Source organism: Pseudochaenichthys georgianus, chromosome 8 (genome assembly GCF_902827115.2).
Source record: "Pseudochaenichthys georgianus chromosome 8, fPseGeo1.2, whole genome shotgun sequence".
Lineage (NCBI taxonomy): Eukaryota > Metazoa > Chordata > Actinopteri > Perciformes > Channichthyidae > Pseudochaenichthys > Pseudochaenichthys georgianus.
Window position 1 is genome coordinate 5,040,690 of NC_047510.2, and position 144,179 is coordinate 5,184,868.

The 144,179-nt window shown below is 41.8% G+C and overlaps 4 protein-coding genes and 3 long non-coding RNA genes across 12 annotated transcripts; 2 read left to right on the forward strand and 5 right to left on the reverse strand.

Moving 5' to 3' along the window:
• Positions 1-45,627: 45,627 nt before the first annotated feature.
• Positions 45,628-49,153, forward strand: rpl23 (ribosomal protein L23). Its single transcript, XM_034089953.1, has 5 exons — positions 45,628-45,713; positions 47,327-47,410; positions 47,861-47,989; positions 48,211-48,324; positions 49,025-49,153. The coding sequence occupies exons 1-5, from the start codon at positions 45,701-45,703 to the stop codon at positions 49,105-49,107; spliced, it is 423 nt and encodes a 140-aa protein (XP_033945844.1). The 5' UTR covers positions 45,628-45,700; the 3' UTR covers positions 49,108-49,153.
• A 4,424-nt stretch (positions 49,154-53,577) lies between these two features.
• Positions 53,578-68,077, reverse strand: LOC117451352 (von Willebrand factor C domain-containing protein 2-like). The gene is made up of 3 exons (XM_034089615.2): positions 67,660-68,077; positions 60,984-61,113; positions 53,578-55,013 (listed from the first exon to the last, which is right to left on the reverse strand). The coding sequence occupies exons 1-3, from the start codon at positions 68,020-68,022 to the stop codon at positions 54,781-54,783; spliced, it is 726 nt and encodes a 241-aa protein (XP_033945506.1). The 5' UTR covers positions 68,023-68,077; the 3' UTR covers positions 53,578-54,780.
• Positions 68,078-75,897: 7,820 nt separating this feature from the next.
• On the reverse strand, positions 75,898-89,972 carry LOC117451254 (SWI/SNF-related matrix-associated actin-dependent regulator of chromatin subfamily E member 1-like). Of its 4 annotated transcripts, none has more exons than XM_071203930.1 (11): positions 89,898-89,972; positions 89,107-89,164; positions 87,974-88,017; positions 85,954-86,052; positions 81,983-82,075; positions 81,274-81,405; positions 80,809-80,980; positions 79,481-79,653; positions 79,248-79,349; positions 78,027-78,282; positions 75,898-77,890 (listed from the first exon to the last, which is right to left on the reverse strand). In XM_071203930.1, the coding sequence occupies exons 2-11, from the start codon at positions 89,111-89,113 to the stop codon at positions 77,559-77,561; spliced, it is 1,410 nt and encodes a 469-aa protein (XP_071060031.1). In that variant the 5' UTR covers positions 89,114-89,164; positions 89,898-89,972; the 3' UTR covers positions 75,898-77,558. The 4 variants fall into 4 exon arrangements, with proteins under 4 accessions (XP_071060031.1, XP_033945352.2, XP_071060030.1 ...); XM_034089461.2 differs by having other exon boundaries at positions 89,107-89,193; XM_071203929.1 differs by having other exon boundaries at positions 81,995-82,075; positions 89,107-89,193; positions 89,898-89,967.
• Positions 89,973-93,298: 3,326 nt separating this feature from the next.
• LOC117451579 (uncharacterized) lies at positions 93,299-95,422 on the reverse strand. The gene is made up of 4 exons (XM_034089960.2): positions 95,203-95,422; positions 94,936-95,083; positions 94,605-94,714; positions 93,299-93,865 (listed from the first exon to the last, which is right to left on the reverse strand). The coding sequence occupies exons 1-4, from the start codon at positions 95,392-95,394 to the stop codon at positions 93,554-93,556; spliced, it is 762 nt and encodes a 253-aa protein (XP_033945851.2). The 5' UTR covers positions 95,395-95,422; the 3' UTR covers positions 93,299-93,553.
• A 327-nt stretch (positions 95,423-95,749) lies between these two features.
• LOC139434293 (uncharacterized) lies at positions 95,750-109,223 on the reverse strand. The gene is made up of 3 exons (XR_011643650.1): positions 108,871-109,223; positions 108,578-108,773; positions 95,750-95,824 (listed from the first exon to the last, which is right to left on the reverse strand). It is a non-coding gene; the product is annotated as an uncharacterized lncRNA (long non-coding RNA).
• A 19,325-nt stretch (positions 109,224-128,548) lies between these two features.
• LOC117451492 (uncharacterized) lies at positions 128,549-129,958 on the forward strand. 3 transcript variants are annotated; one of them, XR_004552670.2, is made up of 4 exons: positions 128,549-128,612; positions 129,006-129,112; positions 129,572-129,671; positions 129,837-129,958. It is a non-coding gene; the product is annotated as an uncharacterized lncRNA (long non-coding RNA). The 3 variants fall into 3 exon arrangements; XR_004552668.2 differs by lacking the exon at positions 128,549-128,612 and having other exon boundaries at positions 128,703-129,112; positions 129,572-129,675; XR_004552669.2 differs by lacking the exon at positions 128,549-128,612 and having other exon boundaries at positions 128,703-129,112.
• A 9,797-nt stretch (positions 129,959-139,755) lies between these two features.
• LOC139434294 (uncharacterized) lies at positions 139,756-144,033 on the reverse strand. The gene is made up of 4 exons (XR_011643651.1): positions 143,972-144,033; positions 140,356-140,382; positions 139,983-140,075; positions 139,756-139,880 (listed from the first exon to the last, which is right to left on the reverse strand). It is a non-coding gene; the product is annotated as an uncharacterized lncRNA (long non-coding RNA).
• Between the last annotated feature and the right edge of the window lie 146 nt (positions 144,034-144,179).

Below are 144,179 nucleotides of genomic sequence, written 5' to 3' on the forward strand. Positions count from 1 at the left end.
TGTAATGCAGGCTTGAGTGCCTACTGAGCCCTGTGTAACAGGTTCACGTGAGCAGATCTGAGATTTAAAATCTCTCAAAAGCGCCGTTTTAGCTACAATAACTACAGAACAATTATACAGAGTAGAATAAATGAAACAGAGAAGTTTAATTAAACAAGAATATAACTTACAGTGGTTGCTGCGTCAATAGGTATTGTCGTCACCCGGTCTAGATGCACACTGCATGGATATACATGCTCAAACACAGAGGAAATACCTGTACATGCACACACACAACCACATGCAGATAGGAGAGGTGGCAGAGCAGAGAGGCTGCCAGGTACCCGGTGCCAAGGGAGCAGTTTCGAGGTTAGGTGCCTTGCTCAAGGGCACCTCGGCAGTGGCCTTGGAGGTGAACTGGCACCTCTCCAGCTACCAGCTCACTCCATCTTTTTTTTGGTCCGATCGGGACGTGAACCGGCGACCCTTCAGTTCCAAGACCAAGTCCCTATACAGACTGAGCCACTGCGTCCATATTCTTGTGGCCATGCAGAGTGTCATCTCTCTCACACAGTTGTTTCGTGCTTTCACATCTCCTCTCCTCCTACATTTCTCATCCTCCCTCGCTCCCTAGTGTTTTACACACATCCTCAGATTCACACACACATTTTCTTCTATCTCCTCTCTCACCTATACCCACTTCTTTCAGTCAGGAGAAATGTTCATGAGCCTCCCCCCTCTCCCTCCGTCAGCCCTTCCTTTTGCTATTTTCTGCCTATTCTCCCTCTTCCTGTTCTCTTTTCTTACCTCCCTCTTTTCCACTCTCTCTTCCCTAGATGTCTGATAAGCATTCAGTGGCAGTACCATCTGATCCCCCCCCCCTCCATCTCACTCCAACCTGCCATTGTATCCATAGCAACCATAACTTTACTAGTAGTAGTAACATCAGTCTGGCACCTATCCTCAGCACTCATCCAATAGTGTACACTGTGCATTTAAATGACTGTGGTTTATAGCAGATGGCGCTTCACATTAACAAATCAGTTCAAGCTCTAAGAAAAATGATCTGCTTTAGTTGCAACATCTTTTAATTATTATTAATTATGAACCTCTGATCCACCATGAATGATGCCTGACTTGACTGAGATAGCAACAAAAGCATGTCCCCTTGAAGTTTTGGGGAATTTAAGATTACACATTTTGAGATTGGTTTGTAATCACTCAAACTAGGCCAAACAGCGTATGATCTGAACACCAGAATCTATTGCCATCAAAATTGGGACACATAATCCCTCCTCCAGATTTCCACACAACAAGATCAGAGGATTGAGACAAACTTTGCAGGTTTAATTACCGTGAATGGTCTCCTGCTTTGCCAATCAGTGATTCACTGAATGCTCCACGGGGTGTGTGAAGATGTATCACAAAACAACCAAACAAACTCCACTTCCCACACATAAAGTGGTATTTATAAAAGTAGAATGTGAGCCCCTCACACATACCTCAGACCACATGGTTTCTTAAACTCTTACAAATCTCTTTGTTTTGCGGCAAATTTTGCTAAATACATGCTACGCTAAGTAACTACAATACGATCAGAAATGTTATCCTTTACTGTGCAGTCTAATAAATTCTTATTTCACATTGAAAAAGTCATTTTCAAATTTCCACAGCCAATATAGTGCTGAAGCACCCCCCAGGATAGCCATAGCACCCCCTAAGCACCCCCAAGAGATGTATGTGTCTTTTTTTTTTGTATGTGTGTAATTCATAATTTGAAAAAGGATTTATTCGAAAATAATATGCTACAGTACAGTACAAGTAGCCTACTTCTGGGTCTCTGTGTTTCATTCAAGCTCTGCTCTGTGTGTGTGTGTGTGTGTGTGTGTGTGTGTGTGTGTGTGTGTGTGTGTGTGTGTGTGTGTGTGTGTGTGTGTGTGTGTGTGTGTGTGTGTGTGTGTGTTGTGTGTGTGTGTGTGTGTGTGTGTGTGTGTGTGTGTGTGTGTGTGTGTGTGTGTGTGTGTGTGTGTGTGTGTGTGTGTGTGTGTGTGTGTGTGTGTGTGTGTGTTTCGTGCCTGTACAACGTCTTTTTGTCCGGTCGGGTCTTGGAAGACCGGAAGCTGTGGGGTTCATAAAAACATGTTCTTACTCAATATCAAGCCACAATTATTGTTTTTATTTTAAATCGTATAATGTCGGACTTTTTTTGCCGTCCGTTAGGAAACTAAATGTGGCTTAGAGCCTCAGAATACTGAAATCTGTATTTTTTTAAATATTTGTTTCCTTCTAATTTGTTATTCTTTTCTAAATAACACAATGTTATTTACTCAACAATAACACACAATTATCCTTGTTTTTATTTATTTGTTTAATTCTATAATCTCTGGCTTTTTTGGCGTCCGTCAGGAACTGAATTTCAAAATAAATTAACCGGAAACAGACGTAGGCCTATAAGGGACATTTTGAGCATCATTGCGATACACACTCACTGAACTGATTACCCAAGATCCTCAGCTATGGTTTAAGCTCGGTGATTGGATGTTTTAGACGCAATGCACGTTGGGATATGGTGTTAATGCGATATGAAATCAGAAAAACATTTCGGAGTTTAGGATGGCAGAAGACACTACACTACCCATAATCCTCAGCTATCGTTTGGGACTACAGTCCCATTGCTTGACAAACCCCGTGATTAATCTTCAAACTCTGGGATTGGATATTGGAGTGGCAGTGTGCCAACACCGAGCGTCAAACAGCTCTTTGAAATATATATATAAATGTTATTCATTGGGATAAACCCCTTGAGATGCACCATCTCGTTTTCAAGGGGGTCCCGACAATAGCAACAACTTACAGACATACATAAACAAAAAGACAAAATGCAAAACATGACACACAAGACAAACCGCATAGAGTCTGTTAAGTGAAATTCAAGCAATGCACACAACACAATCATTACAATTTGAGATAGTCAAGCAAATCAGTTTCATCAATATCAGTTAATAACAAGTACAGACCAGTTGAAAGTGAGATAACAATTAGGGATGCACGATATTGGTTTTTTGAAACCGATACCGATACCGATAACTTCCTGCTTCTCAAGACCGATACCAATACCGATAACCGATAATAATATAATATATATATATATTAAATGTACCTGTAGTTTTTGCACACCTGGTGGTAAAAAAAAGACTAGTAGTGAGCAAATGACATGAGCATTACTACTATGAACAAAACAAAGCCAAGAACAGTTTTGACTCTTCAAAGTGACCATATTTATTTTCCCAAATAAATATAATTGAGTCAATCAGTCAATGTCAATGACAATGTGTTTCCCTGAACAATGAGTGAACATTGAGTGGTTCATATTAAGAAATGGAAACAACTATTACCTGGCATTACTCTGGCAAACTTCTTGCCTTTTTCAAAAGCCCCGGTGCCTTTGCAGCTGGCTTTGGATTCGCGTCTAGTTTAGCAGCGCAGGCGTCTTCGTACGCTTTTAACACACCATCGTAGCGATGGCGATGTTTCAGGTCAGGTGACTAATCAGGTTGGAAGTATTATAGCTCGTTGCCTTTTTCCCTCCTCGTGGAACTTCTGCATTGCATTTGTTAATACAAATAGCAAGCGAACTATCTAACTCTGAAACTTTGAAATAGTCCCATACTACCGACGACATGTTTGTTTACTGTCCTGGCTTCACGGCCGCACACCATTTACGTCACAGCCAGGCATGAGTTAGGGAGCGCTGGATTTGTGAAAAACTCCCCTCTTCCTAAACCACTAATACCACAGTACTGGCAAAACGGGAGGAGCCGAGTGAAAAACAAGCGCCCCTCATCCCAATCCACCCACACCGCAGTATTTTTTTCTTTTTTTGTACCCAAAAAATATATTGTATATTATCGGGGCTATTAATACTTTTATCGGGTTTATCGGGATGACGTCATAATTCCTAATATCGGACCGATAATTATCGTGCACCACTAATAACAATGCATGTTTAAATATACCCAATGATGCAAGAGATCTAATAGCAGCAGGTAAAGTATTCCAGTCTGTTGGGGATTTAAACATGAACGCTCTTCTGCCAATACATTTTTTTGCAGAGGGGACAGAGAAATAAATCTGAACAGAATGTCTAACTTGATGAATTGGTGAGTAGGGTACAAAATACTGCCTTAAATAAGGGGGATAGTTAAGATAAATGCATTTAAATATCAGCTGAAGCCAATTCATGTGTCTTCTTACATTTAAAGAAGGCCATTCAAGTTGATTATACATTGTGCAGTGATGTGTACGAAAAGGACAACCAAGAACAAATCTGCATAGTCTGTTGTAGGCTATGTTGAGTGGAGCAAGATCTGATTTATGTGCATTTTGGTAGACAACATCACAATAGTCCATAATCGGAAGAATAAGTTGAGAAGCAATTCTCTTTCGGACACTGAGCGTAAAACAATTGCGAGAGCGGTGTAAAACACCGATTCCGTAATTGACTTTTTGTATTACATGCTTTATATGTAGTTTAAATGAAAGTTCAGAGTCTAGCCATACACCAAGATATTTAAAGCTATCAACTTTATGCAGAGAAGTGCCTTACATGTTATTACTACATTAGGTTTGGATTTGAGCTTCTGCCTGGTACCAAAGACCATGGTATAAGATTTAGTTTTTTATTGTGTGATAGCCAGTCCTGTAAAATATTAAAATCCGATTGAAGAGAGATCTGAATTTGTGAAAAATCTGATTTGGATGTATATATGACAGTGTCATCAGCATAACAATTAATGAGACAAGAAGATAAATCATTTATGTAAATAGAGAACAGAAGTGGGCCCAGAGTTGATCCTTGGGGTACACCCTTTTGTTGGATCAACAGGTCAGACTGTTTTCCATTAACAACCACACATTGCTTTCTACTGTGAAGGTACGAGTTAAACCATAACACTGTATTATTAGAAAGGCCAATGCCGTGAAGTTTATCCAAGAGCAAATATCGATCAACGAAATCAAAGGCTTTTGTCAAGTCAATAAAAATGGAACGAAACCACGGCAGACTATCCTAAACTGGACTCGAACGGGACCAGCCCCTCCCCCAGAACTACACATGCTGGCTATTGTGTTTCGCAAAATGCTCTATGGGACGTCTCTACTGGGAAAGTTTTTCCCACAATTAGAAGTTGCCAGTATTAAACACATTGGTGTTATCAAATTTAAACCATATAATTAATAAATGGGTGAAAATCGCTTGTGTCCATAATGTGCAGCATTAATATATACCCACATGACAGCTCATTGTTACTTTGTAATTCTATTCCACTACAATTCAGAGGTTAACCTGGTATTTTTACTCCAATACATTTATTTGAGTTACTTTGCAGATTCTGATTAATGATGTGAAATATAAACAACCCTTAAATCAGACTTTAGTTACACCTGAGTAAAATTCAGGGAAGGTGATTGTCAAGTGCCAACAATCAGGAGAGATATTTGATCGTTGGTGCTTGAGAAGACTAAACAATTATCTGCAGATCCCTATAAAGTATATTCATTACTCGTTATTCTCTACTAATAGTTCATTAAAAACGGTATATAATTGCTATTTTGCACATCCCTTTCAAGATTTCAAGATTTTCTAAGGTTTATTGACATATCATATACGCAACTACGTTGAAGTTATGCAATGAATGAAAAACTTGGGTTGCCGGTTCCTCAACAGTGCATTACAAGACATCTATCAATATGTGTGTATACCTCCACCATTAAACTATTCTGCACATTTCTTATACTATCTGCATACATAAGAGTATAATCATATGTATAATATCAGTTAAAATAAGTGCTACAACATAGTTAACATTGCAGGAAAGCAATATATTAGATGTGAAGTACTTTGTCAGGCTTAATATTTATCTGTAGATACCCCCAAAGCTTTTTTATTATTTAAAAGAAGACCTTAACCTAAAGTATTCTTTACTGTATGTTTGAATAAAGGTTCATTCGTTTTTCTGTTTTGCACATCCTCCTATTAATATCTTTGTACATCCGGCACTAAACTGTTTTATTGTAGAGATCACTTACAGTATCTTCTTGATTTTTAATATTCTATATTTCTATCATTGACCTTCTACTTTCCCCCTATTTTGTATGTACTCTTAATCTTTTTTTCATCAAATATAAGAATAATTCAATAACGTGCTTTAACCACTAGGCGGTGCACACAAGGTACACACAGCATACAAAGTCATAATACATTTTTATTATTAGTGTAGGACACTTATGTATATATAACATCTGAAGATGTGTAAGTACTTGTCTTATTTCTCCTCATTAATGTTCTGTACTGCAAGGTCATCTTTTTTACATTTTATTTGTATCTTTCCACCGGGTCTAATCAGCGGGACAGAGGCGGAGCGGTTTGATCCCGGTGACGCACTCTGCGGAGCTGCCGGGGGAGGTGCTCCGGCTCTTTTTACGTCACGACCGTGCGTGAATCTGATTGGTTCTCAGCGAGCCCTGGGCGTCCGTGTAGATCACGACGAGAGAGAAAAAAAGCTGAAAAAATAGAGCAGACCTTAAAAACTCCCTACAAATGACTATTTACCTCCGATACGAACGGCCGCAACAAAACATCATAGCTGGCTTCGTTTCGCTCGACAGTCGGTGCAGATAAAGAGGGGAGAAATAACGGTGAGGATTAACGAAGAGGCGTAAAAAAAAAAGAAAAGGGATTTGAATACCAGCTCTGGATTACAGGGAAAACAGGGATGAGGTGACCACCAGGAAACGGAGGAAAAGTGGTCGAAGTAAAGGACACCAACGGTTCTTCGTGTATATTTCAATGGTTGTCGTGGAAACTTCGCCGTCAATGCAGTTTTAAATCGGCATTCGGATTAGTCGAATTTCACCCATCATTCAATTTTACACCGAGCAAACCCCGCATCAGTTAGTTCATTTCCGACCGAATTCACGGGATATTTAACACTATCGGTTGGTTGTGTCGATGCCAACGGTAGACTGCAGGTTGCTCCATCATGGCCGGATCATGAGGTGTTTGACGTATCTACTGCTACTTCCAGAAACACTGAAGAAGTCAAAGAAGGTCAGCAAGCTCCCGGGCAGGCTGCCGTTATGTTATGAGATCCTGACACTGTCCCTGACCAGCAAGAAGAAGAAGAGTTTTATTCATGTTTTCACATAATTTTACAGGATATTGCTATACTATTTCACCTGTTTTACTTCTCCACATTAATATCTGATTTGTAAAACATCACAGACAGAAAGGAATATCCGTCATGTGATGGTAAGCTATTGAAATTCTGAATCCATAGATTGGTCTCCCATCACCCAAAACCCCTGACTATTCTCTCAACTCAGTATTTACATTCTCATATTCAAAGAAGATCAGTAATATCTTTAACAACTTCAAGTCCTTTTATATCAGCTGTGCACTGTTATGGTGTAAATATAACCTATCTACCGATTGGATCAAATATAAAAGTCAGCCAATTAGTGTTGATACTGCAAGGAGACGTATTGTGTGAAGAAAAATTGAAGATGTTGTATATGCTGATATATTTATGATCCACGTCACGTATTCAGTTTCGGTGGCAGTTATTCCAGTTTGTCCAAAGGTCTTCTAATCAGGCCTCTATAAATAAAGAACTACGGCAGATGTGTAATATTAAATGCAGCCGAACCGTGTATTACAATGCCGTTATGTGATGACTTCCAAAGAGAAAAGCAAGTACACTCGGAATAAAGTTTTATTTTTTTTTATTTTTTTTCCCCCCGGATTTTATATCGCATAAACACCATATCCCAACGTGCATTGCGGCTAAACAATCCAATCACCGAGCTTAAACCATAGCTGAGGATCTTGGGTAATCAGTTCAGCGGGTGTGTATCGGTTTCCGGTTATCTTATTTTGAAATTCAGTTCCTGACGGACGCCAAAAAAGCCAGAGATTATAGAATTAAACAAATAAATATAAACAAGGATAATTGTGTGTTATTGTTGAGTAAATACCAGTGTCTTATTTAGAAAAGAATAACAAATTAGAAGGAAAAATAGATTTAAAAAATACAGATTTCAGTATTCTGAGGCTCTGAGCCCCATTTATTTTCCTTGCGGATGGCAAAAAAAGTCCGACATTATACGATTTAAAAATAAAAACAATAATCGTGGCTTGATATTGAGTAAGAACATGTTTTTATGAACCACACAGCTTCCGGTCTTACAAGACCCGAATGGACAAAAAGACGTGGTGCAGGCATGAAACACACTACCAATAGAAATACATTGCTTTTAAAATCGTTCTGTGTGACACGAAAAAAAGGTGAAAATCGTGTTGGTGAACACGAATCAATAGATTAAATGTCGTGACTATAACACGAAATGCCGTGAGACTGGGTTGGACTGAGAGTCTCAGATAAACTCAGCTCAGGGGGGGTATACTACGAAGCAGGATTTTCAGGGAAAACTCCGGCTTTCCGGTCCTACGAAGCTGGTTCTCTTTTTAGCAGGCTAGATCTCTATGGTAACTTATGCTTAGCGGCTAACCTGGTCGGGACCAGGTTAGGTTGCAGGCTAAGAGCTCAACTCAGTGAAAGCACTGCCTGCTGACCAATCAGAGCTCAGTGTGCGGAGTTTAAAGCGATCAAGTCATATTACAGGAGAAAGGAAATACAGAAAAGTTGCCGTTGCAGGAAAGACGGCAGGCAAAAATCACCGACTGTGTGAACGTGAACATTAATAGAATATCACCTCCCATCTTCAGAGCAATCTGACTATTATAACATTAGCGTTAAGAAAGCTTACTTAAATATCTGCCACAACATAAGTAACCGGATCAGAGTAACATTAAGTACAGTCCGCGGCATATCACTTCATAATGTATCATATATCTCCTTATCTGAGTCAGCTGAGCCGTATCTGGCCGTGCAACACTCACAGTGTCACATACTGTATGTAGAAGTATTATTTTAAGCAACACATTAAGTTGACGAAACACTCGAGACAAATGTAATTAAAGTCAGATCCACTCGTGTTTTAGACGGGGCAGTGATATCATAAACCTGTTAATGTACGCATTCAAACACTTTTTCTGTTACCAGCTGTATTCACCTTGCAGGTGAATACAGGCTTTTATCCTGGATAAAGTGTTTAAGTCATGGATGTTTAAAGTTTAACTTCTTCATATGTCTAATATTATAGTTGACTTTTCATTCAGGAAGTATGACGCTGCGCTGTCAGTACGCTTGTCCATGTTTGTGAGATATATCCATAGATCTCTTCATTTTGCTCTCAAAGTGCACCAGATTGATGCATTGAATTTCAAAATTTAATCCTGGGGGAGCATGCCCCCAGACCCCCCTAGAGGATGTTAGGTCCACCCCCCACTTATGAAAAAAATAGTACTTTATCCCTGCTTACACCTGACAACAGACATAAGGTTATTACAGCAACAACTGTTAACATTTATCTGGTTGATAACCCTAGTGTTTTCACTGTGTTAACATTGCTGTTGCTGTCTGATAGCTTTATGTTTTTCTCAGAGCTACCAACAGATGACTTCCATCAATTTTTACATGAACAGAAGATTTGTATACAGCAGTATACAGTTTTATACTAACTGACCTTGCTTGGTATAATGAACATTTTCATTGCTATCACTCTTATCCTTCTATGCATCCACCGTCAATGGGGCTCTTTTTCTGGGTAGTTCCTACAGGTTATCTACTCTGGTTGTTCGGCTACCTGGTGATAACTAATGTAAGATATTTTGTTGAGTCGCTTTATGGTGAAATTCTCTCTAGCAGGCAGTGGTTCACGGTACATGTGTAGGTATTTTACTTTGAAAGGAAGAACATAAACCAGAAGTTGACAGAACGCAGATGGTGTCATTATTCTACAGCCATTACTTTTTGCAATCAATATATAGTCCATAATGATCAGTTGTTGTATCTTTAACATCTTATATACGTATTATAATGTCTGAGTTGTAAACCTGCATAGAGTTTTATGCATTGGAAATTATGACAAGAACAGAGGCAGCCAAGTCCATCCCAGCCCTCCCTTCTGAAGAGCAGCTGGGTTCAATCAGTCCACTTAAACCGATGCAAAGCAGTCAACCTTTGCCGTAATATAATGTTACGAACTCAGACACTTAGGGGGTAGGACCCAATTGCACGACCCGAGAGACAGAGGTAAAGTATTGTAAGATACTTTATTTTTCCATGAATAGCAAAAATGAACAAAAAGGTAACCACCAAAACTCTAGTCGAGATTGACAAAAAACAGAGAACAAAAAATGAAAGCGCTCACGCAGTGAGGAATCAAAAAACCTTTCAAGAGTACCAGGAGCATAGACCTTACCATGACAATAAACGAATTGACAATGAACACTGGGAGACAGGGGAATTTAAACACAGGGTAACAAGACACAGGTGGGAACAATCAGGGGTGGGGCTGACACTGATGAGCACAGAAGACACACAAGGAGTGACAGGTGAAAACAATCAGGAAATTAGACACACCAGGGAAACTAACGACAGACATGAAAACACAGGGAAAAAAGACCAGACAATATACAGGGAGGAAACATGACAAGGAGAACGGAAAAACACCCACACCTAGACATAGAAACGTGACATGACATAATAATCCTGAAAGAACACCCCCCTCAAGGGACGGATACTAGACGTCCCTAAACAAAAACAAAATCCAAAACGTCCAGCAGGGTGGGTGGAGGGGGTCCGGAGGATGGGCCTTGACTGACAGCCCAGGGCACGGCAGAGGACCAGGAAGGGGTCTCGGGCGGACGGCCCGGGGGCAAGGCAGAGTTCAAAAAGGGGGTCTCGGGCGGACGGCCCGGGGGCAAGGCAGAGTTCGAGGAAGGGCGAAGACAGGACATGGGGTTGGCAGGGCCCCCGGTAGAAGAGTAGTCGGCGGGACCCCCAACGGGACAGGACACAGGGCCGGCAGGACCCCCGGCAGAAGAGTAGTCGGCGGGGCCTCCAACGGCACAGGACATAGGGTTGGCAGGACCCCCGGCAGAAGAGTAGTCGGCGGGGCCTCCAACGGGACAGGACACAGGGTTGGCAGGACCCCCGGCAGGAGAGTAGTCAGCGGGGCCTCCAACGGCACAGGACATAGGGTTGGCAGGACCCCCGGCAGAAGAGTAGTCGGCGGGACCTCCAACGGCATAGGACATAGGGCTGGCAGGACCCCCGGCAGAAGAGTAGTCGGCGGGGCCTCCAACGGCACAGGACATAGGGTTGGCAGGACCCCCGGCAGAAGAGTAGTCGGCGGGGCCTCCAACGGGACAGGACACAGGGTTGGCAGGACCCCCGGCAGGAGAGTAGTCAGCGGGGCCTCCAACGGCACAGGACATAGAGTTGGCAGGACCCCCGGCAGAAGAGTAGTCGGCGGGGCCTCCAACGGGACAGGACACAGGGTTGGCAGGACCCCCGGCAGGAGAGTAGGCGGCGGGGCCTCCAACGGCACAGGACATAGAGTTGGCAGGACCCCCAGCGGAACCTCCAACGGCACAAGACACAAGGTTGGCAGGACCCCCAGCGGAACCTCCCACGGCACACGAGTAGGGACTTGAGTGGAGACTCGAGAGGAAACTTGAGAGTCGACTTGAGAGGGATCTTGAGCGGGAACTTGAACGGAGACTTGAGAGGGGACTCGATAGGGAACTCGAGAGGAGACTCGAGAGGGGACTTGAGAGGGAACTCGAGAGGAGACTTGAGAGGGAACTCGAGAGGTGACTTGAAAGGGAACTCGAGAGGGGACTCGAGAGGAGACTTGAGAAGAGACTTGAGAGATGACTCGAGAGGGAACTAGAGAGGAGACTTGAGAGATGACTTGAGAGGGGACTTGAGAGGGGACTTGAGAGGGGACTTGAGAGGGGACTTGAGACGGTCGGTACGCCGACAGGACACGGGGAGCTGGCGTCGGCTGGAGAGCCAACAGGAGACGAGGTGCTGGAGTCGGCCGGTACGCCGACAGGACACGGGGAGCTGGCGTCGGCCGATGAGTCAACAGGTGACGAGGAGCCGGAGTCGGGACCATGACTGCTGGGGCCGGTACTTGAGCCGGAACCATGGCTGCAACTGGGGCCGGAACCATGGCTGTATGGGCCAGCTCTAGAGCAGGGACCATGGCTGCATGGGGCGGTTCTTGAGCCGGAAACATGGCTGTAAGGTCCGGAGCTGAAGCAGGGACCATGGCTGCTGGGGCCGGCACTGGAGCCGGAACCATGGCTGCTGGGCGCGGAGCGGAAGCCTGGACCCTGGCTGTGTAAGCCAGGTAATGGAGTATAGAAGCATGGCTGCGTGGGCCGATACTGGTGCACGGATCCATGGCCTTGTAGGCCGGTTCTGGAGCCGGAACTGGGGCTGGAACCCTGGCCTTGCGTCTCTTAGGAGTCTTTTGGAGGCTTCGTGGACCTCCAAACGCCAGACCAGACCCCAAGAAAGGGTCAGAACATGAAGACTGGCACTCAGGGCTACGTGAGAAAACCCTAAGCAACTCGGGCAACAAGCTCCAGAGCCAGGGCTTGCGAGCAACCTCCTGACGTGCCTCCTTCAACGCAGCCTCTCTACCCCGTCTAGATGAGGCGCCTTTCCACGTATAAAAAATGTACTCCAGAGAGTATCCAAGACGTTCCGCCTGTAGCATCAGAAGGGCTGAGTCTGCTGGGTCCATAATGGTCAGTTCGTTCGACATGTAATGTAATATAGGGGCTCCATCAGGCCAAGCAGTGGCCCTTGAGACAGCCTCTTTTGACTGAGAGAAACCTTTTAAAATAAATATTTATGTATAATAAAGAAATAATGAAAATAAAAGGCATAACAGCCATTGCTTGTTCTTATAAGATCTGGAGATGTTTTTTATATTGACATATTTACTACTGATTTGTCGGTTGGCCATGATGTCTAGAAACACTTTGGTAAAAACGACTACAGCGCTGAGCTGTTTTACCTCTTGTCATGTCAATGCAGCTTTAGTGATATCATAAACCTGTACATCTTTTACAGTCTTTATAAAAGTAAAAAAGCTACTCGAAGACATCCTCGCATAATTTTCAGGATTGAGTATCTTAATATCAACATTCAATCATGAGGTACAAATTCATGGTCCCCGACAGGGAAATTACATCCTCTGACTTGATCTTTTGTGCCACATACAGGTCAAAGTTGTGCTTTAGAGAGATATAAATCAATCACTGTTTATTTATATAGCCCAATATCACAAATGTTACATTTGTCGCAGTGGTCTTCACAGAGATATCTCCAAATCTAGTGAATGGGTTGGCACAAAAGGTTGTCATTGTTCCCAGGGTTGGTATCCTAAAGAATTTGGCGATTCATGGCAATTTCACGACAAGAAGCGACTTTGCTTGTACAGGCTAATACATTGTTTGCTTTTGTATTTTTATTAGATTTCCTTTGAAAAAAATATTTAATGACAACTTCATTTCTTAACGGGGAGAACTAAAACAAATCATAGGAAAACCTATAGTTGGCTTCCTTTTTCTCCTAATGGAGGAGGGATATGTTTTTGTACAACCTTATCTAATGTTCATTGGAAAAGGAAACAGAAGGTGGGTGACATACAGTATGTAACCACACAGCCTTTTGAACATCTGCTTGGTTCTAACAGCATAAATTACACTCATCTGTTAACAGCGCTCTGTCTGCAGGCTGAACACTGTTCTCATTAGAACATGCAGTGCTGTAGGCTGGACAGGTCTAAGATGTGAATGTTGTGGTGGCAGCTAATTACTAAGCATCAGCACAATAATACCTCAACTTTCGACCATATCCTTTTAAAATATATTATTTAAGGACACAGAGGACGCAGGATAAACATAAGAGACGAAGAAGGAGAGCTGGGTCCAGTTTAATGAAGAAAATGAGCCATATGCTGTGTCTTCCCCCTCTCAACATGGGCAATGTAAGATCACTGCTAAAACGGAATATCTGGAGTTCTGAGGTTGGGTGTGTATGCGTTTTCATCAGTGGCGTTCGGACTGTTCAGTAAGGCTGAGTAAGCACTTCCATCGGCAACGTTTCTTTCCATAGCGTTTCCATCTGTAACGTTTCCATGAGTTATTTTGTGGCTTCCGGACTGTTTTGGCTGGCAGGGATTGCATAGGGAGCTTCCCCATGTCCTCACACTGAGCCAGAGTCTTCACCGTGAGCCTGTGCTGTGGAGGACGTCCTGCTGGTTCCTGAATAAAACGCTGTGTGCCTGTACCTACAATAGTGTGACCAGGGGTCCCAATGTGTGTGGGACTGCCTAGCATTTTTATAAATAAAGGGGATAAATAAAGTGAAATCTTATCTTATATTTAACCAATCTCCCAGCATTTGATTGACAATCGCCCGTCTAAAACTGGATTTATCCAAGGCTGTTTATAAACAAGGGCCCTCACCATTGTCAATCAAACAACAAATAAATATATGTACGTAGGGGTGTAGCCGGTGGTGGACAATTTCCAGGGAGTATTTGTGAGATTTGCCAAAATATTTTCTCAATCATGCATGAAGGTGAATATGATTTAACCTGTTGAACACCTTCCCCCGCCCCCGGGTGGAAAAACGCATCATCTGCAGCAAACAGCGTCTGAGGGCTTGTTAATATTTAATAAACTATGAATGTTTCATATCCATGTAACGGGAAGAAACTCAGCTAACTGATGATATGAAAAAAAAAAATCGCAAAAAAAAAAACACAAGACTAACGCTGAGCCTCTGAATCTGCCCTGAGCAAAAAAATTGTAATGCCGTTATTGCCTCTAGCTATACCGATCGATATACTTATTGGATCTGCACAAACAAGCTTAGCTAACATCCTGAGATTCCACAGATTATAGAAATATAAGTATCATCACTGAGCGATCAGAACTCTTGACAGGGGAAGCAAATACAGACAACACACGACGTAGTTTTAGGTAGCAAAACACGGAAATATGCTCACCTTTAGCTGTTATTCTGATCAAAAGTCGTGTTCAATGGCATTAAAATGAGAAGAAACGTGGCTGAAGGTTAATCCCATTTATAAAACGGACAAGTCAAATCAAGCAATCTGATTGGTTCTTAGCCGTGATATACTGAGCGTATACCATGGGTAGAATTGTAAGTTACTTTTCACAACAAGTCAGTATCCCTCCGCGTCTGAGAAAAACAGTATACAGTTGGGCTGAAAAGCAAACTGCGCTTTTCAAACTGGAACAAGAAAGCAGTGGAGAAGTAACGGGGCAGAAACCCTCCTTTTTACGCAGCGGTCCAGACATAGACATCAAACGGCAAAACATATTTAGTGTGCAGTTCCTTTGGCATTAGGGCAGGGACATCTAGATACTTTCCAAGGTTTGACATAATTAATTGTGCTACTTTTAAAGCAAGCAACGATGTTTTCAAATCTGTAATCAAAGAGGTCCACAAAAACGCCATCGACCAATCAGATTGCTTGATTTGACTTGTCAGTTTTATAAATATATTTACATTCCTTCCATTACGAAACAAACTTACAAAGCATAAGATGGAAACATTTAAGATTAACTTCGACCTCCGGGGGGGTCTTACTAAACGACGACATGCAGAGCTACGTGAAGAGCAGGTAGACGGTAGACCAACTGGAAAAGTACCACCATGCAAAAGCTTTCTGATGCGGGTCTTGAAACAAAGCAGAGAAATGATGACCGTTAGTGGCCACAGGTGCGAAAGCTCTCTCCAGAGCTGCTGGAAGCCGAATCTCGGGGACAGGAGAAAGTGGAGCAATATTCTCCCCATGCCAAGCAACAGCCTAGAACAACCTCAACCTATACAAGTAACCACTTAAGCCATGCTACTGATGCTGGACAGTTTTTCAGTGGGTGCACAATAAACGGCAGCATACAAATGAATTTAAATAAATAGCCAAATAATGGATCAACGCTCTCTGTCTAATATGTCGCTAGCTGTTAGTGTTGTTGCATAGCAACCACCTCGCACTATGTTTCGTGCAGAAGGCAACGGAGGGACTATTTTGAACATCATTATTTACTAATAAAAACTATTTAAATTAGAGTGTGTATTTTTCTTTCATATTGCCACACTTGGTAACCGTTTTATAAAAGCAATGGCTTACTTCAGGCCGTGATATATGCTCATTATATGACAGCTAAGGGACATGGTTCGGCCCGACGCGAAGCGGAGTGTCCTGTCACTTTGAAAAAATTATTGATAATCCATAATTAAATTTGTATGCAAAAATCGGAGAATAAAAATTAGCTGCTAATGGTAGCCACCAGAGGTTAGCGCAGCTTCCGGTTTTTCTACGCGTCACTCTCACGGTACGTCCACACAGCAGCTTTTCAAAAATCTTGAAAAGCTTGGAGCTGGGCGTGTCTGACAGCTTGGGGATTTTTTGCGAGCAATGCGACCAACAACCAATCACATGAATCTCCCGCCCCCGACATACAAAGCAAAAAACCCCGGGGATTTTATGCGAGCAATATATATATATATATAAACTCCCCAAACAGGCGAACAACCTACCAGTTTCACCCACTGTCTCTGCCACCTCCCTCCATGCCTGGTTCCTCCGGTTTGTATCCCGTTAATAGTTCTGGTCGTAAAGAACCGGGTGATTTGCTACCGTAATTTCTCGTTTGGAATATGAGGAAATGAACTGCGGTCTGGTTCTCCCTGCTTACACGCGGTTTGATTGGCTAGCGTTTCTACTGTCAGATTTGCATAAACGTGTTTGATTGGCTGGCGCTTCCAGCTCAGCTTCAAAAGTTGAACATTGCTCAACTTTTGAATCCTGGAAATCCTGGAAATCTTCGCTTCGCTCCCCCACAATGCAGTTCGGCGAAAAGCGAGGCAAAGTGACGTCATCCCCATTCAAAGTCAATGGGCAGAGAAGCGTTGGAAGCGGTGGAAGATTCGTCTAAAGCTGCTGTGTGGACGTACCGTCACTCCTTATTTGGTAACCTCTGTGTGTATGTGGAACTTTCCCTGGATTCCATTGGCTCTGACGGTTAAAAAGAGATGTCAATCATCAAAATCGACCAAGGGGGCCAAAGATAGTTCAAATCCACCCAAATGACCCCAGAAGTGGGGTTTTTTGCTAAATCTCTCTAAAAAGGTCACATTTCACTTGTTTTGCATCAATCTTGATACAGGGTACTCATTATATGTTGTACTTTGGATTCCTAAAGCTTTTAGTCTACTAACCCATCATCCAATTGTAGTTTTCACTATAAGTACAAAATAATTTTTGGACGGACACTATAATTTACAGTTTTTTACTATGTTCAATCTGAATTTTCTTTAAAATAAAAAACATCTATATTGATTTTGACTCTTCTACATCCAACTCACAGGTTTATTATTACTTTGAGAGAAACGATTATTAATTTTCCCCTTTTAGAAGTGTTATGGTCATTTGTTCTGGAAATGTCATTTTCGAGCCTGAGACCTGTAAACCAGGCTCGGGGGTTAACAGGTTAAAGAGACTCACATGCAAGAGGTTAACCAAACAGAGAAGGTCACAGCAGCTGAAATAACTACTCGCAATCATCCAGGTCAGCAGACTGTGGTGGTAAGCTAGCTCCTGTCATCTTTTCAGACTCAGAGATTGCAAAAAAATACATTAATGTTTACGGAGTATAGTGTGTTGGAAAAAAATTATATTCAAATCAATATATGTAATTCCTTCACTTGCATGGTTTGTGCAAACAAGTAACCCATAAAGCATTGTTATCAATAATAAAAGCTAATATTTTTAACAGAAATGTTTATTTTAAATCTTAAATGTGAATCTAAACGTTCTTATCATTGCAGAAACAAGTCCAGCAAAACACTCTTTGTCCCACATGTGGCTTGTTGGCACCTGGTCACCATAGGATACAAGGACTTTTATTGCACATTTTTACTTTAACTTATGTTAATATAAATATAAATGAATTTTGTTCTAATATTGTGCAACTGCCATAAAAAATCGTATTTTGCTCTAGTATTATTAATTAATTAAAACATGTAATGCATGCTAAGAGCTGGTGGTAGAATGCCATAGTGGCAACCTTGTCATCCTGTACCTGAGAGCATTCAGGGAATAGTCATTGAGATTGTGGAGAACACCAAAAGCAAACCTCTCACCCCTAACAAAATGTAATTGCGCATTTGCAAATTGCAATATTGATGTTGAAATTATATATTATGCAGCTCTAATTGTACATCCTTGCTCTCATTTTACATTATGTTCCAAGGGTTCACTGTGGAGGAGTAGATGTAAGAGAAAGTTTATAAATTATAACCATGGAGATAATGTGTGTACTTTTTAATTGCACACACATAAAAACCATCAATCTATTTGTATGAAAGTGTTGTGCACCGACAGAAATGTTAGAGAGGTTCAGGTTCATGTTGTTTTATGTTTGTTTTCTCACTCACCAGGGGCCTGTACTACGAAGCTGGTTCAACCTAACCTGGATATGTTTGAGTTAGCCGGTTGGCCTAATCCAAAACATACGCGCTCTCGCTAAACTGTACTACGACGCTGGTTATCAAGTGGATCGCTCAAGCCAGCCGTGTCCTATCAAGTTAGGTGCACATTCACATGAAAGGGGCGGTATTTGGAGCATTCGACCAATCACAAACATGGAGAAGCATACTGACAGCGCAGCGCGTCATACTTCCTGAATGAAAAGTGAACTATAATATTAGACATATGAAGAAGTTAAACTTTAAACATCCATGACTTAAACACTTTATCCAGGATCAAAGCCTGTATTCACCTGCAAGGTGAACACAGCTGGTAACAGAAAAAGTGTTTGAATGCGTACATTAACAGGTTTATGATATCACTGCCCCGTCTAAAACACGAGTGGATCTGACTTTAATTACATTTGTCTCGAGTGTTTCGTCAACTTAATGTGTTGCTTAAAATAATACTTCTGCATACAGTATGTGACACTGAGTGTTGCACGGCAAGATACGGCTCAGCTGACTCAGATAAAAAAAGATATGATACATGAAGTGACTGTAGGCTACTTAATGTTACTCTGATCCGGTTACTTATGGCAGATATTTAAGTAATCTTTCTTAACGCTAATGTTATAATAGTCAGATTGCTCTGAAGATGGGAGGTGATATTCTATTAATGTTCACGTTCACACAGTCGGTGATTTTTGCCGGCCGTCTTTCCTGCAACGGCAGCTTTTCTGTATTTCCTTTCTCCTATAATATGACTTGATCGCTTTAAACTCCGCACACTAAGCTCTGATTGGTCAGCAGGCGGTGCTTTCACTGAGTTGAGCTCTTGGCCTGCAACCTAACCTGGGGCCTGTACTACGAAGCTGGTTCAACCTAACCTGGATATGTTTGAGTTAGCCGGTTGGCCTAATCCAAAACATACGCGCTCTCGCTAAACTGTACTACGACGCTGGTTATCAAGTGGATTATGATTGGTCAGCAGGCAGTGCTTTCACTGAGTTGATCTCTTAGCCTGCAACCTAACCTGGTCCCGACCAGGTTAGCCGCTAAGCATAAGTTACCATGGAGATCTAGCCTGCTAAAAAGAGAACCAGCTTTGTAGGACCGGAAAGCCGGAGTTTCCCCTGAATTTAGCCGGCTAAGCGAAAATCCTGCTTCGTAGTATACCCCCCTGGTCCCGACCAGGTTAGCCGCTAAGCATAAGTTACCATGGAGATCTAGCCTGCTAAAAAGAGAACCAGCTTCGTAGGACCGGAAAGCCGGAGTTTCCCCTGAATTTAGCCGGCTAAGCGAAAATCCTGCTTCGTAGTATACCCCCCAGGTTGCAGGCTAAGAGCTCAACTCAGTGAAAGCACCGCCTGCTGACCAATCAGAGCTCAGTGTGCGGAGTTTAAAGCGATCAAGTCATATTACAGGAGAAAGGAAATACAGAAAAGCTGCCGTTGCAGGAAAGACGGCCGGCAAAAATCACCGACTGTGTGAACGTGAAAATGAATAGAATATCACCTCCCATCTTCAGAGCAATCTGACTATTATAACATTAGCGTTAAGAAAGCACTTAAATAGCTGCCACAACATAAGTACACTGAGTGCAGACGTCGATGTGTCCCATTATCATTCATATCACATCATAATGTAGGCCTATCATATATCTCCTTATCTGAGTCAGCTTCTTGAGCCGTATCTGGCCGTGCAACACTTACAGTGTCACATACTGTATGCAGAAGTATTATTTTAAGCAACACATTAAGTTGACGAAACACTCGAGACAAATGTAATTAAAGTCAGATCGTGTTTTAGACGGGGCAGTGATATCATAAACCAACACATCCTCACTCCCAATTCGGCCTATGTTGACGTTATGTCAAGTCCCCTGTGTCGGCTTTTTTCAACGCAAGGGGGGGGGGCCTTAGCGTCCATTCTCAACGCAAGGGGGGGGGGGCCCTTAGCGTCGATTTTCAGCTTTCCGGGATGTCCATATGCTTCTATGGATGCTCATGGAAGCAATAGAGTCTGGCTGCAGACCGCAGCAAGGAGGCGGATCGTATAGGAGCGGATCGTATAGGGGCGGATCCTATAGGGGCGGATCCTATAGGGGCGGATCCTATAGTGAACGACGGGAGCCGGCTCTCGCCCGCGAACGAGCCGTTTTTTGTTTTGTTTTTGCGGAGGGATCTAGATCGGCATGAAGGCACATTATGCAATGTGCAATGTGGACATTATCCCGCTTATTACACATGGCCACATTCTCAACAAAGTAATGACATGACTCCCAATAATAATTGAAATGCTTTTATGGATTTAGAAAAATATTTTATTGATTTAAAAAATTGTTTTATGTATTGATTTAAATTGACATGCATCCGCTAAGAAAAGTAGTCCGTTGTTACTGTTTGAACTAACGTAATAACGGCAGGAACTGCTTCTATAGTGTTTTTGAGGAGCTGGCAACTGAATATGTGTCGCCGTATGATGTCTATGTCTGGACCGCTGCGTAAAAAGGAGGGTTTCTGCCCCATTACTTCTCTTCTTACTTCTATAAGAATAAAACACGGAGGACGGATATCTCTTTGTGTCCCCCTCTTCTCCCCGCTGCAGCCTAGCAGCTGATCTCAAACCACGCTCCCTCTCCTGCAGGGAGAAAAACTATATTTAACTTTATATAGGTTGATACAGTAGCCCCTTTTTTAAAATAGTTTTTATAGGTGTTGCCATCTGTTTTGTGTAGCGTGGTTCTACAAGCAAGTCAATGCATTCATTGGGTGGTATCAGAGAGTCACACCGGTCTGTAAATGCAATGAAAACAATTGGCCACAGCAAATAATTTATATTAAACATGTAATTTTTACTTTTGAATACTTCAGTACAAAGGATGTCTTGAATAATTTAAGTGATATATGTGTGTACACATATAAATCATTAGTCAAAACAGGGCTACATTTGATTTAATTAAAAGGTATAATATGTGGTAAACTGAAGAGCCGTTTGGGAGCCGAAAGAGCCGGCTCTTCTTGGTGAGCCGAACCAAATGATCCGGCTCACCAAGAAGAGCCGGAATTCCCATCACTAGAACGAATGACTTCTTCTGCGAGGATTTATAAAAGCAGCTGGAATCCCTTAAGTTGCTATTGGATAAAAAAAGTTAGGAAACGCCCCTATACGACCCGCCCCTATACGACCCGCCCCTATACGACCCGCCCCTATACGATCCGTCCCTATACGATGCGCCTCCTTGCTGCGGTCTGCAGCCAGACCCATCTCCATGGAAGCACGGCATTCGTTTGTGTCGGCTGCCCTTAAAGGCAATGTGAGCATCCATTCCCATTGGATAACGGAAAATTGTACACCCGGGAGTAAGTATTCCCCTTACTGTCGATTGATTTTACAGTGATATCTGCACTACTCATCGACTAGAAAACACCAGATTATCCTTGTTAATTACACAACATTGATTGGTTTAAATTGTGTGCAATGTTTTTGTATTTTTCCCCTTCGATTCGGAGAAACAAATGTTTTTTCTGAGTAATGGATGGCAGAAGACACTACACTACCCAGAATCCCCAGCTATCGTTTGGACTACACCATGTGCTCTGTTTGACGTCAAGTGATCTTCAAATTTCTCCCTGCAGAAAAAAAAAACATGGCCGAACTTCGTTTTATTCTCGGTGTAAAATGCCTATTTTAAAGTTAGTTTGGCCATTAAAATGCGTTTTGATGTCATTTGATGCGAGAAATATGAGTTGTTGTTTCAGATTATGTGTGCAGTGGATGTACATGATCTTTAGTTTGCTAGTTATTACGAAGATTACTTCAGGAAATTGCGTCCATAACGTTTTCATTGTTACCAAGGTGGTTGCTAGGGACGCTGCTATCGATATTATTTCTGTTATGTTGTGTAACTGTTTAATGGTGTTATCTTTATTGCTACCCCCTTCCCCGTCAATGTATAGTGTTGGTCCACAGCGCAAACATATTAGTTTAACAAAATCCGCATCTAAAGATAGCCTACGTTATTTTCCCGTGTGCAATTCCAGTCTCACATCTCAGAGCACATCGTCATTAACAAATACCGGAAACAGACCGAAAACATTTTTTAAAAATAAAATAATACTTTATTCCGAGTGTGCTTGCTTTTATCTTTGAAAGTCATCACAAATCCCGGCATTGTAATACACGGTTCGGCTGCATTAAATATTACATATCTGCCGTAGTTCTGTATTTATAGAGCCCTGATGAGAAGACTTCTAGACAAACATGAGGAACTGAAAACGTGACGTGGATCATAAATATATCAGCCATTAAACAACATCTTACATTTCTTTTCACACAATACGTCTCTTTGCAGTATCAACACTAATTCGGCTGACTTTTATATTTGATCCAATTGGTAGATAGGCTGTATTTACACCATAAAGGTGCACAGCTGATATAAAGGGACACCTAGTGGTTAAAGCATGTTATTGAATTTCATTATTTTTATTATTAGATATTAATAGGATCCCTATAAAGTATATTCATTACTCGTTATTCTCTACTAATAGTTAATTAAAAACTGTATATAATGACTATTTTGCACATCCCTTTTAAGATTTCAAGATTTTCTAAGGTTTATTGACATATCATATAGGCCTACACAACTATGGTGTAGTTATGCACTGAATGAAAAACTTGGGTCGCAGGTTCCTCAACAGTGCATTACAAGACATCTATCAATATGTGTGCATACCTCCAGCAATGTTAACTATGTTGAAGCACTTATATTAACTGATATTATACATAATGTATTATACTCTTATAAAGATGTATGTAGATATTTCATCTCCGGCCTTGTCAGGTATTGAACAATCAATAAATAAAGAACACAGAATTGTTGAATATAATACACAGAATTTGTGTGATTATACTAAATGATTTACAAATAAACACCACTGCATATTTAACTGTTACACATGCTGATGTAACGCAAATGTTCCAACTTGGGATCAATAAAGTATATCTTATCTTAAGCTGATCGATGGCTACTGCCATATTTACAAAATGTGCCTCTGAACCTTGACAAGTGCATGTTTCAAGCTTATCAATTAATGTAATGTAATGTAATGTTATCAATTAACAACAGGGGTCACAAACATAAGACCAGCTGTTAAATAAAGCTCTTCTGACCTTAGCTGGCATGTGTGTATATATATTAATGCTGCATATTATGGGCACAAGCAATTTTCACCCATTTATTAATTATATGTTTTAAATGTGAGTGTTTCCTATCCCCTAAACCTCCAGGGATGTACACAGTTTAATACTGGCAACTTCTTATTATGGGAAATACGAAAACGTCTTTTAAAACTACAACTCCCAGTAGAGACGTGCCATAGATAGAGAACATGTTGCGAAACAGAATAGCCAGCATGTGTAGTTCTGGGTACGGGGTGGGGGAGGGGGGGACGCGGTGGACCCGTTCACATCCAGTTTTGGACAGTCTGCCGTGGTTCCATCTCATTTCAAGTGCTGTTCGAAGCTCCGCGTAACCCTCGGAGCACACTCTCCAATCACAGAGCTTAAGGACTATCACGGGGTTTGTCAAACAGAGCACATGGTGTAGTCCAAACGATAGCTGGGGATTCTGGGTAGTGTAGTGTCTTCTGCCATCCTTTACTCCGAAAAAATATTTGTTTCTCCGAATCGAAGGGGAAAAATACAAAAACATTGCACACAATTTAAACCAATCAATGTTGTTTAATTAACAAGGATAATCTGGTGTTTTTTAGTCGATGAGTAGTACAGATATCACTGTAAAATCAATCGACAGTAGGGGAATACTTACTTCCGGATGTACAATTCTGCGTTATCCAATGAGAATGGACACTCACATTGCCTTTAAGGGCAGCCGACACAAACAAATGCCGTGCTTCCATGAGCATCCATAGAAGCATATGGACATCCCGGAAAGCTGAAAATGGACGCTAAGGCCCCCCCCTTGCGTTGGAAAAAGCCGACACAGGGGACTTGACATAACGTCAACATAGGCCGACCTGGGAGTGAGGATGTGTTGCATAAACCTGATAATAAAACACTTTTTCTTTTGCCAGCTGTATTCACCTTGCAGGTGCAGCTATGTGGCTTTTATCCTGGATAAAGTGTTTAAGTCATGGATGTTTAAAGTTTAACTTCTTCATATTTGACTAGTATTAAAGTTCACTTTTCATTCAGGAAGTATGGCGCTGCGCTGTCAGTAAGCTTCTCCATGTGTGTGATTGGTCGAATGCTCCAAATACCACCCCTTTCATGTGAACGCGCACCTAACTAGATAGGAAACGGCTGGCTTGAGCGATCCACTTGATAACCCGCGTCGTAGTACAGTTTAGCAACAGCGCGTATGTTTTGGATTAGGCCAACCGGCTAACTCAAACATATCCAGGTTAGGTTGAACCAGCTTCGTAGTATAGGCCCCTGGTCCCGACCAGGTTAGCCGCTAAGCATAAATTACCATAGAGATCTAGCCTGCTAAGAAGAGAACCAGCTTCGTAGGCCCGGAAAGCCGGAGTTTTCCCTGAATTTAGCCGGCTAAGCGAAAATCCTGCTTCGAAGTATACACCCCAGTTATCTCTCATTCCAGGCTTCCTGATTGTTTTCACCTGGCATCCTTCTGTGTCTCCTGTGCTCATCAGCGTCAGTCCCGCCCCTGATTGTTCACACCTGTTTCTCATTGTCATGTGGTTAAAATTCCCTGTCTCCCAGTGTTCCTCGTCAGTTCGTCTTGTCTCTTGCCATGGTCAGGTCTATGCTCTCTGTGCTCTGGAAAAGTTTTAGTTTTTGACCTCTTTTGTTGTTATTGCTGTATTTTGGAAAAATAAAATATATTACAAATATTTTACCTCTGTCTCCCGGGTCGTGCAATTGGGTCCTACATCCTAAGTGTCTGAGTTCGTAACAGAAAGGTTGTTGGGGCTTTCAGCATTGAGATTATAGCATATCTTACTATGAACAGTGGTGTAAGTCATAGTGTCAGTCACCGCTGCAGTGTCCCTGAATGTCTACTGTCTGAATGCTTTCATTCATCCGCACCCCAGAGACAGAGGTGCCAGACAGAAACTGTATTTACATTTAAGATATTTATCTCCTACTCATGGGCTCACGGCCCATACACACTACAGGCGTCAGAAAAGCTTGAAGCTGGGCGTGTCCGAGGCTTGGCGCTTTCTCGCGCCCAAGGCGACCAACAACCAATCAGGAATCTCCCGCCCGCCCCCGGCATACAAAGCAAAAAAAAGCCCGGCTCTTCTTTACTATTGCCAAAATGGATGCCGGTTTTGTAGCAACGGTAGCGTTGGTTTATTCAATGTCTCGCAGGAGGCCACGTATAGTGCGTCGCTGTTGGGTACATCCGATACTCAGAAAACGTCTGCAACGGGGGGAATACCACGTTCTTGTCCAAGAGATCCGCCTGGATGGTGTACTGTTTCAGCACATCTGCGACTCGCCATCTGCCTACGGTACGTTTTGTGTATTTCTACTTCTTTAATATGACTCTGTATATAAAGAGAGAGAATGCATGCAATGGATGTATGAACTCTGTGATTTAGTTCAGATGAATGACATTAATTAAGATAGCTAGGTAAACGCAGTATTGCTCGTGTGTGTGTGTGTGTGTGTGTGTGTGTGTGTGTGTGTGTGTGTGTGTGTGTGTGTGTGTGTGTGTGTGTGTGTGTGTGTGTGTGTGTGTGTGTGTGTGTGTGTGTGTGTGTGTGTGTGTGTGTGTGTGTGTGTGTGTGTGTGTGTGTGTGTGTGTGGTGTACTTGTGTGTCTGTGATGTGTCTGTGGTATGTTGGTGTGTCTGTGATGTGTGTGTGTCTGCCTGTGGTGTAATTGTGTGTCTGTGGTGTGTGTGTCTGCGGTGTGTGTGTCTGCCTGTGGTGTAATTGTGTGTCTGTGATGTGTCTGTGGTATGTTGGTGTGTCTGTGATGTGTGTGTGTCTGCCTGTGGTGTAATTGTGTGTCTGTGGTATGTTGGTGTGTGTGTGTGTGTGTGTGTGTGTGTGTGTGTGTGTGTGTGTGTGTGTGTGTGTGTGTGTGTGTGTGTGTGTGTGTGTGTGTGTGTGTGTGTGTGTGTGTGTGTGTGTGTGTGTGTGTGTGTGTGTGTGTGTGTGTGTGTGTGTGTGTGTGTGTGTGTGTGTGTGTGTGTGTGTGTGTGTGTGTGTGTGTGTGTGTGTGTGTCTGCGGTGTGTGTGTCTGCCTGTGGTGTAATTGTGTGTCTGTGATGTGTCTGTCTGTGTCTGGTGTGTGTGTCTGCGTGGCGTATAACTTTTTTTTTTTAAATCATGTATATTACTTTTTTCTCAGGTACCTGGCAACCGGTGACTCGTACAGGACCATAGCATTCAGCTATCGGGTCGGGCATGCAACAGTGGCTGTCATCGTGAAGGAGGTTGCAGATGCCATCTGGACCGCACTGGTCGAGGAGACCATGCCGGTACCACAGACGGAGGACTGGAGAGCCATCGCTGCTGGGTGCCAGGAGAGCCATCGCTGCTGGGTTCCAGGAGAGCCATCGCTGCTGGGTTCCAGGAGCGCTGGAACTTTCCAAATTGCGTTGGTGCCATTGATGGGAAGCACGTGGTGATCCAGGCTCCGGCACATTCTGGGTCCCTCTACTTTAATTATAAGTCCACCCACTCCTTGGTACTGCTGGCTGTCGTGAATGCCCAGTACCTCTTCAGGGTAGTGGATGTCGGAGGTTTTGGAAGGAGCAGCGACGGTGGAAGCCTGCGGAATTCTGCTTTTGGAGAGAGCCTCCGAGATGGCAGTCTGCAGCTACCACCTGACACCCTCATCCCAGGAGCAGAGCGGCTGGGCCTTCTTCCCCATGTGTTTGTTGGAGATGAGGCTTTTCCGCTGCTGGACAACCTGCTGCGTCCGTTCCCTGGACGTCACCTCACAGGAGGCTGTTCAACTACCGCCTCGGCCAGGTTGGTGGTTGAATGTGCGTTTGGCATCCTCTCATCTCAGTGGAGAATGTTCCGGCGTGTCATCACCACCAGCCCGGAGGTAACAGAGTTGTGTGTGAAGGCCACCTGTGTGTTGCACAACTTCCTCCGCAGGAAGACAATAGGAAGGTCATCATGCACACCTGTCGTCGCAAAGTCGAGTGATGAAGCTCCAACCCTGCGCGATGCACCTATGATGGGCTCAAACAACGCCACACGCAGATCCATCCAACTGCGGGAGACCTTCTGCTCCTATTGCAATGAGGAGGGTGTTGTCATGGCAGCATAACGTGGTGTCGGGTCACCATGGCTCCTCCAAACCAAAAGCTCTTTTAAGAGCTACCCATTTTCTTTAAAGAGCAAATGTTCCAAATGAGCCATTTTAAAATCAAACATTGCTAATAAACATGTTTCTTGAATTGATATTATTATATTATGACATGACTAACAACCTTTTTCTTTCAGCCCTGTTTTTACTGATAAACCACTCATAATTGCAATATGTTTTCACTGAACAATTACAGAAGAAAGCACATTATATGTACCGACATAGATGAAGCTTCTGGTATGTTGCAACTGACAAACCACATGAACAAGTGAAGACACAGTATAGCCATAACATACTTGAAATCAAGGCCGTATTCACCATATACATTGGGGGGGACACATCCCCCCCAATATTCAGATACACTCAAAATGTCCCCCCCCCAATAAATAGCAACAAAAAAAAAGTTTACATTTTTTGATTTTTAAAATTAAAATAAAATTGCTATTCTATAACTTCTTTATTTTGGTTATTTGTATACTTGAAAATCTATATTTTCTGTTATTGTGAACATCACCAAAATGATATTTCTTTTCATATGTAAATTGGTTCCTTATTTTGTACCCGGGGGTGTATTTCCCTGTTGCACGTCTGCGTCCACCTTCAGTTAGCTTGATGCTCCAAGCAGGTCAGTCATGTTTTAATTTGCCCTCCATCAGTTCTGGTATATTTTCTAGTTAGCCCTAAAGTAATCTATATTATTTTATTTCGTAATGGTAATGTTAATGAACCCTCCGTTTAGCTTCTTTGTGTAAGTAACTTGTAGTTCTGATGTTAAAACCGAACTTTTCAGGAATAGTAGCCAACTAGCTGTGGGCTAGCTGGTTTCAGTTGTTAGCCAGGGTTTGGCGGGCTAGTGTCAGCTATGTGGAAAATGACGGTGTCGTTTTGGATGTAATCCAATAGATATTTATTCATGTGGATTATTTCTATTTTATTTTGTAATTTGTAGGGTGTGGAAAGATTTAAAACTGTGATGTGAGACACCTATGGAATACCAAAGGTGCCAGAATTAATTAAATAATAAATATTCTACAATTATTATGAAATAGTATTTCATAATCGTCAGAAGCATTTAAAAGATACTCACACGCAGGAGGTTTGCAGTGTGCATCATAGCTTGTGCTGGGTTTAGAACGCTCAGAATTGCTAATAAACATGTTTAATGATCTTATATCCAGCGCTGCTGACCCGTATTCATCACATCAGCAACTGCAGATCGCCGAGGTCAAGCTGTAAGCATGAGCAAGAGGAAGGGTGGCAGTGACATTAGACAGTTTTTTCACTGCGTGAACTTAATTACGCAGGCTGCCTGTGGAGCCTCTCCACTAGTAAGAGAGGGTCTGGTCCATGAATTGGGGGGCTTCTTTAATCAATCTGGCAAGTTCAAGTTGATTTTCCAGAATATCGCAAAATCAGAGCATGGTTCAACTTTCACCTCATTGAAGCCTCTCTGTCCCACCAGGTGGACTGTACGTACCCCTGCCATCCGCTCAGTTCTCAAGCAGTATGAGTCAGTGCTGATGGCCCTTGAAGAAATGGCATCATGCAGCTCACCTGAAACTTCAGCCAAGGCCAATGGTCTTCATGGAACATTTCTTAAAGGGAACACTGTGCTCGGCCTTTTAATGGCTGAAGACCTGATGGGGGATTTGGAGTGCCTGAACACCTCCCTGCAGCTTAGGAAACAGACCGTTTCAGGCATGTTGGAGGCTGTAGACCATGTCAAAACAAGCATGCAGGTCAAACGAACGGAGGAGCATTTTGATGTATTGTTCTCGAAAGCAACTGCTGTGTCAACAAAGTTGGACCTACAACCAATTCAGATCCCTCATGTCCGCAAACCTACAAAGCGTTACACGGGTCAGGCTGCAGCCCATATCCATCCCGATGCCCAGTCCTTGTACAGAGTCCAATTCTACAATGCCTTGGACACAGTGAATACTCAATTCATAGAGAGGTTTGAACAAGCTGGATTCCACAAGCTGCAGCAGCTTGAAAATGTGCTGCTACACGGAGACATGGACAAGGTGGTAGAAGAGTATCCTGAATTGAATTCAAGACTACTGCAGGTGCAGCTGGCCATGTTTGAGGCTAATTACACCTATGAAACAAGCTCAGATGTTGCTAGCATTATTCGGGAAATGGTGCCAGAGGTGAGAGGTCTCTTCGGTCAGGTGGAAGCTTTAGTAAGGCTTCTGTTGGTCGTCCCTGCCTCTTCTGCAGAGGCTGAGAGGAGTTTTAGTGCCCTGAGGAGGCTTAAGACATGGCTTAGATCATCGATGAGTCAAACAAGGCTGAATAATGTGGCCATATGTCATGTGCACCAGAAGAAACTGGACAGACTGGACCTTGAAGGAATATGCCAGTCTTTTATCAGTGCCAACGATAAGCGCAAAAAGGCTTTTGGGTCCTTTACTTGAGGGTTGGGCTTTTTGGGCGGGTGTCTGGGAGGAAGTTGGGGGTCTTTTTGATTTTGAATGAGCGGCAAGCAGCTAGTGGCTGTAAAACAAAAGGGCAATAAAGTGTTCCTGTTTCTATTGAAATTGCGTGGCACAGACCTTTCTATGGATTGAAATGCTTTAATGTGATTATGGTTATAGTTGTACTTTATTCATCCCTAATCTCTGCCATTACAAACAACAAAACAAGAAAAGCTAAACTAGATAAAATAGGGCGATGTAATACAATGCACAATTAGACATTATGGTAAAACATTTTAACCAGTTAAGCCCCAAGCCTGTTTTTCAGGTCTCAGGTTTGAAAATGACATTCCCAGAACAATTGACTATATCTTCACTTCTAAAATGGTTAAACTAATAATCTTTTTTCTCAAAGCAATGATAAACCTGTGAGTTGGATGTAGAAAAAGTCAGAATCAATATAGATGTTTTTAAAGTAAATTCAGATTGAAAATAGTAAAAAAATGTAAATGATAGTGTCCGTGCAAAAAATAAACCATTACTTATTGTGAAAACCACTCTTGAATGATGGGATAGTAGACTAAAAGCTTTAGGAATCCAAAGTACAACATATAATAAGTACCCTGTATCAAGATTGATGCAAAACAAGTATTTACAAGGCACACCTTTATATGATCATTATAGTTATACAAAATAAGAGAATAACAGAATAACGAAATCATTCCAACTCATACTACAGTTTAAAAAGGGAGTGATTTGTAAAATATGCATAAAGAAAAAGTAAATCTGTTCAGTTCTGTTTCAAATGGGTGTTGTTGAGATGTATCCATAGATTTAGTCCCTAATGTTGCTCTCAAAGTGCACCAGATTGATGCTTTTAACTTCAACATTTAAAAAAAAATCTTACCGGGGGAGCATGCCCCCAGACCCCCCTAGAGGAGGTTAGGTCCCCCCCCGCCCACACCCCCCGTCAAATTGTCCCACCCACATTGAGGATGCTTCCTACACCCATGCCTGAGACACAGTTTCGTGACTATTGTTGTGTTTTGCCCCCACGGGCAGGGGCATGGGGTTTAACAGGTTTTAAAGTATCCAATGTGTTAGTGATTTTTTATGTATTTTCCTTTAGAATGGCAGGAAATTAGTATTCAAATTTTTATTGAATTTTTGGTCCCCCCCAATGTAGACTCCATGAATACGGCCCTGCTTGAAGTAATGTTTTATTTGGTGAATTTGAGTGAAGTGTGTGTGATGAGTGAAGTGTGTGTGATGAGTGAAGTGTGTGTGATGAGTGTAATTTTTTTTAATGTGGATCAGTATGTGTGAAAAAATTATAAAATTATACATTGTTCTCCTGGTCCACCTCAAAAATTAGCTGGTGTACCCCGAGGCGGACTCTTGTCCTCTGTGCCTTTGTCATCTGCCTCATGGTGGGCAAGAGGCTCTTGAAGAATTGAAAGTCCTCATCCTCCTCCACCACTGGTGGGGTTGGCTGGGCAATTGGTCACAGCAGACTTCTTTCATCTTTTCTTGCAGACGTTCTCTAATGAAATGAAATGAAATAATAAAGTGAATTTCGTTAATTTACTAAATTATTCCTCCATTAATGAATGCTATTTTTATGCTACATTCCATGCTGGCTAAATATACTGTCTATGCTTGATAGCTGTGAATCAAATCAAGTTTTATTTATATAGCACATTTATAAACGATTTTTGGTCGAGCCAAAGTGCTGTACATATAATAAAACTAGCCTACAGTAGAGACACTTTACAGCAAATACAACAACACAGATTGTTCAGAATATCAGTATGAGAAAAACGACACCCTCTGCATGTATTATATGTTATATTATATATTATGCTTATACTTATATTATATATATTATATATAATATTTTTTATTATTATATTAATATATATTATATGTTATGCTACATTACTAGCTGCCTATGCTAGATAGCTGTGCATGTATTATATGTTATGTTATATATTATGCTTATAATATTTTTTTATTAATATATATGATATTGTAGTGCCGAGAGATATGGGAGTCGGAGGCGATCGAAGGTGGTCACCACAATATGTTATTATGCTACATTACTAGCTGTCTGTTCAATGCTAAAACGAAGTAAACTGGATATAAACTCTCCAAACAGTTGAAAACCTACCAGTTTCACCAACTGTCTCTGCCACCTCCCGCCATGCCTGGTTCCTCCGGTTTAGGTCCCGGTAGGTGAACAGAGTACAGTCATACAAGACTGGGACATTTGCCACGGAAATGATTAATTTGTCCTCCATTTTCTGACATAAGGAAAATAGTCGAGACCTGCATACACGCGGTTTGATTGGTTGGTGCTTGCAATGACGGGAATTCAAAAACGGGATTTGATTGGCTGACGCCAGCTTCGAGCAAGCCTCGAGCCTCAAAAGTTGAACATTGTTGAACTTTTGACGCCGATAGACGCTCGTGAGGCTTGCAACGCCTTGCCATGCTACCCACAATGCAGTTCGGCGAATTTTGAAAATATCCTACGTCACCCCATTCAAATGAATTTGCGAAGCGTTGGAAGCCTTTTTTGACGCCTGTAGTGTGTACGGGCCGTTAGAGAATACTGTGTATCTGTGAGGGTGCTTACGATGAGTGACAGAAGTTTCCGCTCAAAATTAGCACAAATGTCAAGATTAGACAAGGCTGGACTTTGATAAAGGGTTTGCTTAGTATTGTGACCCAAACATATTGTGGTAAACTTATACAGGCTTGGGGAGTTACATGTAACAGAATTACGTAATCGGGAAAAATGAACGGCCAGAAAACCATATATATAATAAACTAAACAACATTTCCTTACAGTTACATATTAAAAATACTTAAACAGACTACTGTTGAAAGACCACGCCACCATGGGCGTGGAGGTGGAATTGCCACAATTCTAAGAAATAATATAAAAACAATTGCAATAAAAATCCCTTGCCCCTCCTCATTTGAACACCTTGCATTTAAACTGTCTGGTCCAAAACCCCTGGTTACAGCAGTCATTTACCGTCCCCCCAAACCAAACCCTGCTTTCCCCTCGGATCTTGCTGAATTCCTCACACAACTCTGCTCCATCTCTCCTTCTGTATTATTACTTGCTGATTTCAATATTCATGTCGACTCAAACGACTCAATACCGCTACAGAACTCCTGGACATACTCAACTGTTTCAATATCACACAACTTGTTGATTTTCCCACCCATAAAAAAGGGCACACACTGGACCTGATCTGCACCACTGGCATCACCATCAGCAACCTGACCACCTATGACCTCACCATCTCCGATCACCTGGCCCTCATCATGGACATCCTAACCCCAACCCCCCTCATCAAGCAGAAGCGCACCATACAATTCCGGAATATCAAGTCCATACACCCCTCCTCCCTCTCCTCCCTACTGGCTAACACCACCCCTGACTCCACCGTCACCCAGAATTTTTCCCCTACTGACCATGGTCAACACCTACAACAATGCTCTCTCCTCCTGTCTCAACCAACTCGCTCCAATAAAAACCAAGTATGTCTCTTTCACTCACTCGGCCCCCTGGTTTTGTTGCTTCAAAACGAAAGGTCGCTAGCTCGAAAGACATGCTAAACGAACTGGTCTCACTATCCACAAAGACATTTATAGACTGCACCAACAGCAGTACAAAGATGCCCTCAACAGTGCACGCTCCTTCCACTACTCCTCTGTAATACAATCTGGCAGCAATAACCCAAAGTCCCTTTTTTCAAACTCCTCAACCCCCATGGATAATATCTCCAACTCCTTCACCACCTCTAAGTGTGAATCCCATGACTGCAATAACCTTCATGAACCTTTTCAATCTGGTTTCCGTACTCGCCACAGCACAGCATCTGCCCTACTCAAGGTGACCAACGACATTCTCCTCTCTGCTGACTCTGGTTCCCTCTCAATTCTCATTCTCCTTGACTTAACAGCCGCATTTGACACAATCAACCATTCCATCCTCATCAACCGCCTACAGTCTTCCATTGGCATAACCAGTACTGCCCTCTCCTGGTTTAAATCCTATCTCTCTGACAGACATCAATTCATCTCCATTAACAACTCCAAATCCCCCACAGCCCCCGTCAATCATGGTGTCCCTCAGGGTTCTGTACTTGGTCCCCTTCTGTTCATCATCTACATCCTCCCAATTGGACAAATCCTCCGTCAACACCAACTCCAGTTCCACTGTTATGCTGATGACACACAGCTCTATCTCTCAACAAAATCAATTTCTCCAACCATACACTCCCAGCTCAGCACCTGCCTCACTGACATTAAAATTTGGATGCAAAACAATTTTCTAAAACTTAACTGTGACAAATCGGAATTTATAATCATTGGCCCAAACTCACTTACCTGCTCAACCCAAGATTTTTCTCTTACCATCGATGGCTCTATTGTCAAGCCCTCCACTCACATCCGTAACCTTGGCATCATCCTTCACCCCACACTCACTTTCCTCCCTCACGTCAACCAGGTCACAAAAAACGCTTTCTTCCATTTAAAGAACATCGCCCGCATCAGACCCTCCCTCTCATCGACCGCTGCTTAAACTCTGATCCATGCCTTTATAACATCCCGACTGGATTACTGCAACAGCATACTTTTTGGATCACCTGCATTCATACTAAAAAAACTTCAATATGTCAAAAATTCAGCTGCCCGCTTGCTTACCTCCACCCAACGCTCTGACCACATCACCCCTATCCTCCATGACCTCCACTGGCTCCTCCTAGCTTAGCACTTTCTATTTTTGTTGTTATTTTGTTTTACTTGCTTGTAAGCGCTTTGAGCACCAGGGGCCTATACTACGAAGCTGGTTCAACCTAACCTGGATATGTTTGAGTTAGCCGGTTGGCCTAATCCAAAACATACGCGCTGTCGCTAAACTGTACTACGACGCGGGTTATCAAGTGGATCGCTCAAGCCAGCCGTGTCCTATCTAGTTAGGTGCACGTTCACATGAAAGGGGTGGTATTTGGAGCATTCGACCAATCACAAACATGGAGAAGCGCACTGACAGCGCAGCGTCATACTTCCTGAATGAAAAGTGAACTTTAATATTAGTCAAATATGAAGAAGTTAAACTTTAAACATCCATGACTTAAACACTTGATCCAGGATCAAAGCCACAGAGCTGCACCTGCAAGGTGAATACAGCTGGCAAAAGAAAAAGTGTTTGAATGCGTACATTAACAGGTTTATGATATCACAGCCCCGTCTAAAACACGATCTGACTTTAATTACATTTGTCTCGAGTGTTTCGTCAACTTAATGTGTTGCTTAAAATAATACTTCTGCATACAGTATGTGACACTGTAAGTGTTGCACGGCCAGATACGGCTCAGCTGACTCAGATAAGGAGATATGTGATAGGCCTACATTATGATGTGATATGATGTGATATGAATGATAATGGGACACATCGACGTCTGCACTCAGTGTACTTATGTTGTGGCAGCTATTTAAGTGCTTTCTTAACGCTAATATTATAATAGTCAGATTGCTCTGAAGATGGGAGGTGATATTCTATTCATTTTCACGTTCACATAGTCGGTGATTTTTGCCGGCCGTCTTTCCTGCAACGGCAGCTTTTCTGTATTTCCTTTCTCCTGTAATATGACTTGATCGCTTTAAACTCCGCACACTGAGCTCTGATTGGTCAGCAGGCGGTGCTTTCACTGAGTTGAGCTCTTAGCCTGCAACCTAACCTGGTCCCGACCAGGTTAGCCGCTAAGCATAAATTACCATGGAGATCTAGCCCGCTAAAAAGAGAACCAGCTTCGTAGGACCGGAAAGCCGGAGTTTTCCCTGAATTTAGCCGGCTAAGCAAAAATCCTACTTCGTAGTATACCCCCAAGGAAAAGCGCTTTATAAATGTAATGTATTATTATTATTATTATTATTACTGTGGGTTGGGTTAGGGTTAGACTGTTAGATTTCTAAATGTGTGGTTTACGAGCAGGATTATGTTCTAAAACTAAAAAGAGCATATAGTGTTTGTTGTAAAAGGATCAGATGTTATCTCTTCTCTGTCAGCTGTACTGTTCTGTAGGCTATACGCCTACTGCCTGAATCTGCTTTATGGTTTTCACTTTCTTTGCTTCAGTTGTTCTGTTTTTAATTCAGTAGGTGAACATATATGTTCATACAATAGTGTGTGTGATCTTAACTGTGTGCGTTAAACTAAAACGGAGCATTTCTATTGTCAGCTCAGATCTTATTTCTGCTTTTTGAAACTGTAGTATGTGCTCATGTCTTTCAGTGTTGGTGTATAGGCTGTCTGAATATGCTTCATGAAAGACAGGTTTTGTATCAATAAAATAATTTGTGATCCTAAATATCTTGGTTTCTTCTTTTCTAAGGTCACTTTGTTCCGTTGTCTTTTAACAATATATTCAAAACATCTGATTGGTATTTTTTTACTCATGGATATATTTGCAATGCAATTTATATTGAGGTTACATCACCTTGGATTAGTGAATACATGTTTGTATTGGTAACTAGTAATTGTAACTAAATACATTATAAATATAACCCTCCCTTCCTTGAGTATATAAATGTGGTGAAATAAAACATTGAATGAAATCAGTTCAAAGATTTGCTGATACATTAATGGAAAGAATCCCTATTTTCACATATAATAATATTTGCTGGAAAATGTATATGTTCAAAATCAAAGTTTAAGTCATATCCATCCAATACTTTCTTGTCCTTAGCCTCCAAAAAACCATTATTGTCCAATCTAGATCAAAAGTAATGGCCAGTGTTTCCTGATTAAAGGTAAGTAAGTAAAAAAAGACACATAACATATTGCTAAAAACAAACTACATTAGGGTCACATGGCTGTTGGGTTTATTTTTGCACCACCAAATTCCTTGTATGTATCCCTTCATGCCGTTTCTATGCACATAGACAGACATTCACCAGTGGTGATTTACTGTCGTGAAAATCACTAAATCTTGTGTTAACCTCAGATCTTATTTAATGTATCTAAACAAAAACGTGTTAAAAAAATGTTGACTACAAGACAATGGAACTGGAAGTAGTAAATGCTAAATCATTTCTGGGTTTCAGGACTCATTCCTCGAGCACTCTGTGGGTTAAAACCGTTAAAATCAGAGTCATTTATTTCTGGAGTGTGCACTGGCCCGATACAGAGAAGATAACTTTAGAGGAGCAGTAGGTCTTTTTAGAATTTAGAAACGGGGACTCAAGATGAGTGATTTAAAGGTCACAGGCGGAATTCAACTACATGCACCCGATGTGCCCTCTGAACCCCAATGAGCTCTCTGTCAGGCGGACAGCACAAAGAGAGCTTCTCTCTACCACATTTTGATGAGAGAAGAAAAGACAGTGTTTAATAATTCACACTCAATGTCCTTCCTCTGCACACAGTGCGACTGCAGTCTGAGTATTCACTTTGAGAAAAGGACAAGGCCGCACAGACGTAAACACATACCGGTCTGCATGGACACACACTCTCTGGGTCTATACTGTACCATCACAAACGTATTCTCATCCTTTAGAATACAGTATTGTCAACAGCAATGCTACCATTGAGGACTCTGAGCTTAATTCCTCTGCATTTTTCATTCTTGGGTGTTGGCAACATAGGGGCAATAACATTCACAGCTATAACGATACGCTTGGTTTGTGTTTTTAGCTGGTGATTTCAGTATTTATAGACTTAATTGGAATACTTCCAGGCCACATGAATAAATGAATGTATTACTTGAGCATGTAGTGTATTCCTGGTATTATTTAGACATTTAAGCAGCCCTCTGCATGTATTATATGTTATATTATATATTATGCTTATACTTATATTATATATATTATATATAATATTTTTTTATTATTATATTAATATATATTATATGTTATGCTACATTACTAGCTGGCTAAATATACTGCCTATGCTTGATAGCTGTGCATGTATTATATGTTATGTTATATATTATGCTTATAATATTTTTTTATTAATATATATGATATTGTAGTGCCGAGAGATATGGGAGTCGGAGGCGATCGAAGGTGGTCACCACAATATGTTATTATGCTACATTACTAGCTGTCTGTTCAATGCTAAAACGAAGTAAACTGGATATAAACTCTCCAAACAGTTGAAAACCTACCAGTTTCACCAACTGTCTCTGCCACCTCCCGCCATGCCTGGTTCCTCCGGTTTAGGTCCCGGTAGGTGAACAGAGTACAGTCATACAAGACTGGGACATTTGCCACGGAAATGATTAATTTGTCCTCCATTTTCTGACATAAGGAAAATAGTCGAGACCTGCATACACGCGGTTTGATTGGTTGGTGCTTGCAATGACGGGAATTCAAAAACGGGATTTGATTGGCTGACGCCAGCTTCGAGCAAGCCTCGAGCCTCAAAAGTTGAACATTGTTGAACTTTTGACGCCGATAGACGCTCGCGAGGCTTGCAACGCCTTGCCATGCTACCCATAATGCAGTTCGGCGAATTTTGAAAATATCCTACGTCACCCCATTCAAATGAATTTGCAAAGCGTTGGAAGCCTTTTTTGACGCCTGTAGTGTGTACGGGCCGTTAGAGAATACTGTGTATCTGTGAGGGTGCTTACGATGAGTGACAGAAGTTTCCGCTCAAAATTAGCACAAATGTCAAGATTAGACAAGGCTGGACTTTGATAAAGGGTTTGCTTAGTATTGTGACCCAAACATATTGTGGTAAACTTATACAGGCTTGGGGAGTTACATGTAACAGAATTACGTAATCGGGAAAAATGAACGGCCAGAAAACCATATATATAATAAACTAAACAACATTTCCTTACAGTTACATATTAAAAATACTTAAACAGACTACTGTTGAAAGACCACGCCACCATGGGCGTGGAGGTGGAATTGCCACAATTCTAAGAAATAATATAAAAACAATTGCAATAAAAATCCCTTGCCCCTCCTCATTTGAACACCTTGCATTTAAACTGTCTGGTCCAAAACCCCTGGTTACAGCAGTCATTTACCGTCCCCGCCAAACCAAACCCTGCTTTCCCCTCGGATCTTGCTGAATTCCTCACACAACTCTGCTCCATCTCTCCTTCTGTATTATTACTTGCTGATTTCAATATTCATGTCGACTCAAACGACTCAATACCGCTACAGAACTCCTGGACATACTCAACTGTTTCAATATCACACAACTTGTTGATTTTCCCACCCATAAAAAAGGGCACACACTGGACCTGATCTGCACCACTGGCATCACCATCAGCAACCTGACCACCTATGACCTCACCATCTCCGATCACCTGGCCCTCATCATGGACATCCTAACCCCAACCCCCCTCATCAAGCAGAAGCGCACCATACAATTCCGGAATATCAAGTCCATACACCCCTCCTCCCTCTCCTCCCTACTGGCTAACACCACCCCTGACTCCACCGTCACCCAGAATTTTTCCCCTACTGACCATGGTCAACACCTACAACAATGCTCTCTCCTCCTGTCTCAACCAACTCGCTCCAATAAAAACCAAGTATGTCTCTTTCACTCACTCGGCCCCCTGGTTTTGTTGCTTCAAAACGAAAGGTCGCTAGCTCGAAAGACATGCTAAACGAACTGGTCTCACTATCCACAAAGACATTTATAGACTGCACCAACAGCAGTACAAAGATGCCCTCAACAGTGCACGCTCCTTCCACTACTCCTCTGTAATACAATCTGGCAGCAATAACCCAAAGTCCCTTTTTTCAAACTCCTCAACCCCCATGGATAATATCTCCAACTCCTTCACCACCTCTAAGTGTGAATCCCATGACTGCAATAACCTTCATGAACCTTTTCAATCTGGTTTCCGTACTCGCCACAGCATCTGCCCTACTCAAGGTGACCAACGACATTCTCCTCTCTGCTGACTCTGGTTCCCTCTCAATTCTCATTCTCCTTGACTTAACAGCCGCATTTGACACAATCAACCATTCCATCCTCATCAACCGCCTACAGTCTTCCATTGGCATAACCAGTACTGCCCTCTCCTGGTTTAAATCCTATCTCTCTGACAGACATCAATTCATCTCCATTAACAACTCCAAATCCCCCACAGCCCCCGTCAATCATGGTGTCCCTCAGGGTTCTGTACTTGGTCCCCTTCTGTTCATCATCTACATCCTCCCAATTGGACAAATCCTCCGTCAACACCAACTCCAGTTCCACTGTTATGCTGATGACACACAGCTCTATCTCTCAACAAAATCAATTTCTCCAACCATACACTCCCAGCTCAGCACCTGCCTCACTGACATTAAAATTTGGATGCAAAACAATTTTCTAAAACTTAACTGTGACAAATCGGAATTTATAATCATTGGCCCAAACTCACTTACCTGCTCAACCCAAGATTTTTCTCTTACCATCGATGGCTCTATTGTCAAGCCCTCCACTCACATCCGTAACCTTGGCATCATCCTTCACCCCACACTCACTTTCCTCCCTCACGTCAACCAGGTCACAAAAAACGCTTTCTTCCATTTAAAGAACATCGCCCGCATCAGACCCTCCCTCTCATCGACCGCTGCTTAAACTCTGATCCATGCCTTTATAACATCCCGACTGGATTACTGCAACAGCATACTTTTTGGATCACCTGCATTCATACTAAAAAAACTTCAATATGTCAAAAATTCAGCTGCCCGCTTGCTTACCTCCACCCAACGCTCTGACCACATCACCCCTATCCTCCATGACCTCCACTGGCTCCTCCTAGCTTAGCACTTTCTATTTTTGTTGTTATTTTGTTTTACTTGCTTGTAAGCGCTTTGAGCACCAGGGGCCTATACTACGAAGCTGGTTCAACCTAACCTGGATATGTTTGAGTTAGCCGGTTGGCCTAATCCAAAACATACGCGCTGTCGCTAAACTGTACTACGACGCTGGTTATCAAGTGGATCGCTCAAGCCAGCCGTGTCCTATCTAGTTAGGTGCACGTTCACATGAAAGGGGTGGTATTTGGAGCATTCGACCAATCACAAACATGGAGAAGCGCACTGACAGCGCAGCGTCATACTTCCTGAATGAAAAGTGAACTTTAATATTAGTCAAATATGAAGAAGTTAAACTTTAAACATCCATGACTTAAACACTTTATCCAGGATAAAGCCACATAGCTGCACCTGCAAGGTGAATACAGCTGGCAAAAGAAAAAGTGTTTGAATGCGTACATTAACAGGTTTATGATATCACAGCCCGTCTAAAACACGATCTGACTTTAATTACATTTGTCTCGAGTGTTTCGTCAACTTAATGTGTTGCTTAAAATAATACTTCTGCATACAGTATGTGACACTGTAAGTGTTGCACGGCCAGATACGGCTCAGCTGACTCAGATAAGGAGATATATGATAGGCCTACATTATGATGTGATATGATGTGATATGAATGATAATGGGACACATCGACGTCTGCACTCAGTGTACTTATGTTGTGGCAGCTATTTAAGTGCTTTCTTAACGCTAATATTATAATAGTCAGATTGCTCTGAAGATGGGAGGTGATATTCTATTCATTTTCACGTTCACATAGTCGGTGATTTTTGCCGGCCGTCTTTCCTGCAACGGCAGCTTTTCTGTATTTCCTTTCTCCTGTAATATGACTTGATCGCTTTAAACTCCGCACACTGAGCTCTGATTGGTCAGCAGGCGGTGCTTTCACTGAGTTGAGCTCTTAGCCTGCAACCTAACCTGGTCCCGACCAGGTTAGCCGCTAAGCATAAATTACCATGGAGATCTAGCCCGCTAAAAAGAGAACCAGCTTCGTAGGACCGGAAAGCCGGAGTTTTCCCTGAATTTAGCCGGCTAAGCGAAAATCCTACTTCGTAGTATACCCCCAAGGAAAAGCGCTTTATAAATGTAATGTATTATTATTATTATTATTATTACTGTGGGTTGGGTTAGGGTTAGACTGTTAGATTTCTAAATGTGTGGTTTACGAGCAGGATTATGTTCTAAAACTAAAAAGAGCATATAGTGTTTGTTGTAAAAGGATCAGATGTTATCTCTTCTCTGTCAGCTGTACTGTTCTGTAGGCTATACGCCTACTGCCTGAATCTGCTTTATGGTTTTCACTTTCTTTGCTTCAGTTGTTCTGTTTTTAATTCAGTAGGTGAACATATATGTTCATACAATAGTGTGTGTGATCTTAACTGTGTGCGTTAAACTAAAACGGAGCATTTCTATTGTCAGCTCAGATCTTATTTCTGCTTTTTGAAACTGTAGTATGTGCTCATGTCTTTCAGTGTTGGTGTATAGGCTGTCTGAATATGCTTCATGAAAGACAGGTTTTGTATCAATAAAATAATTTGTGATCCTAAATATCTTGGTTTCTTCTTTTCTAAGGTCACTTTGTTCCGTTGTCTTTTAACAATATATTCAAAACATCTGATTGGTATTTTTTTACTCATGGATATATTTGCAATGCAATTTATATTGAGGTTACATCACCTTGGATTAGTGAATACATGTTTGTATTGGTAACTAGTAATTGTAACTAAATACATTATAAATATAACCCTCCCTTCCTTGAGTATATAAATGTGGTGAAATAAAACATTGAATGAAATCAGTTCAAAGATTTGCTGATACATTAATGGAAAGAATCCCTATTTTCACATATAATAATATTTGCTGGAAAATGTATATGTTCAAAATCAAAGTTTAAGTCATATCCATCCAATACTTTCTTGTCCTTAGCCTCCAAAAAACCATTATTGTCCAATCTAGATCAAAAGTAATGGCCAGTGTTTCCTGATTAAAGGTAAGTAAGTAAAAAAAGACACATAACATATTGCTAAAAACAAACTACATTAGGGTCACATGGCTGTTGGGTTTATTTTTGCACCACCAAATTCCTTGTATGTATCCCTTCATGCCGTTTCTATGCACATAGACAGACATTCACCAGTGGTGATTTACTGTCGTGAAAATCACTAAATCTTGTGTTAACCTCAGATCTTATTTAATGTATCTAAACAAAAACGTGTTAAAAAAATGTTGACTACAAGACAATGGAACTGGAAGTAGTAAATGCTAAATCATTTCTGGGTTTCAGGACTCATTCCTCGAGCACTCTGTGGGTTAAAACCGTTAAAATCAGAGTCATTTATTTCTGGAGTGTGCACTGGCCCGATACAGAGAAGATAACTTTAGAGGAGCAGTAGGTCTTTTTAGAATTTAGAAACGGGGACTCAAGATGAGTGATTTAAAGGTCACAGGCGGAATTCAACTACATGCACCCGATGTGCCCTCTGAACCCCAATGAGCTCTCTGTCAGGCGGACAGCACAAAGAGAGCTTCTCTCTACCACATTTTGATGAGAGAAGAAAAGACAGTGTTTAATAATTCACACTCAATGTCCTTCCTCTGCACACAGTGCGACTGCAGTCTGAGTATTCACTTTGAGAAAAGGACAAGGCCGCACAGACGTAAACACATACCGGTCTGCATGGACACACACTCTCTGGGTCTATACTGTACCATCACAAACGTATTCTCATCCTTTAGAATACAGTATTGTCAACAGCAATGCTACCATTGAGGACTCTGAGCTTAATTCCTCTGCATTTTTCATTCTTGGGTGTTGGCAACATAGGGGCAATAACATTCACAGCTATAACGATACGCTTGGTTTGTGTTTTTAGCTGGTGATTTCAGTATTTATAGACTTAATTGGAATACTTCCAGGCCACATGAATAAATGAATGTATTACTTGAGCATGTAGTGTATTCCTGGTATTATTTAGACATTTAAGCTGTTACTCCCAACACAAAGCCTCTTTATTTGATTGGTCTGTATACAATCTACTTCTATTCCTGTACCCCGCAGGAACTGTCACTGCTGCTTGTAATGAATATTTCAATTCCTTCACAATTTCACTGGTGCTTATTAATCTCCCAACTGTTGAGCCGTGCATTCATCTATCAAGAGTCAATTTAATTGGTAAACTAAAAACAAATATATCCGTCACTAATTCCAACTGGTCACACATGGTCTGCTTTCATTTATAAATTGTTCAGTGTTGCGTTCATTATCGAAATTGTTCATAATTTCTTCATCAATTATTATCTGTTTAGTAGCTAGTTTTGTTGTTATTAGTTCAAAAGACATTTCATTATAAAGAACGTAATCCTACAGATCATATTAGAAAAAAAACATACAGAAATAATTTTGTGAAGATGCCAATTGTATCCGAAATAAAAATAAATCTAAAAAAGAACAATTGTGATATAATTATAAATAATTTAGAAGTGTAATTGTTTTAATGTATATATGTACCTCTGAGTCTGTCTTGTATTTTCCAATATTAATTGTTCTGAAATTTCATAGAAATGAGAGTTAGGCCAAATGGTGACAGTAATTTGCTCCCATCTAGTGGTTACTTCATGGTCGCTGTAAGCTTTCTGACTATATTGAGACAATCACTCAAACAGATAAAGAAAATAAGAATTACTGTATTTACTTATTTTGTAGATATTGGTCATTTCTATGTTACCTATCAGTTATAGTAAAAGAAGCAGAATTTTTACTTTAAAATCGTATGTTAATAAAAAAGGTTTTTATTTAATTATCTTTGATTTCCTATATTCATAATATTTTTTCTTTAAAAAAAAAAAAGACACATTTGTTAATATATAGCATTCATAATAAATAAAAGTCTCTTATCAGCTAAATGTATCGAAATGTACAAGTAGTCATATGCAGTAATATGTGAATGAAATAAGTTATATATTATATTTCTGGATTAACATTACTGCTGGGTTTATTTTTGCCTTTTTATTAAGGTTGTGCTGATTTTAACTCATGTATTACTGTTTGATCCTTTAGCATTATAGGTATATTCTATAACATCCACCTATATATTTTTGCACCACTGTCCTGTGAGACTTATATGTCTTAATAGTCAACTTTTTTTTACTTAACTTTGGCAAGGTCTGATTAGTGGAACCCATTCAGAGTTCAAATTGAAGGCTATTTATATTGTTCATGTCATAATGTCTTTATCAGCAATGACAGAGAAGCATTTGATGGCAAATGAAATACTAGTTTAATTTTCCATCCAATATGAACATGTATACAAAATAAACAGACAGATCACGGAGGTTGAAAATAAATTCCATTTTAAACATTAAAGGGGAGATCATGTTATTCAGACGCGAATTATTACACGGCTAATTTTATAAACCTATCCAAAAGGTTATTAATATATGTTGTGTATGCATGAGATTTCTGGCGATGCGTTTTTCAAATGAATTTTGATGTTTAATAATCGTTTGATTATCTTGCAATGTATTTTTTCAGCGCGCGCTACGTAAGCAACGTCAGCGTGACCCGGATGTACTTTAGTTCAACTTTATATCCCACAATTCCTTTCTCCTTCGTCCTCTTTCCCTACAGCAGCCATGTCTAAGAGAGGTATGAAACCCACCTTGTAAAATCTACATTCATCTGGTGTTTTATACTCCCCGCTAGCTTTTAAAATGTTGTTTGTGTGTAAAAGAGTGTGCAAGACAACACATCTGCGGGATTAGTTTTTAATTTAGGCTAACGATTGCCAAATTCTGAACTATAGCATTTTTGCTAGCTAGTTGGTGTGAACCTTGTTTTGCTGTCAGCGCATGAAGCGAGTAAAGCTGGAGGCAGTACATGTGAATGTGCTGTTTTCTGTTGATTTCAGGAAGGTTTAATAGTTATAAACCTAACGTCAGAACATGTAATGAACGCTAACGTGATGTCCCGTGCAGTATATCGGCACAGTTAGGTGCAATTGGTCCTTGCTAGCTAAAGCTAGCTCTGTTAGCAAAGCAGCGCCGGACCAGTACATCATGTTACTGTTTCGCTCAAATCACATTAAGCGCTTTTTCATCTGTTGCAGCAAATTATTGTGTGCACAGGACGATACATTTCTAGTGGCTCGTGTCTAGTTTGACTCATAAGTTTAGTGGTTTTGCTTTGGTAGCTGGGAAGATAGCTGAGGCCTTATGACGTAAATGGTTCATATATTTGTGTAATGCCAACATTTTTGCTAATCGACCTGTTTGACTGCTGAAAGTATGAATTGTGTAGGATCCTGCGTGAAGTTACTTTAAGCTAGCCGACTGTCATAGCCCACATGTTGTAGTGTTTAGAAACCACTTGAAGTAGTTGGTGATATCCTCGCAGACAAACCATGCACCATCACGTTTTCAGTTCCTTACTGGGCTGATTTAAAAACACAATGTTCCCTAACTAATGATACGTGTGTTCTGGAGATATATATGGGATTTGACATTGCAGCAATGTTTACAAAAAAAAGAAAGCTTATATTAATTGTAAAAGTAGTTGAATTACTGAACTTCGGAGCTAGGTCTTGTAATGAAGGTTTATCAGTGCTTTAAGATCACATGTCAGAATAGTTGATCAGCATCATCCGTCAACTAAATCAAAATGTCCAGCGTCTGTAAATAGACAATTTGTGAATGTGATTTCGGAAGTAAAATCACATGACTGAATAATTAATCTAGAGGTAGTACTTAAATGTGAACCTTCGTATTCTAAGATTTCCATTTCCTGTGTGCTGTATACCAAAAATCTTTTATTTGATTTAAATGGTATTTCCATCTTTTTTATACAGTTATTGGACCAGAATCAGTTTTTATTAAACCATAAGGGTTGCATACATAGTTTGGTGTTTCCTCATAGAGGTGATGCAGATAGATATTCCCCCTTCAGAAAGCACTTGCTTGGTCGGCTGGGTGAGTTGTCGTTGAAGGGAATACTGACCCTCATCACTGGGTGAGATGTCAGCCTCTGTGGCTGACTAATCAGTGATGAGACAACTTCAACTGTTGCCTCTAAGGTACTTAAGATATATGGCTTGCATGGGAGCTCTAAGGCTGACTCTGACCTGCAGGTCTTTCATGCATGTTGTCTAGAGGTATTATTTTAAATTTGTAACTTCATATTCTAAGATTTGCTGTGTATCACAAATCCCTTTATCATACGTATTTATTCGATCATTGAAATTGTGTGTTTCTGTCGTCTTTCAGGACGTGGTGGTTCTTCTGGAGCCAAGTTCCGCATCTCACTGGGTCTCCCAGTGGGAGCGGTCATCAACTGCGCTGACAACACAGGTAAGACCTCTACTGAACTATTATCATTGCTCCCATTTTCAAATAAGTTGGTGCAGATGATGTGAACTAAAGTCAGATGCAGATTACGTATTGTGTTTGTTATATTGTAGTGGTTTTACAAGTTCAGAGCTGGTAAATTAGCAGGCACTTAAATGGGTGATACTTATCATGGCACAATATTACTTTGGCCAATCTTTTAGTGCACTGCCCCTTCAGAAAGAACTTGCTTGGTCGGCTCAGTGGCTGGGTGAGCTGTCTTGTCGTTGAAGGGAATACTAACCCTCATCGCTGTGGGTGAGATGGCAGCCTCTGTGGCTGACTAATCTCAATCAGTGATGAGACAAACTGAGAAAATGCTCCATTAGTGTCATATTTTAAAATACTGTAATGTTCTTTAGAAACTGTCTCCCATGCGGGTCCCGTCTTCACGTTTGTGTTCTCCCTCTTCAGGTGCTAAGAACCTGTACATCATCTCAGTGAAGGGCATCAAGGGTCGTCTGAACCGTCTGCCTGCTGCAGGAGTGGGTGACATGGTCATGGCCACAGTGAAGAAAGGAAAGCCAGAGCTCAGGAAGAAGGGTGAGTGGATCCAGTGTCTGCAAGATACTTAGGTGTTGGTTAGAATGTTGAGGCTGTTCATTAACTCTTATAGGAACCAAACATATTTTGAACCAAACAGTGACTGAAGCTTATTCATCACTGATGCAGTGATCATGTTTGTAGGTTTTTTCAGAAAAGTGTAAACACGATTACAAAGATGAGTTTTTAACTTGAACTAACCTAATTTCCTCTGTCCACAGTGCATCCTGCGGTGGTGATACGGCAGCGGAAGTCGTATCGGCGAAAGGATGGCGTGTTTCTCTACTTTGAAGACAATGCAGGCGTCATAGTAAACAACAAAGGAGAAATGAAGGGTGGGTTTGTTTGGATGTATAAGGACGATAAACTAAATATGCAGTAATTATAACAGCCTTAAGGCATTGCGGATAGTCTCATGTGCGCTGACTGTATGACATAGCCCCTCAGGTTCTGTCCTGTCGCACATTAGAATGTTTCTCATCGATTCTCTCCTCTAGCTGAGTACCGGCTGAAGTGTTTTAGTTTGAATAAAAAGTCAATCTTAACTTCAACACAACTTCAAAGTTATTGGACCAGAATCAGTTTTTATTAAACCATAAGAGTTGCATACATAGTTTGGTGTTTTCTCATAGAGGTGATACAGACAGATATTCCCCCTTCAGAAATTACTTGCTTGGTCGGCTCAGTGGCTGGGTGAGTTGTCGTTGAAGGGAATACTAACCTCATCACTGTGGGTGAGATGGCAGCCTCTGTGGCTGACTAATCTCAATCAGTGATGAGACAACTTCAACCTGCCTGCTAAAACAGGTCTCTGAAGTCTACGCCATATACGTGTTTATTACAGGAATTTAAAAAGTAGTCATTATTGGCTCTTACACCAAAGGTACTTAAGATATATGGCTCACATGGGAGCGTTAAGGATAATTCTCACCCGCAGCCCATTGATTCTGTTCTAATTCAGCAGTCACTTGTCTCCATATATTTAATGAAGCATGTGGTGCTGGAATCAAACTAACTGTTCTCCTCTGTCTGCAGGTTCAGCCATCACAGGCCCGGTGGCAAAAGAGTGTGCTGACCTCTGGCCCAGGATCGCCTCCAACGCTGGCAGCATAGCCTGAGCTGACCCTGCCCCGTTTGTTTTCAATAAAAGCTGTTGGTAATCCAGCCTCTTGTTATATGGTTTTATTTTACCCTTAGGTAGAGGAAACGCTATTAACCTGTTAAGCCCCATAGCCCCCGCAGGCTACGGGCTTTTTTTTCACAAAACTTTGTCTCTGGGCTTAACATTTATGAAACTATTAATGTTCCATACTCACTTAACAGGAAGAAACTCATCTAACTGACGATACGAACAAAACACAAGTCTCACAAGAAGCGTCTAAATGAGCCCTGAGCGGGAAAAATGCTATCGCACTTATCACAGAACTCAAGGCTTAAATACCCTTATTACTTATCGTATCTACACAACCAAGATATTGATTAGCAAATTGAGATTCCACGGATTCCAGAAACCCCCTAAATCTCTATTAAAAAAAAGTCAAATGTCACTTGTTTTGCATCAATCTTGATACAGGGTACTTATTATATGTTATAGTTTGGATTCCTAAAGCTTTTAGTCTCCGATCCCATCATTCAAGGGTGGTTTTCACTAAAAGGGTGACTGGCTGCGAGGGGGTGCGGTCGTCTTTCAACCAGAAGGTTGTGGGTTCGATCCCAGCCCTTGCAGCCAACATGTCAATGTATCCTTGGGCAAGATACTTAACCCCGAGTTGCTCCCGATGGCATGGCCAACATCAATGTTAGGTCCTAGCAAGTGGTACTGCTCTATGAATGGGTGAATGACATGTATGTAAAGCGCTTTGAGGGGTCTTAAAGACTGGATAAAGCGCTATATAAGTACAGTCCATTTAAAAGCAATTTTTTTTTCAGCGACACTATCATTTACCTTTTTTTTTCTATATTGATTCTGACTCTTCTACATCCAACTCACAGGTTTATCATTGCTTTGAGAAAAAAACCGATTAATTGACCCCTTTTTAGAAGTGAAGATATGGTCATTTGTTCTGGGAATGTCATCTTCGAGCCTGAGACCTGGAAAACGCTCTGGGCTCAACTGGTTAAGGGAATGTAGTAAAAACATTGAAAGATGGGCCACTGATAAAATGCTCTGTGCGAATGTTAGGGCTGTGCATCTTCACTGGTCTCACGATTCGATTACGATTATCCTGTCAACGATTCGGTTCGATATCACGATTCATACCAATGCGTTGCATCCTCAATTTTCTATATTACTGCACATGGCTTATTTTTCATCAATGCATACATGCAGTAAATACATAAGAACTCTCTTTTTATTATTTAGAAAGTGCTTCAGAAATCAATTACATAAATGTCTTGACATTAATTTATAAACCTAAATGAATTGTATAGGTCTAGCCTCCGTGTGTGAAGTTGTTTCATCCTCAAAAACAAAAGCTAATGCTTCTGCAGTCTCGCTGCAGCTTCTAGCCACGGCCTTCTGTTAAAAAAGGACACTGAAGGTCCTGAATGTGGCATCACACACAGGACTTGAGTCTGAACACAGCAGACAACAGGAGTATTTACAACGGCATATAACAACTAAAATAGTGCATGTGGGTGCACACTCACATTCTCTGTCTCACTGTTACATAAATCCCATGAATGTATGAGATTAAATTAGCTTCATTATATCTCAGTGATTAAGTGAATAACAAAGTTTCTATCGGGTCACTATCAGCCTGTCACTCATTATTTTCAGGGAGGGGGCGGGGCTTGGAGGAACGGAGAGGAGACGTGATCGCGGAAGCTTTTTTCCTCCTGCCTTCACAAACTTTACACACGTATATATCGTCTGAAAATTGCTAGAGGACATTCATACTCTGCAATCCAAGACTTAATTAAATCCACCAAAAACCTGACATGATTGTAACGCGATTATTTTTGAAAAACATAAATCCCTGTCTGTGTCTCTGAGCCGCAGCGACACGGAGTGATTCAGAGCGGGTCCTTCTGCTGTGGGTTCTGGACTGGTGTTCTTGTGTTGGTGGAGAAAGCAGACTGCTCCGTGTTTGGTGCCGCTGTCACGTCTGTTCCCTTATTTCTGCGTCACCGACCGATTTGATATTAAAGTGACAGAAAAAACGTTATATTAAAGCCGCGGCCGGAAAATCAGGAAGCAACGTTACTACTCTATAACCGACTACTCTATAGGGACTTGGCTTGGCAACTGGAAGGTCACCTGTTCAAGTCCCGGCAAGACCAAGTGCTACCGAGGTGTCCCTGAGCAAGGCACCGTTCCCCACACTGCTCCCCGGGCGCTGTTCAAAATGGCTGCCCACTGCTCCTAACACTAGGATGGGTCAAATGCAGAGAAACAATTTCCCCACGGGGATTAATAAAGTATATCAATCAATCAATCAAATCCTTCTTTGTTTCCTTAGATTCCGTTTTCTCCTCATATATATGGCAAAACAAGAAACCGCGAGTTAATAAACTACTACTGCAACGACTCAAGAGCGATGGGGGCATGGGCCTCCCCAACACTCGCCACTATTACTGGGCTGCTAATATTCGCTGCCTCACCTTCTGGCGCCACTTCTACCTTCAACCCAACAGGCCAGCGTGGACATCCTTGGAACTGGAGTCATGTGGTGATGTCTCACTTCCAGCACTCCTTGGGTCACCACTCAGTCAATTTTCGTCTAAGTCGATAGCTAATCCAGTTGTTCGGCATACCCTGAAAGTGTGGGTCCAGTTTAGGAGGTCTTTTGGTCACAAAGATTTCTCACTTCTGAGCCCTGTGGCTTCCAACCATCTTTTCGTTCCATCGAGACATGACTCCACCTTTCAGGACTGGCACAGGAAGGGTATCAGGCAATTTAAGGATATGTTTACAAATGGTAATTTCATGTCTTTCGACCAACTTTCAGAGAAATACAATCTACCTAAGACACATTTCTTTCGATATCTACAGGCTAGGCACTATGTGCGTTCTGTCTTGCCGTGTTTTCCTAAGGAACCGGATAGTAACCCTGTTGATATGTTCCTCTCCTTTAACCCAATGTCTCAAAAGGCTATGTCAAACTTATACAGAAACATCTCCATGTTGATTCAGGCACCCTTGGTCAGTATTAAGCTGGCTTGGGAACATGACCTGGGGCAGTCCCTGGAGGATGACCTATGGGACACAATCCTCACATCAATTCATAAATCTTCACTCTGTGCAAGACACTGCCTTATACAGTTTAAGATAGTACACAGGGCGCATTTTTCAAAGGCTAAATTGTCCAGCTTCTTCCCAGATGTGAACCCTACTTGCGATAAATGTAAAAACAATGTTGCTACTCTCTTTCATATGTACTGGCTATGCCCCCGCCTACAGGAATTCTGGGTAGACGTTTTCCTTACCTTGTCCAACATCCTAAATCAAAAACTAGACCCGGACCCCCTGATGGCTATGTTTGGTACAACCACTGTAGGTGTGCTGCACTTGACACCCTCGGAACGCCGCATGATTGCCTTTTCCTTGCTTCTGGCCAGACGTGCAATTCTACTTAAATGGAAGGACGCTGCCCCGCCCACATGCAATCAATGGCTTCGGGACATAATGTCCTGCCTTAACTTAGAGAAGCTGCGCTTCTCAATCAGAGGCTCTGATGAGAAATTCTATAAGACCTGGGGTCCCTTCTTGGCTTACTTTAATAAGACCAAAGTAGCTTGATGTGGTTACTTGGCCCTTGACATGAAAACAGTGTGACTCCATTTTAATATATAACAACATATAGTAATTATATTCTCTACTCTGGACAATGTGCTATATAATTAGTTTGATCATCCACTGGAACGGGGAGGGATGGGCCATCTCCGTCATAATTATTTGTTCACAATTCTTGGCTGATGGTGTATGAGAGTGTAGTATACCTTACGAGTGCTCGACAGCGGCCTGCTAGATTTTATTTCACAACCTATATTTCAGATTAACTTCTGTACAGCTCTTAAATAATACTTGCAGATGAGAAAGGGTTGTACACATTTTAATTAAAAGGGTGGTAAGACAAGCAGTGACTTATCATAGGATCACTTATAACCAGGGGTGCATATAACTGGTAGGGAGGCGCGGCAAACATCTGAAATGCGTACCACTTGTGTCACAAAGCACATTTGCTTACCGACGTACTTGTGAAGCCAACCGGGTGTGGAGGGAGACTCCCCCCCCCCCCTTTCTGTGCACACTGGAGAACTGCGCAAAACCTTTGAGTGGAGCCAGAAGTTGGAGTACCAAACACTGACTCCAGGTACTCACTGAGAAAGGTATGTGCACCCCTGCTTATAACACAGGAATACACAATATGTTGGGATGGTTCAAAGTGCATCGAGATCTTTGAATAGACATTCACTACAAAATAAATGTATGACAATCTGAGATGAACAGCAACAATAACATGTACTTGTACATGTCTACTGGCATGTATTTGTGATGTTACACATACCATCTGTTAATCCAGGTAGTATGCAAATGAATTGTTTAGCCTCCTGTCATTCTCTCTTCTGTAAGTGTGTGTGGGGGGGGGGGGGGGGGGGAGGCTACACGCTGTGCTTCCAGAAGGAAAGCAGCATGTTACCATCTGCACCAACTCTTCCATGCAGCCCCTCTTTGCTTACTGGACATCACCAATGCATTCCTCACACCCATGACTCCATCACTGCAGCCATTCTCCCACACAGAATGACAGTAGGCGTTATGAGGCAGGATTGTAGATTTCCCCATCATTCCCTTCAGAGCAGTGAGTGAAATGACCTTCACATGCAACGAATGACTCAACTGAGCATAAATTCCAAGGTCGGGAGAATGGCAAACTTTATACATTCACAAGGATATGTAAAAAAAAACATCCAGTTTCAGGCTTGGGATGATTACATTTCAAATGCAATCGGTTACAACTAACAGATTACTTAAACATATGCATAGAATGAAGTTTTTGATTACATTTGAAGTATTACTAGAAGTGATCGTAAACTGATTAAGGTCTGTCACTTTTAGATTACTCCAATAGCCAATGCAAATAAATACAATAAATAGTCATTCTTAAGTGTATTATGTAGAACAATGTTGACTTAAAAACAAGATATTTAGTAATCTGTTACTCTCCAAAGCCAGGTCATTTATAACATTGTTTACCCCACCCCCACCTTGTAGCTAGATGCTATATCAAAGTGTAGGCTAACAGCAGCTCAACAGCTTTCCTGATCTTTTTGGTCAGATTTGACAGTCTTGTTACCTCTAGTATTTTAGCACAATATTATCTATCCCTTACATTTCCAGGACCATGCTTATCAGTAAAAAAAAATGCTGGACAGCTGGAAACATTAAATAGTTGTTAAAGTGAATATATGGTTAGCTAGCTAGCTAAAGCTGCTCAAATCGGCCAGGACAGTTTTTCATTCACTGCTGGCAAAATTGATTTTCTCATCGGCTGGAAATGAGAGGCTTTATTTTGTTTTAGTCTGTGTTAAATCAGAGGTTCATTTTATCTACATGTACTCAGATATAGCTACAGTTATTAAGAGGGTTGGGCTTTTTTTTCAACCATATTTTTCCTGCCACTTTTCACCCCCCTTTCATAAGTTCCTTCTTCATGCTTAACACCTCCCTGCAGTTATCCCACAGTTCTTCCAGTTCTTAAATAATTGTGTTGGTATATTAATGTACAGATTGAGTGAGGGTGTATATCCTGATGTAAGTAATAGATAATAATGTTTTACACTCCACTTCATGGAATCAGACCCAGTCTGGGAATAAACCTCCTCCCCCCGGGCTCCTCGTCTCTGGTGGGCTCAGTTGGGGCGCTGGGTGTCGGGCTGGGCTGGGGGCGCTGCTCACAGGTGGCCTGGGTGTGTGTGTGCCATGTCCCGTCCCGGTAGGTGCAGTAACACACCGTCCGCTGGTCGATGTTCACACGCTCCCCCGCTGGGACCACCCTGTCCCCTGCGAAGCAATTAGGACCTAAACAAACAGGAGACATTTTGTTTTGTTGCTCAGCATAGTAAAAGCAGTTCCTTTGTGTCTCGTTCGGCCAACACAGCTATAACATGTTGTGTATTTTGCACATACATATTTTCTCTTATGTTCATTAGATATGTCTGCTTATTTTTGTATTCTTATTTTATTTTAACTTCCCTTTAGTCTATTTTTTTATTGCACATTATTTCTCTCTCCTTGTTTATATAAACATTTTCATTCTATTTGACTTATTTTTTGCAATGGAGCAACCGTTTTATCAACCTCTGATTGTAGTGAATGTGATACCAAACGAATGAAGACTGTCTTGCACTGTCTAACAAACAAATGTTAAATAAAGGAAGATATTATAGTTGGATACAGTCAGCAAGCTTCACCGAACACAAAGACTGGAAACATGGAGTAACAGCTGCTAACATGTTCTATGAAGGTCATTTAAGTTGTACGAAACCGTAGTTGAAACAAAAGTCTCATCACTCTCATTTGTGTCATTCACCACAGCAGACTACATGCTACTTAGCCACGAAACATAAGTAGCTCTACAAAGATGGTTGAGGCCAAAAACAGAGCTAAAATAGATCATGTAGAATAATGTAGCAGTGGGTTTTTGGATTGTTCCTTCAGTTGCATTTTTGACAAAACCTAATTCTTTAAAGTTAGTTCAAATTCGTTATCAAATATCTAGCTAATATGCTACAAGCAACACAGGAAAAGCAACAGATACTGACTTTTATGCAAATTCAAAATGAACTAAATAGTACTAATAATCCCCAAAAAATCCTTCCTGGTGCTATTTCTTTACTCGGTGCATATAATACATACATACTGTATATATACATTGTACGATATGATATTTTAGAGTAAATTCCTTATATGCAGAACACCCAGCCCTTGATATCATTTGGATCGCTCAATCACAGATGGGGGTTCCTTTATTGGCTACCTGTGAAACAATTACCAAAGGCAGTCAGCGTGAGGAGAGGAAGTACAGTTAATCTGATGCCAGACCCAACTGCATTCCATAAAGCACAGCTGACATGAGGCAATTTGGCAGCAGAAAAAACCTAGAATAAAACAAAAACAATGACGCAACCAACCTCACCATCTGTCCATCAGAGGAGCAGTACAAATAGACACTACAGCTTAACAATAAAGCAGCAAGGAAGCACGTTCATGTGGTTATTATTTTCATGAAAAATCAATGAAATAGCCTTTTGATTGTGTAGCTGCTATGGTTTTCCCATTTATCCTTTAAAAAGCAACACACAATACAAGTTATTAATAACCCCGCTGCACACATCCCAGCAATGTTAGAGAGGGACTTTACCGCCGATGGCAGTACAAGTCTGACATAACAGGGCTGACTTTATAAGCTGCTGGGTGAACAACACTTACAATGGCAGCCTTCTAATGGACCTGAGATTAAGTGTGTGTGTGTGTGTGTGTGTGTGTGTGTGTGTGTGTGTGTGTGTGTGTGTGTGTGTGTGTGTGTGTGTGTGTGTGTGTGTGTGTGTGTGTGTGTGTGTGTGTGTGTGTGTGTGTGTGTGTGTGTGTGTGTGTGTGTGTGTGTGTGTGTGTGTGTGTGTGTGTGAGTGGGATGGGATGGGATATGACAGCATGTGTTTATGCTCCAGCAACTTCCCGTAGAGGGGACTGATATCTATTTTTATTTGATGCAGCCATGTCGGCCATGCTCACGTAATTTACCATTTTGTATTGTAGACGCCACATGTAGGATCTCAATTTTCAGTTTATTGCGTTGTATTTCTCAGTCAATATTGGTGTTGGCCGACCTCATTGGAGCCTTGAGTACATGCTTTGACCCGATCACTTGGGTTTGGGTGGACAGGCAAAGGGGTGAGCAGGGAGTGAACATTTTCTGTTGACACAATCACACTCACGGTAACTGGTACTTATTTGATTACCAATTCGCATATTTCAAAGTGTTTCTTCCCATGTTTAGTCCCTTGTGGCTTTTTTTTGTTACTGCCAACAATGGCTATATTTATGTTTGTTTACCTTTCTCCTGCCTCAATTCATAAAAGGAATGCACTTCCTATACAAGGTGACTTGACCATACTCTAGGAATGGGTTGACTCTTGGGAGATGTGCTTCAATGCTAGTAAGCACTACAAACTACTTACTAGCAGATCAAGAAACCCAAAAACTATACTGTATGTGGCGAGGCGTTAAAAGACATGACCCAACCTTGGGGTTGAACATTGCTGTTAAGTAACTAAGTACATGTACTCAAGTAAAGTACTCAAGTACAATTTTGAGGTACTTGTGCTTGGGTATTTCAATGTTTGTACTGATACTCCACTACAATTATGTAGTACCTGTAGTTACTTTGCAGATTAATCATAAACAATAGGATCAACACTTTAAGATACACCAGGATTAAATTCACAATCAGTTGAAATTAGTTCCACCTTTACCAGCTTTGATAACACTTTAATGCATCAAGAATTATAATCAAAACACAATATATATATATATTTAATTAAATGGAGCAATCTGCATAATGACTACTTTTGGTACTTTAAGTATATTTTGTAGCCAATATTTTTGTACTTTTACTTAAGTAACATTTTGAAATGTTACTTGTTGCAGAGTATTCCTGCTCTTTCATAGTTCTACTTTACTTTTGATTTGAGTACTTCTTCCACCTCTGGGGTTGAAATTCACAACAGTTCGGCAAACAAATTGACCAAATTGTAACACAGGGAAATAGTTTGCTCAATTTCTTACACTTGAATTTACTCTGCTGATCCCCAGAATCTGAAGGAGACAGCTTTTGTGGACGTAGCACGCTTTAAACTAGAGTATGCCTGGGACCCCTACATTGATAAGGACAATGATGCTCTTCAACAATATAAGGAAGAGGTCGATACATGGGGATTACAGGGGGGGATAGCAGTGTCCAGAAAGGCTCGAACGGTTGAATTTGGTGGAATTGACTTGGTTAGTCCTCTTCTTCAAGATTGTTCAAAACATCTCAGCTGTTGTTGCCTCGTTGCACCTAGAGGCTGTCAGAAGGGCAACCCAGAACATTTACTAACACTCATTCTTTTAAGAGTGGAACCTGCTGCCAGAAAAAGCTGTTAACAGAGTCCGTGGACTGCTTCCGGTAAACATTAAGAGACATTTAGTGTGGATTATCCATCCCCCACGGAGCATGATAGCTCTGGGGTTTGCTTAGTATTCAGCCAGATCCAGATACTGTTTTTGTTCTGTTCTGTCTTGTGTTTCCTGTGTTGCATAATGGACTAAGCTACAACTACATTTGGTTGTGTAACCCTGTGTTGCAAAAGGACAATGACTGATCCTACAATCCTTTAGTGGCTGGCTGGTCCACATTGATGACACTATTTCCAGTTGAGAGGCTTTAAGTGGATACTTAGATTTCAATCCAGTAACATGGCCAACATGTTGTAATGCTTTAATTTTATGTAATTTAAAGTTGATTATTTGCTTAAGAAAAAGGATTATGAAGAAGTATAAAGTCATTTTAAGTCGGAAACAGTACCGAAAGAGTGGCAGACCGGGGTGGTGGTTCCCCTTTTTAAAAAGGGGGATCAGAGGGTGTGTGCCAATTACAGAGGCATCACACTACTCAGCCTCCCCGGGAAAGTTTACTCTAAGGTACTCGAAAGGAGGGTCAGGCCGATTGTCGAACCTCAGATTGAAGAGGATCAATGCGGATTCCGTCCTGGTCGTGGAACGACGCATCAGCTTTTTACTCTCGCAAGGATCCTGGAGGGGGCGTGGGAGTACGCTTATCCGGTCTACATGTGTTTTGTAGACTTGGAGAAGGCGTATGACCGGGTTCCCAGGGAGTTACTGTGGGAGGTGCTGCGGGAGTATGGGGTGAGGGGTCTCTACTCAGGGCCATCCAATCTCTGTACTCCCAAAGCGAGAGCTGTGTCCGGGTCCTCGGCAGTAAGTCGGACCCATTTCCGGTGAGGGTTGGCCTCCGCCAGGGCTGCGCTTTGTCACCAATCCTGTTTGTAATATACATGGGTCGGATTTCGAGGCGTAGTCGTGGGGGAGGGGGTCTGCAGTTCGGTGGACTAAGGATTGCACCACTGCTTTTTGCAGATGATGTGGTTCTGATGGCTTCATCGGTCTGCGACCTTCAGCACTCACTGGATCGGTTCGCAACCGAGTGTGAAGCGGCTGGGATGAGGATCAGCACCTCCAAATCTGAGGCCATGGTTCTCAGCAGGAAACCGATGGACTGTCCACTCCAAGTAGGGAATGAGTCCTTACCCCAAGTGAAGGAGTTCAAGTATCTCGGGGTCTTGTTCTCGAGTGAGGGATCAATGGAGCGTGAGATGGGCCGGAGAATCGGAGCAGCGGGAGCGGTACTGCAGTCGCTTTACCGCACCGTTGTGACGAAAAGGGAGCTGAGCCAGAAGGCAAAGCTCTCTGTCTACCGGGCCATTTTCGTTCCTACCCTCACCTATGGTCATGAAGGATGGGTCATGACCGAAAGAACGAGATCGCGGATACAAGCGGCCGAGATGGGTTTCCTCCGCCGGGTGGCTGGTGTCTCCCTTAGGGATAAGGTGAGAAGTTCGGTCATCAGGGAGGGACTCGGAGTTGAGCCGCTCCTCCTTCGCGTCGAAAGGAGCCAGTTGAGGTGGTTCGGGCACCTAGTTAGGATGCCACCTGGGCGCCTCCCTAGGGAGGTGTTCCAGGCACGTCCAGCTGGGAAGAGACCAAGGGGTAGACCTAGGACCAGGTGGAGGGATTATATCTCTTCGCTGGCCTGGGAGCGCCTTGGGATCCCTCAGTCAGAGCTGGTTGATGTCGCCAGGGAAAAGAAAGTTTGGGGCTCTCTGCTGGAACTGCTACCCCCGCGACCCGACCACGGATAAGCGGGAGAAGATGGATGGATGGATAATACTTTTTACAGATACTGAAAACGATGACGTTATTCTTCACTGAATGCCAGATAAAAAACTAAAAGTGTTTGTTTGTTTCTGACCGTTGAAAGGTTTGTTTAAAGCTTGTATCAGATGATCTTATTACTATTAATCTTTGGATTTAACTCAATAGAGTAGTGCAGTGATGACGTTTTTGTGTAGGCCAACCCAAAGGTTAGCATCGCAAGGGCTTCCTCGCTTCGACTGAAAGCAATGGGACTTTTTCGATTGGCTTTGGAAAAATATTTGGCAAATCTGTGAAGTACAAAAATGCTAACTCATTTTTGGGTTTAACACTCAATCCGGCACCATTCTTTATTATACATATATTTACGAACTTGAATGTAATTTAAAGAAACGTAAACATGCACTATGTATTTTGTGCCACTAGGGGGCACTCAATCAAAACAATACAAAAAACGCTTCAAGAAGCTCAAAACACAACAGAAACCGGGGGACACTAAAAAATGACGCACACAGCTGGGATACTTGTTGACGTTCGGGGATTATGAAGTTAGCTAACTGCCTAAAAACCAAGTTTTATTGGCTTATAAAAAGTGATCTCATGATTCCTTCGGATATTATTTCAGATCTGCTGTAAGCTAGCTCACGTAGCTAACCTAGTCATTTCAAATATACTGACAAAACACTTAAATGCTGCACATGTTCAAGTTGGTGAATTTTTTCAAAATGCTGTGCATGTGTTGTCATGTTGGTATAAATGTTTCCTCATTTGCATGTGATTTGGCACATTTGTGATTCTATATTTGCATTGTTTCTAAAGTGGCAGCGTGTTTCTCCTAATTTAAGTGTTTTGGGCCATTTGGGCATTTGCACCTGCCGGCCACCATAGGTATACCTTTAAAACGGCATGAATAAAATCAAACTAAATTAATTTCGCTGGCATGTACTTCTCTGTTTCTTCTTTAATAGCTACAAAACCACAGCTGAGTATTTTCTGGGATGATGAGAAGGGAATTGGTTTAATGGTTAAAAAGATGTCTGGACACTGACTGAGTCTTACCAGTCTTACAGATGGGGCAGCAGTGGTTGGGTTCGTAGGTGGGGTTGACGCAGTGAGGGGCAGGGCATTCCGAAATGCTGCAGTACACCTCTCTGTTGGCCTGGCAACGACATCGCTCACACCTCGACAACTGGAACACAATTTGAATGTCATTGACTTCAAGCTCTAAACATTTAGAATAAGTAATTGTGTACGTACCTGTAATCCCACTACTCAATCCCTACACATGTACATTTTGGTTAACAGCACACACAAGACACCCCCTTATTATTAAATGTTGCACATTTTAAATTGCTTTTTGTAACGAAAAAAAAAAAGGAATTTGTGTCAAACATACTGTTACGGTAAATGTCTAAATGTTAAAAATGCATTCCCTCAATAGGGAAAAATGCTGCTGGTAACGGTTTCCGCCACTCGGGGGCAACACAACAAGCTTAGAAGTTGCAGAAATGTATGCAAACAATGGCCCAATTCCAAACCGCCCCCTAGACCCTATCCCTACATACTACCCCTACATACAACCCCTCCGTTTGCACGTTCGCACGGAGGGTCCGCCACATTAAGTGCTGTTCCAAACCAACAAGTGTGGAGGGGGAGTGAGTTATCAAGCCCTCCAACAGAGAGTCTGCATCAGTACTGACCATGGATGTATAATAAGAACTGGATACAGCGTGAGAGGCGGGGCCTCGTTCTTTCCTATGAGAGCTGCTCATTGGCGCATGAGGACAAAATGGCCCAACTTTTGAGAGAGCGAAACGTCACAGATTACCCATCATGCCTGGCTGTCAGAACAGTAGTACCCGTATGTGCGCTCATAGAGCATGCACAGTTGAGTTGCCCCTTAAGCCCGCCCCCAAGCTCCCACTCTCAGATGCGCATTCATAATGCAGAGGAAAATAACGCACATTTTACAACTTGAAGACCGAATGTTTTTAATAAGGGCTTTACAAATGTTCATACTGGGTAGTTTATTTTGTTTAAAAAAAATTATCCATCGATTTACAGACCACTCTTTCCCAATGTAAGTCAATGGGAAAGTGTTTCCGGGCCCAGCAACGCATACATAAGTGTAGTACCGCCGTTTGGCCACAACGAATATTTTCCTCAGAGTCCGGCGCACTTCCTGGGGGCTTGATGCTGACTTCACCTGCTGCCATACCTGACTGACCAACGCTGTGTGTTCCGTTAGTAACTTGGAAACTTGACGTTCCATAGAGGGGTGCTCAAACATGTAGGGTTTCACATTAAGGTACCGGGCTACAGTGAAATGTTCTACTGCAACACTCCCCACCCGCACATACACAGTGTACCCACGACCATGGCCGTATCCACCATTGAGGTCACCGAGGTCCGGACCTCGGTAATCTTTTCCGAGCTGTGTATAACAAAACTTGTGAAATAATTGCACTAAACGGGATTCTTTGTAGTACTTCCATTTACTGACGATGGGGGCGCTGCATAACTACGTAGCCTCGATTAAAGCAAACAGAAGAAGACGACATGTATCAGAGGGTATCAACCGGTATCAACAAACTACCGCAGCCCGTACTTGAACCGGAGCAGCGAAGGAGTGATGAGGTATCTAGAGATCTGAGTCCAGCGGGCTGCTTGTGTTTCTGTTCATCAGGACATCATATGAGCAGCAGATCCTGTGTGAACGCTCTACGTTAGTCAGTGGACGTCCGACAACATGCACACTAACTTATATTGCAGCTATAGGCTATACTTTGGTTTATATTGCGTGAATAAATTAGCTAGAGAGATAAAGTTAATTACGTTCATCCAATGTCAGAAGGATTACCTTTTTAACAAACTTTTATTTCATTTCAATTTGAGTAAAACATTGAAGATATAACATTGTATTGTTTTCTTTTTACACTGACTCAGATATAATGAAAAGACTACGTCAGTCGAAGCTCAGCTTTGGTAAGAGAGAGAGAGAGAGAGAGGTCAGGGAGGAACTGCAGGTACAGTCACACAAAAGAATGTAGGCTTAATAACCCCATCTATCTATCCATCCATATATCTATAACAATAGTCTTCATTTACAATATAGACAATAGGCATAATTGTAAAACAACATACATCTATTGCAGTTATGATGTCATAATAACATACAATTGTATAAAACACAATTTGCTTACATCTTTGTTCTCTTTTGAGAATCAAACAAAACAGATTTAAATAAAACAAAAAGTGCAAACAAACAAGTGAAATTAACTAAATGGCTGAATTGCTTTCAATTCACTGGCAGGAGCAACAAGTGAGGAGGAGCAAAAGGTGAATACTGAGGGAGAGATTGAACAAAGAGAAAGAGTAGAGGACAGAGAGAGTAATGAACAGGAATAAGACAGAGAGACTAAAGAAGATGGAAGAGAGGGGGCCGGTTATGGAAAGGAGAGTGACATGGAAAATGAATGTTGACAATGTGTTGTGATCATTTTAGCCTCTTCTGCATGTCCAGATCATTAATAGTAATCAACTGATTCTTATGCATTACACTTTCAAAAATAATTGATGCTGACATTGTCAGCCCACTGACATAGTTTGCAATCAATATATTATCCAATGTGTGACCCCCCACAGGACTTAAAAAGCACCTAAGTAGATCATGAAAATCCCCAAAATCTCGGGGGGTATCCCCCGAACCCCCTTAGTATGTTTGGACCTCGGTATTTAGGAAATCCTGGATACGGCCCTGCCCGCGACTGTTACAATGAAAGCTCGATAATCAGCTTTGCAGCATATAGGTGTAAGCAGAGGTAAAGTGGGTGGACCTAACATCCTCTAGGGGGGTCCTCACCTCCTCTAGGGGGGGTCCCGGGGGCATGTTCCCCCGGGAAGATTTTTTTTTTTTAATATTGAAGTTAAAAGCATCAATCTGGTGCACTTTGAGAGCAAAATTAAGAGATCTATGGATCAACACCCATATGAAACAGAACTGTAAACAGATTTTCTTTTTCTTTATGGATATTTTACAAATCACTCCCCTTTTAAACTGTATTCTTGTTTTACTGCTATATAGTATTTCTTAACCGTTTTTCATTTATTCTCTTATTTTTTTAATAAGTATAATGATCGTATGAAGGTGTGCCTCGGAAATAATCTTTTACATAATTCGTGACCAAACCGTTTGAGACCCACTGAGATAACTTTGAGACTTAAGTTAACTATCTAGATTCTAAACCAACCCGGTATCACGGCAAGACGTGAACATGTGACGATTTACCATGAGACGTGAAGATGTCACAATTTTGTCCGTTCAAAAGTGACAGTTACACGGTATTGTTAACATGGCCCAACCAGTGGATACCCGGAAATGCCAAGCAAATGCTGTACCACGACGGTCGGTTGTTATTCTCTTCCAGCTTGTTGTGGAAACAGCTCCTAATGTCCGTTAGTGCAGCTAGTTAACCAGATGCTAGCAACACGGTCCCTGCCCCTGGTGCCCCATGGTCCCTGCTGGCACCGGTACACGCTCTCTCACACACACACACACACACACACACACACACACACACACACACACACACACACACACAATGACACACAAATTATAACTAAGTACTACTTTGAGGTATTTGTTCCATTTACATGTTGTACTTATTTACACTTCTATCCCACTACATTTATCTCACAGCTCAGACATGTGTTCAGATCAATATTAATAAAGCACACATTTATAAGATTTTGTAGATGAAACTCCCCATAAAGACAGACATAAATCAGAAATACAAATTGGAAATAGATAATAAATGAACACATTCAATGGATCCATTTTCCCATATGGTTCATTGTGGTATATGAGTAATGCAATCTTTATGGAACGAAAAGTTCAAAAATATATATAGTAAGTACCACAGGTGGAGGAAGTAGAAATACCAAAGTGTGGTAATACTCTGTTACAAGTAAAGGTCCTGTATTTGTTACTCAAGTAAACAAATAATGGAATGTAAATATACTTAAAGGTCACCTATCATGCTATTTTTAGGCAATAGCATAGGTCTCAGATATATAATTTTTTTATAAAAAACATGTCTATGAAGTGTTTTGCTCAAAAATACCAAACATATCACCCATTCTAGCCATGCCTCATATCCCTCTATTTCACTTCCTGTTTCAAAAGTGCTGATTTGGGGTGTAAAGCTTTAAAAAAAAAAATTGATAAAAAAAAGGAGGGGGCTGAGCTCATGCGGGAGATTCTACCGGCAGATACTGCGGTGATGAAACGCCATATCATGGATTATCAAGGATTATTTCTGAAACGAGCTCAAAGGCTTTCTCTCTTGCCGGTTATACCACAAGGTGAGTTCCTTTTTATTTCCTGCTTCTTCACACACATGCTCTCCAGTACAGGTTAGCTCTGAGTGTTAGCGATGCTAATGTAAACATGCACCGACCATATGTGACCTGCTCTATCGAAATCAGTCGCATTGACCCGAAGACACATTTGGAGTTGTATGTTGGAAAGAGGAGATTCCTAGCTTTCTAATGATATCAGGATTGTTTTTGTACTCCAAATATTAAGCGAAATATTTAAGCAATAGCTCACGACAGGCCGTGGTATGCTCATTATATCACAGCTAAGGAGCGTGGTTCACACACTCTAATTTAAATAGTTTTTATTAGTAAATAATGATGTTCAAAATAAAATATTCCCTCCGTTGCCTTCTGCGCGAAACATAGTGCGAGGTGGTTGCTATGCAACAACACTAACAGCTAGCGAACATATTAGACAGAGAGCGTTGATCCATTATTTGGCTATTTATTTACATTCATTTGTATGTTGCCGTTTATTGTGCAGCCACTGAAAACCTGTCCAGCACCAGTAGCATGGCTTACGTGGTTACTTGTTGAGGTTGTTCGAGGCTGTTGCTTGGCGTGGTGAGAATATTGCTCCACTTTCTCCGGTCCCCGAGATTTGGCTTCCAGTAGCTCTGGAGAGAGCTTTCGCACCTGTGGCCACTAACGGTCATCATTTCTCTGCTTTGTTTCAAGACCCGCATCAGAAAGCTTTTGAATGCTGGTATTTTCCAGTTGGTCTACCTGCTCTTCACGTAGCTCTGCATGTCGTCGTTTAGGTGCTTTTTTTTTTCTGGAGATAGGCACTCCTCAATCCACTCCTCCATAGTAACTAAGACCCCCCGGAGGTCGAAGTTAATCTTAAATGTTTCCATCTTATGCTTTGTAAGTTTGTTTCGTAACGGAAGAAATGTAAATATATTTATAAAACTGACAAGTCAAATCAAGCAATCTGATTGGCCGATAGTGTTTTTGCGGACCTCTTTGATTACAGATTTGAAAACATCGTTGCTTGCTTTAAAAGTAGCACAATTCATTATGTCAAACCTTGGAAAGTATCTAGATATTCCTGCCCTAATGCCAAAGGAACTGCACACTGAATATGTTTTGCAATCAGATTGCTTGATTTGACTTGTCCGTTTTATAAGTCACATTATATAATGACTGTCACCGAGTCAACATTTTGAGAAAAAGGCCTTCAAAGTTTCCTCTTCTCTGGAATCCATCGATCTGATTGATTATTAGCGGAGCAAATGATCAAAATACTACGGAGGGAAGATATTTTCGTTTGGATTACTGGTCTGGAGGAAGCTCGCGACTGTGTGTGTGTGTGTTTGTGTATTTTTGCATTTGTCTGTATTGTGTTTGTTTCCCGGGGAAAACCCTCACGAGAAACACCGGCTGTTGTTATGACTGCTGTGACGTTAAGTTACTCCGTTCTCCGCTTGTAATTATGCCGTTACAAGCTTCAAAGTTGTATTTATCATCTGAATTTGCCGAAACAAGTTTAATATTCTGAAAGCCAAGACTTTGTTTATTTGAAACCAGATGAAAACAAACTGTAACGGACCCTGCCGTGTTATCTATGATTACTATACGCCTTACATTCATAATGTCAGCCGGAGGGAGGGGGGGCGGCGCTACGGAAGAGCAGATTGCGAATGAGAGGTGCCTGTCATCTTCCCTTTACAAGCTTCAAAAATGTATTTATCGTGTGATTTTGGAAATAAAAGTTTCATATTCCAAGCCAAGACTTTGTTTATTTAAAATCAAACAAAACACCCTTTTTTTACGCAAATCCACGTTTATTTTGAAATGAGTCGTTGCGACTTCCGACTGATTTCGATAGAGCGGGTCACATATTACCTCCAAAACTGTCGGGCATTATTTCTGATAGCAACGTTTCTGATAGGGCCGTGGGTGTAAAGCCAGCCTACATTTCCGATATTACATCATATCGGACACAAATCTGGATCAGCTCCGTTGTAGCTCCGTTTTTAGAGATTTGGGTACGGAGGAAAAGAGAGAGGGTTTTATTTTCTGACGCTGCGTGAGTTCCCTGACACACCGGGGACACATAATGAAAGACATACAAAAGTGCATTTTGCATGATAGGTCCCCTTTAAAGTAGCCTACCAAAAGAAAAGTAGTCATTGCAAATTGGTCCATTTCAGAATAATATATGATATGTTTTATAATTATTGGTCATTAAAGTGTTCTCAAAGCTGGTAAAGGTGCAGCTTGTTTGAATGACTTTGTATACTCCTGGAGCTTGTGAATTTACTCCAGGTGGAACTAAAGTCTGATTAAAGAGTTGATTGTATTGTTTATAATTAATCCATATCTTCAAAACAAAAGTTTGAATCTCTCTCACCCTGAACTCCTCTAGGAGCCGGTACGTGTTGCCCCCGTAGACACAGACCCTGGCCATAGCCTCGCACACCGGACAGCACGCCCTATACATCATCCGCGTGCACCGGGGGTGGATGCGCGGACACTTGGGTCGGACGCACACGGGACCGTCCACGGTGCACGTGCAGGGACACGCCGTGGAGCTCGGGTAATATACCTCTCCGATCCCGTAAACAAACCCGTGGTCGTCGATGCACCACCGGCCCCGGTAGTCCCCGAACTCGTAGTCCTGGTCGCTTCTGGAGGAGTACTCCGCCGCCGCGTGCAGCATCAGCAGGTCGAGCGCGAGACAGAGGCAGCTGAGCGCGCAGAGCGGAGGGCTCATGTTGAACGGGTTACCGACACTGAGCCCCGGTAAGAGAAGAGTCCGGTCAGCTCTCTCCCCCCCCCCCCCCCCATACATCACGCCCACACATGCGCGTCAGTACGGAGAGTACTCACAGAAAGTACTCGGATACTTTGTTATTGTTTTATATTGACATGTTGTAGGTTGTTTACCTTTATTGTGCCAAGGACCGGCAGATACGTGTGTGTGTGTGTGTGTGTGTGTGTGTGTGTGTGTGTGTGTGTGTGTGTGTGTGTGTGTGTGTGTGTGTGTGTGTGTGTGTGTGTGTGTGTGTGTGTGTGTGTGTGTGTGTGTGTGTGTGTGTGTGTGTGTGTGTGTGTGTGTGTGTGTGTGAGGTGTGTGCAAATTAACACGTAGAAGCCTGCAGTCACTCTTACATCAATCTTTGTTATCCAGATACAAAGCTGATGGAAGGCGTGTCCCTGTTTACTTGAATACTTGGAGAAAAAACATGAATTGCCAGCACCAAATATTGTGAGCGACTTAAAACAATTTGGGCTCTGTTTTAGAATAAGAAGACTACATTTCTATTGAAGCTTGAAAAAGATAGGGACAATATTGCCAAATAAAAATGATGATGGCTGGGGGTTCTCTTTACAAGCGACCAGTGGCGACTGGTCATTAGGGGCAGGTCACAGCCCCACCTAGTGTCAGCAGAAAGTATTAAAAATAATGATTACAAAAAAATGCAAAAAATGCATTAGAAAATATATTAAATATATTTTAAGATCATGATTAATCATATGATTCGTCTGTACATTTCTGTTTTAGTCTGTGTTCTTCTAATTAGTGTCTACAGTGTGTGCCTATTGAGCTGTTTAGAGCCATGTGGGACAAAACCCGATCCTGCCCCTCCCTCTTACTGTCTAAGACTCTAATCAATGGTTGGTGACTGTAAAAACTACACTGCGCATGCTCAGAATATTTTCCTATAGAGAGGCGAAGTCCCTCCCTTTCCGGGAGCCTCCATGGGACCCCGGAAGCGTAAAATTATACATTGAAGTCAATGGAGAGAGAAAGGTTATCTTTTGATCCCGTTTGAATTGTGCCACGAATGACACATATGATGTTTGTCAATTTAAAAGAATATTTTGCAAGTCAAAAAAATAAAAATGTGTCGTAAAACTGTGAAGTTACACATTTTTTGTGTGAAACCGCTGAGTGAACTACAGGTCTCTGGTCTCGCACAATACGCGTCACCATCACAAAGATGGCCGTCACGTTAGCAAATTTCACCTGTTTCTTTCAGAATGAGAATAAAAGTATAAAATGAGGTGAAAATCACTACAAGTCTGGACACGTTGAGAGCTGTACATACACGAAAGGGGAGTTAGTCAGACCGGCTTTACAAGGTTTCGGTGAGTAATATGAGTGCAATGTGTAACGTTAATGTCAGCTAGCTAACATTAGCTAACAAGGTACACTAACGTGTTTTGTTTTAGTAACTAGTTTTCTCCTTAAGAACTTCGTGGTCTCTGTGTATGCTGTGGATAACATTAGTGTTCACAAGAACAAGGTACACTCCCGTGTTTTGTTTTAGTTGCTCTTCAGATTGAAGCGGACAGTTTTATATAGTCTATACTGTATGTGTGATCTCCTTTTACATCTCGTTGTGTCATTTGAGTTTATTTGCTGTGTGTAGATTCAAGGATTTTGGTGACATGAACATGACCATCGTGGAGGCAGTCCAGTTACCATCCTTCTGTCTCCGTGAGGAGGGTGGGTCATATATCACCCATACTGGCACCAGTCCAAGGGCAGCTGCACATCACAGACCGGAGTCTCTGCTACTTTGTTGTGTGGACCACGAAGGAGGCGATCATCATCCTCATCCCCAAAGACCCTGCATGGCATGGAAATCTCCTCCTCCTGGAAACATTCTACACCCATCATATGCTCCCTGTGTTGGCCAGTAGAGAGGAGGACATTTAAATAAACATACTCTTAACACCCTCAGACTCTGCGTTGTGTTCCGTATGTGTGATGGGGTGTTATGCAGAGGGGAGGAAAACAGGACACAGCAGATTGGGATTGTGGGGGAGATGCTGAGCAGTTATTTAATTGTTGCATGTAATTATTATTATACTGCGAGTTTCTTAGTTATTCCATCTTTTGCTGTAACATGGATCTGTATGTAACTCTATATTTACTTGTTATCTACCACACTTCCTTCTACATCATACACCATCATTATACATGATGATGTATATAGGATATATATATTTGTATACATTACATATCTGTAAATTGTATAATTTAATTTTTCGTATTTGGGATTGTTGGAAACGTCTTTTTGATCTCTCTGTCTATAAACACAAACTGAGTAAGATTGACAATAAAGTTGACTTTGAAAAATATATATATTCTTTATGAAAATAGTTGACTGTTGGAGAAATGAATCCAAATGAAACGTTGGACTGAACTACAACTACGCCTTTAAATCTCTACGGACTGTTTTTCAGTGGGATGGCAAGTTCCTATCTTTAAACATTTATTAGTTTTTTCTCAGAACAGATTTGATTGAAGTTAATTTAACTTTGCCGACCATGTAAGGTCATTATTAAAAAGGTACAATCAATTTGTTTAGGGTTGACTAAAATAATGATAAACATTTCATTTGGATAATTTACTGACAGAATAAGAAACTCAATGATGCTCTACTCACCTGTTCCTTTTTATAAAGTGAAACCGTTGAAACGATAGATTTTAGTAAACTTAAAAACAACCTTCTCCAAAAGCTATCAAGGAATATACCGAATACTTGTTTTAGAACTTTATTACATATTATTTGTATATAGTTTGAATGATCCATAATTGACAGAAGCTTGTGTTTACACTGACCTGTCACTCATATATTAATGTCTTTGTAACTTCTTTAAACCACTACCTCACTAATTTCTTTCATTCATCACGGTTCAGTAAACTAAGTGACACATGAACCGGTTTGATCATTATAATAACGTAGGATTGCAACTCTTTGAAACTGTAGGTGGCTCTTAAAAGAGCCGTTGTGTTTGGGTGTGCTGGTCTCAGGTCAGTCTAAGCCCTCTCTCGCGGATGCAGCGGGCCAGCTGGATGTCCTTAGGCATGATGGTGACCCTCTTTGCTTGGTTCATCTTACTGGGGGGCAGCTACATGGATGTCGGTGCAGTCCACAGTCATTGTGCAGTTGAAGGCAGAATGAATGTATTATTGACTCCGAATGAAGCACAACTTCATGTCATACAATACATTGACTTTATTTGTAATTGTGTGAAAACATATGAGCATAATGATTAGCAAGCAGGACCTGCAGGAACAGAGCATGGTGATGGATGGAGCTGGGAAGAGAGAAGAATAAAGAAAACAGATCAACTTTATTATCGGATATTAAAAATTCAATTTCAAAACAAGTTGCCGCTCCTACAGTTTTCTAGTGTGTAAAGATGATTTCACTTGACCTATGCACAATATCACACTCAATACATGTGTGTCTCTGGGGGGTGCATTGTGCCTTTGATGTATATAAATAATATACCATAACCAAATACTATTACGTACAGTGGAAATCAGGTTGCCAGAGCAGGTCAGTGTGCATGTTCCTCAGGGTCTCAGCAGTTACAGGTGAGGGAAAGGAAACAAAAGAGAAAAAGGTCAGTAACAACACTTTAAAGTAACAACACTTTGAATAATTATCTCTTCTAATAATTTTCTCTCAGTAATCACTCAACTACTGTCTTTCCAACAAACAGATTGACTCACCCTTACTGTCATCACAATGAAACACGTCCAGAAGAATGTCATGCAAAGCTCCCTGCCTGCCTTCGACTCTCCCTGACTGCTTCCTTAGCACCCGGTGGATGGCGCAGTAGGCTACTCTTCAAATGTTTCACGAAATACTTACCATCTACTCTTACTTCATGTAATAAAATAATAACTTCATGGTAAGGCTACTAAAAATGACAAGGCTAAGTAATGTAATGCTAACTAACGTGCTCGCTACTCGTCGCTACTAGCTAGGTAGCTAACTTGACTATATGTTCCATGCACAACATGTGTATTACCTGATATGTCTGATCCAGCGACTCCTGGTCCTTTCATCAGACGGGAATCGATAGAACGAGCAAGTGGTATGATCACTTATGTGATTACAACCTGGTACAAAGCACACAGGCATCTTGTAAAAGTGAATTTATTTTTAGCAATCTCTTATTTATTGGAGGGAATAAATCAGTTATGAGATCTTCTTCTTCGCTTTAATTACGAGTCGCAACCACTTGGAGCATTATCGCCTGTGACATCACTTACGCGAGCCAGAATGGGATTTGGGATTTGTAGTCTTTGTAGTCGCGTATTTTTCATAGTCTTATATTTCAACAGTTTTACGACAAAATGTGACTTTTTTGACATGGAACTTATTGTTTAAGATTGACAAACATCATATGTGTAGTTCGTGGCACAATTCAAACGGGATCAAAAGATACGTTTTCTCTCTCCATTGAATTCAATGTTAATTTTTCGCTTCCGGGGTCCCATGGGCCGGAAGTAGATGGGCGTGACTTCGCCTCTCTATAGTAACTCAACGAGAGAGTAATGTCATATGACAGTACAATTGACCAATCATATCTTCCCTCTAAATGGGCGGGCTTTATTTTCGCGGACTTTATGACAAGTTCCGCCCGCTGTGAGGTCTATGCAAGTGGTGCAGTGACGCGTCCTAAAACCCGGAAGTAAGCTTCGCTCGGATTCCCTCGACAGAAAGCAGTGGGATTTCTCCATAGGATTTTGGAAAATAGCTCGAAATAAGGTCTGTGGAAAACGAACCTGTTAGATAAATGCACGTTTTGTTCAGCCGGATAATATCCACATGTCTACCCTACTTTTATTATTTTCGAATCATAAATCTAATCGATAGATTTATGATCGATAGATTTATGATTAGCATAAATTCGTTCATGATGGCTCACTTCAGTGATAGTGATGACATCGTTGCGAAATTATTAACCGAGTCATTTTCAAGATTGAGTTTCAATGATAAACTGGAGTGGCAAAGGATCAGCTGAATGACCCGCAAGTGCTTCATCCAAAGGACAGGAGGATGGACTTTGTGTTTCAGTGATTTGATCATCAAAGGTAGGCCTAAGTCATTTTCAATGCGGGCCGCCGTGCCGACTTAATTCATTTGTAATTGTTACTTGGCTGTGGGTGCCCTGTCATGATAGGTGTTTATATAAATGGTGTTGTTCTGTGTGGTAGAGGGTCGCTGTCATTGATGCGGTTTGCACCTCGGGCCTCAGTTTTGATATTCCGCTGATGTATATGCTGTGACGTAATATCTCTTCTTTTTTTTCTCGAGGGAAGGGGGGGGGGTCAGAGGGCCTAGGTATAAAAGTCAAGGCTCGCCACTGATCAGGACCATCATTGGTTTGTGCTAAGAAGTGTGAGAAGTAGTAAATATAGATAAACATTAGCAAATACAAATCACACAATGATATTATTAAAGTAATCTTACCTTAAAGAACTCATTATACCCTACTGTCCTACTAGGGCATTGCGTTCCAAGAATGCAGGGTTGTTGGTTGTTCCTAGAATCTCTAAAAGTACAATGGGAGCCAGAGCCTTTTCTTATCAAGCTCCACATTTGTGGAATCAGCTTCCAGTTTGTGTTCGGGCGGCAGACACCCTATCCGTTTTTAAGAGTGCGCTTAAGACCTTCCTTTTTGATAAAGCTTATAGTTAGGGCTGATTAGATTCAGCCCCTAGTTTTGCTGATATAGGCTTAGTTTGTCGGGGGACATCCTACTTCTTCCTTCTCTCTGTCTATACCTGTGTCCTCTCATGTTCCGATTAACCCAGCTTCCCCAAATGTCTTTCTTTTTGGTGTCTATATACGCTGGGATCCGGAGTCATGGATGATCCTGCGGTCCTGTGTTCTGCATCTCGATCCTGGATCTTGAGTCGTGGCTGTGGTCCTGGATCATCGGTCCTGGATGGATATCCTCGTGGATTCATCTTCCTATTATACACACATGCATTTCCAAACATCTGGACTACCTATGTTGCAAATGTATTATCTTTTCAATTTACACACGGCATCTATTGCACGTCTGTCCGTCCTGGGAGAGGGATCCCTCCTCTGCTGCTCTCCCTGAGGTTTCTCCCATTTTTCCCTTTAAACTGGGTTTTCTCCGGAAGTTTTTCCTTGTACGATGTGAGGGTCTAAGGACAGAGGGTGTCGTATTGTCATACTGATATTCTGTACACACTGTGAAGACCACTGAGACAAATGTAACATTTGTGATATTGGGCTATATAAATAAACATTGATTGATTGAAGTAAGTAAGTGAGTATAATTTGTTTCTATTTGACATATTCATTCATGTTTTCATGGAGCTGAAATAGCAGTGTGTGTGTGTGTGAAACAAAAATCAAGCTAAAGGCTGGTGTCCATTTCTGATTGTCTTATTATTATTGGATCAGAATACATTAAATACACTTTAACCTAAATAAAAGATGATCAAATCTCGTGGAAATATTGCAAATAGGCTTTCTCTTCAGCCCTACTTCAAAGAGCATGAGCTGAACAAAAAGGTTTAAATGTTGTCCCCAAGTTTAATAAACAGAAAAACCTTGCAAAATGTCAGAGTATAACATAAATAAAGCAAACAGCAGCTGCATGTCAGGCCAGGGTACCATTTATAAATCCCACCGGACTGTAGGCTAATACTTGTCTAAATGTTTTCACTTTGGTCTACTTATACATGTAATAGAACGTATAATGTATCTATAACAGAGCCAAGATCTCTGTATGACTTCTATTAAGGTTAAAGTGTATTTCACTTATTCTAATCCAATAATAAGATAATCAGAAATGGACAGCAGCCTTTTGCTTGACTTTTGTTTTGTTGTCAAATGCATGCTTAGTTTAAAAAACAAAAACCAGTACATCATTTTAAATAATCCTTGAGCGATTGTGTGTCTGTAAGGCTTAGTTACATTCTGCAGTCATCACTTTGAAACACTGTTTAATACGATTCATAATTGTCTTTCTCTTGTTTTCTCTGTGATTAGGACACATCTGCAGACATGGATCTGCTGGGGAAGGACACATCATTGAAAAGGGGAGTTTAAAGTATGTACATGGGATTCTCATTTGAAAAAAGCATGGCAAATCAGCAGAAAGCAAAACAGGGATCATCCTCCCAAACCTCTGCTCACTGCCGTCCGGCTGACGGTAGAGTGTCGAGCTGTGGATCATCACTAGCCTTACATTCTTTTACTTCAAATGAACAAATCACATCTGTGTGCCACATAGTTCTTCTCCTGTTGCACATACTCTACTTACTACACTGCTGCAACACTTTCAATTTCATCTACAACTCAGATGATATGACTTCATCTAAATTGTCACTTGACATACGATGCAGCTACTAAATACTACACTGTGGTGTTTCCTCACATTCTTTTACCACAAACTAGACTTTGTTTCTTTGGGTGATATCTTGGACGATGTCTAATGCGTGGATCTGTTATATTCTCAACATATTTATGTCGTTTTTCTAATATTTGGACAAATTGTTCCGTTTATTTTTCCAAATGTTCCAAATACTAAACTGTGGTTTTGTGTGATATTTTCAACAATTATCTACATCGTTCTTCTTGATATTATTCTTTCCATGCTACATTATTTGTGATATTTTAAATATTCTATATCTATTTTCTTACATCCTACTTATGATACTGAAAACTGTATCAAGTTGTTTTATTTAAACTCGCTGTCCTTTGTAGCTTGTTGACATCTGTGTAGCTTCCAAACTATGATTTATCGTGCGCTTCTATTATTTCCAACTCTAATTTAATGTCCAATAAATAAAAAAAGGGCCAGAGATCCAGCAAGAGAAAGCCGACAGCCATCGACTGAGAAACCATCTTTATTTGGAGAGATAAGTCCTGACAGTAAAAAAGAAAGATCCAAAAACAGGCGTATTCTAAAAACAGTCCGATTGGAGTAAGAAACAGTCCTTTCAATGCAGAGGTTACATCGGGGGGGGGGGGGGGGCGTGACCTCTGGTGTTAAAATGCATCGACAGCAGGAACAGCCTCACAGCATCTCCATGTAAAACAGACCTTAGAGTGCATGAGATGAATCCACGTCAGCTCCCTTTATCATCAAAGAGCCGCTTGGAGACGTCTTCCACACATCATGATCTTTGGCCCACATTTTAAAAACGGCTGTCTTTTTTTTCCTGCAGGATTGAGTAAACCGTGCAGAAAAAGTGCGGCGCAACAATTGAAATCCGTACCAGTCAAAATGTTCCAGATAGCGTTGGATTCATCACGAAGGCTTCATTTGAGGATAACATTCTAAAAGGATCCACTAGATCTCTAAAAACACAGAAGAGGTAACAGCAGTAGAAATCACACAAACTGAGGAACTAGAAAAGTCTGAGGTTCTTAGACTGGGGGGGGGGGGGGGGGGGGGGGGGGGGAGTGATGAACTCCTCCACCGCTGCAGCAGCAGATTGAAGTTCACTACAAGGTTTCTACATCGACACCGAGCCGTGTCTGGCTTCCTGTCAGCGGCGTGAACCCGGGAAATGTTGGGTACCCCAAAGTGTTAGAAATGAATAGCACGGGTCCCCAGAACATAGAAACTTCCAGATGCTAACTCGCATATGTTGGGCAACTTGCACAATTAGCATCAGTTTCATTCATTACATTATAGCCCATGTGGAAAATAGTGCAAAAATGGCTCTGCCGATCGGGACATCCCCCGAGTGCTTCTGGGTGATTGAGGATTCAATTTCTGCCATCTTTGTGCCCCCGATGCGCTGATCTAGACTACCATGAGAAGTGCTGCGACCAGTGCAAATAGAGAGCACAAGAGGAGAACGATAGCCTCTACTGGGGACAATTATCTTTCAAATAAATAAGCAACCTGCCCAATCCAAATGATCCAGAGTCCCAGATCTTCAAAAAACAACCCACATTTCATCAAAATCTACAGAGAGGAAATTGCCATCTTCTGGTTAAAACTGCCTTTGCTGATCATGAAATGTCCGCTTGTCTGCATGCAACTCGTGCTAATGGTGCAAATTGCCCAACATATGCAAGTTCGCAGTTAGTGATCATAAAGACTGTGGGGTACTCAACATTTCCGGGTTCACAATAGGGAGCCAACAGTACAGTCTACACAGTGGGAGCTTCACATTTGAGCTACAGATGAACAACATGACTTCCTCCTGGTGTCAGAGGAGGAAGTCTTCTGAAACACGTGAAGAGATTTAGCGAGCGGATTTTTGATATTTCACCCAAATTACCAACAAAAATAGCCCCTCTTAGATGTGAGAATCTGTGTGTGAGGAATTCACAGGGTTCCCTTGCCCCCCCCCCCCCTTCACGAGGCTGGAGCATGAAAGGCATGCCAACTGTTTATTAACCACACCATCAGACCCTCATTCACAGGATGTGTGAAGATGGACGCACCATACACGCAAGGGGGTCCTATAGTTCCCACTGCGTGTCTTACAGTCTGCTACACGTCATACTGCTGGCTGGGGGGGGGAGGTATAGGTGTTAGTGGTGGAGGGGTTGCTTCCTCAGAGGCGGAGCGAGGAGGTGGAGGAGCCGCCGCCGCGTTGGGGTTAGATGCTTCCGGAGCCGCAGGGGGATCGGGGGCTGCTGCTCCGGGGGCGCTGTCTGAGGGAGGGGGGGGCATGCTGCTGCTGTTGCTGTCGTCACTGCTCACAGGAGTGCTGCTCTCCCTGGGGGGCTCAGGGGGAGGCGAGCCTTTATCAGAGGGGGGGTCAGATGGGGGAGGTGGAGCAGGCTGGGGCTCGGAGGAGGGCTCTGCGGGCGCTGCTTCATCTGTGGGGGGGGGGGGGGGTTTGATTTAGATCAGAGAGTTTGAACACTTTTAACATTGGAAACAAACACAGCAGCACACTCTGGATGTGAGATTTCTTTTTTTAAGGGTTCAGCAACATCACACAGCGTGGGGTACCTGTCTCCATGGCTGTGGGCGTGTCCTCCTCCTTCGTCCCTGAGGCTGCATTAGCTGTGCTGCTCGCGTTATCGCTGCTCTGCTCTGCTGCCTTGTTCCCGGCAGCCTCCTCCTGCTGCGCCTGCTGAGCAGCTTTCTCCGCCTGCTCCGCCGCCTCCCGCTCCCTCTCCTCCGCCCGGCGCCTGGCCGCCTCCTCAGCAGCAGCCATCTCTGCTGCCAGCTTCTCCATGTCCACCTCCACCTTCTGACTGCACAGCTGGAGACACACAGAACACAGATCAAACCACGGCTTCAGAAAAACTCAATCGACAAATCAATCGAGATTGAATGCAAACGTGTTTATTAAGTCTGAAACGCTCTTCTTTTGTCTTTAATATATCAGAATGCAAGACTTCAATGCTAACGGTAATCATATGTCGTGTTGCAGCGATGACGTATTTTTGAAGGCCGAAGCAGAAGCTGGCCTCCCGGACCAATAGCAATGGGATAGTCTATTGGACTCAGCAATTCCATGACACTTTTGCTCAGCAGCATCATCTCCTCATGTTGACACCACTCTGATACTAGTTGAAGGTAAAACGCTTATGCTAGGCTATAAAGCAGTGCTTCTCAAAGTGTGGTCCGCGGACCACTGGTGGTCCGTGAGCGCCCCCTAGTGGTCCGTGAGTATATTGGTAACATTTCACATTTGAAATAAATAAACATTTATGTTTTCCACACTCTCGCGGGAATATCTCCGCAATGGATGATATAGCCCAGCGCCACACCTTCATCACACATGTTGCCCCTTGTTTGTACCATTTTCAGGCGATTTGTAATCTGTTCTAGAAAAACGATGTGTTTTTTTATATTTGTGGAGTTAGGTGGTCCGCGAGTATTTTTTAATTGGTTGAGTGGTCCTTGGCATGAGAAGGTTTGAGAAACACTGCTATAAAGGAACTACATCATGGTCACAGGAGTTCACGTCACCATCGCTAAGCTAAAGGTGGCTAATGTGCGGAATGATGGCGTTCGATCGTCTCATTCAGCCACTTTTTAAAAAGGTGTTTTCCAGTAGGGTATTTACTGATGTAATACACGTAGGCTTCTAATCAAGCCTACGGTTTCAGGACCTGCACTACTCCATTTAGTTCAGGGGTAGATGACCAGCATGCATCTGTGGTTATGCATCGTTTTTGCCCGCCACTCGGCCGTATCTCGATAGAAAGTGTGCTGCTGTACCCTCTTGAGTTCAGTGTTGAATGAGTCGGTGGTCTCCAGGAAGCGTCTCTTCTTGTCTTGGTGGCGATCCTCGATCTGCAGAAGTTCTGCCTCCAGCTTCCTCTGAAGCACAAAGGAAATCACAGGTGAGTCTCTGAAGTGCATTTGACATTTGTTCACCAACATTCGACTAAAACATAATGCATGATTAGAAGAGGCCTCCCTGAAGCAGAGAGTATGTCTGTTGGACCTACCTGGTGCACCATGAGAGACTGGACCTGCCTCTTCAGGACCTGCATGCGGGCGGTGGTGACCACGGAACGGACGTCGGGGACAACGATCTCACTGAGGATGTCGCTGATGAGCCGGTGGTTCCTCTGGAAGCGAGCGGCTGCCGTGTGCTTCACCGAAAAACCATCATCGTAGTCTAGACAGAGGAAAGGGGAAGCAGGTTAAAGAGGCCCTATTATGCGGGTTTTTTTTTTTATAGAAGGACCATGCATACAAAAACATTAATCTCAGCAAAGAGAAGAGATGCAATATGCCAGATTATAGCTAATAGCTCATTTCCATCTGTGGTCCTCAGGCAGGTTCATAACAATCAATAACATTGCATGATCTCCATCAGTCAAACTATTTTAAAACCTGATTTAAGTACAGCTTAGGTTACGAACATAATACTTAGTACACTTCAAATACACTCAAAATAAAATATCTAAGATATAGTATGACAATACAGTTAAAAAAAAAAAAAAACTCAGATTACAGTGTAATTAATGTTGGCACGACTGGTTGCTTAATATCATTTTTTTTGCACCATAAGAAAACGAGTTAAAATCAGAACAGGTTTTAAGTTCAACTGGAAGAGTATTCCAGTGCTTGATGGCCGGAAAGGAAAATGCTGATGGTCCAAAGGCAGTGCGCCTCAGAGGGACGGTTAGATCTGGAGTTTCTGCAACTCTGCTCACGGCGAAACTGAAAAAAGCCCCTCAACGGTGGCGTTGTAGAATTGTGAATGATTCTGAATACCAATCGAACTCGGGAAAGTAGAACAAGACTATCAAAACTGAACAGTTTGTATTTGGACAGTATATTGCAATGATGGTGTTTTAATGACTTTCTATCCATCTTGGTTCCTGGAGTGTGTTCGATAGCTTTTTATGTCAAAGGCTAAAATCTCGAGAGGGATTTTCTCTCCCACAAAACTAAAAACTGTGCTTTCTCATTATAAATGTGATTTTAAGCCATTATTGAGCAGCTCTATTGGCGGCTGTGGTTCAGTAGGCACGATGGTCCTCCACCAATTGGATGGTCAGTGGTTTGACTCTCAGCCGCTGCAGTCAACATGGTGATGTGTCCTTTGCCAGATACTAAACTCAAAATTGCTGCAATTGGCCAACGGTCTGTAAATGTGTTTGAATGTTAGTCTCCTGGGCAGGTGGCACATTCTATGGCACACCCTGTCTCTGTGTGAATGTGTGTGAATGGTTAAATGCTGACTTATTTATGTAAAAGCAGTTTGAGGGGTCCAGAAGCTGGATGTAGTACATTTTCACCATGAATGAACGCCTTGCCAACTCACCATCAGGGTCTTCAGCTGGCTGGATGCTCATGTACGGCTCTCCTTTATCCATACGAGTCTGCCTCTGCCGGCTCTCCTCCTCCATCGCGGCCTCAGCGCGGTTCTTAGCGTTGACGTAGGCCAGGTACACCGGCGAGTTGTGGTAGGCCTTCAAAGACTCGTTATACTCAATCTGAGGTGGGGAGAGGGAAAGAGTTCAAAAAAACAAGCTGAGCAGGACGATGCCACTTCCTGCCTGGACCGTTGTTTCTTTCTGTTAGAAGATATTTGCACTGTTTATTTTCTTACAGCAATTAAAAGGTTATTAAACTAAATATGTGATCCGCTTTGATTGTTTAAAGCTTTTTCTGGTTTTGGCTGAGGTCGTCCCCCTTCCATCCAATCGTAAATACCCTGGACTAAATATACACAAATACAAATCCTACGAGAACCTCTGTGGTAATTGGGACACTTCCGGGTTCTCACCTTCTCAGCTTCGTACTCGTTCAGGTAGTCCTGCTTCTCCTCATCCGTCAGGTCTCTCCACATCCCTCCGATAATCTTCCCAATCTCCCACAGCTTCAGGTCTGGGTTGGAGGCCTTCACTTGGTCCCATACCTTTTGTTTGCATATGAACGCAAGATGCAAACACAAAAAAAACATATGGTCACCGCAGGGCAGCTGCACTAAATGCTAAGTTAGGTAACTACAAGATAGTGAACAAAATAACGGAGGAAAAGTGCAAAGGAAAGAGGAAATAGGCTCCCATATTATGGATCTACTGGTAAAGGTTGTATCTAGCATTAAAAGGTAAAGCCCCTTTTGTATGGCTAAAAGGTTGGATGGAATGAAATGTATCTAAAGACAGAATCTCATGGTTTAAGTCAACTGATTTGAGCAGATTTTGTCTTTATGCCATTAAAATGTTTAAAAACTAGAGAAGCAGCAAAGCAAATGAAGCCAGAGGCAGATCATGCTGGCAGAAGGAAATACAGGGAGATGTCTTTTCTTTTTCTAATGGTTGACAAACACAGGAGGCTACTTGGAGCCAACAGAGTGGAGAGGCACCACTGGGTGGTTTGAGGTGGTGGTGGAGGCGTCATGGCTTGGCTGTTTCCCCCCCTAACACCCCTGCAACTTTTCAGGGGATGGGAGGACAAGCAGTAAAAGCAGACACCGTGGATGGGTGTCTTACCTTCCTGCTTACCTTCCGGCTGTACCGCATGTAAGGCATCAGGGGCTTGTCTGGAGGTTTTGGGGGCTTTGGGACGGTGATCCCAGAGGAGGTCTGTGGAAGGGAAGGAAAAGGGGAAATCAGGGGCAAAGAGGGGGGGGGGGGGGAGTTTGAAAGAGGAGGGAGAGAAGGGAAGTGAAAAAAGGGACAAAGGTTTAGAGAAACAAAAGAAAATACTGTCATTAAACATGATTTCAGTCTGAGTTGTGTAGGTAAGCAGGGCATACATGTGTCAAGGGGTCTTGAAGGTTTTCCTACTGCTGGATAAAATAAATAAATCATATTGTTATAAATATGACCCACGGGTGACAGAGCTTGATTTGGCCGAAACAAAAACATGGATGAAAATGTATTATAAACTGACGAAAGGATTTATTTGATTAGTTCATAAAGGTTTAACCGTCCTGGTTGGTGAAGGCTCTTGCTGATTTCTTGCAGAATGTTTTTTTATCTTATGAGTGGAATTTTAACTCTTGAAAAAAAAGAAGAACAAAGACATTTGGAAAGGGAAAAAATAAAATAAACTGTTGCATGTTTTTTTTAAGCGATTTAGGTGAAATTAAATAGAAATAATAAATAAATAGAAAGTTAAATCACAATGATTGTATATGTTTCCTCCAGTATTTAAGTAAGATTGGTGAACCAGACTATCTTACTTAACATTCTGTTTGCATTGAAAAGTCTAAATTAGTCAGAATAATTTGATTATGTTTTAAACTCTTTTTTCCTACAAAAAAACCAACTCAGAAATAACCATGCTTCTGGTCATTTAGCAAAAATAATGTATGCGTTGAATTAAATATACAGCTCTGGAAATCAAGAGACCACTGCAGCATCAGATTCTCGTTTCACAATTTATAGGTATGTGTTTGGGTCAAATGTACATGTTTCATTTTATTCTATCAAGTACTGACAACATTTCTCTGTGTTGGAATTTAACAGACACTGGAATGGAATGGCTGCCATACTTTTAGAGATTTGGAGTGGTCTCTTAATTTTCTCCAGAGCTGTAGCTCAAAGATTGCATTTAGCAACCTAACAATAATACCAAACAATGGAGTATGGGGTTACACTGCATAGAAATGCTATTTCCCATCTGTTGTAACCCTCCCTCCTGGCGCTTTCTTTAAAGAAGCCTATTCTACTCATTCTCGGGTTCATAGTTGTATTTAGTACCAATTACTTTCATTTTCAAAAAGCTCTTCCTCATACTGCCTGTGCTCTAGCACCTCTTTTCACCCTCTGTCTGAAACCATAGCCCAGTCTGCTCCGATTGGTTGGTTGGCTGGCTGGCTCTGTTGTAATTGGTCAACCACTTAGAGATGTCTTGCCCCTTAGCCTATCACATACAATGTGTTGGAACGCTAGCTAATTAAAGGGCAAGTGTAACGTAGTGATGACACTATAGGCGCTTTCACACCGGAGTACTTTTCCCTTTTATTTCCGACAGTTCCTGGGATTTTGCGTTCACACCAAAAAGAGAACTTAGTTCATGAGAACTTTTCCCCCTTTTTTAGTTCCTGCTAGAGAGCAGGTACTTTCCTGGGGAGAAAAGTTCCAATTTCTGATGGGCTGGGCGAATTGCAAACCATCCATCCATCCATCTTCTCCCGCTTATCCGTGGTCGGGTCGCGGGGGTAGCAGTTCCAGCAGAGAGCCCCAAACTTTCTTTTCCCTGGCGACATCAACCAGCTCTGACTGGGGGATCCCAAGGCGCTCCCAGGCCAGCGAAGAGATATAATCCCTGCACCTGGTCCTAGGTCTACCCCTTGGTCTCTTCCCAGCTGGACGTGCCTGGAACACCTCCCTAGGGAGGCGCCCAGGAGGCATCCTAACTAGGTGCCCGAACCACCTCAACTGGCTCCTTTCGACGCGAAGGAGGAGCGGCTCAACTCCGAGTCCCTCCCGGATGACTGAACTCCTCACCTTATCCCTAAGGGAGACGCCAGCCACCCTGCGGAGAAAACCCATCTCGGCCGCTTGTATCCGCGATCTCGTTCATGACCCATCCTTCATGACCATAGGTAAGGGTAGGAACGAAAATGGCCCGGTAGACAGAGAGCTTTGCCTTCTGGCTCAGCTCCCTTTTCGTCACAATGGTGCGGTAAAGCGACTGCAGTACCGCTCCCGCTGCTCCGATTCTCCGGCCCATCTCACGCTCTATCGTTCCCTCACTCGAGAACAAGACCCCGAGATACTTGAACTCCTTCACTTGGGGTAAGGACTCATTCCCTACTTGGAGTGGACAGTCCATCGGTTTCCTGCGGAGAACCATGGCCTCAGATTTGGAGGTGCTGATCCTCATCCCAGCCGCTTCACACTCGGTTGCGAACCGATCCAGTGAGTGCTGAAGGTCGCAGACCGATGAAGCCATCAGAACCACATCATCTGCAAAAGCAGTGGTGCAATCCTTAGTCCACGGAACTGCAGACCCCCCCCCCCCACGACTACGCCTCGAAATCCGATCCATGTATATTACAAACAGGATTGGTGACAAAGCGCAGCCCTGGCGGAGGCCAACCCTCACCGGAAATGGGTCCGACTTACTGCCGAGGACCCGGACACAGCTCTCGCTTTGGGAGTACAGAGATTGGATGGCCCTGAGTAGAGACCCCCTCACCCCATACTCCCGCAGCACCTCCCACAGTAACTCCCTGGGAACTCGGTCATACGCCTTCTCCAAGTCTACAAAACACATGTAGACCGGATAAGCGTACTCCCATGCCCCCTCCAGGATCCTTGAGAGTAAAAAGCTGATCCGTCGTTCCACGACCAGGACGGAATACGCATTGTTCCTCCTCAATCTGAGGTTCGACAATCGGCCTGACCCTCCTTTCGAGTACCTTAGAATTGCAAACCACGCCCCGTAAAACTGACAAGTTTTGTGAAGCCGCCGTTGTATTTGCTGGCATTAGCATTATTAGCATTAGCCCAGCGCACAAACGCAGAGAGACTAACTTATGGCAACACAAAAAAAAACATGGGAGAGGTGGAGATGAGGAGGTGTCGGCGTTCTGACGATTTACGCAGCGTCCACACAGCGGAGTGGGTTGAAGCTTGCCAGCGGGCTTGTCTGAAACTCGACCAACAACCAATCACATGAATCTCCCGTCCCGGACACACAAGCACGCGGTTTGATTGGCTAGAGCTTGTACTGGCATATGATTCGATTGGCTGACGCTTCCGCCGAAGCTTCAAAAGTTGAGCAATGTTCAACTTTTGAACTTTTGGGCAACGCTCCCACAATGCAGTTTGGCAAGGCGTGACGTCACCCCATTCAAAGTGAATGGACAGAAGCGTTGAAGCTTCAACGCACGCCGCCCTGTGGACAGGTCGTTACTCGGAAGGCTTCAGTAGAAGCCAGTCCCCAACTCCGGGGACTTTGAGTGGCAGTATACGCCGTGAAGCTGTTTGCGGCCTGCCAGTAAACCCAAAGCAGAAGAAGAAGAAGAAGTGACGTCAGCGGCTTCATTTGCGTAATCTTCCCTCAGGGAACTTATTCCGGTGTGAACGCGATCTGCTCTTTAGTTCCATGGGGGAATTAAGTGCTGGGAACTAAGTACGGCAAAGTACTTGGTGTGAAAGCGGCTTATGATACAGAAGTAAACAAAGGAGTCTATGGAGGCGTTGCAGTCAGGGAGATGTTGGGATATTTTTTTTTTTTCATTTACATGCACAAAAACAGTATTTAACATACTAAAGGAAAACCCCAAAAAGCAGAATAGGGCCCCTTTAAATACCTGTTTCCTTATTCATAACAATTTCCCCCTCTATGCATAAGCCCCACCTTCTAAAACTATTAAGAATGCTTCCTTTCCCCATGGCGGTGCCCATATATCTAGCCCAAGACTCTTTCTATCTACCCTCCCTTCAATCCTGCACCCAACCCCTTTTCTGATTATTTTCTCCAAATCCATCCTTCAGTTCATTACCCTGCTGGAGCCTCCGGAGCTCCCTCCCAGCCGGAGGTTGTTGTAGGCCAGATGGCTGTAAGGGTTGTATCCCACAAACCCTGGGGCAGTAGGCAATTGCTGATGGAAGACAAATGAGACAAAACACGAATGAGAAATGGTTCACAAACAAGAGGAGGAAGAGGGATAAACACAAATAAGTGAAAACGGGAAAAACATGAAAATATAAATGTATTGTTTTGCTCGTTTGTTTTCCATGTCAGGCAACATGGGAATGTTGCATGTACCAAGCAACAAGCTCCCATAGCCCCCACGAGTTTCATTATATAAGCCATGTAACTGAGACATTGAATTTCAACTTTAAACAGTGCTGTGCCTCTTACTCAATGCAAGGAAATTAAAGCATCACAACAACCATGATGACTCTAAAACTGTACACATGTACTCATCCTAAATATCTCAAATTTGATTTTATTCAGAATACACCATGAGGCACAATAACCTCTTCTTCAAAAGCCTTTTTTAAAAATGGTAGTAAGAGAGGAAAAACAGGAGTGAGTGTGAAGATGGAGAGCTGAACTGCTTGGTGGACACCTCTTTGTGTTCAGACAGAGAAAGAAACAAAATGAAAGCCTTAGAGGCTTCTCAATACTCAAATTTCCCCTCCTCGACTCCCCTCCTCGACTCCCCTCCTCGAGACTTAGTCCCGCCCACAGGAGATGCGAGCGGAGGACCGAGGAGGGGAACCGAGGAGAGAGGAGGGGAAGCAGCAGACGTTTAAAGAAATGAGAACTCCTCTCCTCTGAGCGACGTCCGTTCATTATTACGTGGCAACAGCTGCATCAGCTGTCGAGTGTTTTGTCATATTTTATAATCTCTGTTAGATCAGCTGAACATTGTTCCCCCACATATGTACTTTGAATTCATTGAGAGTGCGGTATAATGAGACAATACCAGGCTACAGATGCGGACACACACACACAAATATATTTATATAAATATATGCAATTTAAAGTATGAGAGCACTCTCATAATAACGTAACACAATCAGAGACTGGATATATCCCCCCCCTCTCTCTGGTCGCTGAAATGGGGAATTGAAATTACGGGCCAAAAGTTGTATTTGCAAGTATTAAAAGTAAGCAGAGGACACCAAACCAACTGAGACCTGTCTGTCCGCCGCATCTGCGCACACACTGTACCACACACACACACTGTACAGGACACACCTACACACTGTACCACACACACACACACACACACACACACACACACACACACACACACACACACACACACACACACACACACACACACACACACACACACACACACACACACACACACACACACACACACACACCACACACACACACACACACACACACACACACACACACACACACGCTACAGCCGTTGTGTATTTTATTATGTGAAGCACTAAATGGTTTTAGAAAAATATCGACTCTTTGTTTGTATATATCTACTAAACTAAAGCAAATAAAGAGAGTAGGTCTGTTATACTGAGTGATATTTATTTTACACACTGCTCTGCTTTCTGCAGGGCCTCACAGCTGTTCTCACTGTAAACATCGCGTTGCGATGAGAGCAGTTTCTAAAATAATATCCAGGGGATGCATGCAGAGCTGTCATTGGCTGAGATAAGTCCGGCCGTGCGTCACGCCTCCACCGTTCCCGGAAATGCATCCGCGGAGGAGCCGTGGAGGAACCATCAGTGTATCCTCGGTTATAGCTCCTCCAGAGAGCCTCCTCGACGCTCGATCCTCGGTGTGCATTTAGAGAAATGAGACGTCCTTCAAAATGGCGCGCTGAAATTCATTTCCGGGTCACTACCGGAGGACCGAGGAGTCGAGGAGTCGAGGAGGGGAAATTTGAGTATTGAGAAGCCTCTCTTGTAAAGGAAATTGTGGATAGAGAAGGCGTACAGCGGCAAGAAAGAAAAAAAGAAAACAAGATAATGTGTGTGGCTAACATGGCCCTTTGGCCACTGAACGTTAAAAGCTGAGAGGGGGACACTTACTGTGGTGGGGGCAGGGGGAGGGGGAGGGGCGTAGGATGGTCGCTCTGTGTGTGAAAGAAAAAAGAAATGTCAAAACTTGGTGTGTATCAAGCTGTTGTCAATATATGCATACATTTTTTGTATTCATATTTTTTATTATTTTGAAAGCCAAATAAGCTGGATATCTTAAAGCATATTACATTTTGATATTAATTAAACAATATCAGTTTTTAAATCTGCATAACATAGCTCTCCACTTTAAAGTCTGATACATTGCATATTTTTAATGTAGGCATTTTATTTGTATCGCTTCATTTCTTTATGTAATATAATTGTTTTTTTAATTTACTATTCTTCTCCTTCTCTTACAACCTAATTCATCCTACTGTTTTAATGCGCCATCAACACCAAAGCAAATTGCTATTTTAAACCTACAGCAATACAAGTTATTGTGGGATACATCCCTTTAAATGAAACCATCAGGGGTGGAAACGGCACTCAGGTCCTTTACTTGAGTAAAAGTAGAAATACTATGGTCTTAAAATACTCCGTTAAAAGTAGAAGACTTCAGTGCGAAATGTTACTTAAGTAGAAGTAAGTAATATCAGCTAACTATACATACTTACAGTTTCAAAAGTCCTCAATATGAATAATGGCACCTTTCACAATATACATAATAATATACACTATATCATCCCGTTTTAAATCACTAACAAAAACATATGGGACATTTACATTTTGTAGTTTGACAATGTGGAGCTAATTTTATATACTTAAAATAAAGATACTGGTTTGTAATTGTGTATATTGGTAGTGCAGTACTGCATCATCATAGAAGCAAATCACATGTTTCAATTTGTAAAAAGTTAATAATGTGAGTGTTAAATGAATGCAGTGGAGTTAAAGTATAAACGTGTAGGGGTAGAAGTATAAAGAAGGATACAATGGAACTACTCAAGTACTATTTTGACATACTTGTACCTTACTTGAGTAATTGTTACTTTCCAACACTGTAAACCATTGATAGCAGCCTTTCTGTGTTTTTTTTGGTATAATTGTGTTGGTTATTTACAAACAATAACATACCAGCTCTCATAATATCAACAACAATGAACTTAACATTAGTTTGTTCTTTATAATGTGTGTTGACTTACTTGACATCGTGGCTGCAGACGGGGCTAAGTAGAGGAGGCTATTTTCATATGTGTTAACCTGGAGAAGGAAACAAAGTAAAAGGGAAACTACCCACATTATTAGATGCACTATACACGGGAAAATACCCACATTATTAGATGCACTATACACGCGAAAATACCCACATTATTAGATGCACTATACACGGGAAAATACCCACATTATTAGATGCACTCTACACGGGAAAATACCCACATTATTAGATGCACTATACACGGGAAAATACCCACATTATTAGATGCACTATACACAGACTATACACTCTTCGCAGAGACTCGTTTGACACATTAAGAAGCAAGAAAAACATCGGCAAACGTATTCAACGTAACGATGATAACAATGAATGATTACAATGGCTGACGGGACAACCAGAGATAGCTTAACCGGCTCGGCCTATTAGCCAAACCTGCTAACACAAAGAGAACATTTGCCCCAATAGATTTCAAAGCAATTCAGTTCGCCAGAAAAGGACACAATACACACAAAACAGGCGTTTATGCACAGGCTCTTTCACTGAAAAAGTGTGCAGCGCTTGAAAGATATTTGAATTAGCCCTGCTAGGCTAGGCTAATGAACACTACACGCTAACGTTACCGCTAACGTACATAGGAGTAAATAAGATACCATTATTAGCTTATTAACGAATGGTAAATAAACATATTTGAATATGTTGCACACCTTTGTCACAGTTTTATAAAAAAGTGTTGTATTTTAAATGTATTATGTTGAAAACAAACGTAAACATACTCACTCAATCGTTCTTTGTTCCCTCCGTCGGCCAGCTTGTTCCGCCCTCCACACACACAAACGGGAAGGGCTCTCTGTTCTTGCAGGCGGAAAAAGGACGTTTTCAGAATAAAGCGTTACTTCAGTTTCAAACCATACAGATTATGCATATTTTGTATTGATAAAATAATACTGGGTTACTTAATCAGCTTTGTTGGTGCGGAACTGGGTCGTGTGTGTGAATCGTGTGAATAGATAAATGTTTGCATGAAGCTCGGATACATCTCTCAACACCCATATGAAACAGAACTGTTCACAGATTTTCTTTTTCTTTATGGATATGTTACGAATCACTCCCCTTTTAAACTGTGTTCTTGTTTTACTGTCATATAGTATTTCGTAATTGTTTTTCATTTATTCTCATAAATGGTGACCAAACAGTTTGAGACCGACTGAGATAAGATAACTAGACTAAAGTTAACTATCTAAACACTCAGAGCATAGCCGTGGGAACATTCAAGTGCTGTGGGGATGACACCAGGATTGCGTTCCAATAAACCAAAAATCAGCTCCTAAATTCTAACCCTATCTCCTATTCCTTGACCTCTGAGTGAAACGTCACGGGGTTAAGGGATAGTGGATAGGAGAATTCAAAAGGATTTAGGAGAATGGGGAAACTATGGAAACTACAGTTTTCTATACAGCGGACTACAGCATGGATAAGAACGAGGGACTACTGTAAACTCATCTAGAGACTCTGCACCGTGCTCTGATGCTGTTGCTTTGCTTTATGAACGGGGACAACAGAGAAACATATTCTTCATGACCAAAGTTGGAATTGAAATAAAAAAGGAAAGTGAAACTTATGCTCGTCACCCTCTCCCTCCTCCGGTCCACATTAATACAAATGATCCCAATACGTATGATTGTATGAACTATGAAAATATCTTAAAATCAATACAAATGTATTTATTATAAACGTTAGTCCTTAACATCTCTCACTGTGTATATCACCATTCAAACATCTTTTAAAAGTTGAACAACCCCACACAGCTCAGTAAAGACTGTGAAATGTTGACTTTATTTAATAATTTCAGTCAAAACTAACGTTCATATTTATCTGTTTGATTATAATACTGATGAACGTTCAAAACAAAGCACTTTGGCAACTTACCACATACGTTTTAAAATGCTTAATAAGCACCGTAACTTTCATGATATCATTTCTCGGTCATAATCGGTTGTTTCCGTGAACGGCCGACTGTTGAGTGACGGCAAATGCTGCGGCTGCAATGCATTGTGGGGCAGCATTTTCTCCTCTCCTTTCGTCAAGGGAGGTCCAGTGGTTCCTAAGCTAAAGGAGGTTATAAAGGAAGTTTGAAACCTCCTTTCCTTTCATTTGGAGAATTAGAACGGCACTTAACATGGCTGCCACTGAAGGACTTCCGGGTCATTTCACTTGGTTAGGAAGGTTCCTAAGCTAAATGGACTATTGGAAAGCAACCCAGGGCCGGTTCTGACCAATTTGCTTCCCTAGGCAAGAGAAACGTATTGACATGGTGGACAGCTTATAAAAAGGCTTCAAATGTATTTAGTATTGTATGAACATGTTTTAATTTGGGGTTGGACTTCACATCCTCTAGGGGGGTCCGGGGGTGGACCCCCGGGAAGATTTGTTTTAACATTTTAAAGTAAAATGCTTCAATCTGGTGCACTTTGAGCACACAATTACTAGAGACTGATCTAGGGGGCACAACTCTAAAACACCCATATGAAAAAGATCGGTTTGCATTTTATTAATCAAATAAGTATGTGAACATTTCCAATAACCCACCATAGCCAATAACAAATAAATGTAGGCTAACTTATTTTAGTGGGTTATTTATATCTTATTTTACCAGTTAACATTTATTTATTTATGCATATTTTTAAATCTTTCCAGTTTCGCTCTAGTCTTGGATGGTTTACCTGGACTTGTCTCACAGTCCACACCATAAAAAGGCATCTCAGCGAGTTTCTGCGCTCTAGTGGTAACATTACAAGGCTTGAATGGCTGTAGAACTGATTTCACCTTACCTTGGCTAAGTGGCTCCCTGACCGTTACCCCAAGGCTCTCAACCTCACATCTTTCCCTGTCAGACTTGCAACCTGGCTTGTGCACCCTTGCCAAGGTGAGGTGAAACCTGCAGTTCTACAGCCATTCAAGCCTTGTAATGTTACCACAAGAGCGCAGAAACTCGCTGAGATGCCTTTTTATGGGGTGGACTGGGAGACAAGTCCAGGTAAACCGCCCAAGACTAGAGCCCAAAGAAGAAGGGAAAAACTGAGGGGTACTCTGGAGAAAGGGTCACAGGAACCTTCAGAATGACCAGATCTGCTAGTCTTCGACTTTCCCCCAGATATAGGGGCAGTACAGAAACTGGATGCCACACTGACGCATTGGTTTGGGAAAGTAACAGACGTTGAGGGGATTAAGCAAGATAACCATAGCTATCTGGAGGAGGCCACCTACATAGTTAAGCAGGGCATCCTCTATCAGCGCAAGGGAAATACTGAGGTTTTAGCTATGCAAAAGCAATTCAGAACCAGAGTGATGGAGTTAGGCCATTCAATTCCATGGACAGGTCATATGGCTTTCCAAAAGACTTTGCACAGGATTGGAAGTAGGTTTGGTTGGCCAGGGATGTATACGCAAGTCTCTCAGTTCTGTAGGTCTTGTGAAACCTGTCAACTTACCTCATCAAAGGGAGTAGCCTGTGCACACAGCCCTTCCAAAAACTAGTAAAAAAATAATGAAAACAAGATGTTTTCGCTTGTTATGAGCAAAAAAATCTGCCATAAGAACAAGTGAACATTAGCTTGGTAAGATATCTTGAAATAAGATGCGATATTTAGATACATGAGATCTTGAAACTAGCTGGGAGAACTAATTTTGAACTTAATTTGACCAGAATTAGGAAATCTTATGTTACAGAAATTAGCCAAAAATGATCAAAAACAGTATTTTTCACTCAAAATAAACTTTTAGATTTTTTAATTTCAGGACCATTTACCCTTATTTTAAGTTATATGATATGAGACTCTTACTTGAAATAAGATGTGCAAGTATGGCTTAAGTAAGCTGGAAATACTCCTACTCCTAACAATTTCCCCACGGGGATTAATAAAGTATATCAAAATCAAAAAAAAAAAAAATCAAAAAATCAAAATTAAGCATTTACTACTATTATTAAGTCAAGAATTTAACTCTTTGTAAGCTCTACAATGATCTACACAGATCTAGAATTATCGCATTCTCCAAATAAGTCTGTGAAAATGAAAACAAGTCTTTAATTTAGCCGTTTATTTTCGACCAGTGAACTACAGGAGCATACACGGCAAAGTACTTACATGGAAATGATCACAAGAAAACACTTGACATAATTTCCAAAACTGTACAAACTGCTCCAGAATTGAAAAAAACACTTTCCCTGGCCCGTTGCCCATGATCTTCCCTTCCACAAAGTTTCATATTCAAAAGCCTAGTTGTTTTTCCTTACAGTAACACACACAGGACCAAAAACATAACTTCCTTAGCAGAGATAATGAATGAACATTAACACTGTGAAACACAAACTTCAGTGGCCTGGAATAGAATAACAGAACTTGAGAATGACATCTGGCCATATATCACTTTTTGTTCTATTGGCCAAGAAAAGCTTTCCATTCGGCCATGCCTTTCTTGTAGGATGGTGTGAGGTCTTTGTCATGGATTTTGTCCAAGAGGATCTCTGTTTGTATGACTGAAAGCAGGGTGGCTACACACTTGGGGTATGTAAGGTGAAAGGCATAATAGTAGGCCATAAGGTATATGGCACCCACAGCAATGTCCTGTTTTGGGAATGTAGCTATTGGCGCATCACCTATGGCCAGGAGGCAGCTGGACGAGCTCACAATCAGGACTGGACACGGGAGAGGTCGCTTCTTCAAGTAGGAATTGGGGTCTTCTTTTACCTTAAAATGTATAACACAAATGTATGCCATTAGGATCATGCACTATTGTTTTAAAGTTCATTTTCGTTATTTGTAAACTCAAGCCTTTTTAACTGTCTTCAATGCATGAACTCAAGGTTTAAAGTATGTAAGAATGAATATGTTCGTTTGCTGTACAAACTGGTTTTGCTAGTATTGGTTAGGTTTACCAGGCTAAGCTATTCTTCATTAGATCTCTCAAAGCTACAACAAACCCTTGTGTTAATTACAGTGTCTTTGAAGGCATAATAATACATTTTATTTAGAGGCACCTTTCAAGTCAACCAAGGACACCTTACAATTCATAAAATATTCTAAAAAAGGTTAAATATGGATAACATTTCTTCTACTGTCTGCAAGCTGAATCAAGAATGTAATACACACTCCCTTTTATTTATTTTTCACAATTCAATTAATTACCTGTGCCTTGATGAAGAATTGTTTTTATAAAATTCAAATGAATAAGCAAGGTGCTCATATTCAAAAATAAAATGGTTAAATTCAACCTTTTTTCTTCTTATCTTATTAAAAATAGGCCATTCAAATGTTTTTACTGTGATAAATATGTCACCATTGTGCCTGGCCCTTGCATAAGTAATGAATGTGTTCCACAATAGTACTGGGTAGAAGAAATCCATATGGTACTTTCCTAAAATATTAAATACTGCATTGTTGTTGCTTTGGACAGTCAAAATTATCCTGCTACATTTTACACACTCACCTCGAGGACATGCAGCAGAGCCTCACTTGCATCTCTTAGCTTTTTTGGAGGAGCACACGGAGAGGGGAACAGTGATGGCAGCACACGCAGGATCCTTATAGCCTGTTCAGCTGTTTGGAAAAATACATGACTTTTACAGAAATTGCAGGAGGTAAAATCTGAACAACAGTCTAGTACAGATGTGATGCTTTAAAAACATGAACATTCAACAAACAGTTAAACTCCATCGCAGATTAAAATAATGAAGCCAATACAACAGCATATGAAGTTGGCAGTAAACATGCCTTAATGTATGTCCAACTAACCCTGTTCACATAACATTATAACTTACCTTTGTCCATTCCTAATGGAGGTTTCAGCATCTTTTTCCATACGCCATAAAACTGCACCTTCTGGCAGAAGTCTTGCCATCTTTCCAACATTTCATCAATGCTGTGGCTGTTATCCTTGTCCAGAAGACGTCGAAGCTCACCCATTGCCTATGAAATATCCAATAAACCAAAACAGAGATCGAAACTATCACTTAGGAGGAGCGAATTGAAAAATAATACCTGTTAGTTATCACATTTTGACTAATGGATAGTTAATAATTACTCACATGTCTAATGTCCCTGAAACAAGGATATGCCTCAAGAATCTTCTCGTGTTTGTTGTCCTCACGAGTGGCATCAGAATCAATGAATGCTCTTCTGGCTGCATACTCCAAATCCAAGAGCTGAGAGACAGACTCATAGTCAGGATTTTTCTTTTTATTATACCAAGCCTGAAGGGTCCTGTAGTGCTTGGCCATGGAAGCTCGACTGTCAGTGTCTGGACTATCAATGTTTGTAACCTGTTCGCTATAAGACACAAAAATACATAATTACTTTTCAGAAACAGAATTAACTAGAAGGGCACACAAGAAAAACACGAGACATCATTTCCAAAACTGTACAAACTGCTCCAGAATTGAAAAAAAAACACTTTTCCCTGGCCCATGATATACCCTTCCACAACATTTCATATTAAAAAGCCTAGTTGTTTTTACCTTACAGTAATACACACAGCACCAAAAACATAACTTCCTTAGCAGAGATAATGAATGTTCTTCTTGGTACATATGCAGAGCTGAGAGACCAACTCATAGTTAGATTTATTTTCCTTACACAGAGTCTGTAGGGTGCTGTTGGGATTGGCCATGGTTGCTGGACTGTCAGTGTCTGGAGTATCGACTCCTGCATCTGTTTTAAGTGTAAAATACAAAAACACAGATTTAGAATATCACAATATTTGAATTTAATTGGTGATACAGGAGTCAGGAAGTAGGATTGTTACAACACATTTGAGTTTCAATGCTTTAGGTCTCTATTTTGACGTCTCAAAAAGAAGTAAGCCCCAAGCACATATGGCAAGAGCACATCGACTCACACTTGATATATCTTATTTGACCAACATGCTTAAGGCGAGACACTACAGGTGAATAGGGTAATTTTTTTAACTTAAAGATATCAGCTAGAAATTTCTCCAGTTAATTACTTACAATAAGGCAATTATTAATTAATAGCATGTTTAAATATGCAAATGATTATCTAAGGTCTCACTAAAAAATCTATTAGAAAGCTGCAGCTGATTCAGAACGCCGCTGCTCGAGTCCTCACTAACACTAAGAAAGTGGATCACATCACTCCTGTTCTGAAGTCTTTACCCTGGCTTCCTGTGTGTCAAAGAATAGATTTCAAAATACTGCTGCTGGTTTATAAAGCACTGAATGGTTTAGGCCCAATATACATTTCTGACCTCCTGCTAAATGATGAACCATCCAGATCTCTCAGGTCTTCAGGGACTGGTCAGCTTTCTGTCCCCAGAGTCAGAACTAAACATGGAGAAGCAGCGTTCAGTTATTATGCTCCAAATATCTGGAACAAACTCCCAGAAACCTGCAGGTCCGCTGCAACTCTGACTACTTTTAAATCCAGCAAGAAGACTTTTCTTTTTGTGGCTGCTTTTATTTGAACTATTCATATCTTAAACTGCACTGTAACTTTTATCCATGTACTTTTTCTTGTAATGTTTAATTGAACTATTTATATTTTAGACTGCACTGTAACTTTTATCCATGTATTTTTTTCTTAATGTTTATTTGATTAGCTTTTCTTAATGCTTAATGTCTTTCATTTTTTTTTTTTTTTTGTAAAGCACTTTGAATTGCCTTGCGTTGAAAAGTGCTCTATAAATAAACTTGCCTTGCCTTGCCTTGCCTAATTAAATATACACATATTTGAATAAATTTCAGGAACACAAATCTGAACTTTGGATAAAGCCAGGTTCAAAATTCTTGTTTCATTTTGTAGTCATATTAGCATCTAAGGCTTTTACAGAAGGGATTTTGGATATCTCTTTTTATCACTCCATAAATCAGAAAATACTGTCAACAGCCCTAAAATATAAATGTTCGCCATGTTTTTAGGTATACAATGTTGTATAATTCAGGCTATGAATGATATATGACCAAACCCTTCTGTAACGGAGCGTCCACACTACAGCTCCAAAAATAGCTTGGAGCTGGGCGTGTCTGGAGCTTGGGGATTTTATTCAAGCAACACGACCAACAACCAATCACATGAATGTCCCGCCCCCGACATACAAAGCAAAAAAACCCGGTTCTTCTCCACTATTGCTAAAATGGATGCCGGTGTTGTAGCAAGGGTAAGAAGGGCAAGAAGCGTAACACGTGTGTGTGCAAGGTTGCATACATTGTCTCGCAGGAAGCCATTTAGTGTGCGTCACTGTTGGGTACATCCTATACTCCGAAAACGTTTGCAACGGGGGGAATACCACGTTCTGGTCCAAGAGCTCCGTCTGGATGACAAACTCTTTCAGAAATACTTCAGGATGAGCAAAGACGTGTTCGACGAGTTGCTCGGAAAAGTGGGTCCACTCATTACAAAGGCTGACACCCATCTGCATTTGTCAATCGGACCCGCCGAGCGACTCGCCATCTGCCTACGGTACGTTTTGTGTATTTCTACTTCTTTCATCTGACTCTGTATAGAAGGAGAGAGAATGCATGAATGAAGTCTGTGATTTAGGTCAGAAGATGGATAACCTATTGCGGTGAGCACGTTGCACGTTGTAACTTCCGGTTGTTGTTGTTGTCATCTCCGGGTATCCCGTGTGCCTGTTCTGTTGCTGATAGCTTATTAACTTAAACTTAATCGATCGTTTTAAAACTCTTGATCACGGCAACTGCCTGACGTTGTAATCACACGTTACTACAGCTTAAGCACTCACAACTCTCCTTCTCTTAGCGACTGTAACTCCACAGTTGCCTACACTCTTTTCGGGTTTGCTAACGGTAGCTACTTTAGCTTGATAGCTAGCCATGGCTCTTTCCCCACCTTCTGGTGCTATTTCCTGCTCTTCCTGTCTCATGTTTGGTTACTTCCCGGCCTCCCTTACTGGTAAGGATACATGTGTTAAATGTAGTATAGTTGTTAGGTTGGAGGCGGGAATCATAGCCATAGAAGCCCGGCTCCGCATCTTAGAAAGTAACTCAGCTAAAGTAAAGCCCATGTTAGCATGTGCGGACCGGCAAAAGGAAGCTCCTCTTAGCCGTCCCCCGGCAACTCCCGAGCAGCAGGGAGGCTGGGTGACTGTTCAGAAGGGGCATAACGCGAAACCCGCAGGTCCCCACCAACCCGTTCACGTATCTAACAGATATTCCCCACTCAGCGAGACACCCGCTGAGAAGCCAACTCTGGTTATTGGTAGCTCTATTATGAGACACGTGAATTTAGAGACCGAAGCCTCCACAGTCACATGCATTCCGGGGGCCAGAGCGGGCGACGTTGAGGCGCATCTTAAACTGCTGGCTAAAGCTAAACGTAAATACAGTAGGATTGTTATTCACGTCGGTGGTAATGATGTTCGTTTACGCCAATCAGAATGCACCAAACTTAATGTGGAGTCGGTGTGTAGTTATGCTAAAACAATGTCGGACACCGTAATCTTCTCTGGTCCCCTCCCCAATCTGATCAATGATGACATGTATAGCCGCATGTCATCATTTCAGCGCTGGTTGTCTTGGTGGTGCCCAGCAAACAATGTGGGCTTCGTAAATAATTGGACAGCCTTCTGGGGAGAACCTGGTCTGATTAAGAGAGACGGCATTCACCCTACTTTGAAAGGTGCAGATCTCATTTCGGCAAACATTTCAGGGCTTTGTGGACGTAATCCATGACAAACTGGAGTTGAGACCAGGAGGCAGAGTCGCAGTCTTACACGCTTCTCTGCGCTCTCTCCTAGGCAGTCACCCATAGGAATCCCGAACCCAATAAAATACCCAATATTAGCGGTGTGTGTGTCTGCCCAAGAACAATTTAAGGTAAAACCTAATAGAGGTGTCATACATAATAACCTAATAAAAGTAAATGTAACAACTACTACAGTGCAACAAAACAGGAAGATTAAATGTGGTCTCTTAAACATAAGATCTCTAGCATCTAAAGCAATATTGGTAAATGATTTAATATCAGATTATAATATTGATATATGCTGTCTCACTGAAACTTGGTTGAGACATGAAGAATATGTCAGCATAAATGAGGCCACTCCACCCAGCCATGTCAACACTCATATTGCTCGAGGCACGGGCCGAGGAGGTGGAGTTGCAGCAATCTTTGACTCAAGTTTACTTATCAATACTAAACCAAAATGTAATTATACCTCTTTTGAAAGCCTCGTTTTTAGTCTTACGCATCCGACCTGGAAAACTTTGCAGCCAATCTTATTTGTTACAGTGTATCGTGCACCAGGTCCTTATTCAGAATTCTTATCAGAATTCTCTGAGTTTTTATCAACTTTGGTTCTTAAAACAGACAAAGTAATTATCGTAGGTGACTTTAATATTCATGTTGACGATGATAAAAATAGCCTTACTGTTGCATTTAACTCTATATTAGATTCTGTTGGTTTCTGTCAGAGTGTAAATAAACCAACCCACTGTTATAATCACACTCTCGACCTTGTTCTGACTTATGGTATTGAAATTGAGCAACTATTAGTCGAACCGCATAATCCTGCTTTATCCGACCATTTCTTAGTAACTTTTGAAGTACTGTTACTAGACTACAAAGCATTAGTCAAAAGCTCTTGCAGCAGAAACCTATCTGTTAGTGCTATAGCCACATTTAAGGAAGAGATTCCACCAATACTTAACTCGATAGCATGTCTGCATGTAGGGGAGGAAACTTATACAAAATGTACACCACCCCAAATTGATCATGTTGTTGATAGTGCTATAGATGCGCTGCGAATAAAATTAGACTCTGTTGCTCCTTTGAAAAAGAAGAAAATAAAACAACATAGATTAGCTCCATGGCATAATGCCGAAACCCGCAAAATAAAGCAAAAGTCTAGACAACTTGAAAGGATATGGCGTTCCACTAAACTTTAAGAATCTCGTTTAATTTGGCATATTACTCTCAATGAATATAAGAAAGCACTGCGTAAAGCGAGAGCAGCCTACTACTCTTCATTAATAGATGAGAATAAGAATAATGCAAGATTTCTTTTCAGCACTGTAGCCAGGCTGACAGAGAGCCACAGCTCGATTGAGCCTTCTATTCCCATAGCACTCAGTAGTAATGATTTTATGTGCTTTTTTAACGATAAAATTGTTACTCTTAGAAACAAAATTAATGACCTCTTGCCTTCGACCAGTATAGTGTTATCAACAGCTCCCGGAATCGTAAGTTCTAATATTACACTAGATAGTAAACTAGAATGCTTTTCAGCCATTAACCTTGAACAATTACATTCAATGATTCTCTCTTCTAAACCATCAACGTGCATGTTAGACCCAATTCCAACTAAGCTGTTGAAGGAAGTTTTTCCATTAATTAGCACTTCTTTATTAAATATTATGAATATGTCTTTATTATCAGGCTATGTTCCACAATCATTCAAAGTAGCAGTGATAAAACCGCTTCTTAAAAAGCACAACCTCGATCCAGAGGTTTTAGCCAACTATAGACCTATTTCTAATCTTCCGTTCCTCTCAAAAATTCTTGAGAAAGCGGTCGCAAAACAGTTGTGTGATTACTTAAAAAACAATGATTTATTTGAAGATTTTCAGTCTGGCTTTAGAACACATCATAGCACAGAGACAGCTCTGGTTAAAGTCACAAATGATATTCTAATAGCCTCAGACAAGGGACTTGTCTCTATTCTTGTTTTGCTCGATCTCAGTGCTGCATTTGATACTATCGACCATGATATCCTATTGCAAAGACTAGAGCACTTAGTTGGCATACAGGGAACTGCTTTAGGCTGGTTTAGGTCCTATCTATCTGAACGCTCTCAGTTTGTACGTGTTAACGATGAATCTTCCACGCAAACCAAAGTTAGCTATGGAGTGCCACAGGGCTCAGTGCTCGGACCTATTTTGTTCACATTATATATGCTTCCGTTAGGCAATATTATAAGGAATCATTCTGTAAACTTTCATTGTTATGCAGATGATACTCAACTATATTTATCAATCAAGCCTGATGAAATTAATCATCTAAATAAAATTCAAGACTGCCTTAAGGACTTAAAAACGTGGATGCCCTTAAACTTTTTGATGTTAAACACGACCAAAACTGAAGTTATTGTACTTGGCCCGAAGAATCTACGAAACAAATTATCTAAAGACATACTAACTATGGATGGCATTAATTTGGCCTCCAGTGAGACTGTAAGGAATCTTGGTGTTATATTTGATCAGGATTTATCCTTTAACGCCCACATAAAATCAATTTCAAGGACCGCCTACTTCCATCTACGTAACATTGCAAAAATAAGGCATATCTTGCCTCAAAACGATGCAGAGAAACTAGTCCATGCATTTGTTACTTCTAGGCTGGATTATTGTAACTCTTTATTATCAGGGAGTAGTGTTGCACGGTGTACCGATACTTGAAAGGTACCGCGATACCCTGCCGTTAAAAACGGTACGATTCCTCCGTTTCATTAGTATCGGTACTTTAAGAATGACGGGGAAAAGTACTCCCGTGAAAAAGCGCCGTTTTAATAAGAGCCGTGTGTGTTCAGCGCTCTGCTTCCACTCCTTGCACTGCAGCCGTGCCTGCAGTCCCGCTCCTCTCAAGCACGCTCTAAGTCCCTCCCCTCTCTCGTGCACGCGGCCACGCGCTAGCTGCCAGAGCATGTGAGAAAACGAAAAGCATGGCTGCAAGTGGGAGTGCAACTGCCCCTGCGCCTCGGCTTCTTGACAAAAAAGACACCAGAAGTCTGTGAACGGGCCGTTCAGGTGTTCAGGACAGAGCATGATGTGCACTGAAACGTTTTTCTGTCGCAATATTATCGTTGAGCAAACTTAACTAGCAATCTGCTAACGTTAGCTTTAGCCTTCGTTTTCTATTAGTATTTTTCATAGGCTATAAACGGAGGTGGTATAAGTATATATCTTGTACTAAAAATAGAAGTACCCAGGTCTTGTACTTGAGTTAAAGTAGAAGTACCAGAATGTAGGAACAATCCTGCAATCAAAATGTTCCTCAAATAAAAGTACAAAAGTATTATCATCAAAATATAGTAAAAGTAGCGACAGTAAAAGTAGAAGTACTCAGGTCTTGTCCTAGAAGCACCAGAGTGAACTGTAGGAATACTCTGTTACAGTAAAAGTACTGCATTCAAAATGTTCCTCAAGTAAAAGTATTAAAGTAGCGACAGTAAAAGTAGTCATTGTGCAGATTGGTCCATTTCAGAATAATATATATGATATGTTTTATAATGATTGATCATGAAAGTGTTCTCAAAGCTGGTAAAGGTGCAGCTAGTTTGAATGACTTTGTAGACTGCAGGGTAGCTGGTGGATTTACTCCAGGTGGAACTAAAGTCTGATTCAACACTTGATTATATTTCACATCATTCCTCCACATCCGTGAAGTAACTAAATGGATTAATACATGTAGTGGAGGAGAAGTACACCATGTACCTCTGAACTGTAGTGGATTAGAAGTACAAAGTAGCAAAAGAAACATTGAAATACTTAAATAAAGTACAAGTATCTCAAAATTGTACCCAAGTAGTACTTGAGTTTATGAACTTAGTTACTTTACACCAGTGGCTATAAAGATAGAAAGAGTAAGCCTTGCACAGAGGCATGAAAATACATTTTCAAAATGCTCAACAGTACTGCCAAAATGTTAAACTCACTGCTACACAATTAAAATAAATGCTTTTATATATATTTATATTAGATGTGACTCTTTGGCGTTTCTGTTAGTAACACTGCTGCTTTAGTTGTTCTGACTGCTAAAATCATCTGTTATTCCTAATTTTAAAGCCGATATTCCGTGGGGCTCGGATCCTTGTCACCTTTTTCATACCTGATGAGTTTGTATCCCTGATTATATTTAAGACTGTTTCCCTTTTTTTAAGAAAAGTATCGAAAAAGAATCGGAATCGCAATTCTTGACTTGGTATCGGTATCGAAACCAAAATGTTGGTATCGTGACAACACTATCAGGGAGTACCAAGAAGTCAATCAAGTCGCTTCAGCTGATTCAAAATGCTGCGGCTCGTGTACTAACCAGAGTTAGGAAAAGGGACCACATTACTCCTGTTCTGGCTGCCTTACACTGGCTCCCTATAGAACACAGGATAGAATTTAAAATTCTTCTTCTCGCCTACAAAGCCCTTAATGGGCAGGCGCCATCTTACCTTAAAGAACTCATTATACCCTACTGTCCTACTAGGGCATTGCGTTCCAAGAATGCAGGGTTGTTGGTTGTTCCTAGAATCTCTAAAAGTACAATGGGAGCCAGAGCCTTTTCTTATCAAGCTCCACATTTGTGGAATCAGCTTCCAGTTTGTGTTCGGGCGGCAGACACCCTATCCGTTTTTAAGAGTGCGCTTAAGACCTTCCTTTTTGATAAAGCTTATAGTTAGGGCTGATTAGATTCAACCCCTAGTTTTGCTGATATAGGCTTAGTTTGTCGGGGGACAATCTTACTTCTTCCTTCTCTCTGTCTATACCTGTGTACTCTCATGTTCTGATTAACCCAGCTTCCCCAAATGTCTTTCTTTTTGGTGTCTATATACGCTGGGATCCGGAGTCATGGATGATCCTGCGGTCCTGTGTCCTGGATCGCGAGCGCTGGATCTTGAGTCGTGGCTGTGGTCCTGGATCATAGGTCCTGGATGGATATCCTCGTGGATTCATCTTCCTATTATACACACATGCATTTCCAAACATTTGGACTACCTATGTTGCAAATGTATTATCTTTTCAATTTACACACGGCATCTATTGCACGTCTGTCCGTCCTGGGAGAGGGATCCCTCCTCTGCTGCTCTCCCTGAGGTTTCTCCCATTTTTCCCTTTAAACTGGGTTTTCTTTGGAAGTTTTTCCTTGTACGATGTGAGGGTCTAAGGACAGAGGGTGTCGTATTGTCATACTGATATTCTGTACACACTGTGAAGACCACTGAGACAAATGTAACATTTGTGATATTGGGCTATATAAATAAACATTGATTGATTGATTGATAACATTAATTAAGATAGCTAGGTAAACAAAGTATGTGGGGGGGGGTGTGTGTGTGTGTGAGATCAATGTGTGGGGGGGATCTGTGTGTGTGTGTGTGTGAGATCAATGTGTGATCTGTGTGTGGGGGGGATCTGTGTGTGTGTGTGAGATCAATGTGTGATCTGTGTGTGGGGGGGATCTGTGTGTGTGTGAGATCAATGTGTGATCTGTGTGTGTGTGTGGGGGGGGGAACTGTGTGTGTGTGAGATCAATGTGTGATCTGTGTGTGGGGGGATCTGTGTGTGTGTGTGAGATCAATGTGTGATCTGTGTGTGGGGGGATCTGTGTGTGTGTGTGTGAGATCAATGTGTGATCTGTGTGTGGGGGGGATCTGTGTGTGTGTGAGATCAATGTGTGATCTGTGTGTGTGTGATCAATGTGTGATCTGTGTGTGGGGGGGATCTGTGTGTGTGTGAGATCAATGTGTGATCTGTGTGTGTGAGATCAATGTGTGATCTGTGTGTGGGGGGGGGATCTGTGTGTGTGTCTGTGATCTGTGTGTGAGGGGTCTGAATAAATATATTTTGTAATCATGTATATATATTTCTTCTCAGGTACCTGGCAACCGGTGACTCGTACAGGACCATAGCATTCAGCTATCGGGTCGGGCATGCAACAGTGGCTGTCATTGTCAGGGAGGTTGCGGGTGCCATCTGGACCGCCCTGGTCGAGGAGACCATGCCGGTACCACAGACCGAGGACTGGAGAGCCATCGCTGCTGGGTTCCAGGAGCGCTGGAACTTTCCAAATTGTGTTGGTGCCATAGATGGGAAGCACGTGGTGATCCAGGCTCCGGCAAATTCTGGGTCCCTCTACTTCAACTACAAGTCCACCCACTCCTTGGTACTGCTGGCTGTCGTGGATGCTGAGTACCTCTTCAGGATAGTGGATGTCGGAGGCTTTGGAAAGAGCAGCGACAGTGGAAGCCTGAGGAATTCCGCTTTTGGAGAGGGCCTCAGAGATGGCAGTCTGCAGCTACCACCTGCCACCCTCATCCCAGGAGCAGAGCAGCTCGGCCTTCTTCCCCATGTGTTCGTTGGAGATGAGGCTTTTCCGCTGATGACAACCTGCTGCGTCCGTTCCCTGGACGTCAGCTCACCCGTGAAAGGAGGCTGTTCAATTACCGACTCAGCCGGGCCAGGTTGGTGGTTGAATGTGCGTTTGGCATCCTCTCATCTCGGTGGAGAATGTTCCGGCGTGTCATCACCACCAGCCCGGAGGTAACAGAGTTGTGTGTGAAGGCCACCTGTGTGTTGCACAACTTCCTCCGCAGGAAGACGATAGGAAGACCATCACGCACACCTATCACAGAGTCCACGGGTGAAGCTACTCCAACCCTGTGTGATGCACCGAGGATGGGCTCCAACAACGCCACACGCAGATCCATCCAACTGCGGGACACCTTCTGCAGCTATCTGAATGAGGAGGGTGCAGTGTCATGGCAGCAGAACGTGGTGTAGGGTCACCATGGCTCCTCCAAACCAAAAGCTCTTTTAAGAGCTACCCATTTTCTTTAAAGAGCAAATATTCCAAATGAGCCATTTTTAAATCAACCATTCCTAATAAACATGTTTCCTGAATTGATATTATGATATGACTAACAACCTTTTTCCTTCAGTCCTGTTTTTAGTGATAAAAATTACAACAGGTTTTCAGCTGAACAATTACAGAAGAAAGCACATTATATATCGACATACATGAAGCTTCTGGTATGTTGCAACTGACAAACCACATGAACAAGTCAAGACACAGTATAGCCATAACATACTTTAAATAACTTTTATTTATGTAATGTTGTGAGTGAAGTGTGTGATGAGTGTAAAAACATGTCATGTGGATCAGTATCAGTATCAGTATGTAATTAATTAATTATTCAGGATCGCTGCCTCCAGGACCGCCTGTTGAATGGTCAGTCTGAGCCTCAGCCTATTTATTCTGCTCATCATCCTCATGGTGGGCAAGAGACTCCTGAAGAAGAGCAGGTCGTCCTCCTCCTCCACCACTGGTGGTGGGGGTGGTGGTGGTGGCATTTCCAGCATTGGACCGACAGTGGAAAGCAGATTCTCCTCAAAGGGAGACATCTCCCTTCCCCTTCTCTTTTTCCCCCGGACTCTCGTCTGTGCTGGCTGGCTGGCTGACTGACTGGCTGGCTGGCTGGCTGGCTCGCTGGCTGACTAGCAGGCTGACTAGCAGGCTGACTGGCACCTGGCTGACTTTCTATGCTATCATCCAAGCTCTCTTCCAGGCTGTCTTCCTCTTCCTCTTCTATGGATGGAGGCAGGGCTTGCCGGGGGAAATTGCTGGACGTCTCGCGGTCAAGCATGAATGGCTTTAAAAAGCTCATGATTGCCGCGAGACGCCAGGGCTTAGATCCCCCGGAAGACCCTGCCCCACTCCTTTTCCCTTCCTTCTCCAATAGCCGCTCCTTTCTGTATTTATCCCTGAGGGCCTTCCATTTCTTTTTGCACACTTCCTCTAATAAAATGAAATGAAAGAATACAGTTAATTTCTTGAATTTAAGAAAATGATTCCTCTATTAATGAAAAACAAATCCCTTTATCACTGTCAATTGCATAAAAGGTTTTACATGTCACACTTTATCAGAAAAAGGTAAATTGCCAGGTAGCTTTGCACATAGGCCTACTAGGAATTTGACTTGATGTCATGGTGCATATATAAAAAACAAGAAATCTAATATAAAACACAAAATGTTTTACACCATAATAAAATACAGTTAAAGTGCAAAAAGATAAAAATTAAATAAAGCAGTAATTTACATGGAAATAGAATGCATTTTTGCATATATATATATATATATATAACTAAGAAATGTGAAAGCAGAGTATGACATTGTGTGCATTAATGTAATGCAATATAGTCTATGATGTGGCAGAGGTAAAGTGTCAGCGGATGATGAACATTTATGTGATTAATGTCTATGGTGCTATTTTATGCCAAATATAGTGGCTAATGGCTATGCTTGCTAGCTATGTTAACACTACGCAAACTGGATATAAAATCCCCAAACAGGCGAAAACCTACCAGTTTCACCCACTGTCTCTGCCACCTCCCTCCATGACTGGTTCCTCCGGTTTGTATCCCGGTATGTGAAGAGGGTCTGGTCATAAAGAACCGGGTGATTCGCTACGGCGATTATCAATTTCTCCTCCATCTTTTTTTGAAATATAGAAATGAACGGCGGGATATCTCTCCCAGCTTAGACGCGGTTTGATTGGCTAGCGCTTCAGCTGTCAGATTTTGGGAAACGGGATTTGATTGGCTGGCGCTGGCTACTCCGGCGACCAGAAGTTGAACAATGTTCAACTTCTGGTCGCCTGAGACGCCTCGCTCTGCTACCCACAATTCAGTTCGGCGAAAAAGCGCGGCTACGTGACGTCACCCCATTGAAAGTGAATGGGCAGAGTGGAGCAGATTGGAGCTTTCGACGCTGTCGACGCTGTAGTGTAGACGGGCCGTAAGAGCCTTCATAATATTGATAGGAATATAACTGGAAGGTTTGGTGTCTCTATGTGCTACTGAAGTTGAAATTTCTAACTCAGAGTAGGAGAAAAAACTCATTTTGAGAAAACGACCTTTAAAGATTGCAGTGAGGCGCTAGCTAAACCCTCCTGTTCTCTGGATGACAGCTTGCGCCTCGACGCACTCCGTGAAGGTATTTCATGTTCGGGGTCATTTGTTTTTTGTATAACCTTGCCAAGTGACAATTGTTGTCGTCTTCTCTGTGAAGTTTTTTTCGCCATTCTTTTGCCATTTTGAGATTTCAATTTCTAGCGGAAAGCTAACCAGGAAGTGCTTTAGCACACCACGTGGCGCATCTGAACGAATCACGGTGTCAGACATTGACACCAGCCAATGAGATTTCGTTTCTTGGTTTAAGACCCCTTTGTACTTTCACGATTGGTTGCTGATGCAAAGGAAATGACCATATTTGGATCTGATGAGATTGTGCAGGAGAGACACAGCTTTCCAGCGATATCTCTGTTGCCATGGTGCACACAGCGGTCGCGGTACATTATTACGTTAGAATGCTAACTTTTGGTGAATTTAGGAGAAATCTACAGACGCAAATAGACAAACTATAGTCAAATAAACACTTAAAAGTGTATTTTGTACGTTTTCCTTCCAAAAGCCTGAAAGAAAACATGTTATAGAATCAAAATGCACAAAATCTCAAAATGTACCAGTGCATGAAAAACGATGTTTTTGCCTGCCGTGTCTCGCCTTAAATGTGAAATCTCACCAGGAGCTCACAGAATAGTTTTGTATTGTTTACAAGACCCAATTATGTGACTTTATTATATTTGTGACTATCACAAGTCTATCAGAAATATGAACACCACAAAGGGGCACATTTGTAAATCCAAAGCTGGAACTTACCAGTTTCTTTACTGCCCGAGCCTGGAATGCTACTTCCATCCGAGGACTGATCCAGAATGATTGTCGAGCCACTTGATTCCTCCGTGTTACTTCCCTGACCAACTCGGCGCTTCTTTGAATGTCTCCCACCTGGACTGGTCTTATGGGGGGATCTCACATTTTGCAATCTTTTGTATAGCTGAGCATACACAGTGACCTGGGACAAGACACATGAGTACAGCCTTCAAAGCTCTATTACAAATGCAGAAATTCAAATATCTATTGTATCCAACTGGATGCATTTCAACACTTACCCACAAAGTTTTCTTGCTGCCTCTGTCCTGCAGCATGGGGTAGTATTGAACTATTCTCTTTGCCATAGCTGTAACTTCTGGCTTTGAAGGGTATCTGTCTGAGTCTTTATCCCCCTTTGCCCTCAGGATTGTAATCATACTTGTCATGGTGTTTCTTATGAGCCGGCATCTGAGGTCCTTTGACATTTGAAAGTCGCTCTCACAACCTTTCTTCGCCAATTCAAAGAACTGTTTTCGGACCTGCTCAAGTTCACTGTCAGTGTGCAACACATATTCTGGAAAGGATAACTTCACAACCTTTTCAGGGGTTTTGTACTCTGGGGGACATCCTTTCACAGGAGTGGATGTCTGTGGCAGGGGCGACTCATTAGTAGAAGCAGGACTTCCCATTGGTTCTTTAGGCAAGGTTCCTTTAAAATAAAAAAAAGTAATGGTTAAAAAATCAACCTAAACTTCAATGTATTTTTTTTTAATATGTTTATGTGAATTTGGGCGAGTCATTTCTATTTTTGTGAATTTGTCAATCTTATTTCCCCCATTCATATTGAGACTCATTTCATTGAATTAGTTATGCAATGTCATTGAAAGACTGACCTCATCCAATTCTGCATGACATGAATGCCAAACCGCTTTTCTCCGAAAGAAGTTTTCTGGGCCGGGGAAAAGATCGCGCAGGTCCTCACGGGACAGGGTGCTCATAGTTCCTTCACTGATGTTTGCAGCTGTGAACAAATTCAAGGAGACATGTAGCGGGATTATAGAATATGTTGAAATGATATTAGACTTCTAGTGCTGTAGTAATTTAAGACAACAAAACAACAAAGGAAGAACACACACACAGAGACACACATTTAACACAACTCCTTTCACAGCTATAATACATTCATGAACTTGAGATATTTGTTTTAACAGTTTTACACATACAGAAACATACATGATGCAATTTCATTCACATACATTCAAAAGGTGATGTAACTGCTGGTGGTAAAAAAAGACATTTATTTTGACTAGCTCTAGTTAACAACCCTTAGTTGATTCCATAGTTGTATAACTATTTTTTGGGAATGTGCCATTCAGATGCATTTTTCCAATGCAGTTAATCAATTACACAATCAAATTATATGATTACAATTCTGTTTTTCATACAAATATTCAAGTTGAGCAATTCATATTCAAATATAAATCATATTGAATGTCTAATGACATATTGCTTTCCAAATTATTTAGTTTATTTAATGTTACACGAAATTCAACAGTGCACTGGGTCCCCAGCAATAACTTTACACCCCCCAGGTGAGAAGTGAAATGAACTACCAGTTGTATAAATATGCTATGACAGGCAAAGAGCTAACATGCATTATAATTCATTGTTTAAAACAGGACTAGGCTAATTGCTGACAACTACACACACAGCAGAGAGAGCCTAACGTACAGACCCGTTTTGTGCATCAACTACATTTAAAAATAAAAATAATAATAATTTCATACATTACCCCTTAAAATCGACACAGCCACGGCATCAAGTTGGTCCATGCTGTTAGCTGACCTAGCTAGTTAGCTCGCCTCAGCTAACGTTAGCACTGCTATCCTAGCGGCTGGAAACTTCACACACAAAATAAAACATTTATCACTGAACATGGATACTTAAAAACGCATGTCATGTCAACAACAAATATGAATTAAATGTCGAATATAGATTACTTACATGAAACACGTCTTCAAACCAGGGGAGTCAATGTTTAGGCGGGTCGTGACGTGACTCGTGTTCAGCTCCACTAACGGTCCACACACTACAGAGGGAGAATAACGCCGGAAGGTGGCAGTAATGCCTCAGGAAGCAGCCGAAGAAGAAAAAATACCCGCGTGTTCTTTCTTTGATGAGCCCGCCTTGACGTGACCGGAGCTGGACCGGAGCCTCGTGTGTGGACCATAGGTGTGGACTGAACAATCGAGACAACCGGATTACTGCAGGAAACTTCAATTTCGGTAAAGATTAAAATGTACCTTGTTTTTTTTTTTATTCATGCGTATTTTGGTATGCCCTAAATTGTAATGTTAAGTGATTTCCCTACACAATGAGCAATAACCTACAGAGACATATTGCTTGATGATCAGTAGCCTATCACCTTTATGATTTAAGATGTTTATATAGAATAAATGTTAATTTTCTACTGCTTTTCATTTCAAATTATTTGCAATGCCTTGTTTTGCTGTTACGAAAAAAGTCAACATTTGGGATCAATAAAGTATATCAGATCTTATCTTAGCTTATAACTTAAACATTATATGTTTTATGTTATAACGTGATAAGGATCCCTTTTCATTTATTTTTTCCCCTCGCAGCAATATAGCCTACTTACATACTTTAACTCCCTTAATAGCCTTCCACTGTTTTGTACCACACACACACACACACACACACACACACACACACACACACACACACACACACACACACACACACACACACACACACACACACACACACACACACACACACACACACACACACACACACACACACACACACACACACACACACACACACAATATATATATACCAAGCTATTTAACAGTTGTACAATTTAAAAAACCGTGTTTTACTTTGCTTTTGTTAAGAATATTATTCAATCTGATCTAATAAATAGTTCTTCATGTAACATACAGTGTATTAGGCCTAAACTAAAAAAATGTTTAAAGTTACTTCCTCAGGATATTGACAGTTTGTATCTATCTTCTCCAACATAATCTGATCCTCTTCCAGTTACCTGTGTGGACTCTGAAACCTGCTCTCCCAGGATGATTTGGCGTTGTTTCATATGCTACATTTTTGTAGCATTGACTCTGAAAAAACTATTAGGTCACATTAATTCTATGCACAGTCGCAGCCCTGACTTTCGTGTGGTATGTGGCATTGATGGTTGTGCCAGTGAGTACCGGGTGTTTAACTCTTATTACTATCACATAAAGAGAACTCATGCACATCTTCTTCAAGACGAATGGGCAGAGGAAGGATTGACTCTCCAAGGCCAACCGGAAACACGTGAAATGATGGGCACAAACAACCAAACTACTGCGAATATCTCTGCAGCTGAAATGGTCTGTGCGACACAGGAACATTCTTCAGTGATCCAAGAGGGTTCAACCATCATCCCTCAAATGGTATGTCATAATTCGGTGTGTTCAGGCCATGTCTATATGTATATAAATCATATTATTTAAACCGATCTTTCGTCCCCCATTAAAACATTTTCATGATGACCTGCAGAAAGTTAGAAAATGAAATTATTGTTCCCTCAGAAGTCTTGTTTCACAGCTAATGAAAAAGAGTGAATGAGTGTTAGCTATGTAAATATTCAACATGTTGTAATAGAGATGTTTTATACATATTAAGATAAATAGAGATATGTATCTGTTTCAGGTTGGGTTTCAAGAAGGTCGAGAGGGTCATGTGATCATAGACCTTTTCAAACAAGCAACTGCATTTCTTCTTCAAGCTAGAGAAACCCATCGACTAACACAGGTAATTTAAACAGTTTTTCTCACAATGAATGACATGTCAATGCCAGCAACAAGTGTAACTGAAGTAAGCTTAAAAGGCACTCAATGCAGGATTTTCCACCAAAAAAAATGCATATACAAATACCAAATAATCCTTCTCAATCATTCTTTATCACCCAATAGAAAGTGTGTGGCTGCCAACAAACTACACATCCTGCATAGCATGCCTTTTAAAATATAAAGAATTACCTAAAGTATGTGGAAGCAGCTGGAAATAATGGGCTGAATGGAATGTTATACTACAGTGTTTGGTTGACGTTTCAAAATCTAAACCAGAGATGGAACAATATATGATTTACAACAATAGGTTGATTTTGGTAAATGTCCATATTGATAATTATAAAGAGGTTTAACATCCCATTCTACCCCAAATCTAACTGTTGCATGTTCTGCACATTACCTAAAATGCATGTCCATTCCATTTTCTTGAGATTTGTTTTTCCACTCCACAGAGAGCTGTCAACCACGTGGTGAATGGAGTACAGCAATATCAGGCGTCATTATTGCAGCACCTAAAACATCTAATAAGTAATGTGATTGAGAGACATCCGGGAGATCTGGATCAACTGAGGAGTGACGCAATGGGTATATTTGACCAGTTTGTTGACCCTTTCAATCAAGTTGCTACAACACATTTGCAGAATAAGACAATCAAAGAACTGCTTAAACCAGTTGAACCAGAGATTATCACCACAAAACATTCGGTATGTTATGTGAAAAGTGGAGACTCCAGAGTACTTGCCATTAAAAACCAGGGCTTTTATTATATTTCGTTGGTAAAAAGTTTAGAGCAGTTGCTGATGCATCCAAGAATTCTTGCAATGATTGAAGAGGGCCCAAAGCCATGCAAGAATGGTTTTGTTCATGACTTAATTGATGGGGACATTTTTAAGTCACATCCACTGTTTTTGAAATTTCCAACAGCATTGCAGTTAATTTTATATACAGATGAAATTGAATTGTGCAACCCACTTGGATCTCGGGCGACCAAAAACAAGTTGTTAATGATTTATTACACCTTAGGTAATATACATCCTAAATATAGATCAAGACTTTCTGCCATTCGCCTGCTTGCTATGGTTAAAACCAAGGACCTTTCAGGTTGTGGTATAGATAAGATATTTGAGAGAATTCATCAAGACCTTATTGAGCTGTATAATGGTGTTGAGGTTGTCACTGCAAATGGTCCGATGACAGTTTATGGGGCGCTTATGGCTGTGTATGGCGACACTCCAGCTCAACACGAAGTGGCTGGATTTAAAGAAGGCGTGGGGTTTGCCTACAGTAAATGCAGGCACTGTGAATGCAACTTTGAAGACATGCAGGGACAATTTAATGAAGAGCTGTTTGTTAAAAGGACCATGGCAAGTCATATCAGGCAATGTGCTGACATTGAAAAGGCAAGCACTGACTTTCTCAAAGAAAATCTTAAAACAACATATGGTATAAACAGGAGAAGCAAAGTTACAGAATCTCCTCATTTTGATTTAATCAATCAAATGCCACAAGACATTATGCATGTCATTCTCGAAGGTGTTGCTCCATATGAAATCAAATGTGCTTTAAAGCATCTTGTACTTTCAGGTCTTATGGATTTAGACACATTTAATAGTGCAATAATTGGTTTCCCTTATTCTCCTGTGGATGCAAGGGATAAGCCATGCCCCATATCTGTAAATACGCTGTCATCAAATGACAATAAACTGAAACAGTCTGCTGGGCAGATGCTGATCTTGTTAAAGATCCTGCCATTTTTCATTGACACAGTTGGAGAAAATGAATACACAAAAATGCTGCTCGTGTAAGGATTTGCAGTACTCCATTCCTTCTGCTTCCCTTTTTGTTTGTTGTCTGTCTGTCTGTGTTTGTCTCCCGGGCTGGGCGTGGTTGACCTACTTCTGGTTCCTGCCAATTCATCTCCGCAGCTGCTTCTCATTCATCCTGATCATCTACTCATCCACACCTGCTTATTAACCCGGTCTCCTCATCCAGTCTTCACCAGTTCGTCGTCAAGATTACACTGGTAAACGTATTGCTTTCTAGCTTAGCCTGACACAACTCTGGAATCAGTTTTTGTCTTACCTGTTTGTCTCTCTATCCAGAACCCATCATCACCTCCTCCGCTAGCCACGTCCAGCCACTTCCTCGTCGGATTCATCCGCTCTCCACGCTACCCGCTCCAGCCTGCTCGCTCCCCTCGCTCTGAAACCCCTGCTCGCCACACTCCTGTCTGGTAGGACAAACACTAACTCCTACTCCAACCTACTCGCTCTCGGGAGCGTACAGACTCAGGCTCAAGCCACCTCTCATCTGCCTGGCGATATCCCCAGCTCACTCCGGAGCCTCGGCTGAGGATCTCCATTCCCTAGTTTTTGAATCCCCTTTCCTGGACTATATTACACAGTTAATATCCCCTGTCACGATACAAGAATAAACCTTTTGCTACAAACTCCTGTTTTTCTGTCCGTGTTTGTATTGTGGGTTCAGTCCTGAAAAGCGATCACGGAGCTTAACAGCTTGAGTTATTAGAGATTGTCAAAATTCTGTTTTCACCTATTATTGCTCTTTCAACTCTCTCAAGGCTAAAGCTTCTAATAGAGAAACACCTAAAACATTTCAAACAACTTTTTCCAGATGTAAATATCATACCTAAGCAGCATTACCTTCTGCATCTTCCCTCCCAGATAAAAGCACTCGGCCCTACAGTGAGGCATATGTGTATGCGCTTTGAGTCAAAGCATTGTTTTTTCAAGCAGTGGGCTTTGAAAAGTAGTTTTAAGAATATTTGTAAATCCCTTGTGAAGCACAACCAACTATACGAATGTAGCCTGAATGTTCATGAGAAACATCCAATTATTTCAGGTGAATTTGAAATGGGCCCAGTCTCCGAGGTGAAAAATGTTAACTATGTTGAAGGAAAAATTAAAGACTTCTTTGGAATAGAGCAAGTTGAATGTATTGTTTCAGTACCGTGGATTATGCAATATGGAAATAAGTATACATGTGGAAAGACGTTGGTTATTTCTAATGTCAACAATAACATTCCAGAGTTTGGACTTGTGAAAAACATTTATATTGTAAATATGTCAATGTACTGTTTTGAATGCCAGCCTCTCTCTACAGTTGAATGGAATGATCATTATTTAGCTTATGAGGTGGAAGTTCCCTCCCTAGCTCAAGCCAATAGATTCTGAACAACTTATTGATTATACAGCATATTACTATTTGACCTACAACAACACCAAGTACATTCCAATTAAATATGATCTGACAGATATCATTGCGCATCACTCCCTTCATACATTGTGAGTTTGTGAAGATTGCCAATACATGACACTGTTCCACATTGTATTAGCCCTGTATTCTGATGTGACTGATGCACTGTATTCTGATGTGACTGATGCACTGTATTCTGATGTGAGTTTTTCCAATAAAAATGTGTTTTCTAAAAACAAGTAATGGTTATTTCTTGAAACAAGATAATCCATCTTTTACAAACACCACAGGAGCTTATATATACCAGCAAGTCTTGTGACACGTCAAAAAAACTTGTTTCACCTGAGATACAACTCAAAATAAGATATTTTCAAGAGTATTTGACTTAACAAGACACTTAAGATGCAATGTCTAAAAACAAGACATTATATCTCACTGCATTGTTACTACTTAAGTTATTATGTCTTATATCAAGTGTAAAGACGTATTCTGACTTGAAATTAGACAAATATACTTAGTAAGATTTTGAGTTTTTGCAGTGCAACTTCAGCCGTTGCCTATAATAGACACACCTTCTGAGAGGATAGCCATGGACATAGTAGGACCTTTAGAGAAAAGCTCCTCAGGACACCGTTACATTCTTGTTGTATGTGACTATGCCACCGGCTATCCAGAAGCCTTCTCTCTCAGGTCCATCAAAGCCAAGCAGGTAGAAAATTGTCTTGTTCATCTGTTCTCCAGAGTAGGCATACCTAGAGATCCTTACAGACTGTGGGACAAATTTCCTGTCCAAGTTTTTGAAGCAGGTTTACCAAGGTGTGAAGGGCATTAAGACCACCCCTTATCACCCCCAGACAGACGGGCTAGTAGAGCGCTACAATCAGACTCTCAAAGGCATGCTACGCAAGTTTGTCTCCAATACAGGGGCCGATTGGGACCAATAGCTTCCGTACCTGTTGTTTGCCTATCGGGAAGTTCCACAAGTGTCGACAGGTTTTTCACCTTTCGAGCTCTTGTATGGCCATCAAGTGAGAGGACCCTTGGATCTTCTTAAAGACCACTGGGAGAGTCCACAGCCAGGAGGAGAGAATATTGTCTCATACGTGATCAAAATGAGGAAAAGACTTGAGGAGATGACAGCACTGGCACATGAAAATATGAAGTCGGCACAGCAACAACAGAAAACCTGGTATGATCGGAAGGCCAGGGAGAGGGTTTTCAATCCAGGACAGAAGGTACTGTTATTGTTGCCAACGTGTGACAGTAAGCTGCTGACAAAATGGCATGGACCTTATGAAATTACCAGGGTTGTTGGTAAGGTCACATATGAAGTATATATGCCAGAAAGAGTAAAGAAATATCAGACTTTCCATGTCAATCGGCTCAAGGAGTTCCAGGTTCGTCAAGAGCCTGTGTGCCAGTTGTTGGTATGTGCTGTCCAGGATGAGGAAGCAAATGAGAAGTTCTTTCCTGCCACCACTGCAACAGCAGAGCCCTTGACGTTGGACCTGTCTCATCTATCTCCCACCCAGCAGGAAGGAGTAAAACCACTCCTTGACCCGGATCTTTTTAAAGAGACACCAGGTTTTACCTCACTGGTCCAGCACAGGATCCGTCTAACATGAAATGCTCCAGTTCGGCAGAAGAGCTACAGGATTCTACAAAACGAAATAAAGATGATGCTGGAACTGGGGATAATCGAGGTCTCCTGCAGTGAGTGGTGCAGCCCAATTGTACTGGTTCCAACGAAAGATGGATCACTTTGATTTTGCATTGACTTCAGTTACCTGAATGCAGTGTCTAATTTCGATCCATACCCAATGCCTCAAATTGACGATCTGTTGGAAAGGGTTGGCAAAGCTCAGTACATCACCACGTTGGACCTAAGCAAAGGCTACTGGCAGTTAGCATTGGCATCTGAAGCTAAGGAGTTGACAGCCTTTAGGACCCCATTTGGTATCTATCAGTTCAGAGTCATGCCATTTGGTCTCCAAGGGGCGCCGGCAACATTCCAAAGACTGATGGACCATGTATTGAGGGATGTCTCTGACTTCTCTGCTGCATATTTGGATGATGTGGTTATTTTCAGCCAATCCTGGGATGAGCACAGGTTCCATCTACAACAAGTCTTGCAGCGGATCAGAGCAGCTGGTCTGACAATCAACCCAAACAAGTGTGCTATCGCTCAAAGAGAAGTGAAGTACCTGGGCTACATCATCGGATTTGGGAAGATTAAGCCACAGCTGGGGAAAGTCGAGGCTATATAGTCGTTCCCTGTGCCCACTACCAAGAAGAAGATGAGGGTTTCTGGGGTTGGTCGGTTGGTACCGTAAGTTTGTTCCTCATTTTGCAGACAGGGCAGTTGTGTTGAATGACTTGACCAAAGCCTCTGCTCCCAACAAACTGAAATGGACCGATGAGTGTGACAAAGCTTTTAGAGACTTGAAAGATGCAGTCTGCGCTAACTCTGTCCTTCACACTCCAGACTTTGACAAGCCCTTCACCCTGCAAACCGACGCTTCTGGAGTGGGCCTAGGGGCAGTGCTGCTGCAGGAGGAGGAGGGAGACTGGAGACCTGTTGTTTTCCTAAGCTGCTGGATAGAGAGACTAGATACTCCATGGTTGAAAAGGAGTGTATGGCAATGAAGTGGGCCATTGACTCCCTCAGATATTATCTGCTGGGGCGGCACTTCGTTTTGGAAACAGATCACAGAGCTCTACAGTGGTTGCATCGCATGAGAGATGCAAACATGCGCATCGCTGGATGGTACCTGGCACTGCAGCCGTATGACTTCACCGTTCGCTAGAGGTCAGGGAAGACCAATATAGTGGCGGAGTTTCTGTCCAGAGTGTCGCAGGAATGAGACACTGTTCTCCTTCGGGAGAGGGAGGAGGAAATGTAACGAAGGTAACGTTACTATGGACTGACGGCTTTGGGGGCCTTGTAATATTGCACATGTGGGTTTGCACTTTATATAACGACTTCCTTTTGCACAGTAAAAATGTCACTCAGCACTTTAGTGAACAGTTTGCACTTTATTAGCATGATTTGCACAGTACAGTTTGACATGGCCTATTTGCACATTTTTATATAATCTATACTATTTATTGATGTAGTAGTTGTTAAATGACCTAGTGCAAGGGAACAAGGCGCACCGCCCATCCGTCTCTTGGCCAGCGGCAGACATATGCTATTCTCTCAAAAGTTGTCAGGAACAATCATCCTCTGGCGATAACGGCAGCAATTTGGGTTCCCTATGGGCCAAGGGTTCCCTCTGTTGTTGGAGACTGTGTCTCCTCTGGTTGGACATCTCATCGTCACCACCAGCAGGACCCTCATAATCCCTGTCCTGATACTCACTTCTTCCGTGAAACTGGCTGTTGTCCTGAGTATCATCTTCTTGTCCACGTTCTTGTGCTATCCTGGATACTTGCTGCTGTATCTCAGTACACTGCTGCTGCATGCTTCTCCAACGGCACTCCTGAATTGAGGACGCCTTCTCTGCTTGTTCATCTTTAGCCGCTTGAACACAAACTAGCATCGTCACCAATTCTGCTAGCTCCTCCAACTTCCCCTCGATTTTGGACGCCGCTGTGCTGCCTGGCTCAACTGACGAGGCGGCTCTCCCCTCTTGGTCCTCCTTATAATCTTTTTTTCCACCTCTCGGCATCCTTTCACTGTAGTGTGGGGCCCAGCTTCTGACACCATTTGTGAGACCTTTTAGCGGCTGGATTTCCAGTGAAAGAACCAAACACGAGAGGAGGTAGAGTTGCACACCATAGTGTCTTTATTTCACAACCACCATAAAGAACAGCCAGCCAGCCAGCCAGCATGGAGGTGTTCACCACTTTCTTCCGACTGAAGACTGGCTCTTTTATAGAGGATCTTATTGGGAGAAACCATTCACAGGTGAGCCATTATAAATATGTCATCATAATTGGTATAACGATAATCTATAATATTCTGTGCATGTATGATCAGTGGTTTGTAGCCAGCTGTTAAGTTAACCCCAAAACCCACATTATAACTGACCATAATATATAGAAATACATTCCCAACTACAACAGAAACCCCTACGCCCATCCCGCCACTTGGTTCGTCCCGGAACCTTCTTTAGTCAGTGTTTGTTTCCCCCTGAGGACCTTTTGGCCAAACACACTGGAGCGGACACAGGACGAAACAGCATGGGTAAGCGATGGATGTAACCTTTACACAGTGTTCACTAGTGATGGCAAAATGAAGCTTTGAATGAAGCGTCGAACCACTTGGACAATTGTGTCAGAAATAGGTTAATTTCTCGAAGCTTCAGTTACAGCGACATCTCCTGGCGAAGTGCAAGGCTGCAGTGGGTTTAACGTATCTTTGCCTTGAAAAATATTCGATGCACACACACTAAGACTGAATATCATGTTCTATTTGCAATTAAAGATTGATAATTGTGTGTATTGGGTTATTGAGAAGAGACTAGAGAGTGCTGGACATTTTTTTGGGAGGAGACGGCCTTTTAACAGTTATTAAAGTATTAAAGTTAAAAAGCAATGATCAAAAGTACATCTATTCCGGCCTTTGAACCAGCTGCGCCGAGGACATCACCGCATTCGGGCCGCCAGCTCTACCTACTGGGCTATCTATTCCTTAAAACATTGAACTGTTTTTATATTACTGATCACTTCTCCACATTTCGAAGTGTTTCCCGAGCCAGAACGACCTACCTTTCTTCCTGGCTTGCTCTATAATGATAGTACAATTCAAATGCAATACCAACAACAACTCAACAGCAACAACGCAAACTACGACAACAACCCACACATTGCGCATTGTTTAGAGCGGTCATAAAGTGTTGAAGCGCTCAAATTCAAAACTGTTTCAACCTGTCACCTGTCAGAATCGAGACGAGGCAGTGCATTGAATCACCTGATTGGACGGGGAACCAGTGAGTTGATTCATTCAGGAAATGAAGCAGTTGCTGCTTCGGACGTCACATGTCACCAGATTTGAAGCAAGCTTCGAAGCACTGCTTCTATGAAATAGGAAGTCAGGGTTGAAGCTCCGTTCGAAGCTTCAGTGTCAAACTGTCATCACTAGTGTTCATTTCTACAATGAATGCAACTTAATGTCATGACATATACACGCTTAAACAGGACATCTGCACACAATGATTAATCTCATCCGCTCTCAATCTTACACAATCATAAACACTCTCGGCGCTCTCGCTATAACTCCCCTCTCTTTTCAGGTGGAGCCGAGGACCGACCAGCATCTGCCAGACGACATTCCAAATAATACGGTTTAATCATTTAACAACTTCTACATCAATAAATAGTATAGATTATATAAAAATGTGCAAATAGGCCATGTCAAACTGTACTGTGCAAATCATGCTAATAAAGTGCAAACTGTTCACTAAAGTGCTGAGTGACATTCTTACTGTGCAAAAGGAAGTCGTTATATAAAGTGCAAACCCACATGTGCAATATTACAAGGCCCCCAAAGCCGTCAGTCCATAGTAACGAAGTTACCTTCGTTACATACACGCATACAGGTATTTAACTGAAGTTACACAACAGTGTTGTTGATACAGAGTTGGAGTTTATTCACACGTCACTACAGTGGGTAACGTTTTCAAGAAACATTGAACAGTGCTGCCACATATGACACAGGACAAAAAGAAAAGACTCTGAACCCTTTCTTTGCCATTATATAAAAATACTGTTGCTACAAAAGTATAAATTAGGCTTACTAATAAGACAACTCAGATCTGAAGCTACGCAGGAATCTGCTGCCAAAGTGCAATAAAAAAGACAAAATTAATAGAATCAAACCCTTTTTTTGTTGCATTTTAGTAGAGGATAAAAAGAAATGACATTAAAGTAGGATACAAGCAACACTAGTTTCTTAACCTGAATTGATGATAGACTATAATCAATTTAAACAGAACGGATCTTAATGTTTGCATTCTTATACCATTTTGTACAATAATTATAATGAATAAGTTCAAACAAACTAAAACGTACAGCTGATTAATAACGGTATCTAACTTGAGTTTTTATTATATCAAAAACCTGTTGAAATGCTACTGTTATTCTTTACTGTCCCCAAAAAGCGCGGCGGCAGCCTCCAGGAAAGCTTCTTTCACAACTTCGCCGTCTTTGAAAGACTTCACGTGTTTCGCAAGAACGTGACTGACACGATAAGATGCTATGGTAGCAGCCTTGTTCTTGTTGTTGGGCCTGGTGAAAATGGACTGCTGTGCATTTAGCTGTCCTTTCAGGCCCCTCCCCTTTTGGGAGCGTAGGGCAGAATTAGGAGGGAATTCCGTCTTGTAGCGTTTGTGCACTGTTTTGAAATGCCGCTCCTAAATGACCCTTCTTCGATAAAGCCACGCTCGCATTGCAGATGAGAGAGATGGACTTTGAATTGGAATAGATACAAAAATAATTATCCTCCCACTCGGAGTGAAAATTATATATTTTGGGCTTTTTTGCTTCTGCCATAATTGCGGTCTTGTGTGTGTGCGGACTGTCACTCCTGTTGACACGGACAACGTCAGCGAACTACTGCACTGCCCACCAGCCATGCCCCGGCAGCGTCTATCGTTTTTCCCAGAGCCCTAGAGATACTAATGGCCCGTCCACACAGCGGCGTGCGTTGCCGCTTGGCGGTGGGCGTGTCTTGAGCTTGGGGAGTCAACGCGAGCAGCCCGACCAATAACCAATCACATGAATGTCCCGCCCCGGACATACAAAGCAAAGCATTCATGCTACATCCATGCTGGCTAAATATACTGTCTATGCTTGCTAGCTGTCCATTCAAACGAAGTACACTGGATATAAACTCCCCAAACAGGCGAAAACCTACCAGTTTCACCCACTGTCTCTGCCACCTCCCCCCATGCCTGGCTCCTCCGGTTTGTATCCCTGTATGTTCCCTACCGCCACGATCATTTTCTCCTCCTTTTGTTGACATATGGGAAATAACTGCGGTCTGGCTCTCCCAACATACACCCGGTTTGATTGGCTACTGCTTGTACTGTCAGATTTACATACGAGGGATTTGATTGGCTGACGCCTCCGTCGAGGCGGCAAAAGTAGAACATTGCTCTACTTTTGCAGCGAGCACCTCGAGAGAAGCTACGCTTTGCTCCCACAATGCAGTTCGGCGAATCGTGACGTCACCCCATTCAAAATGAATGGGCAGAAGCGTTGAAGCGGCAACGCACGCCGCCGTGTGTAGGGGCCGTAACGGCCCGTCCACACAGCGGCGTGCGTTGACGCTTGCCGGCGGGCGTGTCTGAAACTCGACCAACAACCATCACATGAATCTCCCGCCCCTGACACACAAGCAGCGGTTTGATTGGCTAGAGCTTGTACTGGCATATGATTCGATTGGCTGACGCTTCTGCCGAGGCGTCAAAAGTTGAACATTGCTCAACCTTTCCAGCGAGCCACGCCAGCAACGCTCCACGTCGCTTCCCACGATGCAGTTCGGCGAAAAGTGACGTCACCCCATTCAAAGTGAATGGTGAAGCGTCAACGCACGCCGCTGTGTGGACGGGCCGTTACGACACTCCCATAGACCTCCGTTGTAAAAAATGGCGGCGCCTACTTCCGGGGTATGGACATCGAAATAGTTCAAAAATATTGTCATTTGGGCGTTGGACCTCATTCACTTACATTACGGCGCGTCGATTAGTTCCAGAGGTAAGTTGCTGAAATATCGAACTCTTTTGAATTGTCAACTGTCTATATTGTATCAGAGGCCATTTATGATGCTTATACTGGTCTTCATTTGTATATGCACAGCGTAATTATCTATATTTTATCTTGGTTATTACAACCAATTTTGCTAGCATTGCCTGCTAGTTAGCTAGCGCGACTTCGTCAGCTTTGAAGGTAAGATTTCAGTAATGAATCGCTAGCAGCTTATATATCAATGATGCTGGGTAACTAACAAGCAGGATTTAGATTGAAATGTGTTTTTATTGGTATTTTGGTTTTTATCTGCTGAACCTGACCGTGTCAGCCATCCTTAGTCGGCTTTTTCTGTATGATATGACTTAACTGCTAGCACTAGTAGAAATGAGGTGGCGTTTGTGATAAATATTTCATTTAATATTTCATTGCATTTTGGGATATACTAACATTTCATTATGTGACATGTTGACTGTACTTAGTTTTTTTTTGTACTGTTCCGTGTTAACTCATCTGTACTGTACAACTAGCCTAGCGCTACTTTTTAATGCTTGATGGCATGCTAGGATAGATTCCTTTGTATTGTAATATACACACTAGTTTAATGATTGTTCTTCAAAGGTATTATTCAGTCTTAAACAAATAATAGCCTACTGAATAGGCTACTCTACAGCAGTGAATGAAGGATGAGTCTAAAACATGGTCATGCATCCAAAATGTTTATTTTTAACAAAATAAACACTTAAAAAAAAATAATTAGCACTTTTTTTTATTCAGCCTCATATGTCAGCCTCATATGGCTGCTGCTGCTGCTGCTGGAGGAGGGTACTGCTGCTGGAGGGTGCTGCTGCTGAAGGAAGAGGAGGCTGGAGGCTGCTGACGGAGGACCGGGAATGGAGATGCCAAGTACATCGATGGCAACGAGTAAGGTGTTTGGCAGTGGCCTAGATGTTATGACCTTCGGTGCAGAGGTCTGTTGGGTCTTCTTTGCCTTCTTACTCTGACTCTTGCTGCCAAGATACCCTTTATGTTTATCCTTCCTCTCAGCCCTGATGCACTTTGATGCAATCCTTAACCTCAGCCTGATGTATGTTGAGAGGATTTTTTTCTTCAGGTCATGGCATGAGGGCAGGTTGCTGTCCAGCAACATGGCTTCTTGTTCCAGCTGTGACACTGCATTTGAGGACTCCATGAGGGAATCGCTCGTCCTCACACGGAACAGCTGCTCCACGTTCTGAACAAGGGTGAAAACCTCATCTGATGGACGGTAAAGTGCACCCCTTTTAAATTATTTTAATACCAGCAGACCAGCTCTCTCATTTTCACCATCACTGACATTTTTCACTAGGGCACACTGGCATTTGTCACAAAGTGAGAAGCTGATGACCCTTTTCACGATGTATCCTGCAAGGTGGTATAGCACACAGGACTCGGTTTTAGTGATGTCAGGTGGTGTTGTCAGGTCTACCAGCTGCTCCACTCTCAGAACGTCAGGAGGACTGCAGCTGCTGTTCTGCGTGTCCAGGAAGTCTGCCAAGTGGTCTGATCCATCCTCCACGTAACTGCCAGTATGCACTGGCGATAGGAACTGGCCCACGGTGACAGCGCGCAGTGCATATTGGAACTCTACAGGTGTTGGGGCAGAGTTCCTCAGACGAATGGACGAAAATGTGTTTTCCAGGCAGTCTTGAGTGAAGCGGCTTGTGAGAACAAATGTGTGCCCTTGTCTCAACAGGTCATGCTGGACCTCCAGGATTGTTGTTGTGGCCATCACCAGTCCTGTCTGGACTGGTTTCCAGCTGCCCTTGGGACCGATCTTCAGGCCCCGAAACAGATGGATGGAGTCCCGGAGGAAGCTGATGGCCTTATCATACTCCTCCATCTTGAAATGACTTAGGGCAGTAACAGTGTTGCGTGACGACATGAGGTCAAACCAGTGGTCCACCGTCTCCAAAAACCATGCAGTGGTAAGGTAGGACTCTGGTCTGTGCTCCTCCGCCACCATGTACCTCAGGGCAGCACTCGATGACTTGGAGAAGACGTGCATTGCTGAACTGACCTTCATTTTCTCAAAATGACTAGGCTCCAGGACGCCTCGAGACAGCTTAGGTGCCAGTTTTAGGGCCATTCCCTCTTGGTATGACACCAGATCCTTCAGGGGGCCAACAGACACCACACTGGACGGCAGTGATGTACCTGAACGCGTTCAATGAACGATCGTTCATGAACGCGTTCATATTTTGGGCGAACGTGAACTGAACGTACTGTATTTCCGCTAGATGAACGTAATTGAGAACGCGTTCATTCTCAGCGCTGTATAACGGCGTTCAAAAGTGCGTTCATTCTCAGCACTGTATTATAACGGCGTTCAAAAGTGTGCCAGATTTCATATGCCTTTCAGCCGAAAACCCAGTTAAAACACACCGTAAACAGGCTTCAAAATAATGCGGAAAACCACCCAATCTGGCAACAGCAAGCTGCCTGTGACGCGTACGCGCCTGTCACCCCTGGCTGTCGCACTAAAATATAATATAATAAATATATCAGACTCCTCACAACAAACAATGTGGAACCGCGGAACCGGCGTGCATTGAATGAATGAATGAATTAGTATGGACGAAGCCGAGAGCAGCTGCAGCAGCACTTGCTCAGAGACTCTCCGGCAGGGGTCGGCAACAGGCGGACCGCGGTCCGGATCCGGACCCAGACGCCGACCTATACGGACCCGAGCTATAATCAATACATTAATAGGGGATTTTTCGGCGCCTCCCGCTTTTTTAACGCTGATTTGGGTGACTTGTGTAATTCGTGGAGAACCGAAGAGTTTTCGACTGACGGACAACTTCTCACTTCACAAAAGAAGAAGAAATCTAGACCGCAAAAATAATTAAACAAGCGAGTTCCTGTTTTTCCTGGCCAAGGACAGGTTCATTGAACACAACACGAGCGTAACCTGTCTTCACGTGGTATATGTCTCGTCTGAAAGGAGTGCTGAGCACCGGAACGCCGCTCCAGCCCTTAAAATATTGCATATAAGGATAATAATCCACAAGGAGCCGTACACATGCCGCAGTGTTTGCGTGGCTGTGTCTTTAGTTGTAAACACAGTGGCGATCTGTTGTTGTTAGCATCTGGTTAGCTAGCTATGCTAACGGATTTAAAGAGCTTTTCTACAGCCAGGTGGAAGAGAGCTCTCCTGAGAGGCTCAAATATCCTCAGCTCAGTGAGGTTAAGGCACACCTTGATATGATCATTATAGTTATTAATGAGACTAAATGAAAAACAGGTATAAAATACTATATGACAGTAACAAAAAAGTTGTTAAAAATAACAAGAATAGAGTTTAAAAGGGGAGTGATTTGTAAAATATCCAAAAAGAAAAATATGCTTACAGTTCTGTTTCATATGGGTGTTGAGAGATGTATCCATAGATCTCTTAATGTTGCTCTCAAAGTGTACCAGATTGATGCATTTAACTTCAATATTTTAAGCAAAGGTTGAGTTCAATAATTTGTACGACCCTCGGAGGATGTTGTAAAAATTGAAAGGAAAAAGGTTCCCCACCCCTGCTGTGAATAATAATAAAAACCCTTGATTTTTAACTTAAAGGTGGGGTAGGTAAGTTTCAGAAACCGGCTCGAGATACACTTTTTGTTATATTCCATGGAATGCTCTTAACATCCCGATAGCAATGAATAGCTTAAGTGCTTTGACAAAAAATCCATAAAAAAACGTCATCTGTAGAAGCCGTAATACTGTAAAAAGTACAACTTGACTCCATGTCAGCCCAGATTTACAAACTCCTGGCAGGACAAGCTCAAGCTCAATTCTCACACTGAATTTAACAAAAGTGAGTGGGGGACTGCAATATAAGAGGGACAGAAAGAGAAACTTTGAAACTGTTCAATTGTTATGATGTGTAAAGACTGATATTGTTCTATAATCGGCTGAAACTGTTAAGTCATGATGTGAAACGGTTAACAAAGAAAAAGGGACACTCAAGCTGCTGCTACACTTTATTGTATTTATCTCAAATTAAGCACTTTTAAGATGCATATATTTTCAAAAGCTATTTTATTTATTTTCTCTAGTTTATTTGTAAATGCAGCCCGAGAGGAACATTACACATATCCACAGTATTTAATGTTAATTGACAATATATATTGTTGTTTTTGAATTGTACTTTCTTTATTTGATTGGCAGTCAGCTGTTGATTACATACAGATGTTGATAAAGCTACAGGCTACTTCAATATATATCACACTAATTCATGAAGCAAGTTAGACATTTTGATGTTCCGGACCTTTGCATGGGGACATTTTCTCTAACTGGACCTCGTTGAATTTTAGTTGAAGACCCCTGCTCTACGACGTCGGCGTATGATCATTTTAAATAGTTTTACGTTAAAGTCAGTACTGACTCGGACGGAAAAATCTAACGTTTGCCTGTAAACTGTGTCCGCCCGGTTTGAAAAAGCAAGTCCGTACATCGACGACGTCGACAACAAACCTTAAACGGCACATTGAGAATAAGCACACGACTAGCCTTTCACGGTATGTGCGAGTGGCGAATAAAAAAGAGCGCCAAAACAGATCCACTACCACCCAAATCCCATTAACATCGTACAGGAGACAAATAATAGCTCGCAGCAACGTATTGAAAAAAGAACTATAAACTATAAATTAGTTCATTTTTGAAACCATGAACTTTAGTTCAACATTTTGAATTATGAACTATGAACTGAACTAGTTCATTTTAAAATTTGTGAACTGTGAACTGAACTAGTTCATGTATAAAGTGAACTTTCCCAACACTGCTGGACGGCAGCTTCTCTTTGTCCACCACATCCTGTGGTATGGTGATGACGTGACCATTTACCAAGGCACTCTTTAAATTCTTCACCACGTGTGGAACGTCAGGCATGAAGTACAGGTGCTGGTGTGGCTTCACAGGATGTGCTATCCACGGCTTGTCATAGGTCACCTCAAAGGACTTCCACATAGCCCTATTGGGGCTCCCCATATCAGTGGTGATGTTAACCACATGAAGCCCTATAGATGCCGCTGCTTCAACGATGGTGAGTATTATGGGCCTGTACACTGCACCGTCAGTAGAATTACCACAACCTGTTTCCACCGCGTAGTAGCACCAGCCAGCATGAACAGTAAGGCATGAGTGGCCTGGCCTTTGTGGCCAGGTAGTTTGTGTTCCCAAACAGCCTCCCTGTTCCCAGGTGCAGCTCCACGCTAGGTGTGATGGACATCTCATCCAAGGTGAGCACACATTTCTTCTCCATCTCACTCATGCCACCTGCCTTCAGCCTCAGCATATCAAACACCTCCCCAACACTCCTGGCTCCAGTTTGACGTGCTGCATCCTCCTCTGAATGGTCCTGATGTCAGGCAGAGGCATATTCATGGCTTGGAGGGTTTTATATCCTGTAGTGCCACAACAGAACCTTAGTTGTATTGCTTTTTTCACGGTTTCTTTCCCCCACCCTATCCCACCTTTTTTTGATTGCCCAAGTGCTCTAATTTGGTCTGTGTTGAAGATTTTTTGAAACTTTAGATTAATCAAATTGTGTTTTTTTTTAATGCCGAATTAATCCTCTTCTGGTTTACCAGAGCCCTCTCGGCTCTCTTTCTTAGTCATCTCTCCCTTCTCAGTTGCCTCATTAGATCCTCCACGTGAGCCCGGTCACAACTGGCCCTTGGCAGTCTGGCCTCTTCATAGCTGACCCCTGACTGACTGGCTCCTGGCACACTGATCTCTGGTAAGGTGGCCTCTTGATTGTCGGCCCCTGACATACTGGCCCCTGGCAGTCTGCTGACATCTGTCTCACTCTCTCTGTCTGTGATGTCCCTTTCATTCCCTTGGAACTCCACCTCAATATCTCCCTGAATCTCTGTAACAATAAGAAGGCAATTGCTGTTATATGTGTATGCTGCCTTTACATGTGCACCTATTGTCATTTAAGGGTACACTACACTCCTATAGTGACATTCATCTAAGTTCGCCTATTGGCAATGTTACAGTATGAAGAAATCTGTAGATTATGTACATGTGGTATATGCATCTTCAGAGAATCCCTGAACCCTGGTATTTTTGAAGCTGTATAATCTGAAAGTTGCGTGAGGAGTGTCGTCTATCCTTGAATGATATAACATGGGAAACATTGTTAGCTTCATATATCATACCAATGTTGACGTGAATGTTCTCCTTTTCGGTTTAGGCCGATGTATAAATACTGTTGGAACAGCATCTGGCCTCAACCTCAAATTTCCTCCTGATTTGTTGCCAATATATTGGTCGTCTTCAAAGTGTACCTGTGGGTAGGTAGGTTTGATCAGTTTCCCCTGCACACTTCAAATGTCATTGAAGAGTCATAATTCTCTACACTTGGAAATATGATGCCCTTTAAAATGTTAACAAGTCATGTCACCTCTGTGAACATTACTTACATGACAGAGTTTTCTGCTGTTGTTGTCCTCTGTCAGACACAGGTTTTGTCTGTTGACCATTGCCATCCATCTCTTCCTTCGCTCTACGTCCTTAGGGAAGCCATACATCCGGAACCCCTTCTCGGATCGATTAGAGCATCCAAATGCTGCACATCCAACCATGGTATGACAACTGATCTGTTCAAATGCAATATAAACGAAAGTGCCATAATATTTACTGTGCAAACATTTTAAGATGAATATTGCTATGTCCTCTGTTCAGTCTGCTCCCAACTGAATTCTCTCCCCTTATTCACCACTGTTCCTATTCTTGCTCTGCTTTTTAGGCTCCAGGAAACCGATGAAGAGGATGTCCCTTTCACAAAGGAACCTTCTTGTTTTTTTCAAAATGGTTAGGCCCCTGGATGCCCTAGACTAGAGTTCTGTATTGCTTTTTTGTAAATAGTTGTTTGTAAATATTTGTAAAATGCCCCCCCCCCCCCACCCACAATTGTTGTTCGCACAATTATGCTTGTGCGAACAACAATTGTGGGTGGGTGCTTATTGTGCTGCAGACGTTGAAGGACCTGAGTCTCCTGAGGAAATACAGGTGAAAGGTGAGGAGAGGTCATCGCTTGGAAGGTTTTATATCTTGTGGTGCCTCAACAGAACTTAATATGAATTGCTTTATTGTCTCGTCGCTGGATCGCCTCCCCCTGGCAAAGTGGCCTCGTCATTTTAATTGTTATTGTTGACAAACCTGTTTGTGTTGCTCTGTTGAACCATGGTTCAACAGGAGCTTCTGTAAATAGTTTTGTAAATAGTTGAATATTTATCAGAGTAATCATTTTCAGTCTCCCACTCTCTCAATTTAATTTATCGTTTCTTTGCCCCACCATATCTTTTGTTGTCCAAGGGCACTAATTTGGTCTGTGTTAAAGATTGTTTTACACTTTAGATTAATCAAAATTGTGTTTTTTGGCTGAATTAATCTTTTTCGGTTGAACCCTAACCCTCTTTGTTCTCCTTCTCATTCATTTGACTTTGTTTTGTTCTAACACACATCACTTTTTCCATACACTGTTCTTAACACTTGTTCACACATTTGTTCGTCCCTTTTACTTTGTTCTTCCTGTTGTTCTTGTTCAAACACATATATCAATTGTTCATCCACTGTTGTGGTAAAATGATATTCATAGTCTTAAGGCCCTGACACACCAAGCAGTCACCAGAGGACTAGCCGACGCTGAAGTCGGCTGTTGCCTGGCCGTGTTCTCCTGCGTTTTGGCCATGTGTCGCACGGGAACACACCGCACCGACTTCAGTGCGTGAGTGGCAATAACTCTCCTTACCAGCAGGCGGCGGTAGTGTGTATTCGTCATTCAAAAGAGGCAACAACCGGAAGACAGAGAAGAAGAAGATTATCTTTTCTCCGTAATATCATACAGAGCTGGCCTCTCCTGGATCAAGGTGATGAGCAGGTCTTCGTTTGCATCATTCCAGATCGCCATGATGAGATGAAAATGAATAGCAGTCTGTGTGTGCCTTCTTAAATCGTTTGTTTACATCCCTCACTTCCGCTTCGCTTCTCATGCACTGATTTGCTAGCTGAACAGCCAATCAGAGTGATTATTTGGTCCGACTGCCAGACCCGATGCATGGCCGATTCAACATGTTGAATCGGCCATGCATCGGGTCTGGCAGTCCAATAAGGCGTGTCACGGTCGACGGTGCGGGACACACCAACCTGACTACGGCGCCGCGAATGCCCGACAGCCTCTGACGGCCTCTGACTCCCAAAATCGGGTTGGTGTGTCAGGGCCTTTAACATGATCATGCTACCCATGCTAACATGAACACAAGCGTTTCCCTCCAAACATGTAAAACGTATCTAAGTAATAGGCTACCAAGCTTTCCGTTGTCACCCTGCCTCTCCAAATGCAAAACTGTCAATAAAAAGTATGCAATAATGCATGAAAAAGTACTTGGGTGTGTGTGTTTTTTAATATATATTTACCATTCAATAACGCAATCGCTGCTGTCTGTCTGTCCCATATAAGAACATGACAGCGCAGCGCAACTATACTACGGACGTGACTGCCCTGACAGTGACAGCAACATAGCCTGCTTGTGCTACCACACTTTCCCCTCAAAATATCGTTAAATAACGAAACTTGTAAATATTGCCAATCCATACAAAGTGTAACCACATCATGTAAATATGAAAGCAATCTTTAAAAAATAACAGCGTTGGTTTAATCTATGACTATTTTGACCATGTTTGTGCTGTTTTTGCCATAGAGAAGCATTGCCACGGAAGTGCGTTTTGAACTATCCCGGCATACATAAACCACGTGACCGGCTGGCGGCGACATCAAAGAGTGTCGTAACTCTTATCTCTCTATGGCTCTGGTTTTTCCCATAGATATATATAAACACTAGATGACTCACCCGCGCTGCTGGCCAATGGAGACCGACGTTGCCACTTGGCCGCCATCTTGCTACAGGGAGTTCTCTCATTCATAACATTATGGTTTACTATTTAAATAACCATAGCTTGCTCAATTTTCAACCAATTTTCAAACGGTTTGGTTTTTATAAACATCAAAGATGTAGTTATGATACTGCATACTTATAATCATGGACTTTCATATGAAAATAACATTAATCAGATAAAGCTATACACACACACACACACAAGGTATTTATATTGAATATTTGCCGGTGTATATATTTCCATTTATTTTATTATATTGTTAATATTTTAAATAAATTATAAATAAATTATAAAATTAAAATACATTTATATTTTATATATAAAAATCGGTCTCATGTTACCACTCTGTAAGCCAAGAGTTGTTAATTTAGCAATGCCTTAGCTTTAAGAACAGGGACACAACTAATGACAATAGCATATGTTGGTATATTATTTAGATATTCACACCTTTATCAGAAGAACCAAACCAACATAAAATGTGCTCACAGACAGGCCAGTTCTGTCTAATTTATCACAATTATTTTTGACATGAGATCTTCATATCATCCTAGTTTTGTATTTAGTTTCTAGATTTGTAAACAAATCCAGAACCTTTGAAATATGTTATTGAAAAAAGACCAAGAATAATATAAACTGTACCATGTGTCCTTTTGTGTCCTTCTGTAGTCCATTTGTGGTTTGTCTTGTCTCACCCCGGCTGATATATCACAAAATCAACTGTTTAAATTGTTCCCTACAGATGTAGCACCCCAGATAGGACTCACATGGGTGTGTCCCAGTCAAAAGCCCAGCGGATGCCAGTGGCTGGGGGTGTTGCCAAATTGCTAGAGGGCGTTGCCCAATTTCCCCATTTGTTCAATTACAGGATTTAACCATGAGATGGCGCTTCATTCACAAAATACACAAAGACAGCTGGGTGTTGTAGAAACATCAATATTTTAGATCAAATAAAGTATATAGTTTGCTTTATGCAGTATATTTCTTGTAATATTGTTGGGGTGTTTTTACACAGTACAGTAGATTGAAGTAAATCAACTTATACATTAAGATAAGATAAGATGGACCTTTATTAATCCCGTGGGGAAATTCAGTAGTTCAAACAGCAACAGGGTGAGAGTGAAAAACAGGACAGCACAGATTCACACAGATTAATAAAATCAAAAATAAGATGAGCGATAAAAATAATAATAATGAGAAACTATGAAATAAGAAATGAATAAAACTAAAATGTAATTATCATATCATATATTATAATGTATTGTATTATTAAGTAATATCATACATTAACCCCATTATAGCAGATGCCACATTTAATGGATGAACACATGTGCATCAATAATTACAACAGAGTATTTCTAAATACAAGTTGTAAAAATACTTATATGTATTTAATATTAACCCTTTGGAGTCGACCGTCACGCCGGCGTGATCAGATCACATGACCTGTTCAAGCCGGTGCCGCATAAAAACAACAGTCCGGACAACATTGCCGTGTGTTTCTGTCGAAAGTACTGGCTTGAAACTATATCCCAGTCTTTGTTTCATGCAAAAAGACCCAGTAAACACGGAGATACGATGATATAAAGTTAATACATTTCAAAAGTATGAAAAATGGAAGCACATATTTGAATATCTTCGCCGTATTTGATCATTTTACAAAACGGAAAATACTGGAAACTGTAGATCCTGCTCAACAGGATGTATATGTGTATTTATGTCAAAAGTACTGGATTGAAACTATATGCCAGTCTTTGTTTCATGCAAAAATACCCAATAAACACGGACATATGATGATATAAAGTTAATACAGATATATTTCAGAAGTATGAATAATGGAAACACATATTTTAATATCTTTGCCGTATTTGATCATTTTTAGGCTAAACTTATATGCACATATAGGTTTCACATATATGCACATATAGGTTGCACATATATGCACATATAGGTTGCACATATATGCACATATAGGCTAAACTTATATGCACATATAGGTTGCACATATATGTTTCACATATATGTAAAACATAGATGTAAAACATATATGTGCATATAAGTTTCACATATATGTGCATATAAGTTTAGCCTATATGTGCATATATGTTTATTTACACCTATGTTCAAGGTTTATACATAGCCTACTTACATACAAAAATACAACACACATGTCCCAAATGTATAAGTCATTAACATACATTTATTGTCAATAAATGTCAATTATTTAGTCTGCTTTTGGCGAGCCCTGAGCTCTGTCAGCTTGTTGTTGATGGCTGTACCCAGCTGGCCCTTCAATGTGTGTGGCCACTTCTTCATTGTTGCCTCGACAGAGAAAAGAAAAGGACATAATGAGATGACAGTGTAAAAATGCTCCAAGTCTTCTACAGACTCCAAGCATTCCACTCCAAAGTGTTGCCAAACCACCTGGTGTAGTGGACACGAGCTCCCCTGTGAGTTTATTGGCAGATAAAGCCCAAAGCCTTTATTCAAACAGATGATCTATTTTATTAGTGATTTGTTTCATATATCATTACTATTATTTTTGAATGATCTGAAAAGTCAGTGCCTTTACCAAATCTGTCTAAGAAGCTGCTAAGTCAACACACTCTCACTCCCTAAGCGTCCAATAGCGACGTTTGGTCAGTGTCCGTGGCGTCCAATTGTGACGCTCCTAGGCTCCTTCAGCGTCATAAAGGGACGCAAATAGCTTTCAACTGATTGCAATGTATTCCCATCTGCGTCGGGATTTGACGCTCATGGAAGCACGGCATTCGTTTATGCCGGCTGCCCTTAAAGGCAATGTGAGCATCCATTCCCATTGGATAACGGAGAATTTTACACCCGGAAGTAAGTACTCCTCTTACTGTCGATTGATTTTACAGTGATATCTGCACTACTCATCGACTAAAAAACACCAGATTATCCTTGTTAATTACACAACATTGATTGGTTTAAATTGTGTACAATGCTTTTGTATTTTTCCCCTTCGATTCGGAGAAACAAATATGTTTTCTGAGTAAAGGATGGCAGAAGACACTACACTACCCAGAATCCCCAGCTATCGTTTGGCCTACACCATGTGCTCTGTTTGACAAACCCCGTTTTTTTCACCATTCATTCCGATGGCTGGCGTCTATGTCACGTGATCTTCAAATGTCTCCCTGCAGAAAAAGAAAACATGGCCGAACTTCGTTTTATTCTAGGTGTAAAATGCCTATTTTAAAGTTAGTTTGGCCATTAAAATGCGTTTTGATGTCATTTGATGCGAGAAATATGAGTTGTTATTTCAGATTATGTGTGCAGTGGATGTACATGATCTTTAGTTTGCTAGTTATTACGAAGATTACTTCAGGAAATCGCGACGTTTTCATTGTTACCAAGGTGGTTGCTAGGGACGCTGCTATCGATATTATTTCTGTTATGTTGTGTAACTGTTTAATGGTGTTATCTTTATTGCTACCCCCTTCTCCGTCAATGTATAGTGTTGGTCCACAGCCTAAACATATTAGTTTAACAAAATCCGCATCTAAAGATAGCCTACGTTATTTCCCCCCTGTGCAATTCCAGTCTCACATCTCAGAGCACACCGTCATTAACAAATACCGGAAACAGACCGAAATAATAATAATACCTTATTCCGAGTGTGCTTGCTTTTCTCTTTGAAAGTCATCACATAACGGCATTGTAATACACGGTTCGGCTGCATTACATATTACATATCTGCCGTAGTTCTGTATTTATAGAGCCCTGATGAGAAGACAAACATGAGGAACTGAAAACGTGACGTGGATCATAAATATATCAGCCATTAAACAACATCTTACATTTATTTTCACACAATGCGTCTCCTTGCAGTATCAACACTAATTCGGCTCACTTTTATATTTGATCCAATTGGTAGATAGGCTGTATTTACACCATAAAGGTGCACAGTTGATATAAAGGGACACCTGGTGGTTAAAGCATGTTATTGAATTTCAATATTTTTATTATTAGATATTAATACGATCCCTATAAAGTATATTCATTACTCGTTATTATCTACTAATTGTTAATTAAAGACTGTATGTAATGACTATTTTGCACATCCCTTTCAAGATTTCAAGATTTTCTAAGGTTTATTGACATATCATATAGGCCAGGGGTCGGCAACAGGCGGACCGCGGTCCGGATCCGGACCCAGACGCCGACCTATATGGACCCGGAGCTATAATCAATACATTAATAGGGGATTTTTCGGCGCCTCCCGCTTTTTTAATGCTCATTTGGGTGACTTGTGTAATTCGTGGAGAACCGAAGAGTTTTCGTTTTGGGGGTGGGGGGGAGGGAGTCAGTCCGACATACGGACAACTTCTCACTTCAAAAAAGAATAAGAAATCTAGACCGCAAAAATAATTAAACAAGCAAGTACCTGTTTTTCCTGGCCAAGGACAGGTTCATGAACACAACACGAGCGTAACGTGTCTTAACGTGGTATATGTCTCGTCTGAAAGGAGTGCTGAGCACCGGAACGCCGCTCCAGCCCTTAAAATATTGCAATACCCATAAGGAGCCGTACACATGCCGCAGTGTTTGCGTGGCTGTGTCTTTAGTTGTAAGCACAGTGGCGATCTGTTGTTATTAGCATCTGGTTAGCTAGCTATGCTAACGAATTTAAAGAGATTTTCTACAACCAGGTGGAAGAGAGCTATCTCCTGAGAGGCTCAAATAACCTCAGCTCAGTGAGGTTAAGGCACACCTTGATATGATCATTATAGTTATTAATGAGACTAAATGAAAAACAGGTATAAAATACTATATGACAGCAACACAAAAGTTGTTAGAAATAACAAGAATATAGTTTAAAAGTGTGAGAGTGATTTGTAAAATATCCAAAAAGGAAAATATGCTACAGTTCTGTTTCATATGGGTGTTGAGAGATGTATCCATAGATCTCTTAATGTTGCTCTCAAAGTGCACCACATTGATGCATTTAACTTCAATATTTAAACATTACACATATCCACAGTATTTAAGTAATGTTAATTGACAATAAATATTGTTGTTTTTGAATTGTACTTTCTTTATTTGATTGGCAGTCAGTTGTTGATTACATGCAGACGTTGATAAAGCTACAGGTCACTTCAATATATATCACACTAATTCATGAAGCAACTTAGACATTTTGATGTTCCGGACCTTTGCATGGGGAGATTTTCTCTAACTGGACCTCGTTGAATTTTAGTTGAAGACCCCTGATATAGGCCTACACAACTGTGGTGGAGTTCTGCACTGAATGAAAAACTTGGGTTGCAGGTTCCTCAATAGTGCATTACAAGACATCTATCAATATTTGTGCATACCTCCAGCAATGTTAACTATGTTGAAGCACTTATTTTAACTGATATTATACATAATGTATTATACTCTTATAGATGTATGTAGATATTTCATCTCCGGCCTTGTCAGGTATTGAACATTCAATAAATAAAGAACACAGAATTGTTGAATATAAGAACACAGAATTTATGTGATTATACTAAATGATTTTCAAATAAACACAACTGCATATTTAACTGTTACACATGCTGATGTAACGCAAATGTTCCAACTTGGGATCAATAAAGTATATCTTATCTTAAGCTGATCGATGGCTACTGCCATATTTGCACAATGTGCCTCTGAACCTTGACAAGTGCATGTTTCAGGCTTATCAATTAATGTAATGTAATGTTATCACAGGGGTCACACACATAAGACCAGCTGTTAAATAAAGCTCTTCTGACCTTAGCTGGCATGTGGGTATATATAGTAATACTGCCCATAATGGGCACAAGCAATTTTCACCCATTTATTAATTATATGTTTTAAATGTGAGTGTTTCCTTTCCCCTAAACCTCCAGGGATGTACACAGTTTAATACTGGCAACTTCTTATTATGGGAAATACGAAAACGTCTTTTAAAACTACAACTCCCAGTAGAGACGTGCCACAGAGAACATGTTGCGAAACAGAATAGCCAGCATGTGTAGTTCTGGGGACGGGGTGGGGGAGGGGGGACGCGGTGGACCCGTTCAAATCCAGTTTTGGAAAGTGCCGTGGTTCCATCCCATTTCAAGTGCTGTTCGAGAATCGGCTTAACCCTCGGAGCACACTCTCCAATCACAGAGCTTGAGGACTATCACGGGGTTTGTCAAGAGCACATGGTGTAGTCCAAACGATAGCTGGGGATTCTGGGTAGTGTAGTGTCTTCTGCCATCCTTTACTCCTGGGAATGGACGCTCACATTACCTTTAAGGGCAGCCGACATAAACGAATGCCGTGCTTCCATGAGCGTCAAATCCCGACGCAGATGGGAATACATTGCAATCAGTTGAAAGCTATTTGCGTCTCTTTATGACGCTGAAGGAGCCTAGGAGCGCCACAATTGGACGCCACGGACACTGACCAAACGTCGCTATTGGACGCTTAGGGAGTGAGAGTGTGTTGGCTAAGTTTACAATTATTAGTTAGAATTAGGTAAAGTTTGGCTTTTCAAAATACTGTTTAAAAAAAAATGACATCACATGAACTTCACTTGTATACAAACAACAGAGATCATCAGCACAGGTTGTTTACCAGAAGAGCAATAACATATGCATTGCAATCAAGAACATTAATTAAAGACATGATATGGCACAAACACAGTACAAAGGGCTGGTCATTGATTAAGGGTGAAGATGCTGGTTATTTAACACTGCAGAGGAGAACAATTAGTGTCATGGGGTTATTAACGACTACATATTCTATAACACAGAGGACGCCACAGAGGAAGCACGCTAGCCCAGAACACGGGTTCTATTAGAAGAGAGCTGTGATCAAGAAGTGAGCCATTGAAAATGTAGTGATCACCCAGTAGGTGCTAATCCGTGCAGATACCATTAACTGGTGTCCTCCTCACTTACCTGATGCTGATCCTGATCCTACCACTGATAGCTAATAAATAGTGAAACAGGGATGGTTAAAGTAGTCAACTTGACGCATCTCTATTAACTTTTATTTTCCTTTCTAAATTCATTCGTTTTTACTCACGGATTATGGCCGCCTTTTTCCCTGGGTCCAGGGCTTCCAGCTGCTCCCCATCACCTCGCTTTGGCTTGCCACCTAAAGTCATATTTCATAATTATTATTTTGCAAATGAAAAGTGGGTAATCCTGCTGATCTGCAGCAGCTAATGTTTACATACTAATGGCCCACACTTTAGGCTAGAGTGGTTGTCCAGGGACAAATGACACTCAAGGTTCCTTGGGGGTGTTCCAAATAGACCCATACACATTTGGTTTCCAATCATACACTCTGAGTTATGGGGGTCCTTGAAATGATAAAGTTTGAGAACCACTGGGCTAGAGTCGAGTGTGGGTCAATTGTAAAAAAACATTACTCGTAACAAATTGCAGCAGCGAAAACAGAGAGTAAGAAAATAGTTCAGTTTTTCCATTCTTAGATTTTGAACAGTAGCTTTTTATTTTTATCGTTGAGGCTGCTCTGAAGCAGGGTTTCAAGGGGAAATGTGCCGAGGAGGAGAGTTCGCACCATTGCTGTGCCAGAGGTGGTACGCAAAAGACTCCTGACCCCTTCACAATTTCAATCTGAAAAATACATCACATATAAATGTATTAGTAGGCCAATCTATATGTTTTCCCACCTCCCGCCTTGAGAGCTTATAGATACATTTTTGACTTGTTACTTACTTTGTTGTTATTTCCACCATCACCACCACCATCATCATCGTCATCACCAGGCTGCTTCTTCTGAGGCTCTGCAGCTGCCACAGTATTTTGAGGCTTTTCACAAGAGAAGCAAGATGAATTAAAGGGGGATGAAATTATTTTGTAGTTAGCTTTCTATGACATATGACTAATTTGTCCAAGGTTTTTGTCCATTGATTTGATTTCCATTAGGATATAATACACATGTGAAAGCGGAGGTTCTTGGCCTGTTGGCAATGAACAATTTGGCACTGTTGAGATTAGCCCTGGACAAACACACATTTGTAGACTATTGCCTCCTACAGAGTCACACCATAACATATGCTATCCTTAGAACAAGAACAATGTTACTCACCTGCAATTGTTTTGAGGTTGCTGCACACTTGTTAGAGAAGGAAGACAGTATGTTATCATTTCTGAACAATTAAAAATACAAACAGCAGGTGAATTGCCTAACATCTGACTATTATAACATTAGCGTTAAGAAAGCTTACTTAAATATCTGCCACAACATAAGTAACCGGATCAGAGTAACATTAAGTACAGTCCGCGGCATATCACTTCATAATGTATCATATATCTCCTTATCTGAGTCAGCTGAGCCGTATCTGGCCGTGCAACACTCACAGTGTCACATACTGTATGCAGAAGTATTATTTTAAGCAACACATTAAGTTGACGAAACACTCAAGACAAATGTAATTAAAGTCAGATCGTGTTTTTTTGGCAGTGATATCATAAACCTGTTAATGTACGCATTCAAACACTTGTTCTGTTACCAGCTGTATTCACCTTGCAGGTGCAGCTATGTGGCTTTGATCCTGATCAAGTGTTTAAGTCATGGATGTTTAAAGTTTAACTTCTTCATATGTCTAATATTATAGTTAACTTTTCATTCAGGAAGTATGACGCTGCGCTGTCAGTACGCTTCTCCATGTTTGTGATTGGTCGAATGCTCCAAATACCACCCCTTGCATGTGAACGTGCACCTAACTAGATAGGGCACGGCTGAGCGATCCACTTGATAACCCGCGTCGTAGGACCGTTTAGCGAGAGCGCGTATTTTTTGGATTAGGCCAACCGGCTAACTCAAACATATCCAGGTTAGGTTGAACCGGCTTCGTAGTACAGGCCTCTGCTCTACCGAAATCAGTCGGAAGTCGCAAAGTCTCATTTCAAAATAAACGTGGATTTGCGTAAAAAAAAATAGTTTTTCGGGGTTCAGGTGTTTTGTTTGATTTTAAAATAAACAAAGTCTTGGCTTTCAGAATATGAAACTTTTATTTCCAAAATCACACAATAAATACATGTTTGAAGCTTGTAAAGGGAAGATGACAGCTCTCCCTCGCCACTCTGCTGTTCCGCAGCACCGCCCCCCCTCCCTCCGCTGACATTATGAATGTAAGGCCTGGCAATTGTAGCTTGCTGGTAAAACATGTGTAGCCCCTTGATGCCATGCTAAGACAATCTTAATAATGTTTAAAAGTCACCGTTGAACCTCAATCTCTTCGTTGACATCATCCAGATTATTTAGCAGAAGGTCATTTTCCGCTTTCAAACCATCCAAGTGATCGAATGTCACCACATAAGACCGACCCTTCTTCAAAACTCCAAGCTCTAGATTAAGATGGAGGCGTGTGGCGTAGTGGATTAGTGCCTAGGTGTTGGGGTCAGGGGGTCACAGGTTCAAACCCCACTGCAGTCAGCATGTCGTTGTGTCCCTGAGACTCTTCACCCCAAATTGCTCCTGTGGGGATTGTCCACAGTATTGAGTATGTAAGTCGCTTTGCATAAAAGCGTCTAACATGTAAAAAAAAAAAAAAAGAGATCCATTTTATTGAATTAAAATAAAGTTATTATGTTAATAATGTTTTATTTATTTTTTAAATCGTACATTTGGGAAAACCCGGCGCTCCCGGAGAAAACCCGCTATGCCACGGACAAGTTAATGAACTTTAACCCGTGGTATTTATCTCGTGGCAATTGTAGCTTGCTGCAAGAATATCTAAGCCCCCTGATGTCATGCTAAGACATTTTACTAATGTTTTTTTTTTTTAAATCGTACATTTTGGGAAAAACCCGGCGCTCCCGGAGAAAACCCGCTATGCCACGGACAAGTTAATGAACTTTAACCCATGGTATTTATCTCGTGGCAATTGTAGCTTGCTGGAAGAATATCTAAGCCCCCTGATGTCATGCTAAGACATTTTACTAATGTTTTTTTTTTTTAAATCGTACATTTTGGGAAAAACCCGGCGCTCCCGGAGAAAACCCGCTATGCCACGGATAAGTTAGTGGCTTTTATCTCCTGGCCTGCTGAGCTCGATTCTCCTGAACCGTTTTCATGTGTTCAAGGAAGTCATTGTCAACGGTGACGATCTTCACATTCAAGCCGTTCATTCGGTCTTGATCTTCTTGGACCCTTTGTCCGAGATCGCCGTTTGGATTCTGATCCGCGGTGTTTTTGGCCTGCTGAGCTCTTTTCTCCCCAAACGTTTTCTTGTGTTCAAGGAAGTCATTGTGAACGGTGACGTTGTTCACATTCAAGCTGTTCATTCGGTCCTGATCGCCGTTAGGATTCTGAACCGCTGTGTTTCTTTCCCTCAGCGGCTCATCACACATAGACTGCAGGTCGTTCATCTTTTCCTGCAGAGTTTTGTTCTGAGAACGACCCTTCCTCAAAACACCAATCTCTAGGTTAAGTTCCACGAGATCCTTCCCCATGGCGGCACTATCACACCCCAAGGTCTCGTTGGATGCCTTCAAAGCCTCGTAGTTGATCCTGAGATTTTTTTCCTTGTGAACCTCATTGCTCAAACCCTGGATCTTGTTCATCAAAGCCTCGTTCTTCCTCTTAACGTCCTCTCTCTCAGCTTTCGCCTCCTTGTAAGAGTCCTCGAGCTCCATGAAACGCAGATGCCTTTTCTTGAGCTGCAAAGCTTCTTCTCGCAGGGAGACATGTTCGAGGCTCATGGCGGCTTTTTCTGTCACCATTGCGTTGTAACTTTCCCTAATGGTGTCCTCGTTCTCAAGTTCTTGGCACAACTCGACTTTCTTTTGTTGCAACAATTGGATTTGCTGGAAAATCAACTCTTTTTCTTCCTTCGCAATTTTGTATGACACCTGAAGATCCTCGAAACCCAGAAGCCTCTTTGAAAGCTCAAAGATCTCTTCTTGCAAGTCTTCGGTTTGGCTCCTTTCCTCATATTTCGAACGGTTCATTTCGTCCATCTCAAACTGCACCATGCTTTCATTTTCAAGCTCCCTGCGGAGATCGTCCACTTCCTGCTGCAGAGCCTGGTTCTTCTGTAAAACCGTCTCTATCTCTGCCTTAGACACTTGGAAACGATCCTGAAGTTGCTCTTTCCTTTGCTTGAGACACTCAAGTTCTTCCTCAAGGCCACCATTTACTCTGATGGTTTCCTCTGCGTCACTTCTCAATGCATCGAGCGTTTCCTCTGCAGCAGAATAGCATTGGATCGATGAACGCACCTCTTTAATCTGTGCTTCGAGCTCTCTCCGTCCACGTAGTGCAGCTTCATGCTCGGCTTTGATCGCATCGATGCTATCCAGCTTATCTATCTGGTCAAACATCTGTCCCTCGAGGATCTGTCGTTCATGCTCCAATTCCTTGTTTGTCTGGATTAGTCCCTGGAACATCGCCTCTACGGTAACGTTATTTTCGATCTTCTCACTAAGAACCCTCACTACTTTTTCGAGGTAGGCACACTTGCGCCTCGCGACATGTCCCTCTGCCTTCAGAGCGTCAAACTGCTCCCCCAGCGCTGGAAAGCTGCCGAACTGTTTTTGTGTGGATTGAATTTTCACATGTAGGGTCTTGAGATGTTCTTGAACTTCCCCAAGAGTCCTCCTAACTCCAGCGTAGTCACCTCCCAATTCCACTTGTTCCTTATTGCAGGACATGTTTTTTAAGATGACAATGATACACACACAGTAGCAACTGGTAATACCTAACTGTTTCTTCACGGGGAAAAACTGAATTTCGTGGTGTGTTGTCAGCGTCGGACTGGTGTCTGCTAACTCAAACTGGAGTCCTCGCAGGTTCCATTTGGAACTATCGTTGATGTCACAAAGCACCTCACAGCATCATGACATCATGACATCACTTGGAATTTCTGCACAATGCTCACATGTAGAGATGTGGCCATGGCAACAGTG

Excerpts from the sequence above, each read along its gene's own strand:
- rpl23 (XM_034089953.1), top strand. Across the intron at positions 47,411-47,860 it reads CAACTGCGCTGACAACACAG|GTGCTAAGAACCTGTACATC; the intron begins GTAAGACCTCTA and ends CTCCCTCTTCAG. Across the intron at positions 47,990-48,210 it reads GCCAGAGCTCAGGAAGAAGG|TGCATCCTGCGGTGGTGATA; the intron begins GTGAGTGGATCC and ends CTCTGTCCACAG.
- LOC117451352 (XM_034089615.2), bottom strand. The coding sequence starts at position 68,022 with ATGAGCCCTCCGCTCTGCGCGCTCAGCTGCCTCTGTCTCGCGCTCGAC. Across the intron at positions 61,114-67,659 it reads GGCTCCTAGAGGAGTTCAGG|TTGTCGAGGTGTGAGCGATG; the intron begins GTGAGAGAGATT and ends ATTGTGTTCCAG. Across the intron at positions 55,014-60,983 it reads CTGCCCCATCTGTAAGACTG|GTCCTAATTGCTTCGCAGGG; the intron begins GTAAGACTCAGT and ends CTGTTTGTTTAG.
- LOC117451254 (XM_071203930.1), bottom strand. Across the intron at positions 82,076-85,953 it reads GCTCCGGAGGCTCCAGCAGG|ACCTCCTCTGGGATCACCGT; the intron begins GTAATGAACTGA and ends TCCCTTCCACAG. Across the intron at positions 77,891-78,026 it reads GCCCACAGCCATGGAGACAG|ATGAAGCAGCGCCCGCAGAG; the intron begins GTACCCCACGCT and ends CCCCCCCCACAG.
- LOC117451579 (XM_034089960.2), bottom strand. The coding sequence starts at position 95,394 with ATGGCCAAGCACTACAGGACCCTTCAGGCTTGGTATAATAAAAAGAAA. Across the intron at positions 95,084-95,202 it reads GTTTCAGGGACATTAGACAT|GCAATGGGTGAGCTTCGACG; the intron begins GTGAGTAATTAT and ends GATATTTCATAG. Across the intron at positions 93,866-94,604 it reads CTCTGCTGCATGTCCTCGAG|GTAAAAGAAGACCCCAATTC; the intron begins GTGAGTGTGTAA and ends ATACATTTTAAG.